We start from the raw sequence: 144,179 nt of genomic DNA on the forward strand, positions 1-144,179 counted from the left end.
TGGTCTTATGGGTAACCATGACAGGACCGGGAATATCTCAGAATAAATAAATTTGTAAACGAACTAAGTACAATCATATGTCATTTATAACGCACGACATAGTAATGCATGCAGCCTAACTACAGACTGAGTTATAGACTTACAATGTTGCATAAAATCTCAGCTAAGCCTTTTACGCGACACACGTGGCGTTCACCAACCTTGTATTAGTAAGTTTAACATCTCCTAATTTATATGGGAGGAGCATAGACTCACATAAGGTAGTTTGTGCACGTATTAGGTTTAGCACATTACATTCAGAAACTTCGTTAGTTTTCCTTATACCATAATCTTTATAGAAATTAGCCTTCCTCCCCAGCGACGTGGCCGAATGGAGGAATTCACGATATTTGCTTGACTTTTATTTCGTTATTTTTCATAAAGGAATCCAAAATTCGGGTGATCATTATTTGGGTCATATGTAGACATTTTTAAACCAGAAAACATACTCTGAGATTTTCCATACACAATTATTGGTGTATAACTCACAAACGAAATCCACCCCCAAACCCCACTTAACACTTTTTGTGGATTTAAAGAAACAGAAAACTCATTTACTTTTTTCAAATTTACTACTATTTATGGTTTACCAAAATACTTTAGATAGACATTGCATGAAAGTAACAAATCAAATTAAAAAGCCAAAGATAAAAAATATTTCTTAATACACAAAAAATATTCTTTTGTAACTTTAAATACAGAAAATTTTCTTTTTCTTTGTCTATTCAGTGTATCATTTTATCCTGACGTATTTTACTGTACTGCCAATTTTAATGTTAAGTGAAATGAGAGGATCACAACGAAAATATTTTTACGGAATCACTCAAGATGAGCAGAAAGGAACTATTCTGTAGAATGCCGTCTTATGCTGCGCCACGGCATAGCACACAGCATTGTCAAGCATTACAGCATTGTTGCATAGCCAGTCGTCCGGCTTGAAGTTTAATGGTTCAGGAAACAGGTGATGGACGAGATCCGGTGACTCTCTCGCTGCATCTTTCATTGTTCATTAGACTGTACGTAGTCCGCTATAACGTTAGCACTGTTGTAAATAGGTGAGAATGATGATTGGCACGTTGAAAAGTTCAGTGCATGAAGTTTGTTTAATCGCAAATGGGGGAGAATGATGATAAAATAAATTGAACATTAAATTAAATTTAAATTTATTTATTTATAGAGGTGCAGTTAGGTCCTCTGTTCCGCTTAACCTTTAATGATTACTTACTCTAATGGCAACTGGTAGATTAGTAAAACTTTAAATATACGTGCAGTTAATATAATTTCAAATGGGTAAGAATGATAATAACTGAGGTGTTACAACATTCACATAATTGCATAACGAATAAGCATTATAACACTAGCGACTAATAAAACATTTTAGCCTCGACACTACTTATTAAGGCCCTGAAATCTTCCTGGAGAATAATCGTGTTAGTTTCAGTCAATAGCATTCTCTGTCCCCTCTCTTTCTCTTTTGAGATATTCAATACTGTACCACTCATAACCTGCGCCCTTATCCTCCCCTCCATATTCCTCACTATCGGGTACTTTGTGTACGGCAGCACAATAGATAATTGAAGGATAATTGACAATGTGTATTCTCATTGAATTATTTCAACATATAACTAGGTAATATAAACGCCATGGCGGCCATAACTCGCTTTGCACAACACCTAGAATACCGAGAGCTGATGATTTGATGAAGAGAAGTATTTATTAGTCGACAAGTTTCTTCTACCTAGTAAACGACAAGTCAGTATTCCAAGGTCCACAACTGTTTATTTATTCTGTCCCTTCTCCCTCTATAATACTTCTACTCTTTCTTGTACAACTATAAATTTGGGTGCTGAGGAACATTGATCCTCGGGTGTCGTCTCAAAGGCGCGAAACAGCTCAATGGGCTTACATAATTTACACAACTGCCTGCTTTTGACACTGCCAGGAATATAGACAATATTGGCCAACTCTTTTCGATTCAGCCGAATGTTACAGTGGGAGAAGGTTGGTGGATTTTATCTCGCAGATTCTCTATAGCTCTGCAGACACCTAGTTATGATTCCTTTAAAAAGGTGAGATGTTACTCCCAAGATTAAAATATTACACATTAACTCAAACCTTTCTTGATTATTACGAGGCTACACTTTAAATATCATCGCGGTCCAAAGCCATCACACGCTCTGATCACCACGAATCCGCAACATTCCGGATCTTCAAGAGCCCTCACTCTCTAGATCATCGCGAACTTAAAATCTCTAGGTCGTCATAAACTTAAACTCTCTAGATTATCATGAACATAAACTCTCTATATCATCAAGAACTTGAACTATCTAGATCATCATGAACTTACAAACTTCCAATAATCTTGAACTAGCATTTCCGGATCATCAAGAACTTGCACTTTCCGGAACGTCAAGATCTGCCACTCTCCGGATCATCGAAAATTCTTCTTCTCCGGATCATTATGGATTTGAACTCACTGGATCACCAAGATCAATTATCCCAATTATTATTAAGTTTAGAATTTTTGGGGAAAGTTTATGCATTAATCTACTCTGAGTACTCAAAAATTCGATAATGCTACTTCCAAAACAAATCCCAACTTAAAGGAAACATTTCGTTGATCATGTTGAGGTTCTAGACGATGCCCCGTTGGAGCCATGTGAAATTAGTCTTAGAGCAATAAGATTTAGGAGTGACGTACAATTTATGTTGAATACATGGCCTAAACCAACGAGTCAAGATAAGAATACACAGGTACTGATTTCTGAACATCTATTTTCCATAGATATGCTAGGATAAACTTTACTGTTTATGTCAGGGTTTCAAGCTATGTCACTGTTGGTGTCATACGGAATCCGTACAGCCTGAAGAGAGGTAGTATGAAGTGCAGAGATTACACATCATCTGGAGCTTTGACATAAACAGTGAAATGTCCTCAAACAGCACTGGACTATGTCATAATAACTAGAAATCCCTACCATTCCTGAGATTAAGTGGTGGTTATTTAAAGAATACTGGTGTCATACGGAATCCGTACAGCCTGAAGAGAGGTAGTATGAAGTGCAGAGATTACACATCATCTGGAGCTTTGACATAAACAGTGAAATGTCCTCAAACATCACTGGACTATGTCATAATAACTAGAAATCCCTACCATTCCTGAGATTAAGTGGTGGTTATTTAAAGAATAAACTGGTGTCATAACGGAATCCGTACAGCCTGAAGAGAGGTAGTATGAAGTGCAGAGATTACACATCATCTGGAGCTTTGACATAAACAGTGAAATGTCCTCAAACATCACTGGACTATGTCATAATAACTAGAAATCCCTACCATTCCTGAGATTAAGTGGTGGTTATTTAAAGAATACTCAGCCTTTTCCATCTCTTTGCTGTCACTGGAATGTCATTTGAAACCTTGACATAGGAGAAAACCTTCTCCAACATCTCTGAGGTCATAGATACTCCTCAAGCGATCTTTCAACAACACTTATTCGACAGCTATGCAGTTATAAAACCCCATCACTACAATAACAGATTCCAAAAAATAGTGATTTTCAATTCCACAAAAAGGCATGACTGGAGGAAAATAGCAAAACTGTATACAATACCTGACATATGTATCTTTAAATAGAGGGAAGTTTTGAGAAGAATGAAAGTCAAGTAGAATGCTCTCTTGTAATGTTTCTCGGAATTAACCTATTTAAATTATTAAAGACTCAAATAGCTGAGAGGATTTAACCAAACATAAACCAGAAATAAAGGGATATTTCACAAAGAAAAGAGTAAGATGTCCCCATATATAAGAACACAGGTAAAAATCTCATTTGTATAAACCTTGAGCAAAGTTAAAATTACTTCCTGTGCTTGTGACGAATCTGTGACTGAATACATTTTATTCAATAAAAATGAGCGGAAATCATCCAAAGTGAACATCCGTTCGCATGGAATAGTTATCAAAATTCAACAATTCATAGTTCTTAACTGTGCAAAATAAATTATCTCCAGCCCTCTTACTTCGTAGGTAAACATTTATAACAAAAGGACAATATTTTCTATTATTAAATAGTACCATTTTTACGTAGAATCGTGAATTGGCCAGCGCTGGTTTACAAAGAGTGTGTGTGCAGTAAATAAATCCGCGTTTACACCAAATATTGTGCTTGTATAAAAGGTATAAAATGTTTGTCTTTTAATATTAAGCGACAAAAATCAGAGTTTGTGTTTTAATTTTGAAGACAACACTCTATCTATCGTATTCTCTATCTCAGTTAACTCAATGCAAGATACTGTGTATCAAAGATAGGAGCTTACAACAGCTGCTGTCTTTCAGAAAACACGGGTGATTGTTTCAAGGTCAGAGCAAAATACAGCTAATTCCTTACCCTGCGAGATCTGGAGTAACTGCAGTTGTAAACACGTGTTGACATTGCAAAACCTAATTTCGAGCACGTTCTACCAGCGATTAGCTAGCTAGTCATTAGGCTTAGGCTGCATGAGTACTATCAATGTTAAAACAATTAACATATTTCAGCCTGTTTGAGGAAACCTATCTTCTGTCAAATGTTAAAATAAAAATACCAATAATTCAAATCCGCTTATACAGGTGAGTTGAAGGGACGGAGCTTGGACAGATTATCAAAAGCAGGCAGCTTGTAACTAAAAATATTGTTGCTTACTGTTCCCATGTATATCTTATTGCATAATTACGAAAAACATATTTCTGTAACCCACCAAAATTCATATCCATGCGTGCAAAAACAGACAATACAAAATTTCCCCGCCACTCGAAAATTGTGATACATTACAGGCGGAAAATCCCACTTTTCAAAAATGTTATATATTTACGCGTGATAGTCGATAGGGGTATCGTACTATAGATATTTACTTGTTGAATCTAGGAATTCCCAAATATTTGACAAAATACAATGTTTTAAAATGTATTTTGCAGAGGCTAATCTTTCAAATCTACTTCCTACGGAGCTTTAGACACATAATATTAAGGTACTGAAGACAATGTTCAGAAAATGACTTGTGGAGAGATCAAAGTTTCTGACTCAGTGTTTAGTTTAAATGACCATCAAACATTGTTTATGCTCATTTATTATATTATGTTTCCTGTACGTTAATTATTATAATGTTTATGGACATCATCTTTGTACGTTCAAGAATAAATTCTGATTCTGATGTGGTGTAAAACGAAAAAAAAACATTCTTTGTAAATCTGAAATTTGATTTCTTTAAATGGGTAGAAAACTCGGTTGCTCAACCGTGCTTAGATATCGTGCCTAAAACATCTTAGTGCAATCAACTGAGCACCTTATTAGACAATGAGAATAACTCTCCACCTAGATTACACTATACTTTGTAGGCTAGGTGTCTCTAATGTCAAAACGATCTAAAGAGTTCATTTTGAGCTTCTTCGTCACTGAATTTTTAGATCTCTTCAGAGAAACATGACTCAAGATCCCAGGAGTCAAGAGTCTGAGACAGCGTCAGATACCGGACTGGTAAACTATGGCTAAAATCAACATTCACATTGTATTAACCCTTCCCACCATAGCTGCGTTACATATTATTGGATACCACACTTGTGGCGTTTTGTTAACAGCATCGTTGAGGTTTACAAGACAAGCTGTTTTACGTTACTAGCCAAGATTCCTCCACCACCTAAAATATGTTCATTTCTCAGGTAGAGGTGGTGGAGGAATCTTAAATATAAAGCGGCATCAATCTTGTAATCTTTAATTCTTTAATCTCTAATTTGTACAATTTAAAAGCTGCTACGATCTTACTTGTTGAAATGTGTACTTCGGTATATATCTTCATAAGAATATAACTCAAATATTGACCATGCCGGACAAAGGCCTATCTCGCTCAATTGTGTGATAGGAAGTTCGAGGCCTTCTTTGTATTAACTTCTATTGTGTAACGAGAGAAACGATTATCAACGCTTATCGAAGTTACTATGTAACCCGTCAAATAGTATAAATCTGCACGTAATCTTGCCACCATAAATCTTAAGTAGTATGGCCATAAAATTCTTCCTCGTCGGTTATTCCTTAGAGAGAGTGATTTCAAAGAGACAAAATTTCCGTTTTATTTCTAATTTATACCAATTACCTTTAAATAGGTATATATTTTGATTTCCTTCTATTTAGTTGGTATTACTTCTGTCCGTTTGGATAGACTACTAAGACCACGATAGTGATCTTAAGTATGGACGTTGCATTCCTAAAATATCCAAACTGGATTCAATGTTCTTAACTAGTACAGATAGTATGGAAAAGAAAGCTCTTATTTTCCATATACTTCACAGGAAATGTATTGCGCACTTTATCGTGTATAAACTTAACAAAAGAAAGTTAAACTTTGATAAATTACAAAGAGGAAACTCCAGGTTGTCATCAACGATTGGACACATACTATGTTAAAAACTTTTCCATGTGGTGGTTGGATTCCTTACTAAACTGTTAACGAAAATTCTTAGAAAGACTCGTCAAATTCAACGCTGTCACAGATATACGAAGATATTATAACAAGGGATTGTTTGTTAGTCCTCGAAAAGAGTAAACTTTGCCCAGAAAGAAAGAAAGAAGTTCTCTATTCAGATAGCTAAACAAACAGTCACATAATAACGTCATATAGTAACTTTGTCAATTAAACATTTCTATTAGTTTTGACATAGTACATGCTCTTTGACATACAGATTTACTTACAAATGTACTTTAAGTTAGTGATAAAATATGAAAAAGGCCAAAAATCTAATATTGTTGGGACAAAGATTCTCAACGCTGTAGTGGCAATCCTGCAACAACTCTTTTAGCAGCTTCTCAAAACACGAAAACTACCTTCAATCTTCAGCGAATTCGGCAGAGAGTTGAAGAGCCTAGAACTATTGAACGCTATACATCTCTCATTGAAAGTTATTTTATGTTTTTGAATTGTGATATTGTTGTTTGTACGTAAATTGTATGTATGATTAGTCTGGAGATTCCGCAATAGGCACATATTTTTTCTAACAAAGACAACTGATCCCTGTATATATATTGAAGGAAATTTCACTGTTTTATCAAACATTATTTATTATCTCTTTTATTTTGTGGTAAAAAAGGAGATGTTGATGCCTTCTTAGCCTTATTCTGCCCGTCCTCACGAGCCACTGGCCTGTGCGAGGATTTTATCAAACAGAATCAGAGGGAGAGTAGATACAGTACAAGGTCGAAGTACTGATAAAAAGTGGTACTGTCACAGACAGGATTTGGACTTGCGCTGTCTCTAACTCAGATCGAAATTATACCGCTGGACATCGGGACTCCCAACCGAGCAACGAAGTCATACTACATATTTTTATGTTTGTGACTACATGTCGTGTAGTTTAAAAGCAAGTGGTGCGATATTATGTTGTCTTCACGCAGCCTGTGTACTACACGTGGCGTGCTGATCATCAGAGACTAGAGATTGCAGAGACGGCTCGATTCAAACAACGGAAAACTCACAAGACAAAGAAATAGACTACTATTGTCTCCAACTAATCCGACAACGGTGGGGGGAGGGGCAGATAAGACACGTCTGAGGTCAGCTTTGTAATTGATTACGCCGAGTTCCACAACACAAATACATTGTAAACAGCACTTGACTTGCACTAAACGTTGACTAGTAAGTAGCAACGAGAGTTAAAGCATTGCCTATCTACTTCCCTTATTATTATGGAAGATATAAATCAAACTATACAGATTTACACATACAATTTGAACCTTTATTTGTATACTTTATTGGTAGGTGTAATATCAAAGTGTTTATAAAGAAATGTCTATGATCAGATTTTAACTTCCAATATTTTCGTTGGAATTTTTACTTAAAGTTAGTCCCGGATTTACCACTAGACCTCCGGCCTGCAAAAAGTGTACAAAGCAGTACACAGAACCGGAGATATGAAATTTAAAACTGTAAATTCGAATATTTCATAACATCAAAAAGACTCATAAACCCCTATTATTTTCGGCTACCGATATAATCTATATAAATGTAAACAGAGAGGAATATGTGTGTTTTAGGTAAAAAAAATTTTTTTTCATACATTTATATAAAGTAACGCTTATCACACTGTAAAAGTTGTATTTTAATTCTACTAATAATAATCTGTCATCACAAGCAAATTATTTAGGCATAGTTTTAAATTTCGATTTGCACAAAAATTTTGCCTAGTACCTCAAAATCTGTAAATCCGACCCTGTTTAACCTATATACCACACTATTTCTTTACAGCGTCAAATCATCCCAAGATTATATAAAAAAACGTTTAATTTCATTTACAATTAATTAAAAATTATAGATACAGTTAGTTTTCATTATTCTACAAACAATACATTTGTGATGGTAGACTCCACAGGCATTCTAAGACGTATATCTATGTGATTAATACAATTTTTCTTAATTTTAGTCCATTTGTTACATTATTTTAATAACATTGCAGGCGCCAATACAGTCAATTAAAAGCGTTCTCCACATAAAGGTATCTTTTATCATGTGAACATTAGTAATTTTAATTCCGGTTTACAAACGTAATCGATTGAATTAATTAGGTTGAGTGTTTAAAACACCGAGTTTGTTCTGCCGTTGCTGAATAACTGCGGCAGCAACCTAAGAGAAGCTCTAAAACTAATAATCCAATTGGAATAATAGGATAAGATGGCCCCGTTGCCCCTCTTTACCACAACACTAATTTGCATTATTAAAATGAATCCTATTTTCTGGTTTCCCCAACAGTATCACTCTGTATACATCTAAGAATAAATACTTCATTAATTTTATCACATACATGCAAGTTTCACACATTTACCACGTTAAAAATCAACACAATTAGATTAGCGCAATGTGTTGCTCCATGTGTATTTTATTGTCTGTTTTTGAGCAGAATAATTTTTATCTTCGTACCCTCTTTTTCACACTGCGGGGACTCTATGTATTTTTTAACACATATAAAACTCCAAGTAAAGTTACGCTAGCAATATTGAAACAGTTTTTAGTAAATGGTATTACTAAACACACTGACCCTGTAATGAAAAATGATCTCAATAATTCATTCGCACTGTCCACCTCCTATAAATTAACCTTGAGAAAAATTGTGTTATTAGGAAATCAGAGTTTTCTCTGTTGCCATCATGTTGACGTACCTTCAATGCGGAGGGCCGCGATGTCCGAGATGTGAGCCAGCTGAGACACGGTAGCCATGGCAACGTCAACTGCGCGGTAGGCCACTGGACACTGACTGGCGGCTACACGGCGCACGTACCGTCACGCGCATGCGCAGAGTGGACCTTGACAGTTGACATTAGCATCAGCTGATCCGATAGCGTACCTAACCTATACAACAGCACCCAGGTCCTATCTCTCCCGGGGGCTTCCGGCACTTTTCTGACCGCTTGGAGAGCTGCTTCCGCAAAAAAACTACGAAACCAGACCTTGGATGCTATGGCTTGAACAAAGACCGAATTAGAACCGGTTTTCGACTTTTTATGGTGGTCAGTATCCTCCCAACCTCACACTTCCAACAATTCCATTTTGGAACAATACAGGCTATTTAATTATCTATAACCTATTGTACATTATAATTGAACACTAAGGTACTTATTTCAATTATTATTTTCCCTTATCTTTCTTATGCAATAAAATTTCTAAATTTGAATGTCTTCCCACTCTACAGATTCTTTATCTCCGAAAGAGACCAGTAAGGATACAATACATTTTGCAGACGTTATTTTCTTAATCCTAAATTCAAATATGGCCTAAGAGCCAAAAGGGATTTTATACTTTTAAAAGATATTTTTAGTATTTTTTAATTCACAATTTAATGAAGTTGAAGTTTATTGAATTGTTGCATGAGGACCACAAGGTTCAGTAATTGAAAAAGAAGATAAAAGAAGACAATCTGTGTACTCTCAATGTCATCTAGAGACAAAGTTATCAGGAATTTGTTTATTCAACTCGTAAGTTCTGAAGAGCCACAAAAACTCACCCGGATATCATATATTTCAGCAAAAAGAAACAAAGAAACTTTAAATGATACTCTGTTCAACCCCAAATATTTATATCTTAATATTTTAATATTATTTATAAACATAACAAAAACTTGTCTTCGTACAATTCATGTTTACAAGACTTTATTAAATAAATCACTTCCAAAATACAAGTTTCCTATATATAAAATGGTGCAGGTTTCTGATGTGAAGGTTTGCATTGTTAATGATCTTAGAGAATACACACTCTGTATGATGGGATAAAATATCCAGCAAGTTCTGAGGAATAATACAAGTAGAATGGCCCTCATTTCCAAATCAAATTATTAATCTTTCAATATGCAATTGTGGTCTTTCCTGAGATGTGCTATAGCATTTCATGTAAACAAAACAAGTTTGAGTATAGATATTAATTACCCTCCCATTGTACTTTCATGAAAATTTTCACTTGAGTGATTTGTCAATCGCTCCTGATCAATTTTTTTTTTTGTTATGTGACTCAAATATTTTTAGTTATTTTGGGATGTTTGTCCTGAACTATATCACAGACTGATATTTCCAAGGTTGTTTATTCTGTCAAAAATGTATTATTAATAGGAAATGTTTAATGTATAAAATTCTCCACCTTTCATTTCTGTATGTTATATTTAACAGGTTAGAAACATTGAATCCTTGTTATATGAGGTTACAATGTATAATTTTTGTTTTAATAATAAACTTTTAGAGGAACAACAACATGGTTTTTGACCAATTAATAGATCAGTATGAATAACCGCTAGAACACAGTTTATTGAATCTATTATAAACTACAATGATAAAAAAGAAAAACAGGAATTTTTGTAGATCTGTTTCACCTTATCATACTAAATCACTACAATATGTTAGAATTATTTGCTTAAAACTAAGCAATTCACCTTTATTGCCTGTCGAGAATTGAGTTCAGCAGGGTTCTATTTTAGGGCTTTTGCTTTTCAATTGTTACATACGATGATTACCACAAGTTTTCCATGGAATTCCTGGCAAATACATGACTTTGTACACTGATAATGGCAATCTAATGATATATGATCCTTCCATCAATAACCTTGAATTACTCATCAAGAAGCTTAAATAAATTAATGACATTTTTATGCAATTTTTCAACTATTCTTAAATTCTGAAAAAAATTATGTTTCAAAATTAAACATAATAAAAATTGTCAGTCATTTAAAATATACATAAATCATATGTACCTCTGACCCTAGAAATAAAAAAAAATTAGATGTAATAATTGACCATGTCTTATAAAAAGTTAGCTCATGTATACATGCTCTTTACACACTCTTAAATTTATGTATAAAAACACTATTAAAATGGTTTACTTTGCTTTTATTCACTCTGCTTATTTATTTTGCATTAGTATTTTTAGAGGACCATATAGAAAAATTGTTAATAGGACACTAATTCTCCAAAAGCCCGCACTTAAAATAATTTTATATGTGAACCACTTTACTTTTAAATAGTTGCAGTTCAGAGGCCAAAAGATTATTTACTGAGTACTCAATTTGTGAATCTGAAACAATAACGCTTGTCAACCATTCATTTGAAATGTTACTACTTCTTGGGAACTCCCTATCTTATGGCACAAGGCATAGAGGAAGGGTTGCTTCTGTCGAGTATAATCTGGAACTTTTAAAAAGAAATTCTCATTTCAAGATGGAAAATTTTATAATTATTTACCGCAATATACAATATACATGATGAACAAAACTAACTCAAACAAAAATTAAAAGGATATTTATTAGAGAAACCACTGTATAAATGTTATTAATATTTTGAAACTTAATTTAAAACTCTGTAAATTGTAGAAATTTTCTTTACTTAGTTTGAATGATTTATTACTATATTATAATATTATTGGTTATAATTTGTATTTTTTCTCCCTATTAATTTTAACATTGTAAAATAATAGATAGTTATGTTTTGCATTTGAAGTAACAGTCCGTAATGTCTGCTTATCGCATTACACTCTATATTTATATACTGTGTAATTCATACATTTATGATGCCATTCTTGTGCATTATCTTTGATTTTTATATTGTGGTCAATAAAGAATTATTTAATTTAACTAAATTAAATCATCAAAAATTTTAGGTTGAAAATGAACCAAATCTGATACTGATTTTAATTTTTAGAAAGCTCAACAACCATGAAAGTAGTTGCGGTTCTAGTAACAAAAGTTTTCACAAGCATTGTTTTAAGATTTGTGTGGAAGCACCAAGCAAACCATTTAAGTCCATAAATGCTGACAAAATCCTCTACACACAATTAAAACTTACATCCTACGGTTTTGTTAATAGTTGTTGAAAGTTTGTTTTTTTTAATGGCGTCTAGTTCTTATTTATTGCTTTCTGAAGCATTAGTGCTGTAAAACTATATCAATCAATGTATTATAGGTTACTTATATGTTGTTTGGTTTGATTTAATTTAATTCTAGCTACATACAGAATGGAAAAGATAAAAAAAATTCTTGACGGTTTTTTTTTTTTTTTTTTTTTTTTTTTTTGTAAGGCAAATAATTGGAACATATGGCCCAATAAAATATAATTACAAATCAACAGAACACAGGCTATTATTTGAGTCATGTAGAGGAAAGTACATAAATAATTACTTCTTCTTTTGAGTAAAAATTATAAAAGTTGATTTAAGACTCATTGATTATAATGGTTCTTCAGAAAATAACGGACTTTTTAAATTTTAAATTAATAAAGTATTTTACCTAAATTTCATTAATGTATTTAAATATATCCAGTTTAAGCTAGTTTTCTAATGTTCACCATTTAAATTACAGCAATTATCATACCTTGGCACAAGATTTTCTTCACTGTCTTAGCAGAAATCTGCTCCTTGCAAGTTAGCCAAACCTGGCATAAAATAAAATGTATGGTATTTTAAGCTTCTCACAACAGTTTCAAGCCCCCAAAAAAATGTTCGAAAAGTTCCATAATTAATTCTAAACCTCATCATGGACATTTTGTTAGCCATTTTTTGACATCAATGCATCATTGGCTCACTCATTATTCAAAAGAGCTAAATAGGAGCGGTACAATTCACACACTACATCTTTTGAAACGTAGACTGGAGGAGAAAGTTGGGTGTTTATATTTGTAATAAAACAACCTTGAGTAAAAAACTTGACATACAATTTTAATCTGGAAATACATTGAATACAAAACTTTTTACAAATGCAGATAAAAACTTAGGTATATTAATAACTTATCATTTTAATTCAGTTCACATTTTCATAGGTTTAGTAGGACTTGTGATGGACACGATATCCTCCGGCAGTGGTATTCTTGCCAAGGGGATTGTAGGCAGAGAAGTCAACACTGGCAAACAGGCAGAGCTCTCACATGGTACATTCTTATCTGGCTCTTCCTTAAACTGAAAAAATGTGAACCATGAAGGTGAATTGATGACTCAGAACCAACTGGGTTGGTGGTTTGTAATGATTAATAAGATTATCATTAACATGGATAACTTATTCCAGATAGTATTTGACTTTTTGGGCAAAAGAAAGGCTACGACAACCAACACATCCTCATCTTTTGGTTTCTTTTTCAACTCTAATGGTTTCTACACTAGTGGGAAGGATTGATTCGGTGCAAATGTTAAGTTCAGCTCCTTATTTTTCTTCCACTTAGTGCAGCATTTGCAATCTGATCTAATCATTGCTGGAGCACTGTGAACAGGCTATAATGGGCTTGCATGGTATGTGTTAATGTAAATAACAAACAATACAAGTACAGTAAGGATACCAATTGAATACATATATGTGACATATGTACTGAGAAGCTGGAAACAAAGCAGTTTAAAGTCATTGGGGCTGAAAATTACACCAATCTCCATGACATGGTTGGAAATATTGTCAAAATGGTAAATAGCAACCACATTCAGCTACAGACAGTGCCGCATTTCCCTATAGGCCCACTAGGCCCAGGCCTAGGGCGCAAAATTTTAGGGGGCGCATAAATTTTAAAGTACACAAAAGAAAAAAGTTGCGGCGGCGGGTGGTGTTGGCGCTCGGCGGGGCGGGTGGCCAAGGTCAACTAGGTCCGGGGTGCGACGTTGACTCATTCATTGGTTCATTGCTTTTATTTATTCAAAACACTCCTATATATGTATATATATATATATATATATATATATATATATATATATATATATGTATATATATATATATGTATATATATATATATATATTTATATATATATATATATATACTATTGTAATTATCTTTCATCAAAATTACATAATTAAGAAATTTACTGGATTTCTACGTCAGTTTAATCAGAGTCCTCTGGGGGGGGGGGGGGGCGCTCTTTGGTCTGTAGGCCTAGGGGCGCCGAATTTGTAAATGCGGCCCTGGCTACAGACGGTGGTTCCTAACCTATCAGATACAAATGATAAGATGAATGGAAGTTCGATCAATTTGGATGAAACTAGTGTGATATCAAAAAATTAGAGTGACAAAGGAGTGATTGAAAATTCAATCACTTGAAAGGAATTGAGTTTTAATTTTGACAATGAGGAAAATTTCCTCTGGAAAAATAACTCTTCATCCCTAATGTAAACAACCTCAGATTTAGCTGTGTGGAATATTGGCAGAGGGTAAAACATAGATGCAATAGCAGGAAAACTACTAGTTTTTAATTATTTTGAGAAGAAGGACTCAATGGGTTTGATGCTGGCTGATATAAGTAAAACATCTAATAATTGTGTCCCACACAACATTTTTATAAACATAATTGTGTCCCACACAACATTTTTATAAACCTAATTGTGTCCCACACAACATTTTTATAAACCTAATTGTGTCCCACAAAACACTTTTATAAACCTAATTGTGTCCCACACAACATTTTTATAAACCTAATTGTGTCCCACAACATTTTTATAAACCTAATTGTGTCCCACACAACATTTTTATAAACCTAATTGTGTCCCACACAACATTTTTATAAACCTAATTGTGTCCCACACAACATTTTTATAAACCTAATTGTGTCCCACACAACATTTTTATAAACCTAATTGTGTCCCACACAACATTTTTATAAACCTAATTGTGTCCCACACAACATTTTTATAAACCTAATTGTGTCCCACACAACATTTTTATAAACCTAATTGTGTCCCACACAACATTTTTATAAACCTAATTGTGTCCCACACAACATTTTTATAAACCTAATTGTGTCCCACACAACATTTTTATAAACCTAATTGTGTCCCACACAACATTTTTATAAACCTAATTGTGTCCCACACAACATTTTTATAAACATAATTGTGTCCCACACAACATTTTTATAAACATAATTGTGTCCCACACAACATTTTTATAAACATAATTGTGTCCCACACAACATTTTTATAAACATAATTGTGTCCCACACAACATTTTTATAAACTATCAAACTGTATAACTTAAGGTGGAGTTCTGACTTCATTGTCTTCTAGACTAGATGATAAATCCTGACAAAACTACACAAGTCCACTTTAGCAAGAAAAAAATTCTACCTGTAAGCATCCCCAATATATCAGTGCTTAATCACTAACCACCAACAATGGAGATATTGGAATACAATGCTACACGGATGATGACTGTAGGATTTACTGAGATTTTATAAAAATATGCAAAACAGAAAATCTCAACAAAAGCAATTATTGCAAGAAGTTACATCAAATAAAAATTAACGTGTTGTCACTGTTGGTAGCTATTGATTGGATTTGTTCAGTAATGTTTTTATTCTTTAATTTATACAGTCTCTTTGTAATGTGACATTTACAAATCGATCAACAATTACAACTTAAGTTTCACAACGATTGTCATTGAGGACTCCACTCACCTTAGTTATTTGTAACATTGAAGGGTCCATCTTGATCGTCTGTGCAGTCTTGGATGTTTGGCGGTGCGCAAGCCACGCAGCAATCTCCGCCGAGCCGCGGTCGCCACGGGCCTCCAGTTGCTGGTAGTACGCCTCGCGCAGCACACGGAACGTGGCGATATTACAGTAGGGCAGGTGTGTAACTGGATCCAGGTATTTGGCAGGTACTCTGTAATGACAGGATCACAGTTGTCATATTTATGAACAAAATTATTTGTAGTAAATCAATATTCTCATAATGGTCTCTGATGCATGGGTACAGAAAATAAGACACTTATTCAGATTCAAATATAATGCAGGTTATATTAAATGATTTATGAAAGCCACGTTTTATATTTATAGTTTATTATATTTTCTTTCTTCTTTAACTCGTAACAAAGGACCATTATATTTTTTTAAACTGACATTTTGTGTTTTGTAGAGGACATTTGTCAACCCTTCATTGAACTGCCCATCCCAATTCCGTACCATTACAACATTCATTACATTTTCACTTTAAATCTTCGATAACTTGACGAGTGCTCAGTTGTCATGACATTCTTTACATTCAAAACACCAAACTACAGACAGAATTTCAGAGTCGGTGGGATCAACTGTTTTGAACATTTAAAATGGCCACAGCAAGCACAAAAACCAGTACTACGAGGGTCGTTCAATAAGTCCTTTGAAAATCCATGAGATGGTGATTGTATTATCGAAAATAAAATTTTGCCATTAAGTAGCACTCCTAAATAGTCAACTTAAAGTTCGAGCTGTATACATCACATAGTTTAATTGTTGTTGTCAATTGAAGTAAACTACTTTAATTTGCCTAAAAAATGGATAAAAATTATTTTCAAGCAGTGATTACATGCTTGTATTTGAAAGGTTGATGCCGAAAGATATCATAGCTGAATTGGCCAAAGTCCATGGCACATCTACTCCTGTGTTTGCAACTGTTTTGAAATGATTTTGAAAACTGGGTGAATGATTTTAAATGTGGTTGTACATTAGAGGTTGTACAAAAGAGGAATGTAGATCCAGATGCCCTAAGGAAATGCCTACCCTAGAAATAATTTTAAAAGTTCATGATATGATTTTAAGAGATCGACGAATCAAAGTGCATGAAATAGATGGTTGACTCAGAGGCTGTTTTGGCGCTTTTCCGTCACAATTCTGATGAGTTTCTGTGTCAACATATAACTGTACAGTGGATTTTTAAAGACAAACGGACTCCAAAGAAGGCGAATACGGTCAAGTCGGCCGGTAAGGTTATAGCCACGGTTTTTTGGGTAGCTCGCGGAATCATCTACTTTCATTACTTGAAAAAGGAAATAACGATAACAGGAAAGAATTATGCATCATTATTGGAATGGCTGAGCAAAGAAATCAAAAACATCCTCAACTAAAAAAGAGATAGTTTCACCAAGACAATTATTATTGTCGGATGTACACCTGCGCAGTTGCGATGATCAAAATGGAATAAATGTTCCAATTATTACAAACATCCACCGTATTTACCAGATTTGGCCCCCAGTGACTATTTCCAATTTCCAGACTTGAAGAAATGGCTTGACGGACTTACGTCTAACAAGGAAGTAATTACACAAACGAATGCCTATTTTGAGGAGCTACCAAAATCCTGTTTTAGGCGGCTTAAAAAATTTGGTAAAACAGACAAATGAATAGAGTTGAAAGCAGATTATGTTAAAAAATTAAAAACTATTTTCCCAACAAAATTCTTTTTTCTTCTTTTTTCTATGGACTTTGTGAACGATCCTCTTAGTTTACAAAATTACGTTTACATGTTTAAAGTTACATGTTTAACTTTGTATGATATTGGAATACTGACCTGGTGATGGGGCAGAAATTCTTGCTGGGAGGTTTGGGAGGGTCGTTGGATGGAAATGCCGAGACCATGGTGTCAGCATCACTAAACGTGATAAACGTCCTCTCGTACCGACCCTCTACTGTCTGCCTGCAACAGTTCATCATTCTGTTTTTGTTCATCATCTCATATCCTATCTTAAGACTACTCACTACCAGCCCACCATCTAACACTGTATGAAAGAAAACCATGAACAAGGCAAGAAGCTGTAAAACCTACTGCTACAAGAATTTGTAACCTCTTAAAGGAATGAAGCTGAAGGCATTGCTAAATGACTGGATGACATCAAGACCTTTCTACACCTTAGGTGAATATGTGCACTCAAAAGACATTCAAGAGTGACATTTCTTTTATACAATTTGAATTGTATACATTGTAAACTGATGCTATGCATTTCTCTAAGAAATGTAATAATACAATTTCTGACTCTAATTCTATATTTTTTTAAGTGACTGCTTCTTTTGGTGGGCTATGCATGCATGTTTTGCACTGGGGAAAACTTTTATTTTGCGTCATAAAACGTCACGTCACGCTTGTTCGATTTCAGTGGCTATCCAAGCGTGCTAGAGAGTGGTATTTAGACAAAACTTCACACTATTCAAATTTTATATCATGAATGTTTTGAAATTGGTTTTTAAGTCATTTATAATTTTGAAATTTTAACTTTTCATGAATTTCTATATGTCAAACTCCTGAGGTATGAAGAAATGTTGCAAGGTATGTAAAAATGTTGTTGAGTGTAACATTTATATTCCCAAGATATATTCACAGCACATGAAAAGAAGTAGTTACTTCTTTTGTTCAGTCCCACGACTGCTTTTCCATTTTTTTAAATGTCATAAACTTTTTCAGGAAAACAAAAAAGACTTGTTTGATGGCCAAATCAAATTTTTTCAAAAAATACATAAAATAGTCAAAAATTAAAAGAATTTACTGTATGAAAATTTACATAAATGAAAAACAACTATGACTAGAATAATGCTAACTATGACATTGTATAGCAATTTTTTGGTGTACAAAAATAAACAATATAAGGGGAGATGTAGTGGTTTTTCTAGAAGTGTGTGTACTTTCAAGACCAACAATATGTTTTAGTACACCATTAATATAAAGAATATTTATGCAATTTACGCTCTAGCATGCTTTAAATTTAAGACAAAAGTATTGATTAGTGAAAAATAAAAGCCTCTTTAAGGGTATTGTTCAGTAAAATTTCAGCTTACTTTATCAAGTCAAACAGTCCATATTATATAGGCACACACTACAATTTCCGCTACCTGCTTGTTATTCAAGTTTAAGCTTACTGTCTACTAAAACCCCAACAAATTCATAGACCAACAAAGAGTTAATATTGTTGTTCTTCATATCGTACTTTCTAATACCATTCTACTGAATTTAAAGCTTTGGTTGGAATACAAATCCAAAGAAAAATCTAAGCATTTACACTACACAGAAATTATTAATGTTGCTAACATTTGTACTGTGCAGAAGTCGGATGTAAACAAGTTAACTAACAATGTGAATTTTCCAAGCTCAAATGCTGAAGAAACACAGAGTAATTTAGACTCCCATCATCGTTTGAGCATTATATGTTATACATGTACCATGATCACATTCAGCAACTAAAATACATTTCTCCTTCACACAAATTTGGAGAATATTTACTTCATAAAATATTACATGATAATAAGTTATATTAATGCCTCAATTTGTGGTTGGGATAACTGTTCCTTTTCTCCTGAATGTATTTTTTACTATAGGAATAAAATTGCTTTTTCATATTTACTGATTGTTTAAATCTTCACAGTTCAATTTATAACAGAATTTCTTATATAATATAGAAGTATGACCAGGTGACATTTGACCTTAAAGATATAAGATCTACATTTACAGTAACAATTGGTTGAATCAATTTCCTAACACCTAATCCTTCCACTTTTCACCTAAAGATTACTTGAGGAGGAAAATTGTCACTTATTTTCATTCTAACTTTGTTCTAAATTCATTAAACATACTGTTACTGTTCCAAGTGTATAGCTCAAAATTTAAATTAACATGGTTCCACCCATCATATTCCAAATTACTGAACATAAGTTTCCATAATGCCATTCAATTTATAACACAATGCTTTACTTACCCATCGTCTCCTAGAAGAGGCATTGAAATGGAGTGATATCTTATTGTAGGCCCAGTGTAGACTTTCTTCACAGTTCGACACTTCTTCCTCTCCAACTCCAATTTCTGATATTTTTCTGTAACATTAGTCATTGAAAAATACTTTTATTACGACAATGAAAACAGTTGCACTTCAAAACTTTATTAGTAAAACTGTAGTAGAATAGGTGGGTGGGGTAACGGAGGTAAACTAATGCAGTAGTAGAAGAGGTGTAGCACTAAATTTTAATGCTAACTACCATGTTGTAATGGTGATTCTTCCTTATGATTCCATTTTGAGTTCAAATCTTTGGTTATAACATAAAATCTTAAAGCTAATTCCTGAAAGAACTGATATAAAAAAAATTTTGCCATTTGATTGAATGATGCACATATTATTCATTTGGACAAGAGAAAAACACAGAAATAGTCCATTAAGATATAGAAGCAAGGATTCAATCATCACAATGGAAAATGATGAACTTTCTAAAATTCAAAAAAGATTATTAAGTCAAAATGAATGTCTTTGTAATGCTCAGAGTATTCTCTTTTACTGGAAGAACATTAACATCATATAATTTTTTCCACAAGATAAGACGATCAATTTTTCGATATCTCGAAACCCAGAGAAGTATGTAGGATGATGCTGTAGGAGAAATAGGTCTGAGTTATGGCAAAGACGGAAATATTTTATGCACAATGACAAGCTTTTCCATTATGCATTGTTCATTTACAATTCTTGTGCAAAGATTGTCATGACCATTATTCCTACAATCTCTACTCAGCAGAGATGGTCCCTGTGGATTATTGCTTGTTTCCAAACTGTCCAAACCCTATAGGACATATAGCCCTAAATATACAAACCTAAGTATACAAAATTGGAGGTGTACATTATATATTGAAGAGCTTAACAGCAGATGAGTTCACAATCTTTGCAGCAATGGAAAACTGTTTGTTGCATGGGTTAGCTTCGCAAGGGGAGTATAACTCCAAGAAGGGTTCACTTCACCCACAGGAGGATTCCCTTCTGGCTGGTTTATACCTTCCAGGTGAACCCAACTGGGCACAGCAAAAACAGATGTGTCTCTTAAATATGAGCAACCTTATGGATGTCCAGGAGCTGCACATCACTAACTGCAAATGCAAGATTCTGGGGTTCAAGGTTGTTCAATGGTCTAGTCTACTGCAGGAGATGACTGTTAAAGTTGGTGGGGTTCAGTAAGAGTGAAAGGTTCTTGCTAGCCTAGACATAAGGGTGTGCCACCACCCACTGCCTGCTTTGACTGGAGAGGCTGGTTCTAATTCAGAGCTGGCTTCCCCTTCTTCCGAGAGGGACATGACTTGAGATTAATGCACTAAATTTTTCCTCATGGATCTCAACAGGAGGCGGCCCCTACCCCCAACCTTAGCAATCGAGAATATTCTGTGTGACTCCGGAAGTAGTGCAAAGGTCCTTTTAGGACTAGGTGCAATTTCTAAGCTTCTTATTCTAAGAGAAAAAAAATTTAATTTCTGATAAGTTTATACCTGCTAGTAAAACCTCTTCATAATGCTGCAAAAAAGGAGAGCACTTTGAAAGGAACGATACCTTGTATATTTTGTAAATCAATTTCTTTTAACCTGTTAAAGACCAATTTAACAAAATATTACTAGTTTGGATTTTATATTAAATATAATTTATTATTCACTTTTATTCAACCAAATTCTGACTCCAAACCTATTTATAGTTTATACATTGTTAAATGGTTTTAATTTAAGCAAACGTTCCATCAATAACAGTGTGGGGCATGAGAAATTCCACAGTTGGCAACACTCAAGCAAATATCGGCTGACTGACGTATTTTGTTTTCAAGTTACCAAATAAAAATGAAAATGTGCAGTAAGCAGTACAATTGTTCTGCCAAGTGGTGGTAAAATTAAGAGATCCAGACCTACCTGTATCAAATACTTAAGAAAGACTTACCATGCATTTTTGTTAGACTTTCAACAGTTCTGTTATGTGTTTTTCTAAATTAGTAAATAAACCATATATTCAAACTTTATCAGACTATTTAATAGCTGAGCAAGAGACATAACTTTAATGTTTACCACTAATTTAAATATCGCTCTGTCCTTATCAATCTTATATAAATTGTTCAAACGACTCGCACTTTACATATAAAACTTATGTAAATCATAAAAGACTGTTTTAAATCATTTTTCTGAGGGATTGGTAAAAAGGATTTTTCCTCAGAAAAGTGTTGTTGGGATAAATGTATGTGTGTATTTGGAATTTAACCCTCTTTATTAACCATCACAATTCATGTTAATAGTTTTTTTTAGGATTCTTAAAAAGTAATTTTTGTCTTAGCACATCAAATCAAAATCAAAATATATGGTTTATAAAGATCTTTAAATTGATGTATAACATTACATTCATTCACATTTTAAAAACTTGAGATTTAAAAACCACACCTGTGAATTATTACACGCTAAGCATTTATAAAACGTATCAAAAACCATTGTGCAATCATTTGCTTATTACTTTTTATCTATGTAAGACCTTGATCCCAAACAGTTTATGTACAGTATTTAATTATTTTAAGTCATTTTCAACAAGATTCCATTTATGATTAATTATATTTCAGTAACAAGATGTGTACTGCTTGTTCTTACTCCAAAGGATTGTCAATACGTAGTGGACAAGTTTTTGAAATTTGTAGCTTCCCATTAGACTCATATTTAACAATAAACAAATTTTTTTTCATAAAATACAATTTTTTCAATTACATAAGTAATAAAAATTTAGTTACGAAATTACATACGTGATACAAAATTTTTATATCATACATAAAAAGTTGTGAATAAATCTATCTAAAAGAAGGTGGCAATAAATAATTTTTTAAATGCGAACTTGGTAAAATTTTCTCATAACGTAATAATCTACACATAGCGTAGCTATGAAAACTGACTTGTTTATATGCATTAAGATAATGATAGATGTTAAATATTTGAATAAAAGTGCAAAGTTTAATACTATAATATAATCTGAAGTATCTATATTCTGGCATTGATAATATTATCATGGAAATTGGTAAAGGTTCAAATGAGTGTACTGCTGCATGGCCAAATCAAATAACAAATTGAATCGAAATATTAAATAAAGTTTTAATTAATAAAATGTTCATGAAAAGTGTGAGAAAAAAAATCAAAATTCATCAGAGTGAGTCATTGTAGTTTAACCCAATAGCATACAAATTCATATTATTAAAATTCCAATACTACGTTAATGTGAAAGTAATTTAAAATTAAGATCAGTGTAAAAATTAGAAATAAACAAAATTAAGATTTAAATAAATCAAAAAGTAATCTTACCTAACAAGAATCAAGGGGAGGAAGGATTCATCTTATGTGTTGATCAATCTTACTCTAACTCTTCTCCTGTTCCCATGGCCATGTAAGTTCCGGAGTTGTTAGTCACTCCTGCAATTGCTCTCAATTCCTTTCTTTAGTCTTAATCTGCCTCAGTCTTATCCTAATATCTTACATTTCGGCTTTCCTAGCGTCCTTCTCTCAGGGTTACCTAGTCCTAATTTCTTTAAATTTTTCTTTTCCTTTAAAAAATGTTGGTAGACAATATGAAAGGGACAATATGAAAGGGTTTTATGCCCCCATTATTCATTTTCCTATTCATAAAATGGCATTTTTAATGATCACTATTATTATGGACTCTCTGATGTGTACTGTTCAACCCTTCGGGATTGGCATTAATTATATCATTGCACTTTCAGATTGCTTGGCCATAACGGTTGCCATGGTGTCCAGATTTGTGTCAGATCGGTCAGGTCATTGATTTATTTACAAAGTCCTGTCTCTCAGTTCGGCATGCCACACCTAGTGGATAAACCTTCCTGTTTTTGCTGTTTAGCTCGTCAGATCGGTCAGGTCATTGATTTATTTACAAAGTCCTGTCTCTCTCAGTTCGGCATGCCACACCTAGTGGACAAACCTTCCTGTTTTGCTGTTTAGCTCGTCAGATCGGTCAGGTCATTGATTTATTTACAAAGTCCTGTCTCTCTCAGTTCGGCATGCCACACCTAGTGGACAAACCTTCCTGTTTTGCTGTTTAGCTCGTCAGATCGGTCAGGTCATTGATTTATTTACAAAGTCCTGTCTCTCAGTTCGGCATGCCACACCTAGTGGACAAACCTTCCTGTTTTGCTGTTTAGCTCGTCAGATCGGTCAGGTCATTGATTTATTTACAAAGTCCTGTCTCTCTCAGTTCGGCATGCCACACCTAGTGGACAAACCTTCCTGTTTTGCTGTTTAGCTCGTCAGATCGGTCAGGTCATTGATTTATTTACAAAGTCCTGTCTCTCTCAGTTCGGCATGCCACACCTAGTGGACAAACCTTCCTGTTTTGCTGTTTAGCTCGTCAGATCGGTCAGGTCATTGATTTATTTACAAAGTCCTGTCTCTCTCAGTTCGGCATGCCACACCTAGTGGACAAACCTTCCTGTTTTGCTGTTTAGCTCGTCAGATCGGTCAGGTCATTGATTTATTTACAAAGTCCTGTCTCTCAGTTCGGCATGCCACACCTAGTGGACTAACCTTCCTGTTTTGCTGTTTAGCTCGTCAGATCGGTCAGGTCATTGATTTATTTACAAAGTCCTGTCTCTCTCAGTTCGGCATGCCACACCTAGTGGACAAACCTTCCTGTTTTGCTGTTTAGCTCGTCAGATCGGTCAGGTCATTGATTTATTTACAAAGTCCTGTCTCTCTCAGTTCGGCATGCCACACCTAGTGGACAAACCTTCCTGTTTTGCTGTTTAGCTCGTCAGATCGGTCAGGTCATTGATTTATTTACAAAGTCCTGTCTCTCTCAGTTCGGCATGCCACACCTAGTGGACAAACCTTCCTGTTTTGCTGTTTAGCTCGTCAGATCGGTCAGGTCATTGATTTATTTACAAAGTCCTGTCTCTCTCAGTTCGGCATGCCACACCTAGTGGACAAACCTTCCTGTTTTGCTGTTTAGCTCGTCAGATCGGTCAGGTCATTGATTTATTTACAAAGTCCTGTCTCTCTCAGTTCGGCATGCCACACCTAGTGGACAAACCTTCCTGTTTTGCTGTTTAGCTCGTCAGATCGGTCAGGTCATTGATTTATTTACAAAGTCCTGTCTCTCTCAGTTCGGCATGCCACACCTAGTGGACAAACCTTCCTGTTTTGCTGTTTAGCTCGTCAGATCGGTCAGGTCATTGATTTATTTACAAAGTCCTGTCTCTCTCAGTTCGGCATGCCACACCTAGTGGACAAACCTTCCTGTTTTGCTGTTTAGCTCGTCAGATCGGTCAGGTCATTGATTTATTTACAAAGTCCTGTCTCTCTCAGTTCGGCATGCCACACCTAGTGGACAAACCTTCCTGTTTTGCTGTTTAGCTCGTCAGATCGGTCAGGTCATTGATTTATTTACAAAGTCCTGTCTCTCTCAGTTCGGCATGCCACACCTAGTGGACAAACCTTCCTGTTTTGCTGTTTAGCTCGTCAGATCGGTCAGGTCATTGATTTATTTACAAAGTCCTGTCTCTCTCAGTTCGGCATGCCACACCTAGTGGACAAACCTTCCTGTTTTGCTGTTTAGCTCGTCAGATCGGTCAGGTCATTGATTTATTTACAAAGTCCTGTCTCTCTCAGTTCGGCATGCCACACCTAGTGGACAAACCTTCCTGTTTTGCTGTTTAGCTCGTCAGATCGGTCAGGTCATTGATTTATTTACAAAGTCCTGTCTCTCAGTTCGGCATGCCACACCTAGTGGACAAACCTTCCTGTTTTGCTGTTTAGCTCGTCAGATCGGTCAGGTCATTGATTTATTTACAAAGTCCTGTCTCTCAGTTCGGCATGCCACACCTAGTGGACTAACCTTCCTGTTTTACTGTTTAGCTCGTCAGACCAGTAAGGGTGTATTATACAGTTATAAAATTCAATCCTTATCCAGTTGTGGTTGGAAAGTGCTGCAATCTCTTGGCCAAATAAGTAACTAAATTTACAGCACACACCATAGTAAACATCGTTCAGAATTGCTTTTTATACTACTGTCAGTATCACTGTAGCCGCTATAGTGTTTCCTATAAATTTATTAAAATACTAGTACATTTGGTGGAGACAAAGCTCAAAATATGAAAACGAGTTTATATTCTGTTCATACAAGAGACCTACTTGGGACTGATTCTATTTTTATTCTGTAAATAATAATACTTTTAAAATCGATCAAACTATAACTTAAATTACATATTATTTGGTTCGTTTTGAAGGCAAATATTATATAACCAATCGATAAAGTTTCAACCTTGAAGCTAATCGACTTAGTAAATTATGTGAAAATTTCATTTAAATCTCAGTCATTTAAAGAGGCAAAGGTGAAATAAGCTGTTTAAATCCAAGTAAAGGTGATGTACATGGTTATGCAAGGGCTGAGGGTGATGTAGAACACAGCCGGACTGTGTGTGGTGTGGCGAGCTGAGAGAACAACCACCTGAGACTCCATCTGAGCTGAGCGAGAGATAGGTTTTGACCATATTAGTGGCCTCCCGATCGCAGAGGGTTAAGGAGTTTGGTCACTATATAAATATTTTTTTTTATTACCATTCAAATCACACTACACACCACATTTTTAATTCAATTTAAATGTTGAGATCCTGGTTCTGGAGAGCTATCTCCAGTCAAAGTATGTTATCACATCCACTTATAAAGGTGTCATAAATCATTTTTTCTAACACTTTTATTTTGCCCTACTAATGCTGAAAATGAACTTTAAATATAACAAATACGCTTTAGGTAGCTTGAAGGTAATTTATGTTATTAAAATTTGGTTTAATGTCAATTTCAATTATTTACGAGAGAATTATAATTTTAAAAAATTTATTGAGCAACTAAGAAAATAAATTTTGTAGAAACAGCAGAACACAAATTACTTTCTAACTACCAAACACAACATGCCTCAACAAAATTACACAGTTCAGCAAATCTTTAGTGTTCTTTAATCATCACAACCAGGTCTGTACAAGATTGTCTGTAGTCTGTTGTCTGTACAAGATGTTACACAGTACCTAGAGACCTGAGGTTCTCCTGCTCAGTGAGTTTGGCCTCCTCTAGGAGCTCCTCTTGCGTGGGCTTGTACGCGGGCTCACCAGCGCTCCTGCGATTCTTGCGTCTTTCCAGCGCACGCTCTCGCACTCGCTGAGCTGTCTCCGCAGACTTCACAGCTGTTGAGTGCCGAGTTGACTTTCTCTCTGGAACAATGATTTTGCACTGAATAATACATTCTCTATGGTCAGAAATTGACATCATTTATACAAAATCTATTCAAGTTCATTTTTCTCAATTTTTGCGTGAGATTTTCATATGAAAAAGGAAGGAAGGAAAGCCAACATCCTTGACAAGCCTGTAAGTGAGCCATTACTTAACTTTTCACCCAAATTTTCAACAGTAAATTACTTCCTTAATATCTTAATTACACATTTTAGTTACCAGGAAAGAATTAACATACATATTGTTAGTTAAAGGATTAACCATTAGAAATTATGAAATGAAAAGGCCTATGTAGATCGCTAGTGCATTATTTCACAAGCTTTAAACATTATTACTATGGAAAACATGAAACCTCATTTCTCAGTTGTTATTGTTGTTAGTTTACAGTAAAATGATAAACATATTTAAATTACTAAAAAAAGTCATTATTAAAAATATGTTTTACTGGCCTGTCTGTTTACCAGCCACTGAATGTTTTTGGAGTATCCTTGTACCTGTTAAATCGTTCAAAAAAGCATCTCCATCTTGAGCTACTTTCCGCTTCTTACGAGGAGGCTCCTTATCTGGTTTTGAAACAGAATCCAACTTTTTAACAACTATCTTCGGCTCCTGTAACAAATATAGTAGAACACTCAGTTGTTTCACCATTGATTGATTGCATTTATGTAAATTATTTAGCTAACCAGTGTGAACTTACCCAGATTTCATGAAATTGCGTAAAGTTGACTTGGAGTATTCATAACATTCTTATTTGGACAAAATATCCAATTTCATCACAATCAAGCATATTTCTCATCAGGTTTTGTTTAATATACTGGTTCAATAGCTATTAGAGATATACGTACTATGGGTGAACATAAATTTAATTATCAAGTTTTTTGAGGAATTTGTTTGCACACACAATAAATTCTCAATTAGATTTCTAGGACTCCCCAAGGAACTACTTTCAGACCAATGTTGTACATGTTCTGTCTCCATAAACCATTGAAAGTTTCCCTTCTAGTAAATATATTAATTGACACTAGGGGTGGAGGAATGTGGTTTTTCAACTCAGGACTACATAAAAAAATGTGTAGGGATTACTTTTTTCTTCTGAAATTCCAGAATTAAACAGAACATACTTGTTTAATATCCTGTATTGTCTACCTAAACATTAGAGTTCCCATTACTTTTTTTTTAACTTATCTTGAAATAATTGACTGGCTAAAAACCTAATTACAAAGAAGTTGTTCAAATGCAATTATTTTTCTATTGCATTTAACTTTTGTCAGTTCCGTTGCAAATATTGTCATACTTATCCATTCCTTGAACCAAATCACAACCAAATTAGATATTTACCTTGTATGCCTTTGTATAAAGTCCTTTCTTCTGCCTCTTCTTGGTGGCCTCTTCATCATCGTCAGACTTTACCTCATCATTCTCCTCAATACTGAAGTCAGAATCTACCTCATCCTCGGCTTCCTCTTCAGATCTGTAACGATCAGGCACAGAGATACACTCGTGTCTTTTGTTGTTATTCAATATGCAACTCATTCTCATTGGGTGTACAACTTGGTTAAGTTACACCAGAAATGTTTCTCAATCAAGTTCATTAATCAAAATAACCCTTTCCCCTTAGTGTATGCTTTAATGAGATGAATAGTACTCTCTTCTCGACACCTAAAATGTACATTCATTCCTGTACCCTTCTGTGTACTATTATAATCTCAACTAACATAGTAGCCTATGGCTTTAACAAAGGTACCTTTTCCCCCAATCTAACATTACAGTAACTTATCTCAGACTAACATCATTCATCTCAGATTACAAAGGATTTCAACTGTGGACTTCCTTTTCCAGCATCGCCATGCATTGCCCATTGATTCTTTTAGCCCTCAAATGGCCTACCTTTCCAACAAATAATATACTTAAACTTGAAACTGAAACAACTCAACAACTAACACAATTAGCATTTAATATAATAGAGGTATTACTTAAACCATGTTTTATTCTAACTCATTAATTAAATTTTAGTGATAAATTGTTAGGCCAAAATTTTGTAAAAACATACGTACTGGTGGATACTGGTACTTTAAACATGACTATAAATGTAACTTTGTCTCAATCTCCAAATTAACAGAATTTAGTAGTGAAAGTGTTAGTTTCACATAGCTGAGAGGGTATCCGCTGTTTAGAAAGTTATTTTAGCTGAGACTATGAAATAGTATTAAATATATTATTGTAGTTCATCTTTCACCACCTTCTTCCAAATCAACAATCAGCAATGCTAAATAGATTAACATCACATTTAACTTTTTAAGATACAATAGTAAGCAAAATTCCTTGAAAATCGGAAACCATTACAACAGAAAAATTATAATTCATTTAAGACTATAAATTTGTGTAATAAAACACTTACTGGTAATCGTCATCATTTTCAACTTCCTCAAACCCTCCATAAGTTGTCTTGTAAAAGTCATCTTCCTCCTCTTCATTCAACAGTTTTGCCAATTTGTTACCAGCATTGCTTCTTTTTTCTCTATTTGCTGCCATTCTAAAAACATTCAACTTCAACAATCAAACAGGATTTTTTTTGAGCAACTCCGTAATCTGAACTTCTCAAACCATATTGAGAAAGTTACAGGTAAGCTAAGTAGCAGTATTTTTTTATTGTCTCGACTTGCCTGTTTCAAAAGTGCTGACATCCTCTTGTTGGCTTATCATGGTTGTTTTTTACCCTTATTTATCTTATGCAGTACCAATTTGGGGCCATGAAAGCACCAAGACGCAGTATGTTTTCAGGTTGCAGAAGAGAGCTGTTCGGATAGTTTTTCACTTGGCCGGAAATCAGTCATGCAGATCGCTATTTCGAGAGAAAGGCATACTCACTTTTCCATCAATATACATCCTCAACAGCCTGACATTTCTAATAAAGAATTTTGGTTTATTTACTTCTCATATTACACATAGGTACTCATAGATACCAACTCCGTCACAACAATAACATAACCCTACCTCGCCATAGCACCACTTTTTTCAGAAATAAAACATATTCCTCCTGCATATCATTGTTTAATTCTCTACCACAGTATCTAAAGAATGTTAAGGAGCCCAACAAATTTAAAGCCAATTGTAAGAATTTTTAATTCAAAAGGAATATTACAGTGTCCAGGATTACTTACTTGAGAAGAAAGACTAGTTTTAGTATGTTATGTTTTGGTTCTGTATGTAATGTTAAATTTAGTAATTTAGATAATTTTACTTTAATTTGACCTCTGCCTGTGCAATCCTTGTGTTGTTTGTGGCAATAAATGATTTGACTTTGACTTTGAATCCAACGATATAAGAAATCTGTGATGTTCACTACGTTTTGAGGTCTGCAGTCTGATCTCTTCCTTGTGTGGGTAACTAATCCAAACCACATAGCCTAACTACGATCTATGTTAACATAAACAAATCATACCAGAGAGTATTGACAAGCAAAAGTCAAAAGTCCCAACAATGTTAGCTGATATGTCCACTCCAACACTATTTCTAAAACATGCACTTAATACAAATAAAATACTAATACTAAAACTGAATAACAAAAAAAAGAATGTAGGCTAGATCACAATTGGTACTTTGAATGACCAACCTCTGACAACCAGATGTAGCAATTAATTCCACCGCCCTCAACAAATCCTTGGTTTGTTCTCCAACAATAAAATATATCATTATGTTTGATTTTGAGAAAAACTGTTTCACAACAATATATATTTTTTTCAAGTATATTTGCTGAAAAGTGTTTTGCAACAATATTTTGTTTTTCCATAATAATTTGGTGCAACATTATCATTATGTTAAGATTAGCAAAACCACAAAGCAATTGATTGAGAATTAACTTACTTCGCAAAAAAATAACATTTCCTTCTTTATTTTAAATTTTTTACAGTACTGAGTCTAAACATCATGCTGATTTTGATCTTCCTGATTTACTGCTTATTTATTCAAATTTTTGTTGGCCATATTTAATCAAACCTACTTGAAATTTGCTTGTTTGTTTCTAATTGTATTTAGGTACCTTTTAGAACCTTAAAATCTATCTAACTATCAATACAAAACAAAAATACATCATCAAATACATGACATCAAAACTAAAATGAAAAATATTATATAAATAAATATATAAATACTTTAATCTTTTATCTAAGACTAAACGATTTCTTTTTTAAAGAAAATTATATGGAATAAAGAACGAGATAAATTTGAAGAAAATATGAAGATTGGCTAAGCATTAATGAAGCCTATCACTTGCGTGAAGAAAAAACTGATTTCTGTCTGTTTGTCTATCCACTCAATATTTCAAAAACTAACTGACCTACAGACTTGAATTTTGCATGAAACTTTATTTTTATACAAGCAAAACCTAAGTTCAAAGGCGATCCGTGTCACTTTATAGTATTTGGCTGAACATTAGTAAATGTGTTTACATCTGTTGGTACTTTGGTAATATCCGAAGACAACTATTTTTTAGCAGTTTTGTTAACGAGGACTTACAAAAACTACATTATTAGAAAGAACAGACTTTATTTGGCTTACTGTGAAAATTGCATGTCAATATCATAATCAATTGCATGTCATTATGACAATCGGTTCTTGTTTTCTGTCTACCAAAGGTATCGATATCAGCGAGAAGGCGATCACTCTGTCCCTATCTACTATTTGTTAGAAACTATACATACATATATATTATAAGTACAAAAAGTTAAAAGTCGACATTTATGAGCATTCTTATGATCTGAGCTTGAATTTAGGTACTATTTTAAGATATGCTTTTCTTTTTTCGCCAGAAGGGCGGGGACGCACCATCAGAGCCCGCACTGATGGCCAGGGGCATTTACCATCGCTAACTATATTACTAATAATTAGTGCTTATCGATACATGTTTGTTATATTGTTATCATTTCATTATTATATATGACTTTTCCCTATTTCCAGTTCTAATTGCTCGTTTGGTCATTAAAGCTCCTCTATTATTTATAAGATTGTCACTATGTGTATTATATGAATTATTTTAATTTCCAATATGATTGATATTATGAATATACTTTGATCTGTTGCTATGATTGATAGACTTCTATTTGATACAAGAATATTAACCCTTTAAGCGTCATGAAAAATTTGACCTGATCTTAGATAACGTTACAATTTTGTTACATTTCCAATATGTAAAGTTAAATTTATTTTCGTTTCTGTATGTCAAAATAGAGTTATTTAACGGTGAATAAAATTTTTTAGCCCTTTTTGGATTTCCTAGGCTAATTTTTAACTTTTGAGAATATCGTAGTATAGCAGTGTAGTTGTCACTAATATTTTTATCATTAATTCAGTAAGTAGGGGAATGAAACACAGTTTTATAGATAAACATATACTATATTACAAACCAATAAAATTAGAAAAATACAAAAGTAGACAAAGAGTGTTTATTTGGTAGCGGGCTGTCACAACTGACATTCCGCGCGTATCCCGCAAGCCACTGTTATCGCGTGGACTTTGAACCTTCTTATCGCTCGGCAACCTGTAGGACAGCCTTGCGGGGCTTGAATTATGTTTCTTGCTTTCTGATAACATCCTTATGACCGTAGTAAAATATTAAAAAGTTAGGGGTTGACCAAGTAATTGCTCAGAATTACCAAATATTCAAATTCTGAATCGTCTGGATTCGCCATTCACACGAATAATGGCTAAAAAACACTAAATAAATACTGGAATCTGCTGTGTATAATATGAATAATTTACTTTAAAAAGAATAGGACACAACAGAAAATTAGCGATAACCGAAATACATATGCGTATACCGGACGCTTCTCACTAACTGACTAGATGCCTTGACGGGAGCTCCCGTCAATGACTTTGTGAAAGGCGCGGGGCCACGCCCGCTAGACAGTGTTTGGCCAATTAGAAGCAACTGCCACTCCCATTGTAACAGAATTCCAGGCAGGGCAACCCGTCTGTATGTCGCATGACTACTAGAACCATCTAGCAGCAAAATATTCAACTAACATAGCAGTAAGAAAATAAAGAATGCAAAAACGCGGATCCACGGCAATAACGTTTTGAGCTTGTAGTGGCCCTCCGCGGATCCGCGTCAATAACGCTGGAAAGGTTAAGTATCAATGATTATACTAATTGATATAAAAAACCAGGTCCGCTTGTTAAACTCTACCCAACATCCCTCATGATAGTACCTAAATTCAAGCTCAGATCACGTAAACACTCGTAAAGGTTAACTTACTACCTATAAAGTACTAGTTACAAGTAATATATTTATGATGAACCTATCTACACCGGGTAGGGTACTTACATCGTGTTAACCCTAGAAGTGGCAGGCGCCGGATATACGGCGCGGTCGGCCATCGTCTAAGTGGCAGCGCCGGAATTCCGGCCCGATTATGTTGCGTCGCATTATGTTATTTTTTAAGGAGTAAATACAATCTGATTGTGATAAAAATCATATATTTGGAAAGATGAAGAATCATACTTTACAATGATAACGTATTTTATTAGGTTTTATACTATTTATAGATATCCTCTATGGATATATATAAACAGTTGTGCAGCAGACATCTGGCCCGCCCGCACAACATATGTTTACTTTCTATTGTTGTTCCAAGTCCATAGTTTGGAGTTTATTTCAACTAGTTATTACTTATGAGCTAAATAATAGTATATTACACATATTTTTGTAAATAATTTGTGATAAAATGAGTGAAATCTTTAGAACAGATCAAGTGACTTGAGAGAACTGCTATTCAAACTGCTTGAGGAGCTGAATTCTACACTTGTATATATATTGTAAATATAGGTATGTAACATCAATGCGTTTTATATTTACTTTTTAATAGTTGATTTATAACCAAAATGATTCATAAAAATGGTTTTAGGGTATTGAATAATTATATGTCAACATGTATATATCTGCTTTATGTCTTACCCCTGTGCATAAAAAAATAAGTGCTTTGGTCAATTTCCGTAAAAAAACACAAAAAGTGTAAATATGGATTTTAAAAGTCATATAAAATATATATTTCTGATATCACCAATAAATTCTAGATAAAATGTATATATTAGAATTGTTTTTTTTATACGCTTGAAGTCAAGTACAAAACTGAATCCGAGGATAAAATATAATTTTTGTACTTTTTTAAATCTTTTTGCCTTATCAAAAATTTATGACAAGAAAAATATTTGTGTTTTTGTAGAACATGTTTTTCTGTGTTCTTTTATAAAAAAAATTATGTATAATATGTTAAGTTTGGAGCATTAGTTGAGGTAGTAGTAGGCTATACCTAATATATATTAGAAAAATACACGAACAGTTGGCCTAAAACACCATGCCACTACAGAGAATTTACAATGCCACCTCTAGGGTTAACAACAACCCACCCCCCCCCCCCCCCCCCACAGATACTAGATAGGGATCCAGATAGGTTAATATCTAAGTATCACTAATTTACATAGCCTACATTTAGAAGCATTGTAAAATTGTTAAACAGTAAATGTTAAAAAATAAGAAATAATTTTCGGTTCTTAAAATTATGTACGTCAAGGATTGTAAGGCGTTATATCTGAAGCAGTTGTCAATCTAAAATATTGTTCCAATCCAATTAATTTGTGGTAAAAATAGTTCTTAGCACAGAGGGAGATGCTCTAGCCATAAATTTAATGCTTGGCATGCCTATCAAAGTGCATTGAACTCAAAGTATCATTACACAATATATTCAATTTGATAAACATATTACCATTGCACTTAATATTTAAGACTAGATTTTAAAGTAATAACTACTAATGTCATAAATAATTATTATAACAGTGAAGCTAGCCTATAATCAAAAACTACTACGACTTTTTCTAAGATTATTTTAGGCTACGCTAGTTCTCTGTCAATAATACCTAAAAATAATTACCTACTGAGTACGATTCCAAATACAATGGTTAATTATTGTACCACAATAAAATAAGAGTGGTCAGACAACAATGATCATTGACATTGTTAAGAAAGTAAAATATTCATGTAAACCTTAAGACATAATAAATAAACATAACATAACCTATAGTTTAAATGTTCTATGGCAGACATTGAAATCAACCATACAGTTTTATGTAGCACTATTTCTTTTTAACGCTTTTACCTCTATGTAGATCTGCAGAAAATATATATACACAATATAAAAATTAAACGTTCTCTTCCAAACAATAAACGCCATTTTATATAATTCTCTACCTTTCCCATATAATATGATATATTATTTCTTTATATATTATATGTATCTCTGTAAATTATTTGTACAATTAGTAAGAAACGAACTATTTGATTGCTAATTAATATCTAAAGAATATGTAACCTTCTTAGACTTTCACCAGATTCACCCTTGTATAACTCTTGAATCATGCAAATGATTGTTCAAGCACATGTATTATTGAACTTTAGGAGAGAAAACAGATCTCAAACTTTTGAATAGTTTAAAGAAAGTAAACGTCTTTAAGAAATTGTACTTAAGCCAAGCAAGTTCTGAAAAAATATAATTACTATTTTACAAATTGACTATGTACCGTAACATTGTTTGTGTATAAAGAGAAAGTGGACGAAATAAAGGTTCATGCGAATAATAAAGGTTCTTTTTGTCCTACGCAGGCTGACTATGTCACGTTTTTCTTTCCCATCAGCAAAATCATTATTACTGTTCATATTTCCTACTTCCAAAAGGAATCTATTTTGTAGAGGTTGGTGAAGTCTTGATCACTAGCCAAAGTGTCTGGCGTCTATATTTGAAGTATAGTACAGTGGGCATAGTGGTGAACGGGAAACTCCAATTCGGCTATTCTGAAGTTTGCCATGAAAAATTGGCGAGGAAGGCCTTCTTTAACAAGATATTTAAGAAGTGATTCCCACTACTTTCTGTTGGCTCCATTTCATATTGGGTTCCCTCTTAGCAAACGTGTCCATAACTCCAAAGGGGAGGAGATCCATTTAAGGACAACCCGTTCTTCCTAGATTATCGAAGGTTCATACCTCAAGGCAAGAAAATTATTGAGAGCAATAAAGTTTTATCAAAAACTAAATGTTTTTCGATTGAGAGATTGTATCGCTCTATAGACTAGTTCTTGATGTGGTGTACTGTTCTACATAGTTGTGATGCTTATAATTCTTGTTGTATGTTTTATTCTGTATGTGGACAAATTCGTTGAATCAGCTATGTATATAACTTGTATGTTATATTATATTTATAATGTATGTATAAATTTGTCAATAACAAATTTATTGACAAAATAAAAACATTCTATTCCACTCTTATTAAGAACAGTGCCTTGCTTATCCAGTTCTTTTAGGGAACAAAGAGTGAGAATTGTAGACTGTGAGTCAACAAAAACTACATTATTAGTGATGCAACGCTCCTGAACATCTATTGCGCTGTCCAGATTTAAATGATATGATGTGATATATCATATTGATGATATACTGTGATCTATTGAGTTTCCGTTGTTCCCAATATATGTTCTAGTTGCAGATATAAACCAACTAGAAGTAAACACTTCGGTAGGTATACTGTAACTCAACATAACATGTTCCAGGCTATACTGTATAAACCATTATTAGACAGTGGATTAGCTAAGGAAGCCTCGACTAATAGAGTACAAACAAACACAAGTTCTAATTGCACTCTTCGAGGACTTTAAAACCTATCAGAAAAAGGTATACAGTGAAAGATTTACTAATCAAGTTTCAACAAATTAAACATTGCTTTACGAAATACCAACGGTTTAAACCTCCAAATTAACTAGGTCGGATACTATTAATGTAGGTAAAATGAGAATGGGACATGCAAATGTAAATATTCGTATATTATCAAGCTAAAGGGATACTTGACACCAGTATGTTTAAATTATAAAATGCACAAGGAAGAAACTATAAAAAAACGTTTGTCATTAGATTGTAGAAAATATACCTATACAAGATAACAGTTTTTAGTTGACAAACACATTTATTTCCCCGCAGTATAATTAATATGCTCTAATTGATATACTGAGTACAAGTGAAATTTAAACAAGTAAGGATATAAACTAATGTTTAAACGGCATTAGAAGATTTATGTACATTTTTAAAGAATATTATAAGAATAATGTAACACTCACTAATGAATCAAAGTGACAGTATAGTGTGACTTGAAATTTTATTGGTAATATCCAAAACTCACCAATTGATAAATCAGAAAAAAAACTTTGTGTTTGTTTACAGGAACTCGAATTTGTATAGGTTATGTTGTACAGTGTAAATAGGTATTAATAGGTCGTGAAATGACTACATATAAGATCTGTAAAAGTTTTTCTGAATTCAAGGAAGATCTGAAAAAACATGAAAAAAATACCACTTTAAAATATGTTGTTGTTAGGTCAGAGAAAAAATTCAGTATTCCTGAAGGTTAGTCAACTGTTTTTGTTAATAAGTCACATTAGTATATAAGGTAGCTTATAATACTGACTTTGTAGAATGACAGACTCGCAAACAAAATATTAAATTTTACCACAACTTTGTTATAATAAATCAGTATTTTTAAAGAATGAGTCCGATTGTTTAACCATAAATTATTTACCAAAAAATAATAACTCTTTAATACATTGATTGTGGTTGACAAATTTAATGACAACCCGACTGTTGTAAATTCTCTACATGACTAGTGTTGCAGTGAAGGCGTTGGGCAGGATACAATAAGCGGACCCGGTTTTTTATATCGAAGAATGTAGTCACCGATACCTAATATTTGCATCTCAAATCCTAGACTATCAATCGATATAAAAGTACTTAGTCCTCAATAACAATCATATGTTTTAAATTAAAAAATGAATTTAATATTTACAGTGATCAAACAAATTATTATAACCAAAATTAGGAAAACTGAAGACGACCATATTTGCTCCTCTCACAGTTACAGTGGTTTCTTTCCCACAAATTTCACATAACGAGTTTATCGGTACCAGTGCAACATGTTGATGCCACGACAAACATGTCTTATCATCTTTCAAAACAATGTCATGTAGTTTTATAAAATTGAGTGCCATTTTTAATAATCAAAATTACTTATGTAAAATTGAAATATTAATCTACGTGTATTATTTTTAAGTGTTTACAGCTGTTGATGTAGATTATTTATTAAGTTAATAGTTTAAAATAATTAATCAGTATCAATTGATTATATCGATGGTTGTGATTAAGTAATATCGTTTGCCAATTTCGATATAAAAAACGGGGTCTGCTTATCATACCCTACCCAAGGCGTTAACTTAATCTGTTAAAATATTGATAAAATCAAAGCTTTTACTGTCAACATTCTTCAGTATATTGGGTATTTACTTTTTTGTCGATATTGGTTACTATTAAGTATAAATGCTAAAGAATTAATTACCTAGAAGCAATGGATTAATTATACAAAACTCTGTTGAAAACACTTTGGATTTCTATTTTTGCTGTCATAATTTGTTCTATTAATGGCAGGATTGGTTCTATCTTATTTTGCAAGTTCAAGGAATTAAGGTGTATGCCCAATAATAAAACTAAAAACAGGGGTAACTGGTTTAATGACGATTTAAAATATCTTAGATCTTTGTTAATGGTTGCTTATGACAAGTACAAAGTTTCTATGTCTATATTTGATAAAAATTTTTATGCCAGACTTAAACGGTCTTATCGAGCAGCCATTGATGAAGCAAAAATAAATTACAATGCTAATCTTATAGAAAACTCAAATAACAAGTGTAAAGCAGCCTGGTCCATTGTTAATGATATTAACAATACAGTTAAATATAAGTCGAACTGGGACTTAAACCCTGATAATTTTAACAATTATTTTATTGATTCCATAACTGAAATAAGGTCTAATATAAAAAAGCCTAGCTCAGTATTGGCTACTGAAATGTGCCCAATGTTTGCAAACCCAGATAGTTTTAAGTGGAATCAAGTGTCAGTTTCTGAAATAAGGTCTGTTATAAGTCAAATGAAAAAAACAGATAGTAAGGATTTCTATGGCCTATCTAGCAATATGTTGAAGGAAATAGTGGATCATGTTGCAGAACCACTTACCATTAGTATTAATTTATGCCTGGAGCAGGGTGTATTTCCTGATAGTCTGAAAATTTCCAAAGTAATACCGGTATTTAAAAAAAGGGCCTACAACAAGTCCAGCAAGTTTCCGTCCTATCTCGCTTATTCCAGTCTTTGGTAAAGTAATTGAGCACATTGTCTATAAGCAGGTAAGCCTGTACTTGGAATCGCATGGATTATTGTCTGATCAACAGTTTGGCTTTAGGCAAGGTAGATCAACAATATCTGCCATTGATACTGTAGTAAGGGAGATTCTCAATGCTTTTGAGTCCAAAGAGTATGCCTGGGCCACTTTTATTGACCTAAGCCGTGCTTTTGACTGTGTTGATCATAGCTTGTTGCTTGAAAAGATGGAACAGTATGGCATCAGTGGATCTGCAAAACAATTTTTTAGATCTTATCTGTCTAGGAGGAGTCAAGCTGTTTATCTTGATGGCCGGTGGTCTTCAGCTAGGGAGCTTAGATGTGGTGTTCCACAGGGGTCTATATTGGGCCCTCTTTTGTTCTCAATAGCAATAAATGATTTACCTATTAATATTCAACAGTCTAAAACTTGTATGTATGCTGATGACACCAATTTTCTTTCTATTGATAAAAACTTCATTGATCTACAATTACAAGTCAATAATACCTTAGAACTAGCTTCAAATTGGTTTTCAGCTAATAACTTACTTTTAAATAATGACAAAACTAAATCAGTTCTGTTTAGTCTTAGGCCTGTTAAAGATGATATTGAGTTTGATAATTGTGTCAAGTTTTTAGGTGTGTACATTGATTGTAAGCTGTCATGGGCAAAACACATTGAACAAATATCAACTAGGCTATCTCGTGTGATTTATCTATTAAGACGTCTTACGAGTTGTGTTTCCTAAACATTATATTGTTACTGTTTACTATGGTCTATTTCAGTCCATAATAAGCTATGGTTTGATTTTCTGGGGCAATTCCAGCAACCTTAAAGATATCCTCTTGATACAGAAGAAGGCTGTTCGAATAATTACCAAGTCTCACTATCTGACTAATTGTAAACCACTTTTTATTAATTTAGGTATTTTAACTGTTTTTAATCTCTATATATTTTATTTGTTGTTATATATATTCATAAAGATATTTTATTATATAATGTAAGGAATGAAATCCAGGAAAGATTTACAAGGCATGGTAATCGTCTTGATGTACCCTTCACAAGATTGGAAAAAATTAGATCTAGCCATACTATAATGTGTATTAGACTATATAATAAGTTACCACTCTCAACCAAAGATTTATCTTTTAGTATCTTTAAATGTAAGTTACATAGATGGCTGGCTGCTCATCCCTTCTATAGTATCGATGAATTTTTTAAACATGCCAAATTCTGAAATTAATGTTTTGTAAGTTTGTTATATATGTAAGATTTATTTATTTTATTTATTGACTATTTATTTTAGTTTATTATTTAGTTTAAGATTTTATTTGATATTTATCAATGTTATTTTAATTCAAGAATTAGGTATAGCAAAAATGATGTTTTATATTATCAATTTACACTAGTTAGTCCTACCTAAGTAGTATAAACATTAACTATGACAAGTTATGATTTGTAACATAAAATGATGACCATGTCGATTGCTATATGCCTAAAGACAATAAAGATTTTGATTTTGATTTTGATTTGATTTTGATTATTTTTCAAGTTTGGGGTATCTTTTATAGTTAGGCTACTATTTTTCTAGGAAGGACATGCAAATTTTGTGTTGATAGTAATGATTGACCTATTACATCTTAATACTTATAATTATTATTTGGTATTATTAAATCAAATTATAATATACCTAATATACTTTTAATTTTTTGTGCATTTTATAGGCATGCATTATTTTCAAATTAAATAATTTTAAGAAACTGTTCTACATTGAAACTTTTTATTATTATATGTGAAAGAGCATACTTTACATTTAAAAATGAGCATATTTCCGGCTACCAGCACGAGGTAAAGCAACGCTGTGCTGATGGCAATGGACGAAAAACATCCCTCGGAATGGTACCAATCAATAACATTTCTAAAGGCTAATCACTAACACTTGAGGTCTAAAAATATTGCAATCTCGCCTATTCATATTCTATGTAACAGTGCAATGGCCGACAATGGCTACTGCACTAGAAGTAAACAAAAAATTAAAATTCCCATTACGAATTAAAAGAAAAGATCAACACGCCCTTTCCCTCCATTCTGACACAATAATAATTGCCTACATTAATCTACAAACGCTACACTAATTTTTACATTGGATATGAAGTAGATAAACATCACATACTAGCACCAAAAAAGAGAAAGAACATTGTCTGTTTTTTTATTATTATTTATGCAATTAAACCTAAACAATGAGGAGAAGCAACACTGAGATACCCAAAGAAGTTACACTATGCAAACAAGACTGTAACAACTAAGGAAAAACTACTAATAAACTTCACCATTGAGATAGAAACTGTGGCAAAAACAGGAAAAAAGAACTGAAAAACTTCAATTACCCTCAAATGCAGTTGATACCTAGACCTAATCTCCCTCTCGTTTTCTCGTGTGAATGTTAATAACTAGTTATATCTCCTATTATACATAGATTTCTTTAGTTGGTTACTCCCCACCCATCAAAAAAAAAGTTTCAAATTGTTTTAGGTAAGGTGGCTCAGAAAGTAAACATTTAGGTTACCCAAAATCATAGTAACCTAACAAACAAAACAGCATTTTATCAACATTTTATGCTCAGCTCTTATTTCTTCCCCTGGTAATCTTGGCTAGTACAATAAAATAAGGATTTCTACTCAAAACCTTAGTTATGATGGGAAAGGTTAAATCAATGTGAATGTTGAGTAAGCTCCAATTCACTTCCTTTTTTTTCTCTTAGGACAAGAAGCTTATAAATTGCACTTAGTCCTGTAAGAACCTTTACGCTGCTTCCGGAGTGACAGGATATTCAGGATGGGTAAGGTTTGGGGATTAGGGGCCACCTCCTATCAAGATCTATGAGGACGAATTAGGGCACTACATCTCATGTCATATCTCCCGGAAGAAGGGGAGGTCAGCTCTGAACCAGCCTCTCCAGTCAAAGTAGGCAGGGGTGGCACACCCTTGTTGAGGTTAATAAGAACCTTTGAAGTTAGGGAACAAACCCCACCAACTCCAACAGTCATGTCCCGCTGTAGACTATACCTATCAAATTGCCCATGAACCCCAGAATCTCAACATTTGTGGTTGGTGATGTGCCGCTCCTGGACATCCATAAGGTTGCCCAGATTTAAGTGACACACCTGTTTTTGCTGTGCCCAGTGGTGGGTTCAACTGGAAGGTAATAAACCAGCCAGAAGTGATCCCTGCTGGGTAAAAAAAAAGCTGCTTAAAAAAAGGTTATTCATAACCTTAGTTATGATGGGAAGGGTTAAATCAATGTGAATGTTGAGTTTATCTCCAATTCATTTCTTTTTTTTCTCTTAGGACAAGAAGCTGAGATATTGCACTTAGTCCTAGAGGGGCCTTTGAATTACTTCTGGAGTGACAGGATATACTGGACGGGTGAGGTTGGTAGTATGGGCCGCCTCCTCATTCATTTCAGTCATGTCCCTTTGGAAGAAGGAGAAGCTAGATCTGTACCAACCTCTCCGGTCAAAGCAGGCAGGTGATAGCATGTGTTTATGTCTAGGTTGTGCCATCCCTGGATACTGATAAGGTTGTCCAGATTGAAGTGATAATCAGTTTTTGCTGTTTTGAGTGTAGGTTCAACTGGAAGGTATAAACCAGACAGAAGTGAACCCTACTGAAGTCCAGTTCACCTTCCTTTTAGAGCATGGTCTGAAATCTGATGCTGTACTATTGTATTGTATATTTAACGCAGGTACAATTGTGCACCTGATGAGACAATGAGAATATCTTCATCTAGATTACTTTATATTTTGTTGTCAGGTGTCTCCATCCAATGGATGTAAAGAGTTCATTTTTAACTTCTTCATCGCAGACTGTTTTTGGATCTCTTAGACGAACATGACTCCAGGAGTAAAGTTTGTGACACCGTCAGATTAAGACCCTGCACTAAGAGAAAGGTGAACTGGAGCTAAACTCAACATTCACAACAAAGGATTGTCAGTATAAGTGTTAACAGAGATTTAATGTTTTTTTTTAATTTATGTGGATTTTTGTTGTTTAATAGTAATAGCCAAATTGGTTGAACCAACAATTTAATGTACTGCAAACTGGATTTTTATGTAACTCAGTTGCTAAGAACTCACTTTTATTTGCTGTAAAGTTTTGTAGCCTTTATTGTACATTCCAGAATGAACAAGGATGGAACGGTGAGTATTCCAATGCCATTAAATACTTAATTACTACAATTCTGATCGATCAATAACGCTTTGTCCTATGTTAGTTAAGAGGAGGTTTTTTGGTGTCTTCCTTCTCTTAACTGAAAACCTTTACCAACCAGCCAATAACTTCTGAAATTAAATGCTAATTCCGTGTTCACTTACATATATACTCAAATTAAGAAATAAAGCTTTTAAAACAACCAAATTTTGTATTTCTAATATTTTCAAGCGTATTGCTTTGAAATATTTGCTATTCACTCAGCCGTCTTGAAGTGAATAAATTTCTTCGCTCGGACGGACAAACTTGGGATATTCAAACGAGTATTTATTTACTTGAAATGTAGTCGATAAGATTTTTATTTTTATAAACTGTATGGTTATTATTAACATAAAAGATAATTTGTATTTTTTCAGTGATAATTCATGATAAGAAAAAAGTATACTGGCATGATGACACACCTTACTTGAAAGTCGGTATAAGAATTTATGCTTGTCACCGAGGAAAGGACACAAACTTGTATCAGAAGAAGAAGTACGCTGAGGACAGAGATAATAAGGTAAACCTAACCATAAATATTTGTTCAGTATCAGGATTAGGTTTATTGTTAGCATTCATATATATTAATATTACGCTATGTAAATACACAGTTATGAAACCACTGGGTACAAAATTTTAAATGTTTATAATGAATACTCAAAACTTTTATTCAGGATTTCAATATTATTATGTATTCAATACCAATACTAGATTGCAAGAATGTGGTTTACCTATAAATAGTTTTAGTAGAGTTTGTAACTTTTATAAGGTTTTGAAGGGTACCTATACAAAATTAATTAAACATTTTGAGAACAGGTTTAAAAAGGTTTTAAATGCTAAAACACAACGTTAACCATGTATTACATTACAAGTTTATTTTAAACACAAAACACCAAAAGAGAAATTAAAAAAAACTATCAATGGTTCTGTGTGACAAAATGTTGTCTGATGAAATGGGTGTGAATTTAAACTTAATGAATATTATCAGCAGACCATTAGCACCTGAATATTAGTTTTAACAAAATGCTTACTTGCTCTTATCTCTATAATAATGTAAAAATAAAATTACATCAATAACAGAATAAACAGTAAATGTAAAACAGAATTGCTAAAACTATTTTGCTGTATAAAATTGACTGGCGATAGAAAACAGAAATTTAATTGCAATACTTTTGAGAACATGAGAAATAGGCTTGTAGAAAAGTCTAGAATTGCTTTTCACAGTTGTTGATTTCAGTTCAAATTAGGCCTTTTGGAATACTGATATTGTAAATTACCGGTAAAACTTATAATTACAGTCAATAAATCAAGGTCATAAAATAGATTTTTAACATTAAAAATAAATCGAAGATGACACACACATGATGAAATGTTTCCTAAAGACTTATAATATAGTGTTGTTGTGTCAGCTGCACTAAAACGATATACCTACCTGTATGACCATTTCTTTGTCATCCATGAGTGGTGCATAACAACTTTTACAAATACACTTCATGCGAAGTATAGTTTCAGTGCTATAGATATAGTCAATAGTTATTCTTTATTATCAGTTTAATTTTTAACAGATAAAATATTAAAAATATAAAGTATTTAAATAAAAAAATTCTCAATGGTTTTTGAAAAAACCTTTTTCAGAATGTAGAAGGCTTTGTCTTTGAATCTTCTTCATAACAGCTTGTTCATCATCACAAGGTTTGCAGCTTTAAGTGGTCTGTTAGCTTATTGAGCATTTCCATTCCTGCATATGTTTGGTTTATTTCAAACATAATTATTCTGTGGACTTAATAATTGGTTATAACTGTCAGGATTTTCAAAAGATCTTTGAAAAGATCTCTGCAGCTGTTCTTGAGCCCACACCTTTTATTATTCTGATAGTTCTTATCTGTAGTAATATCATAGCTTAAACGACTTTTCCCATACATGGTGAATGGGAATATCTTTATTTACAATCTTCAAGATTATAAATAGTGTCTAATAAAAATACATCAGGGATATAAAGTGTTTTGAAGAAATTCTTTCAGCTTATAGAATGGTTGATCTAGAACCCATTCATGTAGAGCTGTCTTCAGTTCCTTTCCTTTTTTGGACAGCAGGTACAGGTAGAGTGGTCGCAGATTGTAGAGCTTCATTCTCATCTATGTAAGTTTCCGCTTGGATTTTCTTTCAGACAATTTGCTGGGAGGTTGTAGAGTGCAGCATTTCTGATATTGTAGAGGTGTACATCAGTGTTCCTTTAATGATTTTCTCCATCAGTGTACATTATCATTTCTTGAATGCAAAGTGAAATAATAGTGAGAATCTTCAGATATTTGAAGGCTTCTCTACAGCTTACAAAAGGTTGGAAGCCAGCCAGTGTCCTAATATATTTCTTTTGTATGGTAGTATTCATTGAAGATTTGTAGCAGAAGTTCTGACACAAGCAGGCAGACAATATCGGAGGTGGGATTTGAAAGGGAGAAGTACGTTATTTTTTTACTCTTTCTAGGCTACTGAGGGAAATTATCTGTTTTATAGTAAAGTGACTAGTGTTGAAATTTTTGCTGAGGTTGAACATGTGATTAATCCAATTTAGGTCTGTATCTATTGTTGTTCCAAGGAATTTGAACTGACCAACAAGACTGATTTCAGGAATAGCTGGAACTTCTGATGTTCTCATTCCAAAAGTGATTTGTATTCTAGTCTTCGATGGGTTTACTACAAGATCATTTCCGTAGCAGTACTGGATGGCCATGTTAAGGGCAAATTTATGTTGAGACTGCAAGGAATCTGCAGAATGTGGATTCAGGAACAAAGTAGTATCATCGGCATACATAAGAGTGGTACAGAAGTTTCTTAGGTGTTGGAGTATGTTATTGGTAAAAACAATAAAATTACTGGTCCTAATACAGAGCCTTGTGGCATACCTCGTTGCACAGAAAGAATTTTTGTAATACTTAAGCTAGATGCTTCTGGAACACTAGTTGCCTAGTTCATTTTAAGGTGGTGCAGTTTGTGTTTGGTACCTCGTTAATTTTTCTTATTTAAAAAAATGCCTATAGATCCTTGTGGAGGGAAATTGGGGGAGGTTTCATTGCCAAAATAAATTTGAAATTAAACAAAATATTTAACTCAGCCAAAACCTGATAGCACCATGTTAAGACATACAGGTTGATCTGAGTCTGGGTGTCAAAACTGCATTCAAAAGTGATTTGACTAAACACTTTTTGGCCGATTCTGTTTGTGTGACCAATTATTTACATACAGGTTAGAATACCTACACATAATGTTAATGTTTATGGTTACCAAAATAGTGTGGACTCTGAGACTAAATACAGTAACATTATTTAGCATTTTTACATGTAAAAATCTTTATAGTATTCTGTTTTTTAATAGAAATAAATAGCTTTTTCCGTTAATTTTACATGATTTTACAATTGTTAATATTGGGAATATTTTTTGCTTTATTAATTACCCATAACAACCTTTTTTCCAGGCCTTGAATGACCACACATTTACAAAACGTTACAATCAATTGAAACCATCAAAGAAACTGGACTGTCCAGCCTCCTTCACTGTAACCAGAGTATTAAGAATTTTAGACCAAAAGGTAAGTAAGTAGTTCATTTATCACTTGCTTTTTTCAATTGCATAAAAATTTATATTAAGTGGCAAAGAAATTATGCTAAGCAAACAATTAATTATTTGAGTTTCTAGTCATATCATTAAAGGCATTATGTTGCTGTCACTCAACTCTGTGTGGATGACAGTCTGTCAGTGCTTGATCACATCGTGACTATCAGTCTACCATAGCTTAATTATATAGTGACTGAAAATCTATTATAGCTTAATGGCTAGTTCTTGTTAATTTTGTACTTATTTATTAAACTAGAATAGTGATAATTTCATGCTTTATAGTGTAATGATAGAAATGGAGGTAGAGGCCAATGTAATGATATAACTTTGTCAAAGAGGAAATATTTACCTTCCTGCAGATTTAAGATTGCCAGAAATTTTTTCTTCAAACTCAATGAACCCAGTGATGTAGCTTATGGTAAGCTTCGTGACTAAAAATTTAATTTTACTGATCCTATTTTCTTAAATTCTATTAAACAATTATCATATTTTTGGAAACATAAATCTCAGTGAATGTAATTATACAATTCCTCCTCCACTCTTAGTTAATTGTTTTTTTTTATGTTTAATAACCCATTATTTTCACTTGAATATAATCATAAATGTTATACTTAATTGTTAAAATATATGTGATGCAAAACGTAAAATTGGACCATTTGTCGATACAAAAAAAATTAGTTATTTTTATAATCTTATTAGGAATAAAATTCTGGACATTTTGTTACTCAAACCATACAAAATATATTTATATTTGGCTGTTCATATATATATATATATATATATATATATTATTGTAACTGACGAAAAAAGGGAGTTTTGAGAAAAACAAGGTCAAAGTTTACTAAACACAAAACACATTTTATTTTTCTTATTTAACATATTTAAGAAATGAGACTTTCACCAAAATGTTCTTTGGAATGTCCTTTGTCAAGACCTATCATTAAAAAGAAAAAGAATGGATTTAAAAATTGTCCATCTGTAGAAAACATAGAGGTTGTTAAAGTGTACGCTTGCGCTTGGCTGGACGGGAAGGTCCTGCAACATCCAAAGCTCTGGTAGGCTCAGGATTCTCAGTATCTCCCGGATTTTTCTCAGGTTCTTCAGGACATCTACTTGGAGCAGGACACATCAAATCCTTGAACTCATCCTTACAGTATGGTCTAATATTTTTGTACAGATAGTTCTTGCGAGCTTCCAAAAGTCCAGGTGGTTGGATAACCTCAGGAAATCCAGCAGGTCCATTTTTGTCTGGGAAGATGGTGTGCACAAACTCAATGCTATCTAACTCAGATTTACATACTACTTTGCCTTTATTATTAGAGGCAAACTGAAAATGGTTGAATTTAGTAATTTTTGGCACTTTGGTACATTTATGTTCAGTGAAAAAGCCTTGCCAATCGTGAACATTTACAGCAACATCACCTTTCTCATTTCCAACTGCAATTGCAGTGTTCACTTTTGAGGTTGGTGTAGAATGTTCCACTGTCTGGACAAACTCACTCACTGACAATATGTGGGTGACTCTGAATTTTTTTCAGTAATCCAAAGGCCCAGTCACAAGAAAATTTTGTGTGACCAACAGGCAAGAATGATAATACAATTTTGTTGTTCTTTCCTTGGCAAACTCACCATGCGAGGTAGCCCAATAAAATATTGTTTTTATTTTGGGCCACACAATTATCTGCATGAATGTACATGGTTGTTTCCCCATGGCTTTGGTTGTTTAAATAATGGTAAAAAAAAACTTACAACAAGATTCGACCCTTTGCTGGTGCTAACACTCTTTGGTATGAGATAGTTTACCTGTTTATTAACATTACTCCAAATATCCCGACTTTAAAAGTTACTAAGAAATAGATGGGTCCTGGTTGTAAAGGGTTGCTCGGTATGTGCACTTGTTGTGCCATGTCAAAACTGTAATGCACTTCTGCATCAAGAAGACAGGAGTTCGGTGGAAATGTTTCTTTCTCATTAAAGTTTTCAACAGTCTCTATAATGTTAGCATTTTAATTTTCATTATTATTTTTGTGTGAAAACAGAACCTATTTATTCATGTTAATTATTAAAACTTTAGTCTTTCAATCAAAAGGGACCATTTGTCGCTTATGTTCGCTTCATTATTTTCCATGACAGAAAAGGTACCGAATGTCGGGGAATGTTTAATTTAAATTGAACAACGTTCTACATTGTGTAAAAGATGGTTGTAATTTGTCAAAATGCCGCTAGAATGCAGGAGAGTCCACTTTCTGAGCCTGTGTCTTTCACAAGGAAAAGGTACTGTATGTCGCTCCTATGTTAAATTTCCATAACGACATTTGGTCCCTTTTCTAAACAATGACGCGCTTGGATAATAACATGTTTTTAACATGTTTACAGCTGTTTTAGGTGATTTCAATGTACTTTCCAGATAGAGAAGAAGTTTTTAATTTAAAATAGCCCAAAAACCAAAAATGGCCAAACTTAACCCTGATCGTGATATTTAGCTTTATTGAAAAATATTGTTCCCTGACAAATGGTCCCTTTTCACGTTTCGCATCACATATTTCATTGGGAGATGAAGGATATAAAGCAGCTAATAATCCCTTTTGTAGGGTATTACAGATTCACCTGTACACGGTTGAAATTTCAAGGAATTTATTTATTATTTTGTATAATGAAGTGTTATGCATATGTTTTTTTCCAGGTGAGGGCCTCTAGTGTGACAAAGCAAGTGAAAAATAGAATTTCAAAAGTCATAAAACAGAAGATTTCAGATCATGAACTTGTTGGGGAAGACTGTTTTATCTACAATTTACCCAAACAGGAGGATCACAAGTTCCATCAGATTGGAACAGCTGGACCCACTGTCCAAAGTGGCAGAACACAAAATATATCAAGTTTAATTGAGAGGGGTAAAAATAATGAAATGGTTACTTCAAAATCACCAGATACGTTTGTAGACACAGAGTTGCCAGGAGCTGAAGAAAATACCAATATTTATTGTTATGACAACTCCATGATTGGAGATGTGGCAGCAACCGTTGAAGTTGTTGCTGGAACTTTGGAAGAGGAAGGAATTCGATCAGAAAGTGAAGGATACGAACAATTAAAGCCAAGAGAGTGCAATAGACAAGTCCTAATAGATCAGTGCAGTGCTAGCTTGAGAACTTTACAGAATATATTTTTGTGTTTGGATGAACAGAATGTGGCTAATCTTGCAACAGCATTAAAAGAAATTGTCAATGAGTTTTCTGTCAAAGTTGCTAGTGATAATAGGCCTAGTCTTCCTTTAGAAGTATCCTGTGAACATATTCAAATCAGAACTGAAAACTAAAGAACAAAATAGAAGGGTTAGCTTTGAAGCTGAAAGATGCCTGAATTGTTATCATCTAACATGAAAATGAAGAGAAGGTTGGGTAAAGGTGGGGAAACAGTTTTTAATACTTTGTATATACTTGTAAGATATTATAGTGTACAGTTTTTAATTGTTACATTTACTTTATTAAAGCCCTTAATAATATATTCCTACGTGTAAATTTTAATTTGTGGAAATAATTGTGGTCAATAAATTTAAATAACAATAATCGGAAACGCTTACCCACAGGAATAGTTGTATCATTTTGTGCTTGTGTGTAGTGAGTGACACAAATGGGTACTTTATGAGGGCTTCTTTTCTTCTTTGCCAAATTTAGAACGATTAAAAGTGTTATTTTGCATATAAAATTAAAAACAATTACTGTTCTATGATATGAATTTGTTAATCACCTGACAAAAATTCAACATTTTTACAGTTGAACTGATTTTTATTATATAACTAGCAGTTACCATCGGCTTCACATGGAATTTCCTGCTAACTAGTTGGGAAATCATATGCATATTCTTTTTTCATCACATTCCAAACATTCATGTGATAGTCATAGGAAGATATTCCAAACTCCTGATAATTTTTGAATAATTGAAATTTAAGCTTAAGGAGTACTACTTAGAGACCTCTGCCTTGCATGCTACACTGTTCTCAAGATAATATACGGACACATATGCAACATTCACCAAGACCTTTTCAAAATGTTGTGATGTAATAATATTTATGATTATTTAATTACCTAAAATGAAATGCACGCCTACATTGCAGGCCACCTAGCTTGCTGTCTTTGCTTGTTTTCTTGGTATTAGATTTTTAAAGCTATGAATATATAACTACTATTTATAAAAATTCTTTTGATTCATACTTATAAAAGTTTTGAGCAATTCTTTGAAATAGTTACTTATGAACACAACACCAAATACGCTCACAGATTAGAACTTTTCTTTCAGTTGCTGTTCTCAGTTGTAAGTACTAATCTTATCAAATCAAATAACTTTTAGTGTCGTATGGCAGTTATATGCAGTGATAGTGATAAAGTCAAATTTCAGTCAAATGCATTGTCAAAGAATTGTTAATAAGTATTAATAACATATATTAAAATAATTTTAAGAAGTGGCAATTATTAAATAACAAAGTAGAAATGAGATCCTTGTGGTTCTGTAGACTAGCGTGCTTGAAGTAGTAACTTTATAACATACATAAATATACCTAATATTATAAACTTCTCAATATAAAAATAATTAACATAAAACAGTAAAGAGAGCAATATTAACAGCAGTATTTAACAATTAAATAAATTAAAACAACATATAAATAACAATAATAAAAATTAACGAATAAATTAATATTAAAAGAGGCTTATTTAATATGGTTCATAGATAACAATGTTGGCTGGCATGAACCTAGCAAAGTAACAAGATCAATTTTAATGAAATAACAAATCAATAACAAATAAATTAAAAGGATATATCTTGACATGTCAGGAAGATATACTAATTAAGATATTGTGTGGCCTGACTGTGTGCTTTAATTTCTGGCATTTTGTCAGTGGTTTGTAAAAATTCAAATGACAAATAAAGAGCACTATAATTACAAATATCCAAACATCAAGACATCATTCTTCACAACATTTTTAATACTAATAGGATTATTATGATAACTTATTAAACATAATCAACCCAGATATGATAGTACATAGAGGTGAAGGATTTTAACTTCGTGTTGTATTGACATTTTACCAAATAAATTCTTTAATCAGGATACTTCCTTAAATATAGCAATGGTGAGCGTTTCTTATGCTTTAAAATCTATTCTTTTGAAGCAAAGTTTGGAAACCGAATTAATCAAATACAGTTTGGACAGCTTTATCAGGCCAGTAAGAGATGCCTACATCAGGGCCAATATGACACTGGAAACACAAAGCCTCTCGATACTCGTACTGGTTCATACTCTGCTACTCGTATCTGAGTGTCTTTAGTAACAGGCTTAGGCTTCATTTTATGTTACTCAATCCCACATGGTTCTAACTCTACAAAAACTTTTCAATGATGACAATCATCTGAGGAGGGGGATTGAGTGAAGATGAGGCTGTATTGTACTTGAATGTCCGACTTAAGTATTTCTATGATTGATATGAAAAGGTGCAATACTCCAAAGCAAACTGAAGTACCTTTTTATTATAATAAGTTTTACGAAAAATGTTTGACATGTTCGCAAGATACTTACGCTGCTTGGTAATAAAAATGTACAAACAAATAGAATTCCACACAAAACATACATTTTATCTATTTAGTTTAAGTATATTACTATGACATCACGCTTAAGTCAAAAATAAACCATATGAATAAAATGCAACACTAGTTTGTTTATAATTTGTCTTAATTATAATTTGACTCATGCATAACTTTTGAAATTAAACTAGCAATTTATTCAGCAAATTTGTTTATTGTTAAATAATTATGTACAGTGGACCAAAATATTAATAATCAACTCAGTTACAGTAAGTCAAATCACCATTTTTAGTGAAAATTTATATTGTTGACAATAACTCCTTGAGTTGTAGCTGGAGTTGTAAAAGTACCCGGCAGTGACAAAATGTTCAGTTGACATTTTAGTTTCTGTGGATGTTTTCAACCGATTTGCGGATGAGACAAATGTTTAGATAGCATGCATCTGGGTTGAAAACTCCGATAATCATCGAAATGGAGATTAAACTTGCCCTATATTTACAACATGCCCGTCCATTCTTTTAAACGAAAATTTGTCAATCTTGTAAAACTGAGCAAATAAGTAGGCCTATAACATCAGAATTTCAATTTTATTAATTTATTTCGCTTTAAAAGGCTCTGTATCACCATTTTTACAATTATCGCTAATCTTTCAATAGGAAACTATATACCAATTAATATTTTCAATATGAATTAATTTTGTCATTCCTCATACTGACCTAAAAAGGAAGCTTCAATGATGACTCTCAAGTTGAACAATACATAAATTTGTGACTAACAATCTTATATACTGGTTCTATAGATACTGGTATCTATAGAAACAAGAAAAGTGTGTATTATCTCACTATTGTCCATTTCCAAGGATACCACATGCCTCTTTTTTGTGGGTGTTTGTTGTTTCCTACTAGACATTCTTCAAAGAACAATCTAAAACAAAATAATAACAGCAAAATGAAAAAAAAGTCAGTGAGTAAGAAGCTAAAAATTAACTCTTTACATTGTTTTCACATGAGGAACACACAGACTACAAGAAATAGAAATATAGTATAATCCAAGTGTATAGGCATTCACGTTGTCTCATCAGTTGTACAATTGATCACAATGTTTAAATAAATAAATAAATAAAAATGCCTTTATTTCAAGCGTCTCATCAGTGTACAACTGTTTTACAGAGTAACTCAAGTCAAACTTAAAATTAAAAAACTACACATTATTTTCATGGTGCACATAAATGTAACAAAAAATATAATTAAGACGTATTCATAAAAATGAGATTTTACTCTAGACTTAAATGCTAGGATGCCCATTTGTTTGAGGTCCCAAGGGAGGTCATTATAAAGAGTAGGGCCAAAATAAGAAAACCCTTTTCTACCCACCTCTAGTTCCTGACCTTTGGAAAATGGGAGTAGCGCATCCTGCCGGGTGCTTCGCAGAGCCACCCCCCCCACGAGCAACGAGTCTTTCCACCAGGTACTGAGGCTCCTGCTGTACCAAGACCCGGTGGATGAGGTTGCAAGTCTGCATCCTACACACGGCATCAGTTGGCAAAAGACCGCAGCCTCACGATAGGCAGATATACGCTCCCGTCTACGAATGTTGTAAACGAAGCGGCACTGCGGTGTTCTGCAGCCTCTGCAATCGGGACATTTCCTCCCTGGTTAATGCTGTTGCCTGTATGCAGGAAAACAGTAATAGAGCACTGGACAAAAACTAATGACTGGACCAGCTGCAGCTTAGCAGATTCTGGCAGTATTGATCGGTACCTGTACAGACCTCGCAGCCTTCCTAAAGCCAACTTGGGAAACATGAGTGATGTGATCTGAGAAATGTGAGGCCCCTGTCAAGCACCACTCCCAAAGTCTTGACAGTATCACTCACCATCAACATTTTGTCACCAAGTTTAACGTGCATATCTCCAAGCAGGATTGTTTTTGACAGACAGTTGGCGGGGCAATATGAAGAATCATGCATTTTTCAGCGTTCAACTTGAGACCATGCTTCCGTGACCAATCATCTATTCTCTCCAGATCAGAGTTTACCCCTGCGAAAACTTGGTTAATGGAATCTGAACTCATAAGAAAAATGCAATTGACAGTCCATCAGCATAGGCATGCACCTTGCAGTGACTTACACAGTTGGACAGATCTGCAGTGTAAAGGGTGAACAAAATGGGCCCCAGACAGCTCCCCTGCGGCACTCCCCTTAATTTCTCAAGGGGAGGTGAGATATCGGTACCCAGCTTCGTCACCTGCAGTCTTTTTTCCAAGTAAGACTTGAACCAGACAATTGCACTCTCATGGAAGCCGAAGTGCTTCAATTTCGCAAGGAGCAAACTATGGCTTATGGAATCAAATGCCTGCGAATAATCAAGCATGATTATAGAGCTACACCTGCCGGCGTCCCTCCGACCCAAAAACATCTGCAAACATATTCAGCAATGCAGTGCAAGTGCTGTGGTTCTTTCTGAACCCTGATTGCAATTTTGGAAGCAAATTTTCATAATTAAGGTATTCAACAATCTGGCGAATTGCTAATTTTTTCGAGTACCTTGGACATTGCTGGCAAGACTGGAAATTGGTCCTTAGTTCACTGACATTTGAGGGATTATGTTTTTTAGGACAATGGATGAACTATACTTTTTTTCCATGACTGTGGGAACTCACCTTTTTTTCAATGACGTATTCATTAAGTGAGTTATAGCTTCGATGGCATATGGACTGACGGCTTTTATCATGTGCAATGCTTAACTTGTCCACTCCAACGGCTCTAGAGGTTATTTCATTTATTACCGATCTTACTTCATACTCTGATACTTCTTTGAATTCAAAACTCTTTTTTCGCCATTGTATATCTCTTGGTTGTATGAACTTATCAGATCTTCGTTCACTTGATAGAATGATCCCATATTTACAAAGTACTCATTCATTTCACTGACCTTAAATGCTTTTGGGGGGAGATTATTATTCTTTTTACAACAATATCGCTTTGCTTCCAGACACCTCCAAAAAGCTCTTGGATCCTTACAGTCTGCCAGTTTATCTGCGAAGAGAAGTTCTTTTTTGCGTTTCTTATAGCCCCATTCAATCTATTTCTCGTTTTTTTTATACTCCGTCCACTCAAACTCCTGCCTACTCTTTGCAAATTTGCTCCTTAGTTTATTCTTCCAATTTTGTTAACATGATCACTTCCTCATTTCTCCAGGGGGCTTATTTTCTTTGTCACTCTTTTTTTGTAACAAGAGGTGCCTGTGCATCATAAATATCTATGATCTTGGAGGTTACAAAAGCGTTTATGTCCTCCGTATTATTCATATCTTTGGCTGCTTCCCAATTTAACATTCTGTAGCATTGCAATTGCGTCAGTTATATTAAACTTTGAAAAATCTCTGTATGTCACAAATCTGGCGATACATTCTCTCTTCTTCAGTTTCAATGTACAGTAAATGAGTTTTATGATTCAGTGATGTTCATTTTTTCTGTAATCCGTTATAGTTGTAGCATCAATAACGTCACACCTCTCTAACTGCATTGCTTTATTAGTTATTATGTGATCAATCAACGTAGCAGATCTGGCAGTTACTCGTGTCGGTTCTGTTATGTGTTGCACGCTGTTATAGAGTTTTAGGAGGCGACGGAGATATTTGGTTTCATGGCAGGAATTTGACAACAAATCTATATTGAGGTCTCCTAAGCATACAACTGAGTCAACCTCAATTGCAATGTCTACAAAAAGTGTCTGAAACAAAGAGCCGAGACAAGTGTAGCTCACATGCGGTGGTCTGTACACTACGGCTACACAGAGTTTAACCCCTCTAATCTTGAGTATCAAGGAAATCAGTTCTATGCCTGGATCAACACTCGTTTATTTGGATCCGCTCAAAGACCATCCCTGTTTAATGTAGAGAGCGACGCCACCTCCAGTGCCAACTGCTCGGTCAGCTCTCAGGAGAGTGTAACCAGGTATCTCGTAATGGTCAGAGGGGTACTTGGACTAAGCCCAAGACTCTGTGACGCCGGAAAATATCAAAACCGAAATCAGTTGTCAGTGCAGACATCTCATCAAAACCCGTATTAAGTGAGCGCATATTCAAATGCGCAACACACAGGTTCTCACCAGTCCGTTTCCCGACACCCCTGGGGAAGCCGGTCCCAAACCTCCCTCCTGGGATGGTAGAGGGCTCAGTTCCGGATCCAACCCCAGGGTCAGAGGATCCACCTGGGAAGTCGTAGCCGCCGACCTCCCCATCAAACGCAGTGCCGCCGGGGATCACCGCTCCAAACAAGGAAGCCAGACGCGCCACACCCTTTCGATTGAGATGCCTCCCATCGCGGGCGAGATGTCTCCGCGCCACCCAACAGTTGGCCTCCACGAACATGACCCCAAAATTGTTACACATCAGATCAAGTTGTGTGTTGAAATCGTAGAGAGCTTATAACCAATGTCAGAGCGAATTATTATGCTGTTTACATATATTTTGGAATTTGGAAAATGAGTTTTTTTGCAGTAAACAGCAAATCAGCCATGTCATGGAGGGCCTCGCGCTTACCATGGCCACCGTTGTATCCTGGACCTCCCCTGTAACCCCATCCCAGGTCGTTCGTGCCAACATGGATATGAATTATATCAAGACTGTAGCTACAACATAGCTTAAACAATACTCTCTTTAAGTCACGGATTCGAGCGCCTGGATAAACATTCCAGAAAGGCTCCTTTCTCTAACAAACCAGGTCCTACATGACGGATCATTGAGATCACCCACAACTAGAACATTCTTTAAACTTAAACTGGTCAGTAGTCACGACATTATTAGTTTCTAGTGGGGTAAACAATATCTGTAGCGTTACATTTCTCTTTCTTACTGCCAACGGTCAGTACCCATGCTGTCACGAACACCCCAGGAGCAGCCAGCGGCCCCAGCATTTAAGTGTGTCAAGTGTTTCTGAACCGATCTCTGAGCACAGTGGAGCAACTGAGTTTTCTACACAATAACGTAGCTTTGGTTGGAAGGGTTGATTCAATGTGAGTGTTGAGTTGGCTAACTTGACTCCAGGAATCCAGGAGCCATGTCCGTTTGAAGAGATGTAACAAGGTCTGCAATGAAGAAGCTCTAAACAAACTTTTAAATTTTTTTGACATCAGAGTCATCCAAACTACAAACTACAAGTATAAAAACATTATGTAATCCAGGTGAAGAGGTATTCCCATTGTCTCAACAGGTGCAAGGGCGAAATTGAGTGCACTACTATGTTTCTGACATGATCTCTGAACACAGTCGAAGCAATGATGGAAGGTGAACTGGATCTGAACGCACATTGAATCAACCCTTCCAACCAAAGCTGTGTTATGTGAAATTTGAAAACCGTTATAAGGGGACCTCAACCAATAGAAGAACCACTGAAAAGGTTTCAAAATATACTACTGTAATTATTTTCAGCAACCAAGATCAACTTGATTCTGTTGTCTTATAGAAAATGTGGTGTTAATTTCTATTATATAAAATCACTGGAGCGGCTCTAAATTGCGAGACATGATGGCCACTACATCTTCCTGCATTGGATAGAGTAGCACAGACACCATGGCAGGACACCCTACATCCCCAGTGTCCTGCAGTTTCTTCACACACACTTGGTGGAAAAATAAGTTGAAGAGAACTGAAATGTATGGTAAGAATGTTTTACAGCTTACATTTAAAAACAAATACAGTTATAAATTCAACTAACCTGTATTTTATTCCCAAATGTTTCACAGAAAAATGTGGAAGCTTAAAAGGATTGTTTCTCTGTAATTTAATGAGGTAATAACGTTTATCACCTATTATGAAACATAAGATTATAAAAATAACAATTCAAATATATGTTATCATAGAGAACATTTAATTATTTAACCCTGTATCTTTTCAGAAACTAAACTAGTAAAGTTCTGGTTGTCAAGTATAAAACAAATCATTCATTGTTACCATAACTGAAGATATTTTTCAATGTTGGCCTTGGTTAAAAAGACTGCAACAGTTAAAAATATCCATGCAATCACGGTTACATATGGTTTAAGAAACATATACATAACAGATCTATATTTCACGCAAAAATTGCAATCAAGTCTTGAAAAATTATTCATTTTTGATAGTTTAATTGAATGAGTGGTTACCATATCCAAATTGGAATCTAAATCGACGATACTTCGTGGAATATAATTAAATTAAATGGTTCACTATACTTTCATTTAAACAATTTTTTTCCGCGAAAAACACTTTAGTACATCAATAGCTTCTCTTGTGTCTTTTGTTGACAGTTCAGGTCGATCACTCTCCGCCCGTGTATCCTCCTCATCATATTCAACTACTTAATCTTCTTGAGGATTGAACAGAAGCTAGTATACTTCCATCCGTTATATCTCCAAAACCACTACATCATCATTGAAGTCAAATTCTTTAAACTCCATTTCTTGGCCCCCAGTACTTCGTTATATTCGTTTCTTCTTTTACGAAAGTTTCGAGGGGATTTGAAAAAATTCGTTTTGTCGAGGTTTAGTATCGTATGCAAAATATCAAGCCCATAGATAATTTAATTCTAGAGATATCCTGTGCTAAGTAGACACTCAAATCAAATCAAATCTTTAATTGCTCGTCACAATCACACATTGTATGGCAAACGTTAGAATTAATTATAAATTTAAAACTCGCATACCACCACGTCCAAACTTACATAATTTTCATGCATTCCAGTCTCATTCATCCATCGCCAATCTCAACCCACTTCCAGCGCTGGAGTCAGTCATCGAATTGGGCGGTCTCCCAGTTAAACGCCAGAAACTCGTCAACGCTGTAGAATGCATTTGACACCAGGAAGCGCTTAAAACGAGCTTTTGACGCCTTGGGCGTTTGGGCGTTTGTAATAGAATTTGGCAAACTGTTGATGAAATGAACACCTGCCTGCGAAGGCAAGTGCTCATAAACCACCATTCTGTGTCTTCCAGTACGGTAGTTATCTTTGCCTCTAGTCTCATACCCGTGTATGTCACGTCCCCTGGTTAGGGCACATTTAGACAAACAGAACCAAGATGTTTCTAAAATGTAGAGACTGGGCAAAGTCAACAGTTGCAAAGTTTTGAATGCTGTCCTGCACGACTCTGAAATTCAACTTTGCGATGATACGAATAGCTTTTTTTTGCAATTTGAACACCCTCAGGAAATTATTGCCTGTACAGGCCCCCCACAACACCACTCCATAGGAAAGGTGAGAGTGAATTACCCCATAATATGCCGCAATCAATACCTGACTGGGGCAGTACCGGGCCAAGGACCTCAAAACATATATTCCTGAGGACAGTTTGGCGCACACATGGTCAATGTGATTATTCCATGTCAACCCTCGGTCGAGGAGTATTTCAAGGAATTTTGAGGAGTAGACTTCTTCCAATATGGAATCTGCCAACATGACGGCTGACCCACATTGGGAATCCATTGGACGCAGTGTGAAATTCAACACGTTGGATTTCGAAGAAGAATTCGTTTGAAGGTTGAGGCTATTGAAATATTGCACACAATTGTTGATATCAACAAAGGATTGTAGCTCCAAACCTTCTTGTGTGTTATCTCTGAAACAGAGAGTCGTGTCATCAGCATACTGCACAATTTTACCATGCAGCAGCGATGAATGTACGTCGTTGACGTATAACAGGAAAAGGATTGGACTGAGTATAGAGCCCTGAGGGACTCCATAACTCAGTCGAATTGGTTTAGAAAATTGGTTTGAGATCTGAACCACTTGAGTTCTCTGACTTAAAAATGATTTAAGCCATAAGAGCGGCACATCTCGGATGCCATGAGAATGTAGTGTGTCAAGCAGTATTTCATGGTCAATGCAGTCGAATGCTTTAGAAAGGTCAATACACAAGGAACACACTTAATGTGTGATCCTGACGTTCTAGACCCTCTACAACCATATCAACCAGACTCACTACTGCGTCTATTGTCGATTTACTTTTCCTGAATCCAAATTGGTGTTCAGAAAGCTGGTTGTTTTTATTTAAGAAATAAAGCATTCTCGTTAGAAAAAGTTTTTAAAATATTTTGCTCAATACAGGCAAAATTGAGACGGGCTGATAGTTATTTATTGAACAGGGGTTTTCTTTCTTGAAAATTGGATGCACTTTTGCAATTTTTAGGAGAGAGGGAAAAACTCCTGAGTTAAAAGACAAATTGACCAATTGAGTCAGTGGTTTCACGATATGCTTAGAGCATTGTTTTATTAACCACATGGATCTCGATTCTAGATCATTTGATTTTTTAGCTAGGAATTGTTGAATGATTTTATCGAGCTCTTCCTCAACTACAGGAGTCAGAGCCATTAAGGCTGTTGGACTCTGTCTACGCGTGGGATTCCCCTGTGGCAGCGATGGACGAGGGCCCCGTCCACGAGCAACAGACGCAAAAAATCCGTTAAACTCGTCGTCAACCCTAGAGGCATCACTCACAAGAGTGTCCCCAATTTTGACTGTGATTTGCTTGGATTCTTGATGTTTATTGTTAATGATGCCCCATACAGTTTTAGAAACGTTTTTTGAAGAAATAATTGATTTTGAGACATCATACGCTTTTGCAGCTTGGATCACCTTTCTGTAATTTTTTTTATAATTTCGAAAAAAGATTTTGAACTGTTCATTGGCTGTTTTTCTGTTTATTTTGGAGAAAAACTTGAGTTTTTCTCTCGACACCAGAATGCCTTTAGTGACCCAAGTATTATTTACCTTCTTTGGACGAGGTTTAATCGTTTTTGTAGGGCAGCAGGTGTTGAGATGGAAATTCAAACATTCATTGAAAATTTTAAACTGCTGCTCTACTGGGTGTGAAGAATTTAGAAAATTCCACTTTTCTTTTGAAAGGGAAGCGTTGAGGAGAGCAATATTTTCTGGCCTCGTTTCTCTTATTGTTTTGGTAATTCTTGGTTCTCTCACGATTTGTTTTATTTATTTCCAACGGACACACTCCATTTTTACATTCAAGATCCATAATTCAAGATCAATAACTACAACTTAACCTAAACAAAAAAGTTTCCCCAACTAAACATGTGAAAGACTGAAAGGAAATATTATACTCTATTGCAAGGCATGATATATGCTAGAATAAATACGTATATAAATGTTTTAACTATAACAATACCATAATGAAAGAACGCAACAATAAATAAACTATAATAATAGAGATAACATAATAACAGAAAAAACTTAATAACAGTAATAACAGAAAAAACATAATAAACTATAAAATAATATAACAGGGATATTCATAACAGTGTTTCAAAACAGCAGACAGTAAAAAATAACAATAGTAAATAGACAAACTATGACATACAATTAACAGAGAAAATGAACAAACATAGACATTAAGTGGAGGCATTTACGTTGGCACTAATGATAGCCTCTTGGCCATAGTGGTCTGAGATAGCTGTGTTGACCACCGACACTGTGAAATTTTCAACGTTTGTGATGATGTTATCAATAGCCGACTGTGTTGTAGCCGTCACTGTCGTTGGAGTTTTGACCAAAAGTTCAAGGCCAAAAGACCTCAACAGATCGACTAGTCGCTTGGTGGATGGATGGTTGCTGTCCATCGCATCCTCGTTGAGATCGCCCATCAAGACGTAATCGTATTGATGGTTAGTCAGGTCAGTGAGTAACACTTCAAATTTTGAAAAAAAAAAAAAAAAACTGATCTTCATTTCCACTGGGAGACCTATAAATCCCTATCACAATTAATTAATGTTGACCTGTTAGTTTGTACTTTGATCCCAACTGCTTCGAAATCTTTCGCGGTCGTTTCTTTGATTGTAAATTTTGTGAAAACTAAATTTTGTCTCAGAAAAATTGCTACACCACCTCCCTTGGAGGTCTGGCGACAGTACGCTTCTGCCAATTTGTAATTTGGAATTTTGCATAGTTCAAGGTTTTCGTTGTTAAAACCGTTCTCGGTTACAACGAGTATATCTAATTTCAGCTCCTCACACATCAGCTAAATTTCATCCAATTTGTTGGTTGCGTACTGAGCATTTTGGTGGAGTAGACTTAATGAACCTTGAACATATAATTTTTGATTTGTCTGATTTTGCCGATTTTGGTTTGTCAATTTAGTCCTTTGCTGTAAAGTGGGCCCCCTAAAAAAACTGAATTTTCTTTTAAGTTTGCAGAACCTCCTTTGATCTGCAGAATGTCTGGACTGGGGGAGCGTCTCACGGCGTCCGCGTAGGAGACATCCTGTATGCTAGCTGGCCGTTGAGGGGTGATCGCCGACTCTCCTCGCGCAGCAGCGGGCGTTGGCATGCTGGAGGTGGAAGCAGCCGCTGCGCGAGGATTCCCTCAGAGTCGCGGCTGCGCCTTCATTTCTGATTCACTCATACAGAAACGACGCGACGTGGGTACATCCGAACCGGCAGACAAAAGAGAAATGTGTCAGCCTACTGAGTGATAGGCTTCACTGACGATCAGCCGTCTTGAGGCGGTGGTACTGTGCCACTTGCGACTAGGCTACATACTGTTGACTCATGAATATCTTGGTTATCGAGCCAGGACGACCCGCCGTTTTGCGCTACATTTGACACTGTATTCATTTGACAACTCATTTAAACTATCTTATAATAGCATGACTGAGTAATATAACATTATGTATTGTAATTATTATTTTTATGCTTTGTAAATATTTTATTATGAATATTAAAGTATAATTTAAAATTTTTCCGTTCCCCAAATCTTGCTGTCCTGTACGTGAGCATAGATTAGCATGGATGTGCCTAAATATGGGCCTGGGAATAAGTATCGTTTCTCCTAAGAGGGCGATGATGATAACCTTAGTATCTTTTAGTCCTAAGAAATAAGAAAGGGAGAAATTACGATCGAGCCTTGATTCTATCACACTAATGCACTAGTGCAATCTAATGTACTTTTTGGATTACTGTGCCACACGAGACTACAGGTTGGTTAATTGTTAATTGCATCACTATACTGAAAAGAGTTGACGAGTGTATGGTAATTTTGTAATGTATCTAACTTTTAGTAATACAGTTTTCTTTTATAACGTTATAATGTTGGCAATATGTTTTGCATGCTGTAGCAATCATCCATAGACACCATAAATCGTGTACTTTGCTAATAAATATACTGTGGGCAGAATAGCTAATGCTGAGGTTAAACAAAATTTTTAACGATTTACAAGGTTAATTCGACCTTCCCGTTGGATAATACGAAACTTACAAATTTCAGTGTTGTAATTCATGTATTGGTTTTGGTACATTTAACACATTCCTCGTTCCTTCTTTAAAGACTTTCACTATATAAGATTTATTATATGTAAATTATTTTTATATTTGAGATGAAAACTTTTTGGACAGTATCTCCCTTCTTCCTCTTTTCTTTTTTCCCTAAAGTTTTGTTTGGATCGTGTTTGTTTTGATTCTGATTGTAAGTTTGTGACTTGGTTTGTTTATAGATTAATCAACAACGGCTGTACCTGTGTTTTTGTTTTACACGTTTCAGCTGATAAGCTATGTATGTTTTGATCGGCGTTTGATTGTAGCCTAAATCTTGAAGTTGGTCTGGGTAGTAAAATTTCAACGAGTTCAATAAATTTATCCTAAATTATTGTTTGTATGTTACCTTAATCAGTATCGCGCATGTCATTTCGAAGAAATTAGTAATAGTTACAGTTATTGAGCTATAATTATTTGACTATGGCAGACAATCAGTTCAATATAGCTCTTTCTCATGGAGCTTTGGCTGCATCTTCAGGCTGGTCTTTAGTGCAGTGTATGGATTTAAAATTTGCCAGGATAGCTTTTGGATTATATCTTGTCAATGGCGTAGTGGGTTTAGTGACATATGGTAAGTAAGTATTGTCTGGATAATATTTACTTTAGCCATGTTGACTAAAATCAGTAATTAATTCGTTTTTAATTATGAACACCTGTAAAAATGTTAAATTCAAATTTTGTTTCACCCACCAACTTTCTCAATCATCTGAAAGATCTTTTTATTTTTCATATTAGTCATTATTTTTCAGTATTAAGGAAAAACATTGTTCAATACATTGAAGTAATGTCACACAAGATTGTGTGATTTCATTATAGAACACAGGCAAACAAGGAATAGGATTGAAAAATAACACAACAAATTATATGATAGCCACCAGTTGTCTGCATCTCTCAGTTGTCAAAATTTTACAATCCATAGAGGAAACTAAAAGTATAGTATAACTACAAATCTGAAATTTGAGAAGTTTAGTTCTTCCTCTTTGGAATCATATAAATTTTATTGCCAATATATAATAAATACTATCATTACTATAGAAGTTATATAATAGGAAAGAATGTTAATGCGCCACATAGACCAATCTGGTGTTGGCACTTGGGCGATGGCCTAGTGTGCTGCATATGTGGTATATAATACTTCTATGGTTAAAATAGTTTACTTTAATTTCTAGTAAGTATTTGGTATATATGGCATTGGTACTTTTGGAAAAATCAATATTTTTGTCTTTCTATATAAAATTATGGCTGTAGTATAATAAGCGGCCACCACCTCAATTAATTATTAGCAAGTAGAATACGATTAGCGGATCCAGTTTTTATACGGAAATTATCGAATGATATTGATTAATTATAGCCTACCCATTAATATATTCAACCTATAATAATTAATTTGAACTGGAACTAAATCGTCAACACCAACTGGAAATAAATTTTCAGATTCTAAACACAATCAGTTCTAAAAGTGACTTCTTTAAAATAAAAAAAAGGTAGTTAAGTTAGGAAAACAAAACAAAATAACACTGACAATTTATTTTCTGTATCTTTTTTAGTTTCTAGATGTTTGTTTTGCTTTAAGTTTTTTATTATTTCAATTACATTTTTCCTGGGCAGAGTACAATAAGTGGACCCGGTTTTTATATAGCTTATTACAATCATCGATATCGTATATATCGAATAACACAAACTATTTATCAATATAAACGTATCTAAAATACTAAAGTAAAGTGAAATGTTTAAAATTAATAGAAATAGTGTAAACAATTACGTAATGTCATAAATAATAAAGGAATCATATCCATTAATAAAACGATAAAGTGGAGACTTTAATAAGTGACCAAAATACAAATGGGTTCCGATGAGAAAACCCATGATTTCCTTGATTCTTATCACTGGTATGTTTTCAGTGCGGTTGGCAGGGTGAAGACTAGATGAGAGTGCAATAATCGTGCATTGAAAATTAAATGAGAAGTTCTGTATGTGTTAATTAAATATTACTGTCCAGGTAGTAACATCACATTTATCAGGATTCAGTTTAAAACCTGAAAAATTAATATTGAGTATTCCTAATTTATTTAGGTAATGTTAAACTTGAAGCAATCATACGTTTAAGTAATCAGTAAAAAAGACACTCAGAACCAATTTAAGTCCATAATATCATTGACAAATCAGGTAAAGAGAAACGTTCCTAAGTGAAATCCCTGTGGAACACTAGAATTGGTCAGATAGGTCCTGTATGGGTCCTAAAAATTTAATAGTATATTGCTATCTGTAGGCCTAAGATATAATGAAAATAATTTCAGGAGGTTGTCCTAAAGGTCTTAATTAAGCAAGAAGATGCCTATGACTATTGAATGTTTTAGCTAGAACTTTATATAAATTCTATGTGTTTATAAAGTTAATTGAAAATAGCAGATTATAAAGGATAATTAAAATAAACAGCAAACTTTGTGGGTGACGTCAATCTCCTGTCTTGTAAACTAGTGTTGATATGTGAAATAATATTTATACAGCAAAACCGAGCTAATCAAGTACTAAAATATCGTCCCCAAAGTAATCTGTATACAATAGGTCTGCAACTTAGTTATGCATAATAGATGTATTAGTTGATTTCGTAGATATTGATAACAGGGCTAGATTTCAGCTTGTGGGGAAAGACATTACATTATTATATATATCACAATTGTCACTATTGCATTCGTGCAAACTAGATTTTCTTGTTCGTTGCCTTTTCATTGACAATATAGAAAATTTATTTGTGACTGTGTTTCTCATAATGACCGGAATATTCATTAATATTTAATAAAACAGGAAGAGAAAGTTCTCTTTTTTAATTGAAAAAGTTATAGATTTATAGAAAATACACTATGAAAGGGATATTTTAAACCATCCTCCAGAAAAAATGAAATTGTTTAGTATTTTTACTCTCTGCTAATGCTAATGAGTGTGACTTAACGAGGCGCAGCATTAATTTTTGTAATGAACTAATGTTCTTATCACAATAATAAAAGGCTACATTTTGCAAAACGGAAAGAACACAGGATTCCCCAGTAGAATGTTCGTAACATGGTATCTTATGGAGTTATTCTGGACTGATAAGAGAACAGCATTGCCTGACATGTCACCCGCATTTCTTTTATCTCCTTAGTTTTAATGTTATAATATTTGAAGATGTATAATTGTTGTTCTATCACTGCTAGTTCTTTTATATCTATGAATTATGTAAATGCCTCAAAACAGGCTTTGCCTTGGAGGCCAATACTTTGTTTCTCGGTATATGTATGTAGGTATGTATGTGTGGCATGAATGTTAATGTGTCAAGGTCAGCCAGTACTGATATACTATGTAATCACGTGCTATGCACATGATTATTTTGCTATGTATGTGGTTTACATTTATATTTGTTGTATATTTGTATTGAATATGTTGGAATGTGTGCATATTTATGAGAAATAAAGTTTATTCTAAAGTAAAGTTTATTCTATTTTATCTCCTTAGCTAATGGGAGAGTCCTCTACAGCAATTGTGGTTGCTATAAAGACAGAAATTGGCGAAGGCAAATCTCGGACAAGCTCGCACACATTTTTTGTATTTCATTGTATCTACATATTTCTATTTTTCTCAAAAAAGTATTGTTGATATAAAAGAGTTTTTAATGTTTGTGCACATTATTTGTTTTGTAGGTAACAACAGCTTGCGCTTGTACAAGATGTATACGGTGGTCAGCCAAGGAACTCTGCTGGTCGTCCTGCCGCTAATAGCCACACAGTTGTACATTAATCAGGGCTTTGACTACCACTTGGCTCTGTTCAACTTGTGCTTCCCTGTCGTTCACTGTCTAGTGTTGCAGCTGGCCAGGCTCAAACACTCCAGGGTACCGTTTCTGGAACTGTTACAGTGTATACCGCTGTTTTCTATTGCTTACATCAGTTTGATACATTTTAGGTACTACGGTTTATCCGTCGTGATCAGCTATACGATTTCGTTTTACCTGATCGGAACCACCGGGATGATTTACAGCACTCCGGCCAAAGATTTGTTCAACATTTCGATTCTTTTCGCAAACTACTTCACGTTAAACGCTTTGAGGGGGTTTTAAAAATCGGTTGCCTGTTGTCATAAAATAATGTTATTGTTGTTATGTTTTATCAGTTAATTGAGTTTATCAATAATTGCATTTGTTGTTTCTTCCGTCAATTTACATTGGTGCCCGATTAATGACTAAATTCAGACCTAGTGCTTTCCATCACCAATTCGTGTGTTCCCATGTGTTTTGGACATTTCTGTAGTACATGAACTTGTATTATGCTTTTATTACTGTACCTGACTTTAATATAGCTGACTTCCTCTGCCATATTGATTTGTGTTGCGCAGCCATGTTTTAGTTGCAATTGTTTTTGTGTTCAGTACTAGTCAGTTAACAACATAACAACAGTGTTCCTTAGTAATTAATGTCAAGATAGAGTTATTTATAACAGGGAGTTTATGAGGCAGATAAACCTACCTGATAGCAAGTATTTTTGTGTTGTTGTTCGTTTATTTTCTGTTCTTTTACTTTTTCACCATTTGAATCAATTATGGTATGGTTTTCTTGATTTCTTGTAATCTATAACATTTCAAGTGTCATGTGTAAATTGTCGAGTAAGTATTTCATTAACATACATTCATGGTGACCTATGTCCAAGGAGTTACAAACTGTTTTTTTAGAAAATAACATGAATGTCATTGGCTGGTTTCGGGTTTTGAGTCCATAATAAAACACACAAATCACAACTATGTATTAGCGTACACTGCTCTGGTTAATACAATAAGACAAGGTTTGTTTGTGGTGGAGTTTTTTGTTGCGTTTCAGTAGATCATTATACAGGGGTGCTGAAAAGTCCCGGGACGGTCTAATAACTTTTGAACTAATTACAATATAAGAACCAAAATTTACATCAAGCTTTTGCTCATATAAAACTATTATTTTATGTATTTCACCATGATATCCTGCTTATAGGGGACGTCCCGCTAGGGGTTGGTGAAAATTCTTAAATAGACCTGCTGATAAGGAATTTCCAGATAAACAATGCGATATCAGCGTTCTACAATCGATTGGGATATTGTCAGCAAACTGAAGGCAAACACTTTGAACATTTGTTATAACTGTTTTGGTAAGTGATTTGAAGTAAAAGAAGTAACATAAAAGATTAAGTGTCTCAGTTTTCTCTAACAACCAGAATGTTTGCATTTGAAAAATTCTGTATTTTATAATCTTTGAGTGTCCGCCATTTTGTAATGCGTCAACTGTTTTACGTAAGATTTTCGCCAAAATGTTTCAATTAAAAAGAGCTTTAATTTGATGTACGACTCGACCTATGCTTCTATTTAAGAATTTTCACCAACCCCTAGCGGGACGTCCCCCATAAGCAGGATATCATGGTGAAATACATAAAATAAGTTTTATATGAGCAAAAGCTTGATGTAAATTTTGGTTCTTATATTGTAATTAGTTCAAAAGTTATTAGACCGTCCCGGGACTTTTCAGCACCCCTGTAGAACGTTTGATATGTAAACACTAACCATAATATTTAATACATTTAAATTAAAAATATACTAATTACTCATTTATTACGATTTACATTCATCTCTATTAAGCCTTTGACTGGTGGGTTTTCTTTTCTCTGTAAGTGTCATAAAAAGTGAGTTTTACAGAGCTATTTTCATTACAATCCGAGACACTTTCCTTATTCATAAAAATCTCAGTCAAAAATTTGTCCGAAAGTCTTTCTCTTGCTATTTTACACACTCAATAACTACACAAACACTTACACGAGCTACTCTCACGCATTTTCCACAGTCTGTAATTGCACAAACACCCATGTTTATTTACTCACGGTAAACACAACAAAACATTTACAAACTATTAGGTCAACTTGTCAAACACAGTTGTATCAAATATAACAACAGAACTGTACAGAAAAAAAATAGAATCAGCTGATTACTTGGAACAACTGATTGAACACCGTCGTATGGTGGTAAATTGGACCTGAAAAAATAAAAAATGGCATACATACAGGTTAGAGATTATTCATCACAAAACATTATTGAGAAAACTGTTAAGTGCCATAGCACTTTCCACACGGCTATTGGGATTACTGCAGGTGGCATGTAGTGGTGCAACCAACTTCATTGTGGAATTACTAGTCAAAGGGTTAACTAAACGCACATAACAACCATGTTCAGTTTTATCCTTTTGAGTGTACGCACAATTATCACTGATACCATGTAAAAATCATACATTAAAATTTCTTTTTACTAAATTACTGAGCTAAAGTACTGCTTTATACAAGAGAGTCTTTCTTGTTTTATTACAGCTTCAGTTAAAAACCAGAAAATTATTGGTCAGCATAAATGTATCTATAATTGTTAGATTTGTTTTCCGTATTATCCACAGAAAGAAAGAGACAGTTGTGTTTTGCAGACAAAATTGTAGTGTATTCATACAAAATTTGTAATATGTAGGTTATTTTCGAGTTAATTGCATAGAGCATTAAGACAATCTCTGCAATCGAAAGGTCACACATTTTAGTTTTAAACCTCATTGGTGATGTAAGGAACGTAATACTCTTAAGTTAAGAACACAAACTAGTTTTAATTGACTAAGGAAATCTGAAAAATATTTTAATAAATAAGAGTTAATGGATTGTACTTCATCAAACAGTAATTTTAATAGTTTATGTGTAAAAAATTTAAATAATCAATGTCTTGTGCTTTTATAATCAAGACAGGACGTTGTTGCTTTAGTTGGTTAAGACTCTTTAAACGTTTATTACGTTTTGATTGCGTGCATGTTACTGTCAAACAGCTGCACCGATGAAATGCTCCATTGGATTGAATAATACTGTTGTACAGTTGTGTTGGTTGAAGAAAAATTGTAATAAAATGTACACACTTGAGAACACCTATATGGAGTATACTGTCAACATGTTAAATACTGAATAAATCGTCTGGCACTCTGAAAAACCAGTATGTCAGTCTACGTAATTATACCTACTTTTATAAATATTTTTTAACTTCGCACAACATATATTTTTGTAAACCTATATTTTTAAACTTACCATTGTATAGGCTAGTGTAATATATTATATTTGGAATATCTAATGTACTGAATTGCAAGTATATAGTAACGTAAGATACGGCTGTGATTAGAAAACTAGCTTGGTGTAACTGAATATTTCTAAATATTCCATTGTGAGCAGCTTCATTCTATTCTTGACCTTTAGTCGCGGTCACAGGTCACGGGAATCCTCGAGAAATATTGTGAACTATATATACTCTAGTTGTAATAAACTACTTAATCACTTTTAATGTGATTATTAAATACAATTAAATTGTGTCATACATATCATAAAAGTAAATGTAGATTAGTATTGTACCTACTGAAATAAATTGTATTACATACGTATGTAAGTTTTACGTGTGAAATAGTAAGAAACAACTTAAAACTATGTATGTTTTACGTCTTTGATTTTAGTTTAAAGTTCAGTGTTAATATTCTGGATCAAGTGGTACATAATTAACTAAAACTTTTCACCAGTATATAAATGAATATATTCTACAAGGGTTGTTCAAAAAGTAGTGGAACTTTGAAATGAACAAAATGAAAAAACACCAAATTGTATTACTTACATTTGATGGTTACTTTCTACATAATGCTTGTTGAAATTAAGGCACTTATTGTAGCGTGACACAAGTTTATCAATACCATTCCTGTACAAATTTTCCACCTGCGACTTCAACTACTGATTACAGTAATAAATTCAATGTAAGGCCTTTTGAAACTGCCTTGTTTCACTATTGACATGCTTCAACCCCCTGTATGATCGTTACTGTTATCATTGTTTGTTATAATCTTTAAGGAAGGTTAACTTTACTTGTAGCTTGTCTCCCGATAGGATTTTTCAAACCTGTTTAGCACAAAATTTGTGGAGACCAAGTTCTCCAGGATAGTTTACTTATGGCTGGTTTATACCTGTCAGTAGTACCTAAACTGGGTACAGCATGGATTAGTGTATCACTTTAATCCGGGCAACCCTATGGATTTCCAGAAATAGCACATCAATAAGTTCCTTCTTTGACATAGGTCTGGTTACTGTGCAGGATGACTATCGGAGTAGGTGGACTTCCTTAATGTTGAAGGCTTTTTAAAGTCTAACTAAGCCTGAATGAATATGGCTCCCCCTAAATGCTATGACTGGAAGAGGTTGAAACAGACCTAGTCTCTTCCATTCAAGCCCTTCTTTGAAGGTGACAAGACTAAAATAATGCTCGTTATCCTTCGTCATAGGATTTTGACAGTCACTACCTGGGCCTTACCATCCTAAATATGTGAGGTGTGGCTAGAAATTAATTGGACTGAGGTTGAAAACAAATTTTACAAATATTTACAATTTGATTTTACCCAGTTCAGTGTACTCCTCTTCTTCATCTCTACACCGTTCCATGAGAATTTTCCACTGTGCATAACAATGCTGCAGATCATTTTCCGTAACCCTGTTCATGACTTAGTTTTTTCTTGTACTGCATCAGCAGTCTTACAAAGCTCTGTGAGCTGGGGCATTGTCCAGGTAGAAAATTCATGACTTGTTTTTCCACAAATTGTTCCGTTTTCTCTGTACACGCTCATATAGGGTGGTCTGAATGCTAATGTAATTCTAATTCATTGTTTGGCCCTCCGGTATCCAACCAATGTACATGATCCAATTGATGTAAAAAATCAACCATCTTGGCCTTGAATATAGATTTTGTCATCCGTCTTTTTTATCATGCAGAAGCTGGGGATTTTCAATGCATCAATTGATGTTTTATTTCGGGACTGTAAGGTAAAAAAACTGTTTGCAGATTTTCCAAGTTTGAAAGAAATTTGATGTTTAAACTCTGTTCTTGCTAGATACTCAGCATTTTTCTGATACAGGGACAAAAGATTAACTGGTGCTTCGAGTGGAATATGTACGGGACCAGATGAGAGGTAAAAGGGGGATTAATGTGATCGGCCATATGATATTTAGCCTTATTGTGTTCTTTCATTGGCTCCGCCAAAACTAATCCAGTTATTTCCTGGAGCCACACCTTGTATATCCTGTCACTCTGGAAGCAGCGCTACTATCCGTTTAGGTTTAAATTCAATGAAGGGGTTCTTTAACTTCTTGTTCTAAGTAAATAGAACAGAAAAAAAGAACAAAACTTGATCACCACGGCTTTGTCTCCCAAACTCCTTGAAATTTGGGGGAAATGTTCTGAAAGTGATGTAATCATGAAGCGACAATTTTATGAATTTTGTTCTTAATTTTCATTACCAGTTTACCGTCAGTCACAAGGCTAGACTTAGCACTGTGGTCCTCATTGTTAACATTTTTTAACTCATTGCCTCACCCATTGTTCTTTTTCCGAACACACCACAAAATTGGTGATAAATATCAATTGGTTTGAGCTTTTTTTCTATCAAAATCCTAATCACAGAATATACCTCAAAAGTGGCGGGATTTTCTATTTTACGCGCATTAGGGGGCAAAGAAGGGTGGAAACAATCAACATGCTACCACAGATGGATGTGTACTGAGTTGGAACGTTTTGACTCATAGATTCCTAGCACCACATACTACCGCTATAGTCCAAAACGTCCAGGATGTATTGCTTTATGGACAGCCCTTGTAAGTAAATTACTATAAATAAATAGTAACGTGTAGCACAAACTGCCACTAATGTGAGCACAGTACGAAAAGGTGGTAAGGTTATAGATTAATCGGTTTGTTGTTTGCTTCGTGCTTATTTTAAAATCTGTTATAAAAGCCTGCATTTAATGTTACGTGTTAGTGGTAGACGATAGAGTGGTTCAATTTTCAACTTTCATTTTAAACACTTGTCAGTAATGAGGTGCTTTGTATTGTATAAGTACACTACCTAATTTTTGTGAATCCCTCTAAGAAAGAAATCATAAACTGTGTAGCCATAACATTTTGATTCATTAAGTTCTTAGTTCACTTTATTACTCAAACGGTTTTATGAATTGGAACTAAATTGTAACCTCAGTGGAGGCAAGAAGGAAAAAGTTCATTTAAATTAACTCAGCTTACTTCATTTAGTTTTTTAGAACAAATCAACCGAATTGCAGTCATTTCAAATTTTAAAGACAAAATTTAGCTTGATTACTGTTTCTTTCACTTTTAATATAAAAATATAATGACTGCTTTTAAAATGTTTGTCTACAGTGTTAATAGCGATAATTAATAACTTTAAATTTATTAATCTCACATTCATTATTTTTTTACTAATTCTGATAAAAAAAGACTAACATTTTTGTGTGTTAATTTCATGATAATTAATTTACTAATGCTAATTGAAATAAATGTTAAAAAATTATATGAAGCCACATTGTATTAATAAATAGTCTATTTATACTTTTTTTTAAAGAAATATGAATATGCCAGCAATTATGGAAATTAAAAAATATAAATAATTGCTTGTGCATACCTCAAGACACATTTGCCGTCAGTGAGAAATAAAACTCTCTCTAGTTACAAATGTGTACTCTCTCTAGAATTCACCAAATACTATCTAGAACCCATGTAATATTTCTCTGAATAAGCAAATTTATTACATATAGGAAGTCACAATAAAACATATTGATAACAAATTTAATTTTTAGCTTATGAATGTATTACAAGACACATTTTACTCTTTAAAAAATTGATCTTTAACATTTTGAAGTTTGCAATATTCTTTCCTGGATTGCATTTATTTTGTTACAGCATTGCATTTTTGTAACATTCTGTTGTCTAAACTTGTTTTCAGGAAATTTGGTCACACCATTTTTAAAAATTTTTTTATTTTTAAAGATTTAATTGTTAGTTTAGTGTTAAATAACTTAGGCTATACAAATAATTAGAATAATATTCTACTTAAACTAGTCAAATTAACAAAAATCTCCTTGTGGTAAAATTACCTGTACTTGAGAAACAAAAGAATTTTATTTGCAATTAGAATATCAACCCTTACATATTAAAACATTCAAGAATTTAAAACATCCTGTATTTTTATAGCATTTTGTATTAGTATACAATAGTTGGAAAATTTCAAATTGCTGTATACTTTTAGGTATTATTAGTTATATTAATGCGTATATCTAATTTGTAATTCACACTTGACCCATTTCCCCAAATTAAAATGTTTTGACATCGGGTTTACTGTACTGGAAAACTAACTTAAACAGCATTTTAAATTTGTGTTCTTTTTTTATTTTTCGTTTTGACACTTAATTTATTCAACGTTTAATTGACTCCTATAGACTGAGCATGAGTGGTGCCTTATTTGTAAGAGAACTAACCAATGTTGTTCACCACCTACTTTGTATTGATACTGTATTTATGTTTTAAAATTGTAAATATATAGTCTTAATATATTCTAAGTCTTTTTACTCTTACCTTCCTTTCTTTGAAGTAGAAAAAGTTATCATTTTTAGTATTTAACGAGGATACAGGTGAGGCAGACCGCGATGTGTAATGGCTGATCCAAAAAACCTACCTTCTCCGTTTTAACAAAAATTCCCATATTTTGATCCCAAAGAATTTGGAAAATAATATTTAACACAGAAAAAACCACAAAATGGCACTTTTGGGCGGGCGGAGTGGTAGGTTTTATTTTTGAAGGATTTTCAAATGTAAAGATAAGTCGGATCGTACCTCATTTCAATAACATCAAAGTTGTACTGCTTTACAGTTACCTCATTAAAAGTTTTACAAAATTAAAATATTTATCCAAGGTTAACAAAGAAGGGTTTTCTAAAAATATGTTACAGTTGTCAATTTTCCAATTTTAAAAAAAAGTCTAAATTTAGGATATTTCAAACTTGTTGTACAACCTAAAAATATCAAATAGTGAGGTATGACTTTCATCACACCTATCAATAGCTTAAAAACAAATTTGTTTTGTATTTTTAAAGTTTGGCTTTGTCTTAGATGGTTGAGAAATGGCACCAAAAATACTAATTTTCACGATCTCTAATCTTTAAAATTTGGTATGGCTCAACCTAACTTTACGTTAAACATAAAAAAAGTGGAAAAATTATTTTTCTGAATTCTTTGGAGTCGAAATATGGGGGTTTTTGTTCAAATGATTGTAGGTTTCTCGGTTCAGACATAATACATCACGTATTGGTCCTTCCTCATCCTGTATAAACTTTCCTGTTTTGATCAAACAGGTACAAACTATTACTGAACTGTTGAAGTTATGAGTGGGTCTAGTTGGCTCCTAGTCACCTATTGTTGTCTGGGTGTCGTGTGATCAAGTTACACCTTCACTAAAACACATTATATTCTTCTTTGTTCTTTTAATAGAGTATTTGTTTGAGCTTGGTGTTCTCCAGTTATGGTTTCTAGACGAGCGTTGTGAATTCAAGACTGAAGATTTTATTTGTTGTTGAAATAGTTTTAATATTAAATGCAATAGACTTCAGTGTTGTAAACTTACATCAGCAAATAACACCTATTGTATTAACAAGTAATACTAACAGTATATTTTAAAACCTGCAGTACAATTTAATAACAACAGTAAAAACAATAGCAACATCTCTAATTAAAATATATTAAAAAAATTAATACATTAAAATGTTATAAATAAAATAAATGTACTAGTATCACAGTTACAAACAAAACTCCTGCTTATTGGGAGTTCAAATTGATCAATATTTATGGTCCAAGCTTCTTATTTTAATTTCAAGAAGACTTTTATTCCGATATTTAAATGATTATTGTTACTTTTTTAAGTTTATATATATATATATATATATATATATATATATATATATATATATCTCGCCTAAAAGTATAGCTCAGCATATTCAAGTTTCTTAAATGATGATAAGCACATTAGTTTTTAATGTATATCGTACATTATGTATATACATTACATATATTACTTTTTTCTGTTTCATAAATTCTTTGCTGGAGTTCTTATTTTTACCCTGTAGTGTAATGGCACAGAACAAGTGTAAGAAATGCATATATCCTGTATCAGCTTATCTTTACTTCCATAGTGTTTTTAACTTTCATGAAAAATATGTAATTTTGGAATAAATAATTAATCTGATTCATAGAGCAAGTGTTGAGTATGTTGAATGAGAATGAAACTATAATTCTGTGAAAAAAAAACCGATAAATTATTGAAAAGTGAAAGAAGAAGAAGTTCTAAGTAGGTACTTACTTGTCTAACTTTATGCATTTTGTATCAGAACTCGTGCAAAAACATAAAAATAAGGCTTTTGCTCTATACATGTTAATAAACTTCACTTAAATTATTTATGTTATGTGATGATTTAGATTTAGTTAATAAACTATCAGTTCAGGGGCGGATTTAGCATAAAGCTAGGGGTCGCCCAGGGCCCAGGGGTTCTGGGTCCTCCTCTGAAAAATTAAAAAATGCACATTTAAACACGTTTTGGAGTATAAAATTAACTTTTTACAAAACAAAAATTAAATGCATTTTTGGAAAATATTTGGGGAGGTGTTATGACCCCCGTCTAAATCCGCCACTGTAACAGATTTGTCCTACAATTACAATAAATTACAACTTAATGGCGTTCTAGCTGTACTCCAAGGAGTGGTGAATGAAGAGATCTTGAAGAAAGTGGTGACAGATTTGAATTGGTTGTGTTACATGTTTTGTTTACCACTCATTGTGGCTGAGCTGTACAGATTGTCCGGTGCAGACGTGGATACCGTGATCTACGCTGTGTTGCCCCTCTGCATACTGTTCACCTACAACATTATCGCCCTGGACTTTTACAACATGGCTTGTATCTACGGTGTACTGGTTACCACCAGTCCTCCTCTGGGCACCATGGTGGCTCTGTCCTACGCGCTGATGTACGTCTTCAGCAGAGATGTTCCTCATGTGGTCGTCGACAACGTACCCTGTCCACTTTGTCAATATTGTTTAGCCGTGATCAACTTGCTCACGGTCTGCATGTTGTTAAGTGAACGGCAAAAGAAATACAGCTGATGGTAAAAATATCATTGTGTTCAATTAGTCAGGGGCGGACTCGGACGGGGTTATGTGAGGGGCAAATTATAAATTAAACTGGAATGACATATAATGCATGTATATGCATTTTTAGTACTACTAAAGTACACCAACAAAGTATGTTTTTTTTAATGTTTTTGTGTGCTTAAAGATTTTAACTTTATACTTTTGAGTATAACTTTTAAAGCACGATTTTGTGGATAAAGTTTATTTTTAAAATAAGCTGAAACAATTTTTCCTCATTTGTTAACTATAAAACAGAAATTTCAGTTGTCATATTGAAATGAATAACAGAAATTGCAAAGGTCTCTTAAATTATTTTTGTATTTGTAATATTATGGTTACATTATTATATTATCCATTTACCAAGATTGTTGTCACAATGCTCCAAAATAAGAATTTATAAAACAATCATTCAACCAGTCCTAATGTATGGAAGTGAAACATGGACATTAACGAAGAAAAATGAGGGGCGGTTGATTGTTTTTGAGAATAAAGTTCTCCGAAAAATATTTGGACCAATATGTGATGAAGGGTTGTGGCGAATAAGAAAAAATAGAGAATTACGCAATGTATACCAAGATCCTGATATTGTGGCTTTGGTGAAGGCAAAGAGAATTAGCTGGCTAGGACATGTACATCGGAGACAGGGGGGCACAAGGTTAAAAGAGGTCTACCAGGCGGTACCGGCAGGAAGGCACCCTTTGGGTAGGCCAAAAGATAAGATGGTGCGATCAAGTGGTTGAAGATGTGACCCGGTGTGGAGGGTCTGTGGATCTGGCGGAAAACAGGGTGGCATGGAAGAGGCTCATAGACGAGGCAAAGAATCGACTGAGATTTGTTATGCCCCGGCAGTAAGTAAGTAAGTAATATTATGGTTACAAGTATATATATGGTCTTATGAATATGAATTATGTTCACAAAAGATTGAATAATTATGTTACAAGAAGAGCTATTTGATATAAAACCTGATACTCGTAATGGCCATACAGCAATGATTCCACAGGCACAAGTTGCATCTATTTAGTGTAGAACAATGATAAACTCAACTCATATGTCAATTACGTATCTACCAAAGTGTAACTAATTCTTTTGCGATTGCAATAGATATGCCTCTGCCACAGAAACACTCAAAATGGTGCATGTAAAGCCGAACAACTTAGTACATGCATGTAATAGCCTCATTACTAGTACTTAAAAACCAGTGAAAATCTAGAACATTTCATCCAGTCATTAAGTTCTCTAAGTAACGAAATGTCTGCGCTGTCTCCAGTTTCCAGAATCAGAACGGTTTTGTTTGGCACTCATTCATTATATTTTATGTTTTGCTACCATTTGGCAAAGACAGCTTGAAACATCCACTATAACCTTTCAAAATACTTTCTAGAAGGGTAGGCAGTGGCGTAGCAAAGGGGGGCGGCGGGGACGGGCCGCACCGGGTGTCACCTTTTTTGGGGTGACACCCACCCGGTCTCTCAACTTTAAGAACAATATAAAAACAAACAAAATAAATGAATAGCTAGCACAAAAACTTTTTTTTCGGGGATTGCTCCACTAGCACTAGCTCAGCTCTATGTATAATTCAGGGTTCCTGCAAAAGAGCCTGACACTGTCGTGGGGGATTCCCCGTCCCATACTCGATCTTTGACGTTTCAGTTGCAACATTTCTCATTTGTTTCGTGAAGTGCGTTGTGTCTGGTTGGCGTGAAATTGTTAAAAGTGTATTATTCTATAGTGATAGATAATAAAAAGAAAAATTATATTATATTCATGACCTTTATCATATAAAATTTATTACTTTTTACTTTCGATGGGGTGACACCACCAACTTCCGCACCATCCAAAGTAGCTACACCACTGAGGCTAGGTTTTTGTCAATTTTAGAAGGTAAAGCAATGAGACATGGGATTGCTCCAAAGTAACAGGAGTTTCATCGACACAGAAATGATTGTCTTTTGCTAGAAGTCATTGAACATAGCAACTCACTATGAAGTTTTATGAACATATTTATCAATGGTTTATACCATGTTGAACATTGCTTACACAATTATCTTCTTGAGATATTTGGACCTCGATTTGGAGAACCATCCTCAGTCAAAATACGTATATACTGAAACTAAAATATATATATATATATATATATATACTGAAACATATATATAATACAAATATGAAAACCACATACGCTAAAAAATATAGCTTACTCTCTATTCAACCCCACACTTTCAACTTAATTGATTGATAATTATTAGGATAAACAAAAGTAAATATTATCTGATAAATGAAAATGTACATTAAAAACTGATAAACATATTTGTTAATCATTGTGACACCGAGTTTTTCTAAAACTATATAAAGTATAAAGTTAAAAAATCTCGCTGTTATGTTTTTTGAGATGTTACTCTAATGCTGTAAAGAGCTATTTTAATTTGATCAATGCTGAGCTTCGCTCTAATATTTAATGTTGAACAGATATTGAGGAACTGAAGGCATGCAGTATTTGATATATTTACAACTTTATTAACGTACAAATTGAACAATTATCACACAACGCTTAGCAATAAAAATGGTTTTTAAAGTTACAACATATATGAACATTTAAAACAATTATTTTTGTATGTACATACAAGAGACAAAGCCTGTAAAGTTACCAATATTGATGTCTGCTTACATTGTTTGGTAGACAATATTTGGTCTAAGTTTGAGAGCTAAGATACATTATTGCACCAGTCTTGCACTAGATGATATTGCAGAGATGTTTGTGAGGATTGCGGAGAATCACAGTTCGGTTGTGGCGACATCCCAGTATTTGTGCATCCTCCCTCCGTCTTGCTCCAGAGAGTCAACGTTTGGTTCCAATCTCTCTTTGATGACGGAGAAGTCGTACTCCAAGTGATAAGGCATGAGGCGTTGTAGACTGCCGAAGTAGGCTGCGTTCGGGCCCCCGTGTAGGGAGCGGGTAGCGGCCAGTGGTCTGTTGGGGATAGGATGAAACGATCTGGCACTTCCAAAATGCCTGGAACAAATTCCATGTTTGTTATACTATAAAGTGAATATGGGAATAAGTTTAACAACATTAAGTTACACTCCTAGTTTAATTCCACAGAAAAAGTGATAATATTATCTCAAAGTTACCCTTCCAATAAATTTTTGGACAATAAATGAACTGAACATGACATTGAATTATTTTAATACTTAGTGCAGACAAAACTACTTGAATTTGATTAGACCTATTTCATCCTACAAATATTGGAGGTGTGATTTACTCACAATGTAACGTTTTGAGCCAAAATGTGAATTTTACTGTCAACGTGATTCTTCCTGATGAAATTGATTTTTTATCTAAATCTCTGATTGAAACATTTAGAGATGACTTGATATTCTTTAATCCAAGTCATATAATATTGTAATGCCATATAATAATAGTTAATTAGTTTGTTTCATTTAATTTCATTAGGCGATATTACATGGTATATTGAATGAATGAATGAATAATGTGAATGAATGAATGAATAACGTTTATTCCAGCAGTTTATATGTAACATATATACAATGGTTCTTAAATGAAATAGCTATTATTATATATACAGCAGCACATATATGTAGAAGAAATGTAAGAAAAATGTAACGAATAGCACAATGAAAATAACAATATTGGAAAGCCTACATGGGCAATCTGCCTGTGCGTAGGCCTAGTTGCATCTAGCCGCCAACATAAAATTTAAATAAAACGCTGGAATGTTAGTAGTAGAGTAAAAATAAGGTAAAAAAGATAAAGGGATATATGTCTATTGCTACTTGAATTTTACTGTGTAAGTGACTGTTTTTAATCAAGCGGTGGAAAAACAAAATAAAAATGGTATGTGCTGCTAAACTTAAATAATCAATTTATGGAGAAGTGAGATGAGAGAAAGAGAGAGAGAGAGGGGAGTGTGTGTGTGTGTGTGTGTGTGTGTGTGTGTGTGTGTGTGAAGTAGAATTATTATGCAGTAGAAGTTTTTAAGGAAATAAGGTACATGAAATTCACCTGGAGAGAAAAGGCGGCTGGGGTTGTTCATTAAGTGCAGGATTGCTCTTAGCGCGAGGCCAGAGAGTCGGTCTGGAGGGTACAGAGCGGCGTACGAAGCCGCGTGACAGAGTGTCCAACTCTTTGTCGAACAGCAATTGTGTGTTCTGTTCCAACATATACTCCCCAGCACCGAAACTGCTCTTCTGACAATTGGGTAGACCTGAGAACATTGCGGAACATCATAGTTTGGACCATACAGTTGGTGTTTCTTTCAAATATATCCGATATTTCTGTATTGCTTTATACATGTATCATGTATTACATCGATGGATTTTGTAAGTTTTGATAGAGAATTTGATAAATTACAGAGGGTCCAACACTTTACAAAGAATGCTATAAAATATGTAAAAGTGTTAAGACTGGCATACAAAATTGAACTTTACCACTAAAGTGCTTTTTTCATATTCTTTATTGGCTATTAGTTTTACCAGCAGCCTTCTGTCCCATCGTTCGAAAGATATACTGTTTACATAAGCAATTGTGAGTTTAAAAAATTCTGGACAGCTGATATGTTTTCTTGTAAAAGTTTTGGGGATTTTATGTGAGCCAAATTTTATAAAAATCTGACCATCCGTCTGAGGTATGTTCATGGATGGACAATATTGTTAAAAATCACATTAATTTGTATGTTCAGTATCTTACAAACTGACAGTAGATCTAAAAATACTTTTGTGCTTGATATTACATAGTAATCTCACAATTATTGCAAAAACTAAAGCTGAAACCACTACTGATAATTTATAATAATAATAATAATTTATCAACACACTTGAGTTTTAATCATAGATAACATAAGGAAGAGCCTTTTTATAAAATTGTATAATAATCAAGGAATTATTTCAAAAGTTAAAATGATAAACTGATATTTACAAATAAGCTGTTGTACTATCTTGAGAGTCAGTTCCTAGTATTGCATGCATAGAAAATTAATCATAAATCTTGAACAACATGAAACATTTTATGAGTTCTTGTGCTATTCAACACAACGTATATACATACTGTTAATATATACATAATCTCACAAAGTTCATAGATTTAAAATATTTCGTTCATGTAAAGAATCACATGAATCCAAAAGTGAAACATAAACTTTTGTGAATCCAAAGGTCAAATATACCTCAATCATAATTCTTTTGTGAAATAACCTAGTAATGTTAATAGTAATTATGACATGAAATGTAATTTTCACCTTTCAGAAGAAGTTTCTTCACCATCCGCCAGGTTCCCGTTGGAATAGAGATCCAGACCCTTGTGGTTAGGAGTCATTTTCCTGGTCCCATTCTCATGCATCAACACAGACTGGTATTGTCGAGGCATTATCAAATCATTCTGGAATATATTTTATATTCTTTAAGCTATTCAAAATTGTTTTCAAGGCATTGATGCTTAAAATTACACTATACCTGAGGTAATTCAGTATAAAAAGTGTGAAAAAAATTATTGGTTAAGAAAAATCCTAACCACAACCAAATAAAAATCCCTATTTGCCAAAAATACAGTCCCAGAATCATTTACCTCAATTTTGAAATTTTTAAAAATTTTATTTGGAATCTTTAATTTTGATACTTTTCTGAGTATATCACAGTTTCCAAATTGCAATATAATTTGAGATTGGAATGATTTGATATTCTATGATTCGAAGAAGTTATTTTGTTTTTCTATATGCAAAAGTATTTCCTAAACACAAGAAAGGCAATACAACATCAGTGGAAAACTATAGACCTATATCGATTCTTCCAACGATATCAAAAGTAATTGAAAAAATCTTTCTGAATCAATTGACAGCACATCTGACTACTCAAAACATCTTGACGCCTCAACAGCATGGCTTCTTACGAGGAAGATCCACCACCACGGCTATAGTTCAACTGACAGAGTTTATTATCGACAAACTTGAAGAAGGTACAACAGTAACCGCCATGCTACTAGACTTCAGCAAGGCTTTTGATTGCCTAAACCACTCTCTACTGCTTCAAAAAGTAGGGAATATGGGCATTAGGGGAGCATCACATGACTGGCTTGCTAGCTACCTGAAAGATCGACAGCAACTAGTGGAAGTAAATTATACCAGAAACAACACATCCCATAAAGCAAGATCAACCTTACTCCCAATCACTAGAGGTGTACCTCAGGGATCTATATTTGGACCAGTGCTCTTCATATTGCTGACAAATGACCTACCAAGCTATCTTCTTGACTGGGCCCAACCTATGTTATATGCAGATGACACCGCTCTTCTTATTGCAAAAAAAGACACAGAATCTCTTGAAATAAATTCATTTATAGCCCTGAATATGACAAAGCAATACTGCCAACATAATGACCTAGTTCTTAATGAGAGCAAAACACAACAATTAATATGGAAAGGCCGAAGAACCAATGATTACTATGGCTTACCTGAAATAATCCAAGATAATGAAGCCAAGTATCTCGGCATAACAATAGATGACAATATCTCTTGGAACTCACACATTGATGGTCTTTGCAGCAAGCTCAACTCTAGTATCTATGCTCTTAAAAGAATAAAAAGTACTTGTAACAATGATACTACCAGGACAGCATACTTCTCTCTTTTTGAATCTCATCTGAGGTACGGACTACTTGTGTGGGGCAACTCCTCAGTAAGAAACAGGGAGCGGGTTCTGGTTCTACAAAAGAAAGCAATTCGAATTGTTGCAGGACTGACTCCTCAAGACTCATGCCGTCAGGCATTTGGAGAACTAGCGATCTTGACAGCTGTCTCACTCTACATCTGCGAGACCATCTGCTTCACAATAGCTCAGAAACCTGACCAGCTAGGTGACACACACAGCTATGACATCAGAAACGCCTGTGACTATGCCCTCCCCACACACCACCTGACCCTATTTGAAAAGAAACCTACATACATGGGGAGAAAACTTTTCAATCATCTTCCAGAGGACCTCAAGAGACGCAGAGATGAGAAGTACTTCAAGACAGCACTCAAGGCCTGGCTGCTGCAGAAACCATATTACACCCTAGAAGAATTTTTAAATACCTGATTGTACAACTAAATTATATTGACACAATTCTGTACTCCATGTATACGAATAAAGATTTCTGTATTCTATATATGATTGATAAATTATGAGGGATTTATAAAAATTTTCCCTTAACATCCCATTTTAAATAAATTTGCTTTTTACTGCCTTATAAACTGTTCTGCTTAATCTGCTTTCATGTTTTAAATTTTCAACTGACCACGTTCTTCGAACTATACCTACATCTAAAAGTGGAAAGAATCGTATCAGAAAAATCCAAATTAGTTCTTTCAAATGTAACATAGGGCATGCGTACTACTAGGGTAAATCAAGGGATATAATATAACATATGAGATAGTAATAATAAAGGAGAGAGTGGAAAGAAAGCTGGAATATAATGAAACCGGGATACACGAGAAAAGAGTACGGGAGCAAGAAGGATGGTAAAAACATAACAAATAAGATGAGGGTAGATTATCAAAATAAGAGATATCCTACCCATTATACTCTTATATACAATAAGAGATTGGAATAAGGACGAGTCCACTTATATTCCAAATGTTTGAGGAAGAGAGTGTGATGGTTACCTTCAATACAGTTGGCATAAAGCATAAAGAATTTTCATTTGGTTTGAGAATGCAGATGTAATTGCTTTGAAGCGGTATGGAACTGAGACAAAATAAAATCTATTCGAAGCAAGGAGATTGCAGTTTGGTTTAGATTTTTTTGTAGAAAAATATGTTAAAAAATAAATAGTCGAAATAACATAGAAGATAGTTTAGAAAACAACTGTATTGGAAAATGCTAATCCAATAAACAAAAAAATAGTTTAGCGGACATTGGGAAGGAATTACATAATCATCCTTAAAGATCAGGACTTTTCTGTTCGCAAAAGGTAAGTGAGGAAGGACAACTGGAAGAAAGAAATATAAGTAGCTATACAGGTATAAATTCAAGATTTAAGCCAGGCTTGGAAAAAGAAGCTTCAGCCAATCACTCCTAAATACCTTATCAGCTACGTAGTGCCTTGTCTGTACTGTGGAAATGTCCGGAGGGCGTCCACTGCTGGCTTGATCACTTTGGCCACTCGGTGATGATCGATCCCCTTCCCCTTCTGGATCCTCACACAGCATATCCACCTGTTACAGTTTCAATTTACCAACTGTAGATACTGACATTAAATTATACTATTTCTTTTATATTGTTCGTCACGTAGGATATAAAATTATAATTATTCATTTAAATCACATTTTTGCCCTTTTGGGGAAAGACACTGAAAACTTTGGTACTTTTATTTTTAAAAGGATTTATAGTCTAGAAAAGGAATTGGAATCTTATGCTCCTAGTCCATGGAGTAAACTAACCTTGGTGGGAAATCTTGACTGTTGCCTCTTGCCACTTTGGAAAAACAATGGAGAAGCAAGCAAATACAAGAAAGAAGACAATGAGAAAAATACAATGATCAATGAAGACATTAATTGATGGTAATTAATGGTCCTCATCAGCACAGCAAGTTGGTATTGTCAAAAATATAATATTCGCCAGAAGTTTTGCGAGATTGAACTTAAGACACCTATCATTGCTGTACCACTACGATGCCTTATCTAATAATGTTGTACAAACCTGGAGTTTCTGAGAATAAATGGCATCAAAACAATAACAAAATTTGTCATTTCTGGTTATTCTTCGATCAGGAAAACACACAGTTCTTGCTTTCTTATTGAAAACTAATATTGATGACTGAATATTTTGACTTATACAATTTTGACTTTGAAATAAATCACAGATAAAATTTTGTAAACATAAACAAAATACTCTCATATCTCAAATTTTTTGGGGTGACCCTTGTATAGATTAATTAGTTTCATAGCTTATTGTTAAATCCACAACTGTACAAGACCATAAATTAAATAAAGCATTAAGTGAACAATTTTCCACCACCATTGTAATATAATTCAACGTTAGTTCAGTCTATTAGGCACAGCATTTCCATTAATTCCTCAATTTTTAGTACAACAGTTACAGATACCAAAATTGTTTAATTACATTCCACTTATCTTTGATGTTTTAACTAACTAGTAACTTTCTGACAGAATCCCATGATAGAGAAACTTTCAACTACATATTACCTTTTCTTATAATTACTTTATTATGTTGTAATCAATCGATCATATCATAACCTGTATTGTTATGATTTAGGCATCCTAACCCATTGTAATTCAACATCAGAAAATTTGCTTATGTTGTGTCACAACTTTATTTTACAGTTCTATTATCTTATTCACTATCAAGATTTATTATTGCAACCAGTATTGTTTACCTGAGAAGCAGCTTTCCTTAGGGTGGAACGAAGTTCTCTGACGAAGGGATCCGGCTCTGCATAAAGCCGAAGGGAATGGAACCGCAATACCTAGAAATAAAATGTTTTAAGCACTTTATTTTAATTTAATATATTTTTTAATAAGGGCAGTAATAAATTATAGTTTCAATCAACACATGTAACAGGATTTATATGGACATTTGTCATTGTTAACAACTTGTCACTTCACTATACTTCCATTAAAAAAAACAATCTTTAATAAAAATAATAGACATACAAATATCTTGTAAACTTCTTTTAGATTCATTACAAGGTTGAATTTGAGCACATATAACGTATCACACTTGGTTTTCTGAAAAGCAGAGGCTGAAATGTTCTTAATAATGTACTTAAATACATTATTAAGAACATTACACATTATTACATACATTATTTAATACATTATTTTGAGGCATGTTTGTCTTCGCCTGGTAAAATAAGACATTCTTTACTTTACTTTTTTTTTACTTTTAAATGTGCTCAGTTTCAACATAATAAAAAAGTGGCTCTCATAAAAGGTGGTTATGGTTACAAAATCACTCCCTTGGATAAGTTGAAACCATTGTATATTCTCCAATTAAATTATTCCTTGTTGGCATTTTGTGTTTTTGTTAAATCTTTTTGTAGCACTTCAGTAAAAAAAAACTCTTCCTAGTCATTTGGATCACAAAAACTTATTCCTTTTGTTTTAATTTTACCATATATTCCTTTCAGTCCTTAGTTATATTAGTAATTTTTCTTCTGGCAGCTATTTCCGCCAAACCAAAATCGGCATCTAGATAATGGCTTGAAGTCATGAACTTGTGGTGAATGGTCTCAAAATATCCTTCATGAAGGCAGATGTTTCAGCAGATTACATATAGCCATGGAAAATTAAGCTACTGTAACTTAATTAATTATATATGATATGAATTTTTAAGTGATAGAAAAATGGGCAGACATTTTAAATGAGGTAAGGTAAGATGTGAACTAGTAATAGATATTGATTTTTACTGTAGAACTGCTCATAGTACTAAACGTTCGACTTATGTTAAAACATTATTGTAGGTTTCAAGGACGTGTTTACAATTCAGAACATTTTTCATACCAGAACGCTGAGATTCTCTTCACAGCCGTAGCTCTGAGCAGTGTCTTGTAACCTTTTGGCAGCTAGTACAGCGTCTGTCACAGGGCGTACAAGTTTCACAGCCTCCTGTACGCCTACCACCTCCCACAGGCTATGGTACATGAAAACTCATTTTAACCACAGTCTCGACACTGCCCAAACATTAATGTTACAGTGTTGTTAAATTTGAATGCCTTATGGAACATGTGGATTTAAACGTACCTTTTGTTAGCGATTATGAGAAACTCGTCCTGCTCAGACAAGACCACTTCGGTGACGTGAGGATCAGGAACTACCATCGGGAACATCGCACTGTTGCCGAGCTGACTCCTCACGGGCTGCTGCAACAACGGTTTACTTGTACAAGGAAATAACTATCATATTCAGTTTGAACAATCAAGAGAAATGAAAATATAAATCAGATAAATCTGACAGTTACTGGTCTGAATAATTTGGACAGATTGAAATAATTTCTGTCTTTGACTAAGCCACTATCAAATTCTCCACACAGTCAAGGTATATGTCAGGCTTTACTATCACTATTAGGTATGGATATGCTAGCTTAGGCACGCTGAACCATCAGGTCCTTTGTCCGTGTTTTTGTCCATCTGTGCGTTAACTCTTGATAGAAAGGTTGAAACTTTGTAAATAGGTTCATTTTGGTACAAGGAAGAACCCTACTCGTTTTTGGGTCAAAGAGAAGCAAATTTATAAGTACCTTTGTAAAGGAATGCGGTTAAGACTGCTCTGTTGGGTTCTTTGATACACCGTTGCATCGTTTTATTTACCTTCATGTTCTTAAGTGCAGATGTTGAATATTAGTAAATCCTGAAAGACTAGATTATTTAAAATATTACCTGAAATTTCAAAATCAAATAGACTTAGTGTGGCAAAGTTCTTTCATCTGTAGGTAAAACTTTTGGTACATGTAATTTAGAAAGTTAAAACCATCTTGGTAGTACTTACCACTTCAGTGGAAATGGATTTATAAAGGAAACAATTTTAGAGTTGAATAATAAAATGTGTACCTGAGTGGAGGCATGTGCTAGAGTGAGAGAGCCGGAAGTGCGAGACAGGAGGGCCTTGGCCTCTCCCACACTTGCTATCCTGAGGACGTATCTCCGAGGGCCTCCTACCTTCTGACGGCTTATGTGACACAGCACCGCACACATCCCACATCTCTGCCCCATCTCCTTCAGCTCTCTACAGGATATAAGTGGAATCATTGGCAGAAATCTTAATTAGATTAGATAAGCATGTTTTTAAATTTTCATGGAAGGGAAGGTGGATGTGATGGCATTTGTGGAGGAACTGATGGTAAAACAGAAAGTGGATAAGGATGTATGTGTAGATGATGTTACATGCAAGTAAGTCTGCTGATATTATAGTGTCAACTTAGCTAAGACCAATATTCATTCACTTAATGGAAGTTGATTGGAAACATGTGATTGGTTTACACCCCCCCAACCAGTTTTCACACCCCCTACACCTCACCAATATTCCCACTGGTTGACGACATGGTGACAACAAACCTGGAATATTCTCAAAAATTGGAAGTGTCCATAATAGCTGTGAGTCATGTAGCACTTGGAAGTAATTTATACTCTCACAGACTGGAAAAAATTGTGATAGAATAGAAGGAACTTGTCTTAAATCCCTGTATAGTTGACTATGTGTTTAATGGGAATGAAATATCTTTTTTTTAACGTTTCTCTGTTAAGAATAGTAAAATCTTTCCAATTTGGTAAAGGTAAGCTTCTCCTCCTCTTCCTTTTCTATCAAAACTGTCATGTTTAAACTTTTCTTTTTGTCCTATTTTATTTAAAATATTATAGAAATTGTTCCATTCAACACTAGTTATTCAACACTGAATCTAAAATTTTCAATTTTAGGTTATTTTATATCAATGTTATGGCTGTCACTAGTGGGTATGAGATTAAAGTCTAACCTGGATACAAAGTTTGAATTCCAGTTTGGGGATTTTAATATTCTAAAATGTGTATTTGGACCGTAACAAATGTGATGTACAATTTTAGGTATGAGTTATCTTATATACCATCAAAACAAAATAAAATATTTATAGTGACTATATTCTATTTGTTGAGTTACCTGTGTGCAGACAACATGGTGTACTTCATGTAGTCGGCTGCCGTCTCCTTAACAGTGCGCTCCTCCAGTAGGATGCGAGGCACTGTCTTGACCAACAGCTGGGGCAGTTCTGAGCTGTTACCTGCGTCGAACAGACCCAGGAGAGCCTCTGTGTTACAGAACCCGGGAAGCCTCAGTTGGGCTATACACAACCTAACATAGGGAATATGTTACATATATTTTAATCACAATTTTCCAAGTCAGCATATAAACATTTTAAAATTATACAATCTTTTTTTTATAAAGATATATATAATAATAATAATAATAATAATACTCTTTATTGCAGGAAACAATTAACAATAATTGTATTGCAAGCGTCATATAGAAATAAAAGTCCTAATCTAATAACTAACACAATTAATTTTAATTCTGAGTAAAAAAATATTCGAGTAAATTTAAAATAAAAATTACTTTTTGGGTATGTGCCACCTGCCGCCGTTTTCTCGATAGTGGCCAAATTTTCTTGGATATCAGAAGGGGAGTTGTAATTTTTTTTTTTTTTAATGTTAGTGAAGACTATCCCAGCGACCCATCGCAAACTCGTCAACTGAGTAAAATGCTTTGGACACTAAGAAGTGTTTTAATCGAGATTTAAATTGTTTGTGGTTATTGACGCGTTTGATCTCTTCAGGGAGCCTATTGATTAGCCTCACACCAACCTGAGATGGCAAGCGTTCAAAAACAGTAGTTCTGTGCTGTGCCATACGAAAGTTGTCCCATCCTCTAGTTCCGTATTGGTGTACGTCGCTACCCCGAAGTGAGACGCACTTGAATCGGCAGTATAGCACGACGTCGAGAATGTAGAGGCTAGGCAAAGTGAGTAATCCAAGCTCACTATATATAAGGATAGGTTTATTTAATAGATATCTCATAAAAATTTGACCTGCTTAGCATTACAAGGTATATTAAAAGGTATTTGGATATGCAAAATTTAAAACAAGGTTTGACTTACAGCTTCAAGGCTTATAATCCTTCAGAGTAGTTCCCTTCTGATACCACACACTGTCACAGCCCCCATTTACCGCTTGAAACAGGTTTTGATTGCTTTTTGGAATCTTGAAACGTTACTACAGTGTATTTAATCTTCCAGCTGTTGTTGGAGGGGGGAGAACAAAATTGTCACAAGAAGTAATATTTTGTAAATATGGGAGCTGTGTAATTTCATACCTAGCCCAAAAGCTGCTAAACAAGTTGTGATTTATGAGCTGAAGATAAAGTTGCCACTTTGATGCATTAAAGTTTTTTAAGATGAAGGATACAGTAATCATTGTTTTCATAATGAACAATATATCATATGATGAGATATGATATCAGTTTGGGTACTTTTTTAATGGACCTTGAATACGCTACTCTGTGTTCTTGACAATTTTTAAATTTTATTTGAACTTAATTTATCAAAGCCTGTAAATCTGCACTGTTTTCACCTTAAAATTGATACAAAAATATTAAAATGGACATATTTTATATGTATTGAATGTAAAACCATGAGAGTTTAACCAGATATTACATAATCAAATATAGCCTCCAAAATTCAAAGTCCTCTAACATATTTTCTGTGAGAACCTGAGAGGCCAGGAAAATGGAATGTAATTATGGTTCTTCTTTGACCATTCAACTAGGTGCATGGCTTCTTTCTGGGACCTGCCAGTGCTAGCAAAGACTTAAGTAATAATTACCTGTCTCTGTTGCCTGGAGTCTCTGAGAAGCCAAGAGTCCAAGGAGAGTCGAGGTCTGCTGTGGGAACTTCCTGGTGAGGAGGGGAGGATGGCAGACAGTTGCGGTTCTGTCCTGACACATCAACAAGGCTCATGGTTCTCTGTGTCCTGTAATGTAGCAGTTCCATAATTACTTTATATTATTAATAAAAGTTTATTTTCAACGGTCTTTTAACACACAGTTATAATCAATGATATAAATGTGTATTTAATTATTTTTTATATTTCTTGATTTAAATTTTGAATCTTGTCTGTTTGGTATCTAATATCTTTAATTAACATATTTATATATTATTATATGCTTTAAATATGCACCACTAATAAGGTTTTACATATAATTTCAAATGTGTAAAATTGCTATTTTGTAATTTTTGCACAACTTAAACACTGATTTGATGTAGTTTTATTTTGTACATATTTAAGTATCTTGCCTTAAATTGTAACTATATACGTAAAATTGTTGTACGGGCCTGAGTATAGTTCATTATTTGTAGTAGTGCCTCCAGCATATAAATGAATTGTAAAATCTTTTTAAGGAACATATTTTAAATATATATCTGAAACTTTCTCTATTACCTTATCTGGTCTGAAACATGTGTCAGATATCTCTTTTATAAGAAAAAATCACGTAGTATTCTTGTAGCAATGAAAATATATTACACTATAGAAATGTGATTATCTAGAATGCAGCTATCCCAAGTTTGTGACTATCCGAAATACATGTTAACAATTAAATGTTATATATTTATTCTTCTAATAGCTTCAAAATTGACATATATTTGTTATGTAACCAAGTCATTATTAGTTTAAAACCATTTAAAATAAAAACTCACTCATCTAAACTTTTTTAATTGTTTTTATATACTATATTATGAAAATCATACATATGACTACAAAAAAGGTCTTTCTTAATGGTTCCTGCAGAAAACATGTCACAATCGACTGTGACTGCTGCTAGAAACCAGACTGATAGTGATGATTCCGTGCATACGCTGGCATATTATTACGTTTTAACAAATGAAGGTGTGCTATTTTGTAAATTTTCCTACATAAAAAAGTTAGACCTAGTGCTATACTATTGGTAGCAAGTTTTTAGTGATGGTATGCTATCCAAAATTTATATAATCCAAAATAGGTTTGCTCCCATCAATTTTGGATAACCAAATCCCTATTGTTCTTCCAAATGGTTCTTATTGGATAAGGCAACAATGCCATTTTAGATGAGATCCACATCAAGTTTCATTGATTGAGAAGAACAAATGAACAGATTAGTTGGTCTGACCTGTACGCCTGGAACTGCTTGGCGTCCACATGTAACCTGGTGTTGCCAGAGATGTCCAGGAACTGTAGTCTCTGAGACACTAGTGTTGCGAGATTCACTCGATCCAGCTGATTATGAGCTAGATCCAACACCTGTAAATAAACCAATCGTATTTATTTTGGGTTTTGTAATGTGCTTTTTGAAATAGCATCAATAATCTTCTTTAACCCTCGCCTTCACTTTTGTTGCCAGGAAATTTAAGTAAAACATTTCCTGACTCAGGGAAAGTCCATCAAATTCAAATATTATTTTATTGTTGGCTGAAGAATAAGTGTAGTGTCTTAGTTATTATAATAAGAAAAGCATACCAGCTGAAGTGAAAAAATGTTTTTATCATGCACAAACCACACATGTAACAAGTCAGTTCCATATAATAGAAGAATATCAAAGAAATAACTGAAGTGAATTTTTGCAGCTTGTACTGACCCTGAGCGCAGATATTGAGCCGAAGCCAGGACAGGAGCGAAGCAGGTTGGAGTGCATCCTCAACACTCGCAGGTGTGCCAACCTCGTCATGTTCTCTGGCAGTTGGCACAATTGATTCCCTGACAGCACCAGCTCTTCCATCTCCTGCCACGCTGATACACAGCTGTAACATACTGTAACTAAATCTTCTAGATTATCTATACTATATAACAATTGATTCCCTGACAGCACCAGCTCTTCCATCTCCTGCCACGCTGATACACAGCTGTAACATACTGTAACTAAATCTTCTAGATTATCTATACTATATAACAATTGATTCCCTGACAGCACCAGCTCTTCCATCTCCTGCCACGCTGATACACAGCTGTAACATACTGTAACTAAATCTTCTAGATTATCTATACTATATAACAATTGATTCCCTGACAGCACCAGCTCTTCCATCTCCTGCCACGCTGATACACAGCTGTAACATACTGTAACTAAATCTTCTAGATTATCTATACTATATAACAATTGATTCCCTGACAGCACCAGCTCTTCCATCTCCTGCCACGCTGATACACAGCTGTAACATACTGTAACTAAATCTTCTAGATTATCTATACTATATAACAATTGATTCCCTGACAGCACCAGCTCTTCCATCTCCTGCCACGCTGATACACAGCTGTAACATACTGTAACTAAATCTTCTAGATTATCTATACTATATAACAATTGATTCCCTGACAGCACCAGCTCTTCCATCTCCTGCCACGCTGATACACAGCTGTAACATACTGTAACTAAATCTTCTAGATTATCTATGCTATATAACAATTGATTCCCTGACAGCACCAGCTCTTCCATCTCCTGCCACGCTGATACACAGCTGTAACATACTGTAACTAAATCTTCTAGATTATCTATACTATATAACAATTGAGTTCATGTAGTAGAAATTTATATAGACAACTAAATTTCAAATTTATCTGCACTGGTTTTAATAACTAATGAGTCATAAGTAAGCTCTTACTCAGCTAATTCTTGAACAATTGTAGCACCATAAATTTCAGAGATGTTCTCCAGTAGATAAATTATTGCTGTGGCACAAGTAAAAACATACTGTGTATCCAAAGGGCCTTAGTTATCATCACTTTCTTCTTGCTCTCTCTGATCTCTCTATATCGTTCTAGATTTGAAAAAGTGAGACAGATGAGCTGATTATCCCACAGCAATATTATTCAATTTTGTTGGCTTCCATTTTTCATAAGGAAACATAGGTATATGTAATAAAAAAAGAAAATAAAAAAAAAAAAACAGGTAGGGCTTATTTTGGCACATTTGGTCAACATTTGCCATTATCCTTTCTGAAAAATATACCAAGCAGTATGATAATACAAGAATATTTTTAATTATAATGGATAAAGTAACGAGATTTCTAACATATATAAAAAAAAGTTCTCATAAATTTACCTTGAAAATATTTTATCCAATGGTGATTAAAATCACAAGTCTGATCAAATTTTTTATGTTAATTTTGAACATTCTTTATGAAATTTGATGAGCTTTTTAATCCTATTATCAAACGTTCTCACAGCATTTCAGCTTTGGTACTTTTCATTAACTTTTAATTAACTTCAAAACACTCGGACAGGACTGATGGGCGTTAATAAATTTTTGAATTAAATTTATAAATCAAAGATTTTTATGCGAAGAGAGAGACCACGAATGTTTATAAAGAAATTAATGTTTATTTTTGACATTTTTATCTGGTCATACTACAAAAACATACTATAAAAACATTGGAGGAGGTACAATGAAAGGAACATCGGAGAAAAACTGCACAAGATCTAGTTCCTCCAATCAGAAATAAAGAAATTGCTGTAGTTTTGAATATTATTTTGGGAGAGAAAATTAAGAAACTGATAAAAAAGGAAGACCGATGACGGCAAATAATCATGTTGGCAAGGAAATGCAAATATTAGTTTGTAAAATGACTATCTTAGTTATATATAATTAATTTAATTTTGTACAATATATTCAATAGTCAAGTATTTATTGCACAGGAAAAATACATTCATATAGGGAACTTCAATATTCTAAAATTTAGAACATCCCACATCGAACACAAATTTAGACACGTACCACATCGAACACAAATTTAGACACATACCACATCGAACACAAATTTAGACACATACCACATCGAACACACACATTTTTGCCTACATATTAACATTTTTTCTGCAATTTTATTGCCAATTTTCCCACTCCTGTTTGGGAGTTATTGTTGTGATTGGGTTATCATACATCAGAAACTTGTTCACATCATAAAATGCATTTGATGCTAAACAGCGTTTCAAATCCCTTGAACATAGGCGCATTTTGAAATTCATTTGGCATACTGTTGACAAACACCTGCCCGTAAAAGCTTTTTTTGTGTTTCAAAAATATAGAAGCTTGGCAGAGTCAACAGTGCAATTATTTGAAAACTGGCCTGCATGAATCTCTAATATTTAATTTTAATTTTTGCAATAACGTGAGTGGCTGCATTAAAAAATATTTTTATTGACAAATATATATTACATTTATTAAAAAATGTATTATTTTTATTAAAAAATGTATATGATTTTTATTTAAAAATATACGAGATTATATTTATTAAAGAATGTATATTATTTTTATTAGAAAATATATATTATTTTTATAAAAAAACATACATTAAATTTATTAAAAATATATATTATTATTATTTAAAAGTATATATTATTTTTATTAAAAAAATATATATTATTGTTATTAAAACCTGTATATTATTTTTATTTTAATACATTTTAAAAAATATATTAAGCAAATATTTAAAAAATACATTTTTTAAAAATATTAAACATATATTAATTTTATATTTAAGAAGATATGATATTTTTATTGTCACCTGTCAGGCAACACCTGTAAGGTGTTGTAGGCGGCGTGGAGAACTCGCAGGTTGTGAAACAGTGCCCCCCCCCCCACCCCCCCCCCCCCCCACCCCCCCCCCCCCCCACCCCCCCCCCCCCCCACCCCCCCCCCCCCCCACCCCCCCCCCCCCCCACCCCCCCCATAGTAATCAGTAGATGCTATAAGTCAAATAACGATTCTATGTTGGGTGTGGTCATGGTATAATCCTCACAAGTACCGTAATATCAGTTAAGCGATGAGGAAATGCCCCTAAGGCCATCAGTGTGTGGTGCTTCATGATGGTGCCTGTCCCCACACTTCTGGCGAAAAAAAATGAAAAAAGCGTATCTAATACTAGAATATAAGTTACCTAGATTCTAATTACTCAGATTCATAAGAATGCTCTGTAAATGTCTGACTTTTAACTTTTTGTACTATATCAATATGTGTAATAGTATTTCTAATCAAATAAGTAGATATGGGACATAGAGCGAGTCGACCTTCTCGCAGGTGACATCCGATACCTTTGTGTACAGACAGACTGACATTGTCAATATTTCACCATGTAAAGACCAAAATAAAAGTCTATTTCTTAATAGATGTTAGTTTTTTGTAAGTCCTTGTTAACAAAAACTACCAAAACTTTATAAAAATAGTTGTGTCTTGTCGGTATATTACCAAAGTACCAAACATGATATTGTAAACACATTTACTAAATATGCTCATGCTCAAATTACTATAGAAAATGACTCGACGGATCGCCTTCGAACGTTAGTTTTGCTTGTATAAAAAAAGAATAGAGTTATCATAGCAAAGAATTGCAAGTCTATAGGTCATGTTAGTTTTTTGAAATTGTGAAGTGGAATATATACAGGACAGGACAGGAAATCGGGGTGGAGAGTTTTTTATTCTTCACACAAGTGATAGGCATTCATTACATGCTTAGCCAATCTTCATATTTTCTTCAAAATTTAACTTGTTTCTTTATGAGTCCATGGATAAATATTTCCGGCGGGTACTTTGGAAAAAAAAAATTGATAATCACAACATACAATACCCGACCACAACTAGTAATGAAAGAAGAGGCACAAAAATAGGAAACTTTAATAAGAAACGATAACATGATAGAAACGGTAAACAAACAAGACTCTTCAATATCACAAAATTACAAACACTATAAACCAAGTCATTTCGCAGGTTCATTGTTGATTGCAAAGTTATTGTATGTACCGCCTTGTTAGTCCGTGTAAAAAAAAAAATTTCTTTCTCCGAGAATCCTGATTACGCAGGTGCAGACCAGCAGGCGGCATTGGCACTCGTGATTTGCACGGTACATAAAATTGGTCCTTTCCATTATCAATTCAATAATTTATATTTCTGATTAGGTGCCCCACCATCTTCAGAATTTGATATTTTACTGATTAGGTTACTATCTCGAGGGCATGTTTTTCTTTCGGTCGACATCAATCGTTGGGCATGGCGGGGCGAGCACGGCAAAGGTGCTGCCAAAGCGCCGTCGCTGATGGCCTGTGAGGAGCACATCGGCTATTTTGGGTGGCCGTGAATTGTGATCAAGAATATAAAAACAAGTTTTTTAGTGTTTATTTTTTTTAATAAAGCGAGTTTAGTTTGGTAAAATGTTTTGTTTTTTCGTTTGAATTTTTGTCTGTTTTTTGGAGAAAATGTAGAGGTTAAAAAAAGACAACAACGGAAGTAGCAGACAAAGCGCGAATGCTACCCAGCTGGAACGGAGCGCGCCGAGTACTTCTGCATGCATCACGTTTTATATCTCACTAGAACGCTCGCGCTAGACGACCGTTTGACCTCAATGTCTGAGGATGGGGAGGGGTGTTGTCGTATACAACGCAGACAATTCCTGATTTTATATTGCGACTGAAATATTGTTCTAGCGCTAATCCCTAGTAAATGCAGTAGAAACGGAATTAAATGTTTGAAATACACTAGATTTTCATGTCTTGGGTTCGTGGGATCGGTATAATCCCAAGAGTACCTAATTTTCTTTAGACAAAAAGAAATCGATTGGTTCATGAGAATTGCATTAGATAAAAAAGGAGTTTTAAAAGTATTTATATACGTTCTATTTATTACCATTTTTTTCTTCTTTAAGTTTTTGATCGTTCCATGTATTTAGGAGATTGTATTATTTTGTTTTGTGTTGATTAGTGTATGCATAGTCTAACAAATGGTAAATACAAATTAGAAACAACACCAAGCAGAATTTCAAGTGAGGGTGTTGATCAAATATGGCCAACAAAGAAATTTGAATAAATAATGTAGGCAGTAAAATCAGAATAGTATAAAAATTATTAGCACTGATATCATTAGATCTGCATGTACTGCGTGAAACAAATGTAAAATAGAAGAAGCGAATATCGTTATTTTATCTTTTGCAAAGGAAGTTATGATTCTCTACACTCTAATTGCTTTTGGTCAGTGTTTTGGCTAGATGTTTAAATCTTTCAACACATGATAATGTTGGGGCAGTACAAATTAATGATGTGAAAAAACACAACCCACCCCATCACCTTGTTGTGTCTCGATGAGACAAACACTTTCTCAGTGGTGGCAAATATAGCTTCCTGAGAGAACAATTATATTCGTTGTTAGATAAATCACGTGTTTTTCCTTCAAAGCAACTTATAAATGCAATAAGTATACATAGAATTATACTTATCATTGGCGTTGCTTCTGAGGAAGAACGAACCATCCAAAGTGTGATCTCGGTACGCTGTTCTGATTGGTGCAGGGTGGAGAGATTAACTAAATTGCTGACAATCTGCGTAACGCAGTACATAGAGTGGCGTTGTCATTAGCAAACAGTATACACGCATGATATGTGACTCTAGACCTACAATCTTCTTTTTTTTGTTATTGCAGTTTTTAGTCATGTAGGATATTCTCGTATTTCGTATTGCAGAGAAGCTGGCATGTTTTGAGAACACTATGTGGTTGGAGTCGGAACTATATCAGGGTCTAACATTGTTGGGACATCTTTGACATCTATTTCGCTAATGTGCTAATACTCTCCTGGTATGACTTTGGTTGAAATATGTTAACATTACAATATAGAATACAACTTCAGTTAGGCATAAAACTCGTGATAGCGTTTGGAATTAGTTAACCCTGGCTCGCCACGAGCAAGGATAGGACAGCTATACAGAACTTGGCAAACGCATCAAAACAGTAAGTGAACATCACAGTTATATTTCTCTAATATCAGTTGGATTGTCTGAGGAGGAGATTGCATTCTGTCAATAAAAAATCCTAAGCGCGTGTCTTTGATTATTTGTAGTTGAATGTTTTCAGCCCATGGGGGCAGCTCATGAATAATGAGAAAAAAGAAATGCAATGGCTGGTAAGGCCAAATTGTGTCAAAAATAACTGTTGGATTTGATGAAGCTCGGGTTGAACAGGAGGACAGATTTGAATCTCAATGATTCGCAGAGCACTAGGTACAACCTTTATAGATAAGGATGGGTATATATTTTGGAGGTGAAAGTTGACAAATGATAGACGAATGTTAACTCAAAGCTAGAGTGTTATTTTGTATATACACAAATTTTAATAGATATCTTTAAATGAGAAGTTGGATAATTTTTTCTATCTGTTTGTAAATGGTTTCCGATTTTATTTCAAGGAATTTTGGCTAATACTATTATATCTTTAAAAAGTTAAATGTTGATGTTAATACTATTTATAGGCATTGGCTGATTGTTGATTTGGAAGAAGGTGGTGTGAGACAAAAGCATGATCAACTAACTAATCAATAATATATTCTAATACTATTTACAATAAGTCTCAGCTAAAATAAACTTTTCTAAACAGCGGATACCACCTATCTCAAGGCTCATGTGAAACTAGACACTTTCACTACTTAAATTCTGTTTCATTTGGAGATTGAGACAAAGGTTTAACCATTTATGCAGTGCATTGTTTAAAGTACCAGTATCCACACAGTATCGTGATACGCATATGTTTTAGGGGCATTTATCACTTAAAATGTTAATTTAATGAGGTTAGAAATAAATACCATGGTTTAGACGGTAATTACCCTCTATTTATATTAAAATGCTAATTTGTGTTAGTGTCTGTTGAGTTGTTTCAGTTTCACAGTGTATGAGTAGAGAGATTATTGAATTTGAGTTGGCACAAGAAATGTCCGGATAGGCGGACACATCATTGAGGGTTGTGCCACTCTACACCCAAAGAATTCAATACAATTGGGCAAATGCAATGGAATCTGATACTCTGCATCGTGATCAAAGGATAATGACGTACAGCGACAGTTTCGAAAAGTCCATATTGTGTACTCTGATGCATAGATGAATGACTGCAGTTGGTGGAGGTGGGGGGGGAGGGTATATGGGTTGGTGGGCGAGGGGGGGTGGGGGGGTAGGGTGGTAGATACTGCAATAAAGTTACGTTGTCAATGTGTAAGATTAAGGGGTGGAGTGTGATAAAGGTCAAACTTATTGTTAAAGCCAAGAGAGTGAGGCTACAATAGTCTATAGCATTAGTTGAGACACATTCAGTAACGCTACTCTCATCTCGCTCAGGGCCTTCTCACGCTCACCCCGACAATAAAATAAAAAAAAAATAAAAAAAATCTACAAAAGAGAGATGGTGAGGCATATTTATAGAGGTGTCCCATCGAGCCAGACACTCTAGAAGAGAGTAGACTAGTTATCATCTCACAATGATAAATTAGCTCATACACTAAGTGTGTGGGGGGGGGGGTGGGGGACTCAAAAAAAAACAAAATTAGGATAAGGTTTGACTTTTAGATTAATGCCTAAACTATGATTGATGGATGATTGAATCAACTTTTAATTAGAGTCATAAATATCAGTCCCAATCTCTAAATAGTTCACTGTTACTTACTAAATAATCAGTCCTTGTGTATTGTCCGAATGCCGTATGTTCTCAGGCTTATAGACCAAACTGCGCTCATCTACATGAACAAACTGCTAATAGTCATCATCTTACTGCCAAAACTAACTTTACAATTACGTCGAGGTATAATCAGTAAATTAAAGAATCGCTTATAAAAACCTATGACGCAGACTAAATTATAATACACTCCAAATACAAGACATAAGTAAAATTAACAGAGTTCGTACAATCCATTTTTTCTTATGTTTTTACTTTATACAAAATCAGTAAACAGCAAGTCTCGCTTCTTCAAGGACTGCTGGGGGAGATGAACGGTCTATTGTACCAAGGCTATGTGGGGTGCCTAAATGTAAAGCGTTATAATAGCTCGCTCCTCTCCACGAAGTCTTCCATTGGCTGTGACTCTGGGAACTAGTGAAGCAAGCTCATCTCATTGCGCTGGTGACAGCTGTCAGTTGAGAGAGCGCTCCTCCGCCGAGAATTTGGAGGCGGCTGTACTGCGTTACCAGGTATTAATCGCGCGGCTAGCGGATCTGCACCCTCTAGCGCAAAGCACCTTGTGTGGATCATGCCACGATGTCATGGATCTCTGCATTACGTATTTTATCCATGGGGGACACATTAATACTGAACAGGATGTCATCTTCGGTTAGAGGGCCAGTCAAAGCGACTATGTAATCAATAATGCTGGCTCTCATGAATTTGAGATAAATATGGAAATTTTTCGAGACTGGGCAGACATTGTTTTGCATGTCTATTGTTATAATCTCTATCGTATTCTATAGCTTGTTGTTCATGCCCTCTTCAGAAAGAGTATCTGGTAAATTAGCCCATAGTAGTGCGAGAAGAGCTTCCAACGCAGTTACATACAACTATAACGATCAGATATGTCACTCTAGATAGGATATTGCTCTTACTATAGATCCGAGCGAAGTCTTTTCTAGGTAAAGGACATTAGCCTGGTCAGTTACCGCTCGATCTCTTATCTTCAGTTAAACGACTTCTGAGTACAGCTCTAGCGCCTCTAGTTTTCTACCAAGGGGACATAGGCGCTTGTGCCTGGATAGATCATGGAGGTTTATGACAATGGATCAGAAATAGGAGTGCGTAGATTCTTACTCGTCTAATCCTCCGGCACAACTCTTCGAGAGGTCTTGATTTCGGGCTATTCCTTTTACTGCGACGACCAATAAATTTTAAAAATAACAATGGCCTTCCCCCCTGACGTCATAGAGCACATACAGAGGGCTCTCCCCACTGAGCTCGGCTTAGCTCTCATTCTCCTCCTCTGCTGACCAATGGGTCCTCTTGTACATTCTTTTCAAACAACAACACACTCATCCAGTATTAGTGGAGATGGGTGCATACAGAGGAATATCAAGGATCATATGACTGACTTTACTCCTATAATATTTGAGGAGATTTAATGGCATACATAGATGTAATGCGCGAGCCAAAGTGTAGTTTTGATGCTATACATCAGTACTGGGATCGGCAGACTTTATTCTTAATTTTCTCAATAAGCTTCTGCATCACTATGGGACTGCACTTATGTGGCTCGTATTGTCACAATGCATCGCGCAACTGGACAATCATCAGCTGTACAGGTGAGCTGCACAGCTTTGAACACAACTTGGGAAGATCAGACGTATATAAGTTGAACAATATAGGTCCAAGACAACTTCCTTGAGGAACACCTCGCCTTTTGACAAGTGAAGTTTGACGTCTCACTTCCCATCTTTGTAACCTGACTTCTGTCTCCTAGGTATGATTTTACCCACTCGATTGAATTTTTGCCAAAGCCATAAAAATGCATCTTAGCGTACAAAAGTTCATGGTTAAGGGAATCAAATGCTTGTGAGTAGTCCAGTATCACTAGTGAACTACACATCCCTTTCTGGTGTAACTTAACCAAGTTGTACACCCAATCAGAATGAGTTGCATATTAGAATAACAACAAAAGACAACGAGTGTATTCTCTGTGCCTGTTCATTACAGATCTGAAGAGGAAGCTGAGGATGAGGTAGATTCTGACTTCAGTATTGAGGAGGAATGTATGAGGTAAAGTCTGATGATGATGAACGAATCAGGGCCACCAAGAAGAGGCAGAAGAAAGGACTTTATACACAGGGCATACAAGGTAAATATCTAATTTGGTTGTGATTTGGTTCAAGGACTATGGATAAGTATGAGCAATATTTGCAACGGAACTGACAAAAGTTAAAATGCAATAGAAAAAAATAATTGCTTTTGAAACAACTTCTTTGTAATTAGGTTTTTAGCCAGTCAATTATTTCAAGATAAGTTAAAAAAAAGTAATGGGAACTCTAATGTGTAATTTAGGTAGCACAATACAGGATAGATTAAACAAGTATGTTCTGTTTAATTCTGGAATTTCAGAAGAAAAAAGTAATCCCTTGACACATTTTTTTATGTTAGTCCTGAGTTGAAAAAACCACATTCCTCACACCCCTAAGTGTCAATTAATATATTTACTAGAAAGGGAAACTTTCAATGGTTTACATGGAGACAGAACATATACAACATATGGTCTGGAAGGTTAGTTCCTTGGGGAGTCCTAAGGAAATCTAATGAGAATTTAATTGTGTGTGCAAAACAAATTCCCTCAAAAAACTTGATAATTAAATTTATGTTTACATCACCCATAGTACGTATATCTCTAATAGCTATTGAACCAGTATATTAAAACAAAACCTGATGAGGAAATATGCTTGATTGTGATGAAATTGGATATTTTGTCCAAATAAAGAATGTTATGAATTACTCACCAAGATTCAACTTTAAATAGCAATTTCATGAAATCTGGGTAAGTTCAACACTGGTTAGTAGCTATAAATAATTTTACATTAAATGCAATCAATCAATGGGTGAAACAACTGAGAGTGTTCTACTATATTTGTTACAGGAGCCGAAGATAGTTTGTTAAAAAGTTGGATTCTGTTTCAAAACCAGATAAGGAGCCTCCTCGTAAGAAGCGGAAAGTAGCTCAAGATGGAGAATGCTTTTTTGAACGATTTAACAGGTACAAGGATACTCCAAAACATTCAGTGGCTGGTAAACAGACAGGCCAGTAAAACATATTTTTAATAATTACTTTTTTTGAGTAATTTAAATATGTTTATCATTTTACTGTAAACTAACAACAATAACAACTGAGAAATGAGGTTTCATGTTTTCCATAGTAATAATGTTTAAAGCTTGTGAAATAATGCACTAGCGATCTACATAGGCCTTTTCATTTCATAATTTCTAATGGTTAATCCTTTAATTCCTCCATTTAATTCCATCTTTCTCATTTACTTGGAAACATATATCTCCCAATGACATAATAAATGCTGCCAAGTGTCTGAGTAACTCCAATAGCTGTGATATATATGATATGTCAAATTTTCTTATAAAACAGGTGATAACAACTTTAGCCGAACCTTTTTCATACTGTTTGAACGCTCTGCCTACTTGGAAGGAGTTTTCCCAAATAAACTTAAAATAGCTTGTATTTGTCCTATTTATAAGAAGAGGCCCAAGAATGAGCCAAGTTTTTTTGAATCATACTTAAGTAATCGTAGACAGAAAGTATTTGCCGAGGGAAGGTGGTCGGGAGAGCTCTTGGTTGAGTATGGAGTTCCTCAGGGCTCTGTTCTCGGACCACTTTTGTTTTTGGTAGCTATTAATGACTTACCTTTCTCAGTCAATTCTAATAACTTTATTATATGCAGACGACACAACCATTTTAAGTAGTAGTAATGATCTGAATGAATTGAAACAAATTTCAATGGAATCAATTCAACAAGCATCATTGTGGTTTAACTCCAATGGATTTTTGTTGAATGAAAACAAGACACATCATATAGTTTTTAGCCTCAGACAAGTAAATTACAATATTTATTCTGATATTGAATTGTTGGATAATGTGAAGTTGTTGGGTGTTTGTGTGGATGATCATTTAACATGGGGACCCCACATTGATCACCTATCAGCTAAGCTCTTCCAGGATTGTTTACCTCTTAAGACTTCTCACGTGTTGTGTGCACACTGATTACCTCAGAACGGCATATTTTGCTTTCTTTCAATCAGTGCTCAGATATGGCCTTATTCTATGGGGAAACTGCAGTAGGATATCAGAATTATTTTTACTTTACAAAAAAAAAGCCATTAGAATTATTGCACTGTTGTCAACCATTAGCTCACTGTAAACCAATTTTTATTGCAAATAAAATTCAAACAGTATTTAACTTATATATATTTGATATTGTGCTCTACATACTCAAACATCCTGAACCTCTGAAGACATACAGTGACAGACATATGTATAACACCAGAAATAAAGAAAATGTATCCATAGAATTTTATAGACTAAACAAAACTATTAATAGTCACACAGTTATTGCTTTGAAAGTATACAACTGTTTAAGACCAGTTATCTTGAAATATAGTTTTAATGAATTTAAACAAAAATTGTATTCCTGGCTTTTAGTCAATCCATTTTATTCATTGAAAGAATTTTTTGACTGTAGAACTGTTAGTTTCTAGACATAACCTATTTAGTTTAACCCTTTGAGTGCCACGGGTATTTTCCGAAGGCATATGCATAAAGTGCCACGCTGTTTTTCACATATTTGTAAGCTTTTGGGAAAAAAGCTGTTGTAAAATAACTACCAAACAGATTTCCATAATTTTGTTGTTGTTTTTTTGTCTTATTAAATGCAAAATAAGATACATATCGTTACAAATAAAATTTGATTTATAAAAATATAAAAATTTCAGTATTTATAAAAAAAGTTGTTTACTTTTGTATAAAAAGTTAAGTTTCGACCTAATTTGTGTGTATACGTTATTTTTAAGATTTTTTTTTATATCTATCACCTCCATGATTAAGGCCTTATATTGATTCTAAATGTAAATACCCATGAGGTGAATATCTTATTCTGAGTTAATTTGTAAATAACTTATCGCAGGCTAGCATCTATATGTATTATAAGCGTAAAATGCATGTACCGCGGTACGCGTACTATTCTTCGACGAATATAAACTCGTACTCTTCATTTGTCATGAGCGTTTATGAATATTCACTTAGTATATGAATCGTACGTTTTCCCACAATGAAATCTTAGATCACAAACACATTAGATTACACGACTAGAGCTCAAATAAATATGATTAGTTAAAGATTTAGGAAATTACTAAATACTTGGCGTAAGCATATTTAAATAAAAGTGTTACATTAGACTACATAAAATAATGTGAATCCCTGATCAGTATATTTTTGACACCTGAAGATATAAATTACACAGGATTGTTCTCGCTTGAACACAAATTCTCAGAAAATCTATACGATATACTGATCTTGTATACAAAAAGTACGAGTGAACCACTATAGGCTGTCACCTAATAATAGTTTATACGTATTTTAATTTTCTATGTATTTTACGTCTATAATAGCGATTCTTGTTCTATACAAGTGAGCTACATAAAGCATGTATGAAGACGAATAAATGAACAGGAACGCGACGCGTGTACGCAAACGACGGGTGGAGTGGTACGCTATACCGTTCCGCATACAGCGTTTGTGCGCGTAGATCTGGTGAAGTATCAGAACTCATTCGTACTCAAGTAGCTTTGAATATCACGAGCAGCCGTAATAGTTTTGGACAGAGTTTTGTAGCCTTATCAGAGATCAAAGAGTAGAACTTCATTATATGTTCGCTTCTTTCCATAATGAAATCTGAAATAAATACTTCGATGAGTCATAACGCTTCCTATCTCGCAAATGCGTCCTCCAAATAGAGCAACTAATGAATTATCCCGGTCCTGACATTATGTCGAATAATGAAATGGTTGTTCTGTTATAGTATTTTGATTTAATATGATTGTCAGTAAATAAACTTGGTAAATAACTTCCAAAATATGGTTAAATAAAGATCAGTTGTTTTTTAATACTGTGAATTTATTTTGCTCTTGCGCCGCATAATAGGAAAAACTCGTCCGCAAAAATAGCTCTGGGCTTCTTGATAAGTACCCAAACAACATATTGTATTCACAGATACCAATAGTAGAGAGAACACAACATAAAACTCGTATTTATTGGACTAGTTTTGGAACCTATTGAATACATGCTGTCTGATGTAAATTTTGGCGCAACAATAGGTCTTGTACCTGTATAAAATAATGTATCTTCGAAATACGAAACGTCAAAATTGGCGAACGCTGGCTCACTCTTATGGGCACCTTTTTCCGTAGCCCGTCAAAATTAGGGCGACCGGCCTGTGGCATCTCAAAGGGTTAATGGATTCAGAATTGTACAAATGTTTAAATGTCATAGGTTTGTTTTGATTATATAGGGCAATAGTTATATTAAAAAAATTCATATCATATGTTATATAAAATTTCTGTTTGTCTGTAATTTCTGAGGCTATTGTTTACTCTTGTTGCGTTGTTATACTTGTTTACTTTGTTACATACCGTGTTTTTAATTTCGGTTATTTATGTTATTTATATTTTAAAAATAATGTACGAAATTGTGGCGTGACTGTTTGTGGCATAACTTCATGTTTTGCGGGTGCTGAATTTTCCTTCTGCCTCTGGCAGCTTATGGACTAATATATTTTTATATTTTATAGTGCACCATGACTTAGTGTCGATTGCGTCGTGTAATAGCTCTCATGACAATAGAACAGATCATCCAATTACTCTTCTGTATCTATTCTTTATGAGTCTAGAGAGCACATATGGGTATGTCGTTGAATTCTGTTTCACTGGGTAAACTAAAATAATGTCGTAACGCCAATTAAGAGCATTTATTAATAGTGGAGAAATAGTTATATTACTGTCGCGAAAATCTATTGGATAGTCGTGAAAAGTTATAGGTAATGGTATCTTTCACTTACTCTAGGACGTCTTGTCGAATGGGCATTGTTGGTTCTAGTTGACTCTTCCCTATCGCTTTTTCCATGTGATGTTAAGAATCTCTATAGCTACAACTAACAATTCCAGTTGTAAAGAAAATGATAAAAAAGAAAAAAAGACAAAGATGCGAAGCTTGAACTAGATTTTGTATAAATGTGATAGTCTCAATTGTACTGACCATAGAAGAATAGTATTTCAGTGGTCAAAATCATTGTTGCCATGAGGAGAAAGGTCAATACGTCGGCACTCATACTAGCGCTCAGTGTGAAGTGAGCTTGACGCGAGGACGGAGCTCTAGCGAGGTGCCACTGAGAGCGCTCTTTATATACCACGGGGGGGATTTCTCTGAAAGTGGCCTGTTCTCTCAGCACTCTTTTTGCTGATTGATTTTCGGGGGTGTTTGTGTTTTTTCCCGCCCCCACACACCGGATTGAGTTCTTATGAAGGGATTCTTAACGGATCTTCTAGGCAGGAGATTCTTGTTTTGTAAGTCGGTGTGAAATGAAGAAAGAGAATTGAAGAAGACGCAGCGCTGGTGCGCGAATAAAGTACGCCAAGTAATCTGCACGGACTGCTGGACGCGGTGAGCCCGCATAGCAAGTCCCACGCGGAAGGGGGGAAGGGGTAGGAGTCTGCTCTGGGGAGAGGTACTGGCCAAAAGCTCGACTTGAGCAGGGAGTTTGATTTGTGTTGCCTGCAGGTGCGCTGAGGGTACTGCTTGGTAACATCTTGTACAGACAACTGATCTACAGAGCAATCTTGTTACAGACGCTGTACGAGTTTGCGCAAGCGTGATTAAACGTAGAACAACTAAAGATTTGCTGATGATAAGCTGTGTGAATGGATTTTGAGTTGATACGGCCATGTTGTGTCAGTTCGCCGGTATGTACGCTAGAAGCAAGGATAATTTGTGATTAAGTTCTCGCTAGCTAGCATTTCTGGAGCAAAATTTATCTTTCCCGCTTAGGCTTGCCTCGAAGAAAATTTTTTAAAAATTATAGAAATTCTCTCGTAAATGAATTGAAATTGACATTAAACCAAATTTTAATAACATAAATTACTGCCTTCGAAGCTAGGCCTAAAGCGTATTTGTTACTATTTAAAGTTCATTTTCATCCGGGCATTAGTTAGGGCAAAATAAAAGTGATTAGAAAATAACATTGATTTATGACACCTTTATAAGTGGATGTGCTATAACATTCTCTTTCGATACTGGAGATAGCCTCTCCAGAACCAGGACTTCTCAATAACATTCTAAAATTGAATAACTAAAAATGTGGTGTGTAGTGTGATTTGAAATAGGGAGTATATGAAAAACACATAACAAGTATCTAATTATAGTTGCACACTTAAATCTCTCGTTAACCCTACGTGTCAGATCGGTGTTAGTGCCGACTGTAATTATGGATCAATAGTACCTATCTCTCTTCTGTCGTTGTCTTGAGCTACGATGATGGGTGTTTTTTAGTCTCCAGGTGGTTGTTCTTACTGTCAGCTACAGCCACTCACCCACTACACAGATCCAAAGCTTAAGTAGTCCCAAGCGTGATGTCGCCCATAAATATGCAGTACTGTATATTTACCCGATATCACACACTATAAGCCACTGAATAGTCATAAACACAATTCGCGGCGTTGTGTTCTGACACTCACTCCCTCACCGCATTTGCATAATCCAGTGTACACCCCCCCACCTGTCTTAGGGCCCCCCCAATCTTGCGGTATGTTAAACCAGCTTACTTTCAGCCTTTGCCTCTTTAATTAGTGCATTAATGAGATTTAAATGAAATTCTCACATAATTTACTAAGTCAGATTAGCTTCACGTGTTCAGCACAACTTTATAGTAGATGGTTATATGAAACTATTTGGGCTTCAAACGAGACATCAACTGAATATGTAATAGTTAATGTGATATATGATTTGTGATAACGATTTTTAAAGTGTGATTAGGTTATATTGTGTCAGATAGTAATGTGAATAGTAATCTCGAGAGTCCGGCAAAAACTATAGTAGAGGTAGTGCTTCTTTGCTGATTGTAACAGAATATAAATACTCGTTGTTCATATTGATGAGCTTTGTCTCCACCATGTATATTGTGATCCTCACTACATGTATTATTAACTTAAACGTATAGTATGGAAGGCAACAAGCTTTCATATGAGCGGACTATTTTAAGTGACGGATACTAAGCATGACAGTGAGTATAAAGTAGTAGCAATTCTGAACGATGTTTTACTTATGGTAGGCGTGCTGTAAGGATTATAAATTACTTATAAATAGGCCAAGAGATATGCTATGCAACTAGTTATCCAACTAGACACAACTTGGATTAAGGACGCTAATTGTAAAATTTACGCATAACTGAGAGTAATATCACTATCTTCTTATCTCTCACGCAGATTCTTCGCAGCTGACGCAACTATACTGCTCAATAAACATGCTGATGGTTTTGTTCCACTAGGTACTGGGTGGCATGCCCAGGAACTGATGATGATCAGGACTCTAGTCAAATATACAATGCAATGATCTATACCTGTATCCCGATACTGGATGAGCTAAACAGCCCCAACTCTCAGGGTGGAAGTGTGTAGAGGTCCACTAGTGTGTGTACGGATCTCTCCCCGGGCTCCACTCGCCCGAATCTAGCAGAGATCAGACTCTTGTTAAATAAAATCTTGACCTAGAGATGCTCCGCTTGAACTTAGCGAGCCTCTCGAATCATGCTCGAAAACGATGACTGGACAGGCATTATATTACCATCTAGAGTGTGGTCTTGCAAACACTGAACTGAGGAGACAGGACTTTGTAAATAAATCAATGACCTGAGCCGATCTGATGAGCTAAGACACAGCAAAACAGGAAGGTTTCGTCTATACTAAATGGGTGTGGTCATGCCGAACTGAGGAGCACAGGAATCAGATTCGATTATAATAAATCGCAATGACACTAGACTGATCTGATAGAGCGACAGCAAAACTAGACTCAGGTTTATCTACTAGGTGTGGCATGCCGAACTGAGAGAGACAGGACTTTGTAAAAAAATTAACTCCTCAAATATAAGATTCAGCTAATCTAAGACAGGTGTAAGGTGTTTCGTCCACATAGGTTGTCGGCATGAGAATCAGGTTGAGAGTAACTGGCCGAACTTTTGATGAACGATAGAATCACATGTACTCATTGAAGCAGATCTGTAGTGCATGTATCAAACAGCAGAAACAGGAAGGTTTATTCCACTATGTGTGGCCACATGCCGAACTGAGAGACAGGACTTTGTAATAAAATCATTGACCTGACCGATCTGATGAGCTAAACAGCAAAACCAGGAAGGTTTACTCCAACTTGGATGTTGGCATGCCGAACTGAGAGAAAGGTACTTTGTAACATAAATCAATGACCTGACACTGTCTCGATCTGTGATGAGCCTAAACAGCAAAACAGGGGCTAAGGTTTTGTCCACTAGGTGTGGCAATGCCGAACTGTAAGACAGGACTTTGTAATATAAATCAATGACCTGACCGATCTGATGACCAAGAGCTAAACAGCTAAACAGGAAGGTTTGTCCACTAGAAGGTTTGTCGCACTAGGTCGTGGCTATTGTACGAAACTGAGAGACAGGGACTTTGTAAATAATAAATCAATGACTCTGAGTACCGATTGTGGACGAAAGCTAAACAGCAAAACAGGGAAGCGTCTTGTCCAATAAGTGTGTTTCGTGGCATGCTGATCTGAGAGAGACAGGATCGTTTGTAAATTAAATCAATGTACCTGACCGATATATGACGAGGCTAAAACAGCACTAAAAACATGTGAAGGCTTTGTCCACTAGGTGTGGCATGCCGAACTGAGAAGACAGGACTTTGTAAATAAGATATCAATGACCTCGACCGATCTGACGAGTCTTAAACAGCACAAAGGCATGGAAGGTTTGTCCACTAGGTGTGGCATGCCGAAACGATGAGAGACAGGACTTTGTAAATAAATCAAGGACCTGACCGATCTGACGAGACTAATACTAGCCAAAACAGCGATAGGTTTGTCCAGCTAGGTGTGGCATGCCGAAAATGTAGAGGGACAGGACATTTGGTAAAAAATTCAATGACCTGTAGCGATATGATGAGATCTAAACAGCAAAACAGGAAGGTTTATTCCACTAGGTGTGGCATGCCGAACTGAGAGGACAGGATCTCATTGTACAATTTCAATCATATGACCTGACCCGATCTGCCGTGTCTAAAAAAGCCTTAAAACCAGGAAGGTTTGTCCACTAGGTGTGGCATGCAGAGAATGAGAGACAGGACTTTGTAAATAAATCAATGACCTGACTGATAGGACGGAGCTTTAACAGCAAAACAGGAAGGTTTTATCCACTAGGTGTGGCATGCCGAACTGAGAGGACCATGGTAACTTTGGTAAATAAATCATTGACCTGTCCGATCTGACACAGACTGTGGACACCATGGCATAACCGTTATGGGCCCAAGTCAAACTGAAAGTGCAATGATATAAATTAATGCCAATCCCGAAGGGTGTTTCTTGAACTAGTAAACATCAGAGCAGTCCATGAATAATAGTGATCATTAAAAATGCAATTTTATGAATAGGAGAATGAATAATGGGGGCATAAAACCCTTTCACATTGTCTACCAACATTTTTTAAAGGAAAAGAAAATTTAAAAAAAGTAGGACGAGGTAACCCTGAGAGAAGGAAGCTAGGAAAGCCGAAATGTAAGATATTAGGATAAGACTGAGGCAGATTAAGACTAAAGAAAGGAATTGAGAGCAATTGCAGGAGTGACTAACAACTCCGGAACTTACATAGCCATGGGAACAGGAGAAGAGTAGAGTAAGATTGCTCAACACATAAGATGAATCCTTCCTCCCCTTGATTCTTGTTAGGTAAGATTATTTTTGACTTATTTAAATCTTATTTTGTTTATTTCTAATTTTTACACTGATCTTAATTTTAAATTACTTTCACATTAACGTAGTATTGGAATTTTAATAATATGAATTTGTATGCTATTGGGTTAAACTACAATGACTCACTCTGATGAATTTTGATTTTTTTTCTCACACTTTTCATGAACATTTTATTAATTAAAACTTTATTTAATATTTCGATTCAATTTGTTATTTGATTTGGCCATGCAGCAGTACACTCATTTGAACCTTTACCAATTTCCATGATAATATTATCAATGCCAGAATATAGATACTTCAGATTATATTATAGTATTAAACTTTGCACTTTTATTCAAATATTTAACATCTATCATTATCTTAATGCATATAAAACAAGTCAGTTTTCATAGCTACGCTATGTGTAGATTATTACGTTATGAGAAAATTTTACCAAAGTCGCATTTAAAAAATTATTTATTGCCACCTTCTTTTAGATAGATTTATTCACAACTTTTTATGTATGATATAAAAATTTTGTATCACGTATGTAATTTCGTAAACTAAATTTTTATTACTTATGTAATTGAAAAAATTGTATTTTATGAAAAAAAATTTGTTTATTGTTAAATATGAGTCTAATGGGAAGCTACAAATTTCAAAAACTTGTCCACTACGTATTGACAATCCTTTGGAGTAAGAACAAGCAGTACACATCTTGTTACTGAAATATAATTAATCATAAATGGAATCTTGTTGAAAATGACTTAAAATAATTAAATACTGTACATAAACTGTTTGGGATCAAGGTCTTACATAGATAAAAAGTAATAAGCAAATGATTGCACAATGGTTTTTTGATACGTTTTATAAATGCTTAGCGTGTAATAATTCACAGGTGTGGTTTTTAAATCTCAAGTTTTTAAAATGTGAATGAATTTAATGTTATACATCAATTTAAAGATCTTTATAAACCATATATTTTGATTTTGATTTGATGTGCTAAGACAAAAATTACTTTTTAAGAATCCTAAAAAAAACTATTAACATGAATTGTGATGGTTAACCCTCCATCGGGCGCTAAACGGAGTTTTCCTCTGTGTATTGTTTATTATTAAAAATAGTACTACTTTTCTGATGTTGGCAGTCGTGTCCCGCAGTGTACTTCACGGCAATCTTTCGGGGAAGCGAAACAATAGCCTCCGCTTATCTTTGTCAAAATCTGTCAGTATGAGGTCTACTTCCGTGCGAGACTGGACGATTCCTCCGTGAGCGCCCGATGTCGTGTTTGGACGAAATCTCCGTGAGCGCCTTATAGTGTTTAGTTTTTATGTAGTAATAATCCGTGTGCGCCTAAATGCCTGACCTGTGATGGGTTCTTTTTAAGTTTAACAATATATTTTATTTGAATTTTGTGAAATGGAGAATGAAGACGAGAGAATTGTCAGTACAGTACCCGTGTGCTAGGGAACATTTCAGTACTGTTTATGGAGTGAACATTGTCGTTATAAGAACCAGAAGGAAAATGTTTTGAAACTTTGTGTAGTGTTCAAAAATTTTTAGTAAAGAATAAATTTGGATTTTAGAATAATAATTGACATTACAATTGTATAATACCTCAAAAATTGAAGTAAGTTGTTTTTGTAAGAAGTGAAAAACTAAGTTAATTTCTATATATTATTACAGAAGGTTAAACATTTTGACAATTAATTGCAATATTCCTTAAAATAAATCATGTTGTTACTATACAATAACAGTTTTTTAAATTTCGAAATTCTTATTTGGAAAATTCATTACATAAGAGAGTAATTTTTATTTAAATTCTAAAAATGAATATATTACATTGTAATTAAATCGTATGAATATTTAAACAAATAAAAACAGTTTAACCCTTTTAGTGCCAACGTCCGTATATACGGACGTTTTTAAAAAACTACCGAGAAATGCCAGCGTCCGTATATACGGACGTTTGAATAACTACCGAAGAATGCCGACGTCCGTATATACGGACGTTCGGAGTAAAAGTCATACCGCAATCATTTTTTAACTTGTTATAAATTTGTTGGTATACAAACAATCAGAATGAACCAATCTACATAAAAAAAATAATAATAGTAATATCGTAAAGTTAGTCAGGTGTTTAGCAATGATAGAAATGGCCATGATGGTTGCATCAGACAAATTTTTGTGTCAGCTGATAGTTCACATCTAACCTCTGTGTTTGGTTGTTTGTGTTTGCTGCTTCCACAGTGTTTGTTTAAATAGTTTTACTAACAATGTTTTACTAACATAAAAGTAAACTTCAATAAATGAAACGCTCGCGATCTCCACTTAGCGAGAATACAGTTCTTGCCGTATTAGAATCAGATGATTTGAGTGATGGTGCTTTGAGTGACGAATCTGCTGAAAGTCCGCCTAACTATAATACCTATGTACAAAAGTGTGTAAATTTTTTTTAAATATTTTACAAAATGTACATTATTTTTTAAGTAGAAAGTAGTTTCAGAGAATTTTTGGTTTCATAGTGGAAAATATTATAAGCTTTATAAAGAAGCTAAATAGTGTAAATAACACAAAAAAGTAAAAATGTAACTTTCTAAAAAAATTAACATGATTTTTTTTGTTTTTCAAATATTAACCAAAACTTTTTATGTGTTTATTCAGTTTTAATTCCTCTTTCAAGTGATAGTATGTGTTATAGTGAAATATTTTTTTTAAAGTACTATTTTTCATGTGAAACTGGAAAAATATAAAAACTGTGTGTAAAATGTCTACTATTTAAATTTTTTTTAAGTTCATTACATTTAGAAATATAATTTGCTTTATAGTTTTTTATAAGGGAATTTATTTTACTGCAAAACAATGAAAACATTAGGAAAATATCTCAATATTTGTAATTTTTACAATTTTTTTAGTAAAATACTGCAAAACGGCTGAAATAGGCCTGGCATCCTTCAGTAGTATCATGTGAAAAATCACTGGCATTTCTCAGACCAACTTTTGATTTTTTGTCTGGCACTAAAAGGGTTAAACGACTATAATATCCATTATTCACTAACCTGGAGGAAACCTCCGTGAGCGCCCGATGGTGTTTCTAATTTTAAGCGCCCGATGGAGGGTTAATAAAGAGGGTTAAATTCCAAATACACACATACTTATCCTAACAACACTTTTCTGAGGAAAAATCCTTTTTACCAATCCCACAAAAAATGATTTAAAACAGTCTTTATGATTTACATAAGTTTTATATTCCCCCCCCCACCCCCCCCCCCCCCCACCCCCCCCCCCCCCCACCCCCCCCCCCCCCCACCCCCCCCCCCCCCCACCCCCCCCCCCCCCCACCCCCCCCCATTTTTGTAGTTATATCCACATCATTTCAGCTTCAATCTTCTAAAATAATAACATACCACAAAAATTGTGGACCGCACAGTCTTTTTATTACGTTGGTTGACCACAAATGAAAAATAGCATTTTAATTAGTGAATGTGGACAGCTCCAGTTACCTTCACTGGAAACCTGTCGCTGTGAACAGACTTGATTCCTGAAATCTGATGTTCATGTTCGTCTCAAATAATAATACGGTGTCGAGAAGTTTCAAATTGTGGACTTTTAACAATGTTTCGTACATACAGGATACAGTCCAGTGTACAAACGAAACCGGAGTGCATATCTGTGATCTACGATGTTTTTAGACACCATCTCTTTTCATGTTGTGAAACCAAGTTTACACACATACCATAGCTAAAGCCAACTTTGCCCTGTATTACATTTTTTACTCTTCCGCTAACCTCTCATTGCTACTCTCTATAAAAACTGAGTTGTTTAGCTTTTGATTTCCTTTCCTTTCATTGGTGTATTGTTAAGTATTTATTATTGCATTTAAATAAAACTTGTTTTTTATTGCTAATATTGAAAAGGCTATATTTTTATTGAATAATAAAATTTATAGGTATATATTTTTTGTGCAACTTATACTCTATATTTTCCTTTATTTACTAAAACTGTATTATACTACATTAATTCTATATTCTCCTTCTGCGGCCTAGTGCCTACAATACCATTCCTTTACTGGATTAAAATATTCATCGTACAGTGACAGCGACCAATGGAACCATTGTTTTCCCGAATCAGCATGTTTACTGGTTAAACTCACCAAAACCAATCACAACGGTTGGACTTATCATATTGGCCCCCTACCACTTTGCTAAGCGTAGGCACGTTTGCTCATTTCTATACTCTCAGATCCCCCGCTGGGGCACTTATGTACTCTCTCTTAGCCACTGCTTACCATACTTACTCTCTCCCCCATGTGTTTACTCTCTCTCAATTTAAATATTAGTTTATTATTTTTGTTGTATATTTACAATTAACATTAAAGTCTCAGTGCTCTCTGGATTGAGCAATCCTCTACACAGAACGTCTCTGCTCCCGGACACCCGCGGTTCATACCGTGCTCACTACAAGGACTGGCCACAGTGTTATGAACTATTCGTTTTTGCGGTCGTATTGTGCATGAGTGAATCCGTGAAGGACATCTTCCGTCTTCACGCCGACTGCCTACAAGACAAGCAGCCTAATTTCCAACATCGTTACTGATCACAACCTGCGCCGCTCAACTTCAGCACAGCTACTACGGTTAGGGGTTTACCTCCTCATGAAACATAAAGGTTAACTGATTTAATTTTATAACACTCTTTATTTGAATAGGCTTGCACTGTTCATAAACTTCATTATGTGTAACCTTAGTGAACTCTTGTTCAAAATTCAGTGTGTTCGGCGTTCTTCCGACTGCCTAAGTGTGAAGTCGGGGTCCTTTCCTTAATCTTGAGCCTCTGAAAATTTTATTCTCACGGTTTTCTATAACCCCAAAATATCCATTACTTTTCATCGAGGTCCCTTTGCGAGACGGAATGAATAAGAAACTCAGGTTGTCCATTGGTGAATATGCAGTGCAATCTCAAACTCTTATAAGCTATATACAGTGCATATTTCAATAGTGTGGTTCTCAGGTTTCTTTCACGATTGGCAAAAAAGTCCGTGCCATATATCGATTTTCCTAATCCACCACCTCTCCAGTCATTATCAGCTTTGATACATATCATGCTCTGTGGACGTCTGATTCATACTCAGCCTCCTGTAGGTGCTCTGTTTCGACTGCAATTTGTTATGTTGTTGACAAACAAGCTCTTCAGACTGTTTTACAGCACAGGGTGAACTTGATTACTTGTGTTCAATGGTTTACGCGCTTCTCAATACTTGTTGGGGGGGTTTTTTTTTTACTTAGACCCTACTTCTGTATTACGCTCTATTATTTAAGCAGGTTAAATCTATAAACACAATCTTGGTTTTATTGACACACTTTTTACCTTGAGCAGGACTTGCACCCCATATTGCTATAAAAATTAAATGTTTATTTTTGTCAATCACCTATATTTCTAGTCTCAGCATTAAAATGCGTCTTTTTTAAGAAAATAAAGCTACTGATACCTGAAGGCTCACAACTTTGTTTATTTTATAATTTCTATTTGTAAACATTGGCTCACGCAGATGTTATGCATTGGTTATGGTTTACTGTCAACAACACCTTACCATACTTTACCACTGACAGTCTTACAGTTGACATGTACGTACGTGCTCATTAATGTTTCCAGAGGCCTAGCCTCCCCTCCTGCTAGCATTATAGCTGAATTTAGTGTCAACAATAAATCCTTCAATTGTTGGATTATTATATTAACTAACAACTTGTCCTTGTTTACCGTTTTTTTCCCATAATAACAGTTGTATTTTATTTTCTTCCAAAACTCAAAAAACTATACTATAGGCCCTATTACGAGCCCATACTCTACTTATTTGCAATTATTATTTGAGTTTTTACCTCAAAAAACCTAACAACAATTGGTAGTATCTGAAAGATGAATAATTCAATGATTTCGAAAAATCGTAAAACATCTAGTTAAACAAAAATAAAAAGTTTACAAAAGTGTTTAAAAAAGTGTTTAAAAGGGTTATTTATATTGTAATCATAAAATATTTTCTAAATTGTTTTTTTTCATTGTTATTATATTGTTTAGCATACTTCTTATTTTTTCTGTGGGAAGAAAATACTTCAGAGGGGCGAAAAAAAAATTTTAGGTTTCTACTATGTTTTATCACTGTCTCAAATTCAAGAGGACACATTATTTTGTTTACTTTTCACCCTCTTTGAAGGTCTAAATTACTCACAAATTTTAATTAAATTTTTTTACAAACACTTTTCAACATGGCGATCGATTTTGTCTCTTAAAGTGCGGCCCAATTGCAAAGCGGAGGGAAACACCTCTTTTACTCAGATTACAAAGTATCTATGATTTTAACTAAGAAGACTTCCGATCCAAATATACTTCAGGCAGTTTGCTTGTCTCAGAGCTAAATCCTATTCAAGAGACTTAGAACAGGAATTTTCAGCAATATTAGACTTGTGCCCTCTGAGTTTGGAATTATATCCTATGTAAAGTGGATGCCCGACTATCACACTCCTAACACTATTTCCGCAAGCAGTAGCGAGGAGCGTGGACGAGTTAGTTGATTACATTTCTGCTAACGTGCTTATGATTGAGACCAAGAGACAATGCTATAAGCTATAAAAAAGCGAAAACTATTTCCGCCTGCCTCCCCTCAAGGTCAAACGCTCCCGGCTACCGAAATTGGAATATAAAAACTTTTGACGGAGCTGCATTGGATCTTCTGTACTCGTTCATTCAACGTTTAATTGAACAAGCACGGTTACACTCTAACATGCGGCGAACTTAAGCGATGGTAATGAAATTTCAATATCTCTTGAGCGTGCTTTCAGATGCGAACCTACTCGCTCTGAGATAAAGTCGACCTTAAATATAACTGAGCATAAATTAATGTTCAATCGCTTAATCAGCTGCTGAAGGTTAATCGCTAGTCCAATAATACTAGGCGTCTACTCACACTACATTGGTATATCAAAATACTTAGGGCACCTTCCTGTCATCTTCCACTGCACAATCTGTGAAGGAATTATCTCGTGCTATTCCTTAATCGTTTTTCACGAACATTGCTCGCCAATAAACTTAAAGCAACTTATTGTACAATGACCATCACTTAGTAATCAACCCACGTTCTCTACAGCAGATTGTTATTCGACAAGATCTGATAATCGGGCAATGGTCACACGCCTAGAATACTAGTTTCCGAAGAAAAAAGGAAGAGCTTCAGACTTTACTTTGCCTACTCGGCGTTGGAACAAATATTTGAGTTTCTCTCATAACTGGGCAATGCGCAGCCAACCATTTGAGGACAGTAGTCATACATGTACAATTTTGTGGACCCCAAAGAAACGCATTCAAGTCTCTTTAATTTTGGCGTTCTTTAAACCCAGATTTGGTGATAAACCCCAAAACCGTCTCTTCTTAAAATCGGGTGGATGCTTGTTAGACACGGCTTCAAGCTCTCCACCCCTCCTCGGCCCTATAAAAAGACAAGGTGCAACCATCATGTTTTTATTGCCAATCAGAGCGGATCATAAAATTTATGGCTGTCCCAGCTTCGGCTCGCAAAAAAAGGCCCCCCACCTTCAAGAAACGGCACGGGATTATTAATACAGCACACAACCCCAGCTTCGCCTTCTTTATTCTTGTTCTGGGGGGACGCACAGATTAAAGTGAATGTCAGTCTTCTAAATTCACGTTGTTCGGAACATGTCGTGGTTCGTCATCATACACTTTGGCTTATCACTTCACTGATCGGCCCAACGCACGGGGTCCAAAGTGTTTCGTTAGTACATCAGGACCGCCGTTCGGCCCGTTGTGGAGAGGTAACAGGCCCCCCCTGTTGACTGGCGGGCCGGCACTGCACTGAGCAAGCAGTTTGCAAACACCTACACCTGCTGTCCGCCCCCTTCGCCCTGGCGACCACAGCGCTTCTCACCTCGCCTAGGCCCGGCCCCTCGAACACACACCGCACTTACCCACGCTCATGGCACACTGCTTCACTTGTACCTCGCCCCTAGTAACCACGGTTCCTTCCTGGGTACTTCTCTTGTCAAGCTCACCCGCCTCTAACGGAAAAGCTTATGTCTTTCGTGCCTTAATTGATTCAGGAGCATGCCATAAATTTTATTAGCTGAGAAAGCCTCCCAACTGTTGGGTACAACAGCGCCGTCCGGCGCCACTATTAATGTCGCCGGGCCTTTCTCAAACCTCTGCTTTCACACACACGCGGATTTTTAAACTCTGGGCGTGGGAAACTCTTGCTGGCCACCCAGTTGCCGCCCCGCACTCGTTCAACATTATTGCCACAAATCACTTGTAGACTCTCCCACGAGTTGCAAATATCTCAGGAAGGTCATGAATAAGGTTAAAAAATATTACACTGGCTGATCCAACCTTCCACTCTCCTGGTGGCATTGACGCTGCTTATTGGTTTTGGGAGCGCTATTTTCCAACATATTCTTACTCACGAGACCCTACTCTCTTGGTCTCAATTTGACCGCTCACGCCCTGGCACCTGGTTTGGGTTTCGTGCTGATGGGGACGGGCTTCCCTTGCACACCCACTGACGCAGTCTGTCTCTACTATGGCTGGTCTCTCTTCTCTCGACTGCTGAGGTGGACCTCCACGCCTCTCTGCAGCGTTTCTGGACACAAGAGAACTGCCTGCTCCCAGTTAAAAGGTCTGCCAGAGGACAACTCAATGCGATGAATATTTTTCTACACCGCACTCCAGGGACGTTGAGGGTCGATATATGGTCCGCCTCCCTTTCAAGGACACCAGTACCTCATCTGGGGGAAGTTCCAACCAAGTTCATGCTGAAAAAGTAGACTCTATTCACTCTGAGCGCAAGCTCCACGCTCCCACTAATGTGGAGTATTATAATTTATATTTCTGATTTTATACATGAATATCTCTCTCTAGGCCCATATGCAGGGCTGCCCCTACTCCTGGACTTAAGCACTCCTTCACACTTACTATCTGCCACACCACGGTGTTTTTAAGGCACAAAGTAGCACCACCAAACTACGCGTCGTTTTTGACGCCCAGGAGTGCCAAAAACCAGTTCCGGACTCTCTCTCAACGACACTCTGTTGACCGGACCTAAGCTGCAAAATAATATTTTGTGACCATTTTTCTGCGCTTCCGCCTTCAGAACGTAGTGTTCTCTTGTGTGACATCAGACAGATGTACCGCCAAATCAAGGTGCATCCTGAACGATCAACATTTTCAACTGATATTATGGCGTGATCACCCTACCGACTTGATGTCCACGTTCAATCTCACGACAGTTACCTACGGCCTGAACTGTTCACCCTACTTGGCCATCAAAACGCTACCTTCAATTGGCAGAAGACGAAGGTCACCGCTACCCCCATGCTGCTGAGATTCTCAAGCACCAGAGCTACGTCGACGACCTGATCTGCGGGGCTGAGACTGAAGAACTCGCCGCTGAACTTCAAGATCAAATCATCAAACTCCTTCGGCTCGGTGGCTTTGAGCTCCGGAAATGGGTCTCGAACTCTCCGAGACTTCTGCAACACCTTCCTGAAGATCATCGGGAAATCCCAGTTTTTCTGCAACCCTCTCAGGAGCCTCATTTCTTATTTTTGGGGCCTTAAATGGACCCTCTGACTGACACGTTTACGTTTTAATTTTAATTTTTCTTGTGAAAACCCCACTAAGCGTAAAGTGTTAAGGTCTCATTTCTCAAGTCTATGACCCCTGTGGTTTTTTTGGCGCCTTGCATAATGCTCGCAAAAAATATCATGCAACTCGTATGGATTTCTGGCATAGATTGGGGATGATCCACTCCCTCCAGAAATATACAAAAAATGGCACGCATTTTTTATTTGAACTTAAGCACGGTTGCTACTATTACAATTCCTCGTGCTATCCCCTACTCTGCTGCTACTCACTGGGACTTGCCACGGTTTCTCTGACGCCTCAGAACTAGGCTATGCTGCTGTAGTCTACATCCGCTCTACCTCCAATGACACGGTGCACGTAAGCCAAGTTATGGCTTAAAACTCGCGTCGCTCTCTCAAAAGAGTGACGCTTGCCCCGACTGGAGCTATGCGCAGCTCATCTCCTGGCCCAACTTGTGAAATATTGTGTTACTCAATTAGCTCCCACCCGCCAAGTTTGGTTCTATTGTTTGCTGGTGCGACTCTACTGTGACCCTCGCGTGGATCAAAACACCTTCTTATCGCCTCAAAAACCCTATGTGGCTAAATGGTGTGGCGCAAACTCAAGAGAGCTTGTTTGCTGTGGAGTGCTGGCGCTACATACCCAGTGCTTCCAATTCCTGCTGACTGCGCCTCCCGTGGGATCCTTCCTCTCAATTGGTGGATCATCCCCTTTGGTGGCATGGACCCGACTGGTTTGCGTCTCCCCTCCTCGGCCTGGCCAGATACTGATTTCCAGCCTGGGACTCGGTCTCTCTGGAGGAGCTAGGGGAAGCTGAAGCATTCCACTCCTGTCATTGCCTTGGCCACAGCACCGCCTACGTGGGACCTCCTCATCCAGTACTCTTCCTGGAGAGAAATTGCTGCACGTGATGGCCTACGTCTTGCGTTTTATCCACAACTGTCGTTCACCAAACCGCCACTTCGGACCTCTCTCCAAGACAGAACGGGACTCGCCCAGCTGCGGAATTTTCAAGACCAGTGCAAGAGGAAGCTTTCACTGAAGATCTAGCTCTACTGCGGGACCGAAAGACGTGTTTCTACCAGGACTTCAACGCCTCGCCCCATTCCAGGGTCCGGATGGGACTTCTCCGCGTCGGCGGCAGACTGCGCCCACGCTGACCTCCCGCCGATCATGTCTCACCCGTGCATCCTGCCCAAGAAGCACCCTGTCGGTGGACCTCCTCATTGAACCATGTCCATGTCAAATATCTCCAGACTCTTCAGCAGCGCCTCAAGTGGAGCACTCCTTCCCGCAACCTCCAACCTGGAGACCTCGTCCTGGTGCATCAGGATACTCCCGCTCTCTTCAAGGGCCCCTTGCACGGGTCACTGATGTCACTCCAGGACAAGATGGTACAGTTCGAGTGGTACATTCTCAAGACCTTCAAGTGGAACTCTCACTCGTCCAGCAGTGAAGGTGTTTTCTCTTACCTCACCTCTACAATTAATTAACTGTCTCGCTCTACCACCGCCTATAACCTTTGTAATTTGAGCCTATGTTGCTCTTTCTCTCATTGAATCCCAAGGTGATTCAAGGCGGCCGGTATGTTTAAGTATTTATTGCATTAAATAACTTGTTTTTTTATTGCCTAATATGAAAAGGCTACTTTTTATTGAATAATAATTATGTATATATTTTTTGTGCAACTTATACTCTATATTTTTCCTTTATTTACTAAAACTGTATATACTACATTAATTCTATATCTCTTCTGCGGCCTAGTGCCTACAATACCATTCCTTACTGGATTTAAATATTCACGTACAGTGACAGACCAATGAACCATTGTTTCCCGAATCAGCTGTTTACTGTAAACTCACCAACCAATCACAAACGGTTGACTTATCAATTGCCTACCTTGCAAGCGTAGGCACGTTTGCTCATTATACTCTCGATCCCGCCTGGGGCACTTATGTACTCTCTAGCCACTGCTTACCATACTTACTCCTCTCCCCCATGTGTTACTCTCTCATTTAAATATTAGTTTATTCTATTTGTTGTATATTTACATTAAACATTAAAGTCAGTGCTCTGGATTGGCAATCTCTACCAGAACGTCTCTGCTCCGGACACCCGCGTCTACCGTGCTCTACAGGACTGGCCACAGTGTTATGAACTATTCGTTTGCGGTCGTATTGTGCGTGAGTGAATCCGTGAAGGACATCTTCCGTCTTCACGCCTGCCTACAAGACAGCAGCCTATTTCCAACACTTACTGATCACAACCTGGCCTCAACAACAGCAGGACTTACGGTTTAGGTACCTCTCATGAAAAATAAAGGTAACTGTTTTATTTTATACACTTTATTTGAATATGCACTGTTCATAAACTCATTATGTGTAACCTAGTGAACTCTTTTTAAAATCAGTGTGTTCGGCGTCTTCACTGCCTAGTGTGAAGTGTGGTCCTTCTTAATCGAGCCTCTAAAATATTATTTCACGGTTCTATAACCAAATTCCATTCTTTTCAATTGGTTTTCCAATCCTCTATCGATGCCACGATACACTATTTTGTGATATTTTAAAGTGTAAATGGGCTCTTCTTTTGGGATAGAATAAATATTTAAAAGAGACATTTTCTAATGAGTGTCTCATATGAACGATATAGTATTACGATCTATCAATATTGTACTATGTATTATTAAGGGAGACCTGAAATAAGACTCAATAGTAAAAGCTCTTTTTTGAAGCACTTGTGGAATCAATAAAATACATGGCAGCTTTATTGGCTGTTGTAAATTTATAAATCATATAATAGAATATTCACTTTGGAATTATTTCAAGGAATACAAAATTTTAATTATCGCTCAAATATGTATAAAAAAACTAATTGAATTTTTTGGTTTAAAACTAGCAATAAAAATCTCAATACATAAATAATTATTCCTTTTTACTTGTTACATGATTAAAATTAAAGTTAAACTTTTAAAGGAAAATTAAACTCAAATAAGGAGATTTTCAATAAAATAAAAATTATAATTATGAAATTGTAATTTATACCATGATAATATTGTTATAAGAAACTTAAAATATCATTTATATATTTTAATCAAGCACTGCACTCCAATATAGTGTTTCTTAGAAATCAATTTACTTTTAATATAATTTTCAACAGAAATGAACCAACTACAATCAGCCTGAAGAAATTAACTTCCTTTTGTAAATATAAACACTTAAAAATCGGTTGATTACATTTAATTTGCAAGTGCCCTCAAATAGTAATTTACTTATATTTCTTTAAAAGTGCTTTTTAAAGTTGTCAAAATGTTAAGTGTACAGTCTTGTGCAACACATACGAGGTTACATAATACATGTAACCTTAAAAATGAGTGAACATTTACATTAAAGATCTTTGAATTAATAACACAAAATTACTGTAAACATTTAAATAGGGCATTTATTTGCAATTATATTTTTATTGCGTTTTTCTTGTTTAGTTTTTTTATAAAAAAATATATATATTTCGGGAAGAATCGAGTATTTCTTTTGGTATTTCATGTGAAAAACCAGACAAGAATCATTAGCCTTTAACGAGTAATGGATCTATTGACCTAATCTAACATATCTATAATAATTTTATTCTAGAATTGCTGTTTTAATAATTTCTTATTAGATTTTCATTAACACCCTTCCTGACGAGTTTTCGTTACGGTTTCACATTCCGTTTTCCAATTTGTTACAAAATCACAAAGAACATTTTGAAATTTTATGTTATTTTACATTTTAGTGCTTTTGTCTTACCTATTATTTTTTATGATTCAAATTACTGTTTTATTTTAATTGAATATCGATTTAACTGAGATAAAAATCCTTCGCCGAAGCAGACATTACCAATAACCAAACGTTCAATAGACCAGTCGCTAGGATGTATCTCCCGTCTGCTATAAAACTGTACTATACGCTCGGAATATTGCGGTTAGCCAGCCAATCTGAGAGAGAAGCTCATGGCAGCTGCTGGGTGCAAATTGTTAGCCATTACCTGGTAAATCTACCGCCATCAACTGATAGCTCTACCGCCATCAGCTGAAAACAATGGGGTGTCTTCCCTGATGGATGGTACTGTTTCGTTATTCTAGTTGATATCAAGAGCACCACCAGTCTTATGGTAGATACGTACTAACTTTTTCACGATTAATACTTAAAGTTTTAACTTAAAACTACGAAATAAAAATTTCAATTTAGCTCACTATCTACAATTCGAACAACACAAACTTTGTTCTCACACGCCGTTTTTTTGTATTGACCACAGACTTACAAAAATGATTATGAAATGCAATCAGTCGAAATGCATATATTTTGCAGTAACTGCTTCTATAACACAAAGCTTAAAATAACTATCATAAATTAGAAACTTAAATTTGTCTAAATTGTAAAATATTTTAAACATTAGTTATACTATTTTCTTTTAAACCAACCAAACATAAGTTAACTAAAAATAATTAAAATTATTTTGTAAGAAAAGCTAAGCTAATCCCGTCTTAGTTACAGTAGGATAATTTTCTGCTGTTATTGCGTCAGAGAGAAGAATATAACATTTCTCATCCCTCTTGATTAGTATTAAAAACAGTAGATACAAAAATAAATGCCAACGAAAAACATAACCACTATAATTAAATTGAAATAACTCTGTGAATAATATATAGAAAAGGCACTTTGGTAATTAATAAGTATATTCCTATAATGATGTGTTATTATTATAAAAAATCTATTAGATTTTAAATGATTAGGAAAAGATTTTTTAAGTATATTTTTAAGGTAACAGCACATCTGCTGAACTCTTCAACATAAACAATTAGAGATAAATCCATACTTATGGATTATAAAAACCTCTCTTAAGATAGTATTCACTCCAGCCAAACTGTTATACGTCTTGAGTCGTTGTTTATTTGACGAAAGACGTACGTATGGGAACCAAAATCATCATCAATAAACTAGTTAAAGCCGACTGAAGATGCTCGTATGCAATACTCTACTCCTCTTACAAGACGTTAATGATGATAACGTTAATAAAAGTGACGTTGATGATAGAGATAGTGTCACCGTCAATTATGTTGATGGAGGTGAAGTTGGTGATGATAGAGATGGCGTTGGTGGAGTTGAATTTCATTGAGGTGAAGTTTGTGAGACGTCCGGAGAAAGTTGAGCTAATAGAGAAGTGCAAAAAAAGTTAATCGACAAAGGGGAGATGATTCCGGAGCGGCCGCATCGACGGGGCTCTAAACCGACCATACGTCGGACATTCCTCATTGCAACAAAAACTTCTATTGAAAGAACTTCCCTGTGCAGCAATGGCTTCTACCCTCAGCAGCAAAGGTTGATCTTCCAGATTCCATACTCGATATGGCTCGGAGTAGGCTGATACAAATAGCTTTAACTGCACGGCTGATGAGACCAGTACGGAACCGTGTTTATTTTGTGGAGCCAACGTTTTTGACATTCACACTTCATTAAATATAAGTCAGGTAGGTCACTCAAGTACAATTTTTTTCTACTCAAATATATTTAGTTCCTTTATGATTTGTAAATTAAATATGAACCAAATTATATTGTATCTCGATACAGGAGGTTGGAAAGGAAAATTCCACTTTCGAAATATTGCTTTAAAAGCACTCTGTAGTTATTTAAATATAAATTATCATAATTTTATTGGTATGTTACGAATACTTAAATAATATAGATCCACAAAAAACTTATTGTAAAACATCTAATTTACGAATGTTTCGTAAATATATATATTTTGAATTGTTTGTTACGAAGCAGTTTTTTATGAGAAAAATACTTTTAATTAGATAAAAATAAAATCCACATTAATGTTGAATATATTTTTTCAAATCCATATAATTACCTTTTAATGCACTTGCTAACCATTAATTTATGTTTTTGCAATTCTTAAGAAAATGTATTATAAAATACTGGTATAAATAAATATGTTTGTGTTTATTTTTACTCGGTATCCGTATTTATATTAAAATCACAAGGGAACATATTGAGATTCTAATTTTTTTGTTCTTAATTTACTATATTGGTACAAGTTTTCAAATGTATTTAGAAACAAGTATAGTTGACTGAGTTTATTCTGCACTATTTTTTACAACAAATGCTTTTAAGAAACACACCTTTAAAGTCTGCACTTACCTGCATGAACTTAGATGCCAAATCCCATTTACTTTATAAATGTCAATCTTATAGTTGAAATTTTTAAATTTATGGAACTATTTGGAATACAAATTAAATACACACTTTTGTTTAAATCGACTATTCCCTCAGAATTAAAGCTCAGTTATTGTTTCCGCATTATTAATTCGTTTATAGCATGTACATTTCTCAATAGATAGGAGTACCAGGATGTTATTTTTTCATTCATAGTTATTAGATAGAGGAATATTAAAACATCTCGTAAGTATTATAAGTTACACATCGGATATTACGACCGAAAAATTTAAAAATGAGATTTCAGAAATTATAATCGTCTCAACCTTGCCCAGTACACTCAGTGCCGGATATGGAAATATTAAATCTTATATATCGATGATTTATTTGGCTATTTAGTAACAACATACATTTAATTAAAGTACATTTATCACTGAATACTAATTACCATACGTAGGTGACTTCATCTTATAACAGTTAATTTTAAAACAGACACTATTTGCCAAGAGAAGTATCAAATACCCGGTATTATTAACTTTGCCAGCAACATTACAGGACAACTTCTACACTGAGTCGGATTACAGACAATCCCTATGGTGACGTCAGGCCGCCTGTCTATCCTTTCTAGTTTTGTATGGAGATCCTACTAGGATTAAACCCAAGAGAACATATATATATATATATATATATATATATATATATATATATATATATATATAATATATATATTTATTTATTTTAGAAAATATGTATTTATATACAATTAAAATTGATCAAATATCATTCGCTTATGAATGGAAACTTGAAAAGGGAATTTCTAACATATACACAAGTTTAAGTAAATGCCAGAATTTGGGCTTCATTGGGCGGCTTTGTATCTTCTCACTGTTTTTAATATCCAAACAATCTAAATGAATTTCTGTATAGTATGTTTATCAATATCAATTGCAAGGTACAGATATTAAAGGAAGTGTTTCGCTCCGATTTCCAATCCTTCAAGTCATCTTGATCAATGTTATCATTCAACTAGATAGACAGACACAAAAGAAAGAATCTGATTTTGTCTTTTAATGGTGGTAGACAAACCAATTAAAAATGGCAGTGGTTAATTTCAAATATATGAAAAAATAAATTCTAAGTGGACAACCCACGATTTTCCTACCAATACTTTTATAGTAACATTGCCTTCTGCATTATATTTGCGCATTTACGTATGAAAAGGGCTTTTGTTATAGTTCATTGCGATAAACCAGAATCATTTGCAAAGACTAAATCTAAGGTTCATAACGTACCGTTAAACAATACATCATTGTTTGATTGTAGCTTAAAACCTATTTAAGACAAGAACTTTCAGACGTTTTAAGTAAATGTAATGTATACTGCGATTAGAGTAAATATTACTGCGAAACTTGTAAGAGTTAATGCAAGGCATACACTTACTTAGCATAATGCAACCTTCTTCGTGTATAACGTGCTTACTTAGCATAGTAACAATACTTAATCTGTTCCTTGTATAAGTTTCTTTACTTAGCATAAACAACAATACATGGCCGGGTCCTGTAGAGAATTCTTAACTTTGCACAAGCAACAATAATTATCCCATTATTGTATAGCCTACTATACTTAATATGATAAGAAATTCCCTTTATTACCAACCTTTTTTTCGTTCAATATTAAAATATTTTTGTGAAAACTTTTATTACCATACTTTTAATTACTGTAACTCCGTAATTAGTGATATGGTAAAGGCTTTGACTAACACAGAATTATTATTATTATTTGTTTTCATAAAATTCCTATATTACAATTTTTTCTGGTACTATTTCTCATTTCAATCTTAAAATAGACCGAATTTAAAATATTTGAATTGGGAGGGTATCCTCAACATTAATTAAAAAAAATTTAAATTTATTATTTATATTAGAGAAAATGGCTACAATTTGGCCTGCAAAAATATGAAAATAAATCAAATATGCATTGATTTTCCCGTATAATGAGATATTCCTTTTAAACTAAATATTTTTAAATTAAAAAATTTCCATATGCGTATTTTATACCTGTATTATCACCGTAAACAAGTATTCTTATAAAGTAAGAAATTTAATACCTCAGTTATGAGGTAATTGGAATTCCTAAATGACAAATTTAATTTGAATATAAATGATAAATTATGTAACTTACCGGTGTCTCAAATTAAAAATCATTTATGATATATATTTAATGCTTAAAACTTAGTATTTATAATTGCTATTGTGATCTTTTTGTGCGATATTGTTTTCAACAAATGGGATGTAACAGCCGTTGTAATGTGACATCAGTGTTAACAATCATAGTATCCTGATAAAGTGTCGTGAATTGGATGTGATATAATGAAACAATATATTAAATACCAGTTTTATAATATATTAAAAAATTTTTCATGAAAATTGTATGGCCCTTGATTTTTTATATAAATTTAAAAATGGTTACTTACAAATATTACAAATTTAGATATTTTTCAAATAATTATGTATTTTGATTGGAGAGTTTTTATTTAGAAAATACATAAAAGAACTATAAACTTTATTTTTCTTAGTGTAGTATAAACAAGATTGACTACCCACTTAATTCAACTTAGGAAAGCAACACAATGTCAGTAAACTGTACTCGTATCACCCGAGGTTATACTGTACACGTGCAACATCGTGAACATTTATTGACTTCAGCTTCTTGATGATACCTCGGAGATTCAAGGCACAGCGAGATACTAATTTAATTCAACTTAGGAAAGCAACACAATGTCAGTAAACTGTACTCGTATTACCCGAGGTTATACTGTACACTTGCAACATCGTGAACATTTATTGACTTCAACTTCTTGATGATACCTCGGAGATTCAAAGGCACAGCGAGATACTACTTTTTCCGATCTTCTAGTCTGCTTAAGAGTATTTGTATTTCACTGTTTTACAACTAAATTTTATTTGCACTGTTTAATCAAATTCCCTATATCAGTACATCTTTCCCAGGCTAGAACTATTAGGGTCTTCCCATGGGGTATATGCACTATTGTCCAATACAATCTTTCCTCTATAAAAACGAAATTCGTGTAATGTTTCAAATTTATAGCTTTTTTCGTTATAGAGACATCATGAGAATAAGGACATTTAGACAAAAAATAAAACTTTGCCAACCTCTTCAGTAACGAATAGCGGTAGAGCTTGTACACATCCCAAGCAGGGCTCCAACTTAACTTTGCCATTTAGGGAAAGGTTTCATGTCGGATTTTTAAATTTATACCTTACTAGCTGTCACCAGTTAATTATTAACGATTTTTATAAATATATCACTACTTTTTAACGTTTTTGACTCAATAAAAAACACAGGTGATTTCACAAATAAAGTCTACTAATATTTCAAACATCATATATGTAAATAAAATAGTTTTGTAAATTAATATATTGAAGTCGTAATAGCATCGTTGAAACGTTATGATATTTTGCAAATCGTCATTTACTACTGTAAATAAATAAAAATGAAAAGCATACTGTAATTAATAGAAAACATGTTTGCTTTATATGTAAATAAAATATTTTATAAATTAATATATTGAAGTCGTAATAGCATCGTTGAAATGTTAGGATATTTTGCAAATGGTCATTTAATAAATTAATTAAAAAATGAAATATCATACTGTAATTGAGGGAAAACATGTTTGCTTTAATATAATAACAGCACTAATATAGCAATTTATGTCATATAAAATAATACAGACGATTCAAATAAGAAATAAAGTCACGTTTATATTTTAAATTATAGTAAGGACATTTTGGAAGGTAGGGTTTTATTGGAACTAAAATATTTAAAGATGCCACATTGTTTTAAAACATTTAGTGTAAAGTTCAAATACTTTATTATAGTATACTATAGGGGCAGATTTTGTTATATACAGAAACCATAATATGAATACAAACATAACAATTCAGCTAGGGTCTCTAAAAATTGCTGACCCTTAATTATTAGAGAAATGCCCTTTATGTTCACATTAAAAATACATTTTTATCAAATAATATCATTATGGAGAATATTATTGTATCCATTATGTAATGTTACATTCTTGAAGCCCGCAATGGAACTAGATTAGCTATAAATAAATAATATACTCTAACAAAATTATGATGTTATGATTTAACAGTAACTGATTTTAATTACTGACATATGCGTGTTGTCCCAATGCTCTTTTATAATTTGTTTATTTTAACCTAGATTTTAATTATGTGTTAGGTCAGTTATTTGCTTAAAGAAGAAATGAGATTGCAGATCTTGAAAACGTAGTGTTACTGATTATTTTTATCACTGAACGATGACAAATGTCCGGAAAAGTTCCCTAGTACTATGACAAATTGTATTTTGTTATGCTTTTTAATAAGAAATTTAACTTTTAAACTAAAAAAGTTATTAAGAGATCCGAGGACGAAACGAGTAAAACTCAATTAAGCCTCACGACTCGATTTCAATTATGAATGTGAGATTGGAATCCCAATTGAACGTACCTGTTTCGAACAAATATTGACACTTTCACTGCTGGTGGAAATAGATAAATATACGAGTATTTACTATGGATGATATTGTATCTCTTTAAAAATTCATATCGTTAAAGTTTATATCAGAATAGAACTGAATAGATTTGTTTCTTCCTCATTGAAGTTACTCAGGCACAATGTTTATTCTGGCTACCTAGGGAGTGTAGAATGTCATTATCTAATTCTGTATATGTTTGCCCATTCGTGAGAAATCGAGAATGAAATAAACTTGTAGTCTTTAAATTTTTGCATGTGACGTAGGCAAATAATGTTACGTAACATGTGGTATGTTTTACTCCTACTTTAAAATTTAAATGTGTATCATTACTTTTTAACGAGAACTATCTATCTACATTAAATTTAGTTGAGATTGTACACAGAAGCTTTCAGAAGTTCTATCGCTTTGCCTTTCAAGTGACGTTATTGTCAGAAGAAGAGGTGACGTAGCGACTTGCACCGCACTCAGTTATAAGGTGTGTGTTTGTGTGGGGGGGGGGCAAGCTTGTGTGGCTAACGTGTGTTTGCACCATTCTCAGCTCGGATTACATACCTTTCAATATAATCTTCACTGTAAAGATTCTTTACATCATGGTTGTCTACATATTGAAAGATGACATACTCAATTTGGAGAACTATACCGTTTTAATTGTCGTAAATAACTAAACAATATTGAAGATAGCGCTTATATTGGAGTCTTTTTATAAACACTATATTAAAAATTAACGATAAAAATATCTTTTTACTTCAAATTATGAAAAACTATAAATTTTAAGGTATTGGATATAATGAATACTTAATAAAATGATAAAAAAATAAATAATGGTTTTGTGAAGATGAGCTGAAGCATTTACGATTGTTTGTGTTTATGGATGCAAACTGTGATTAAAACGTGCTGTACTGTAATTTTTGTTACGTAACACAAAACTAGAATCTTGTTCGTTTTTACACGTCACATAAAAGAAATGTAATGTATGGATAATGTATGAAATTTAAAATAAAACAAGTATAATAACCCTGCATAGAATATATTTCCCTCTACTAGAGAATTCTATGGATTTTTTAGAGAAAATTGTGATTGTCTGCTAAACAATATGTTTTGCCATGCATGTCGTGTATTCAATGTACTTTTATAAATGATTAAATGAATAACAAATCATTATTTCCTTTTTTCCCCTTTAGCAACTTGTTTTTAGACTAAAACACATGTGAGAAACGTACATCTACCGATCTGAGAATATTTCTATGCTTCAATTTAAAACTAGTATTTGTAGCTTGGTCGTTACCGTTAATTTGTAAAATAAGGTTCCGTGTGTAGTGCAAAGACAATAATATACCTCACACAGATCCACACACAACATAACATCACAACAAGGAAGCAACGTGTATTTGTATTTAAATTGTTAATAAAGTGTTGGATGTGGAAACAAACAGACTCGCACGTATGTTACTGAACAAACATTAATAATGTAACGTAAGAAACATTTACTTGCTTTTATGTGAATATTTACCAAGATATTTTCCTGTTTCTGTAACCATATTATTCAACTAGCTTAAAAACAATATATTAGTTAGTTCCAGTTGAGTTAAGTTCCATATTCGACGTACATAGTGGTATATCATTATATAATTCTAAAACTACATAGGAAATGCATGTTTTCTCTTAAAGACATAACAAATTTTTTTAGGAATACATATATGACAAGACGTATTATATAGACATAAATAATTTTTTTGGTCAAATTTGTATGCAGTATTTTATTTCTTTCAAAATACTCATACATTATAATGGTTTTGTAAAGCATTAAAATTTCAAGTGAATTGCATTTTCTTATTAAATATTAACTTATTTTAATTAAAAAATGTTTTACTTTTATAAAGGAAACATGATTTTTCCAGATATTTGCCATCGTTCAGTGAAAAAAATCAGTAACACTAGTTGATAAGTCATTAAACGATGGCAAATGTTCACAAAATCCAGTTTCCTTCACAACCCTTCCATCGTCATAAATAGACATGAAACAAAGTACTGTTATAATTATCAATAAATTCTTTTTAGAGTAAAGTAAAGGTTTTGTAATCACTTTGTATTAAAAAATGTTAATTATCACTAGATTTTCGAGGCATTAAAATATATGGATAAAACTTGAATGCAGTATAATGCTTTAAGTCCATAACAATAGCTTTTGAACAAACGTTGTATCATATTGTGCCGTAATACATCCTATTGCCGAAGTTGTTTTTATTGCTGCGACAAAATCAAGAAAATCCTCTCATCTCTTTACTTCTGTTCCACGTGCAGGGAGCGATATAACGTGTGGTTCTGTCTACAGATGTGCATATACTCTACCAACAGAAAATACCGTCAATGTTATTAACGGGGAAATTTGGTTTTTATTCTTATTTCGCTTTGTGGTATACACGGATAAAAAATGGAATTATGTTTATTTACGTTTTTATGAGTTTTAAGGGTAAGTTACCACTAGAGGGAGGACTTTATCTCGTCTCCTAATCAAGTAACTTAGGTCTAACTCGTTTCAGTTTATGATGATAACTTACAAGCTGATATGATAAGGAGAAAATAAATACGTTGTTCTTTTATATAGAGTGTAGTACCGTAGATAAAAACTGTAATGGAATATCCTGTGATCTAAGATAGAAGTCGCCTTTAAAATACATTTCGAACGGCTAAAGAAAAAATTGTATGTATTGAATAGTGTGTTTTACGCATTAAACTTTTAGTTTGGATTTCCTTGCCAGGATATCAGAGCAGGCTTCGTCATATTAAGAAAGAAAATATAACAAAAAGTTAATTAAAAAACTTATGTGTACCTCTGACAACATAAAACCTTGAACCCAAAAAATCATTAATATTAGTAGTTATGTATTACTAACAATTCCAATATATTGAATTTATAAGATATCAAAGACATTCAAAATATTCTCTAACAACTCCTGCTATACGATAAAATATATAATAAGCGTTTGTACATTCAAACTAATATTCATTTCATATCTTTTATAAACTTAGAATATAAAAAAAATAACTATTTCGGTATCTTTCTTAATATGTTCAAACACCCGGCCTTACATGGATATATTTTTCTTCCACTCCATAAGCACAGTTTTAGTTTACAATAATGGAATAATGGATATAGGTCCCCAACGTACACAGCAGAGGATCTTTTCTGTTGAATGGTGAATGTCCTGACGCCTTACTTTACGACCTCAGGAACGTCTCTACTATCACGTACTCACAATATAATGAATAAATAATGTCAATTCAAAGAAATAATTTATTGCTGGCGCAAAACACTCGGTATGTTTGTTAACTTTTAGTTTACAAGTTTTCCAAAATAACAGCTGATATTATAAAAAAAAGACTAAATAATCTGTACAATGCTATCTGAACTTTGAAGGAATGACGAAAGACGTGGAAGTCGCCATATTCAGCTACCAAGGTGTGTACTTCAATATATAGCATATTATTTTGTACAGTATATGGAGTAACTCTTATCATGAGTCCGCTAGCTGGTAAGGGTGCGGTACAATGTAGGAGTCATAGAAACTACCCGCACAGCAACTAATCTATAGTTATCACGAATAGTATATTTATTGTTTTGCTCATATTCCATGTTCACGAATATTAGAAAATCTGCACGTACAGTTTAGCCTGCAAGTGTATGCCACAAATACCTGCAAATATTATGGGCACGCAATATCTCATTAAACACGCAGTTTTGCGTAAGACCACATAAATATGTGTCAATTAACTAACGTCTTAAGTATAAAATATTATATTGCACATGCCATTTTTATTTACTTATATCAATCTGTTGAAAATTTTCACAGCATAAGTAAAGTAAAACACGAGTATCCATACTTGCAATATAATATGGGCAAAGTGTGCAATAAATATACATTTTATAAAGCTATACAAATTCAAGATTATTTAAAACTAAATCGATAAAGCATATCAAATTTAAAAAGATCAAGGATTTTCAAATTTGTATCACTTTAGTAATATCTAAATAAATGATCAAATAAACTTGTATTGGGTATTACGCAGAATAATCTATAGATTTGTGGGCGGTTATGGATCGCATTGAGGCTAAGGGTCATCATATCTCCTTGTAACATCGACAAACTGTGTTCACACCGAGTTGAAAGTTACATGAGAGGCTTCCCTCGTCCTTTATTTAACATAGAGATGTCCAGATCAATAATGTCCACACTGAGCATGTATTGGACTTGTATGTGGGCGGTTATGGATCGCATAGTGGCTAAGGGTCATCATATCTCCTTGTAACATCGACAAACTGTGTTCACACCGAGATGAAAGTTACATGAGAGGCTTCCCTCGACCTTTATTTAACAGAGATAAGTCCAGATCAATAATTTCCACACTAAGCATATATTGGACTTGTATGTGGGCGGTTATGGATCGCATGGTGGCTAAGGGTCATCATCATATCTCTTGTAACATCGACAAAATGTGTTCACACCGAGATGAAAGTTACATGAGAGGCTTCCCTCGTCCTTTATTTAACAGACAGAAGTCCAGATCAATAATGTCGTCACTGAGCATGTATTGGACTTCTTGCTATTGGGGTTTGGGCTTCGATCGCATCGCTCAATACTTCACAGACAGGTTTCAAAAATAAATTTTCTTTTTATAGAATAAACTTCAAAGGTAGCTTGAAATTCTCATTGATTCTAAGTTTTTATTCAACGTATCTTGAGGTTATTTACTTTTGAAGCAAAAATTGTATCATACACTTTTTAATTTTAAATTTTAAAATAAAACAAGGAATCTTTGAAGAAATGCATGTTATTTTATAACATATTAATATGTTTAAGTAAATTAAACTAATTGACATTATAACAATGATACAAGATTTCTGGTCTCCATTTAGGTATGCGGTAATTTAAAATTATCTAAAATTATCTAAACCAAATTTAGGTTCTTTTATTCCAGATTTAGACATTCTTAAAACCCTTTTAATGTCACCACACTACTTTGAAAATAAAAAAAATATTTCTTATTGTTTGCACATAAACCAACACCCAGTTGTGATTTCGCTAAGGATATTTATAGTAAGCGAGTAATTTTAGCAAGTACCTGTATTTACAGCGATAAAAATATATAATTTATGATATCGGAAAGAGATTGCTGAGTTAGTGTTATCAGATAGTATTAGTGCATATTCAATTTGTAGAATATATTTTGTGCATCACCAATTTTCATCAATGTGGGTTAAACAAATCAATATTTAGGAGCCAATTATTTAATTTAGGTATGTCATAATACATTAGTAAATCAAGTTTTATGTCACCGTAAATCTGAGGTAAAAAATTTTAAAAAGAATATGACTAACTTTCCTTATTCGCTTTTGAAATTTTAAGCTTAGAATAATCAGCCAAAAATATAAATTTACATTTTAAAATTAAATTTTATATTATGGACTTATACTAAACATTAATGTGTAATTCTAAGCAACTGTTAAGATTTGTCGTAGATTCCAATCTTTATAGACATTCTGTGTACTAATAACCTAACACGTAATATGAAATAAACCTATGGTACCTCCCTCACTGAAACAACAAGACAGCAAAACTGCACCACAAAACAGGATACACCAAGTAAAACACCATTCAGTGAAAATGTTTTGTCTCCTCTAGACAAAGCACTGAACAATCTGCCACCATCAGTTCACATGTACAAAGAGAAACGTGCTGGGATCTTGTGACTAGATCCATAAACGTTTATGTCTTGTACGTTTATGCACGGAATGAATCTGGTAACGGAAATGAACAGTTCTGTTTTAGTTCTGTGTTTTGAAACGTTCGCTTTGTTTTCAGAAAATTCCTATAATAATGGTTGACTGGCAGAGTGACTATTTTTATTATAACATAAACTCAAGTTTCCTCTGTGATTATTCAAATCACATTTAAAATTTTCCAGTACTTTCCTCAGGGTTTTCCACTTAAGGAGTTGAATGTATTCCGCAGGGACACTCTCAGCAGTTGTATTCAGTTTGCCCCACACTGGTAACGATTCGGGCAACAGTATTTCGAGAAATAAATAACCCATTAGCTTGTATTTTGCACGAAGCTTTATTAATTTGTAGACAACATCGAGTTTCAATGATAGTCGATGAAGTGTATTTTACTCCATGGGATTGGCTGAGCTTTAACAAACATATTTAAATGAGTAACAATGGTGGCAAAGATAAAATCGCAGAATAGATAATTTTATAAACAAATTGAATTGAGTAGAATACATGACACATTTTAAAATTGACATGCCAACACATATAACGTAACTATCCGTAAGATATCTAAAAAAAATTGTATATTTATACTGCATATTTTTCATAAAACTTAAACAAAAATTAGTTCTATGATGATTTATGTCCAGCCATGGGATGAGTCTAATCGAAACCTATGACATAGTGGACTGGTATAGTACAATTCTGACTGTCCGTGGTAGAGAGATGTAAAAAATATTGTTATGTATGATTGTCTATATGTCTACAGGAAACCTTAGGAACGAAAAGAGCTATAGATTTCAAATTTTGCGTCCAACTTCGGTGAAGCCTATTATTCAATCCATGGAACTCCTGCCGTGTAATTTAATTTTTATTATAATACATAAATTTACGAAACAGCTATAAATAAGAATATATTTCTTTATCTCTATTGTTTATATTTTCTTTTTCTCTAGAACTTCTATTTCTCTATTTATTTACCAGTGCATTTTCTTATTGAGATATCTTCAACTATAGAAGCAGTTGGTTTTTTTTTTTAATTCATAAATTTACGAAACACCTATTATAAATAAGAATCAATTATGACACGATGTGCAGTAATCGATATAACTTTAATATAAAAATTATCTTATGTAATAAAATAATTTAAGAAAATGAAGTAATTAACAACGAAGGTATTGCATACGAAGGAGTAACGCTCCATTTGTTTCCTACGAGTATGTAACGAGTAATATTTAAGAAACTTTTATAAATTCCTACTTTTTAAGATTAAACTTTTATTGATCGCTCTGTTATGTATCATGTATCATGTTATGTATCATGATAAGCATGTAATCGCGCTTGGCGTTACTCTTGAGGTTTGTTTTGTAAGCGTAAACACTTCTCCTCTTCTCTCTCATTAGTACAGTTCTCCTCGCCATTCTATTCATCTCAAACAGAACAGTAAAGTCAATAAACAATGATATACGCATGTTTCACACCAGCTGGTATATTTAAAACAGATTATTAATGAATAATAACGGTAATGATGTAAATATTACTTTGAACATGTTCCTGTCACTCGATTTATCGCTATTCTTTATATTTACTAATTCTTTATAACTTCTATGTCTCTATATATTTTTACTAATGCATTTTGTATTGAGATATTTTCTAAGTTAGACGCAGTCGGTTGGAGGACGGTTAATTTAATCGTTCAATTATATTTAACAAAATTTCACCGAATTTATACAAAAATAACTGAATGAGAAATTGAAAAGTTATTTCCGGGAAATCCGATTTGATTACATGGAGTACGGGCATTAAATAAGGTTTCACCAGTATCAATATTTATTCATCAGTGCATTTCTTGTGTATATTTTCATCAACTTTAGACGCCAGTTGGCGGAGGTCGGGTTATTGAAACCTTCTAATTTTATTTTAAAATAACATGCCCGGGATTTGGGTTTTATGCCAAATTCGAGCTTAATAGAAAATTTTAAAGTGGTTTCATCTCAAGCAATGACTTTATGCGTCATGGCGATATGTACACAGAAAGAGTTTACAAGCTAGTCTTGGGGAATGAAAAATGGCTTCTATGGATTCCTATTTACTACATGTTATACGGACATTAAATGGGAATTGATTTTTAGTACATAGATAAATTTTACAAATAATGTTGATTTTTTTCCTTCGTCTAAACAATAAATTGTGTATTTTATTTGATAAAATTAATTACCAATAATTGAGTTTTCTTTCAATTACTGTTACAAATAAGTGATTCATATTTAATTAAAGGTAGGACCTTTTCCTAAATTCGTTATCCTTAATGGGATTCTCCTTAAAATTTACTCTCTTCTTTATTCAGTTAAATTAGCTATCGTATTCCGTTTCAAAATATTTTTATGAGTGACGACAACTGTATCTTTTTAAAAAATACAAGCAATAGCTGTTAAGGATGATTTATAGAGCGCAGTGAACTTTGTTGGTATGAATTCTATTTTAAGTCGTATTTTTATTTTAACTATTTGAAATTGATCGCAATTAATCAAACCAGCTAAATTTATAAGTTTATATAATAAAGATAGTAAAGATTACTTTAAAATATTAATTCGTTCCCTTGTCTAGTATTGTCCAGTAACGTGATTATAATATATATGACATATTATTGAAACATTATGGTACACTGTGTGTCTGAGGTGAAAGCTGTTTCCGCATTGTTGAGGCAAGTGGTGTAAAGCCACGTTCACGGAACCTTTACCACCATAGCTCCTGATTTCTAAAGACATATATTGAATTGAATACATGTGCTCACCTTGTAACAAATATACATTCTGATAGAATACATTGTAGGTGTTTGTGTAACCATTTCATTTGGTTTCTCACTAGAAAAAGTAATGCAATATGTATCATAAGTGAAATATCACTTTTTTTGGCGTCGCCTTCAAAGATAGTGTGATATCAACTTGGTATAACTATAGTTTTCTCAAAATAACGTTCTATTTTCCTTTTTATTTCCTTTATTTTACTGCAAAAATTATGAAAGTTTCTTTAATCAGCCCATTAATGGGAAATAGTGGTGTTACTGATAACCACAATTCACACTTTTAATAACGTTTTTTACATAATTTAAAACAAAAAAGAGAATCCTCTATCACTCCTTAGTCGTTTGGCCAACTATAATCAAAATACAAGAGCTCTATTTCCTTACAAGTGAGTTCCGTAGTGTTCACATCAATATACAATTATTAAAAGTACGACTATCTAATTACGGAGACAGCGTTCGCGAGTGTCTGAAGTCACACAATGCTGGCAACTTTTTCAATTAATTATAAAAACCAATTACCTTGAACCTGCTTTTATTCCTCTGACACTGGCAGTCCCCTGCTTAGTTAATTGTATCTCCGTTACGGTTCTTTCAATTCAATTAAATCCAGTAATGTTTATCGCTTCCTATCGCTTGAGAGGATGGAAAAATTAAATTTCACTCTGTCTGTCTATCTGTCTGTGTGTACACACGATGTCTATAAAATATATGGACATGCAGTCTTGGAATTTGGCATGAAAAATTATTTCCACATGATAATACTGAGTTTAAAGATGGTCCATGCAACTTCATGCGATTAAGCTTAGTGTTAGCGAAGATTTTTACAATAGTTTAATGGTAATCATAAAAAATATAAGAATGTATCGAAGTTAGGGCTTAAAAGAACTCTTGGACAATGAAAACTGGGGACCAGAGGCTGAAAGGTAACTTCTGAACCACCCACCATCAACGGTCGGGCTGGCGGGCTGCTTGCAAGGACAGGATCGCTTAGCGGTCACCCACCCGTAAACATTAATACGGACATTAAATCAGAATTGGCTTTTTAATATATAGATGTAATAACAGATCTTGTTGCTTT

The 144,179-nt window shown here is 34.3% G+C and overlaps 4 protein-coding genes across 6 annotated transcripts; 2 read left to right on the top strand and 2 right to left on the bottom strand.

Moving 5' to 3' along the window:
* Positions 1 to 13,223: 13,223 nt before the first annotated feature.
* LOC124364109 (vacuolar protein sorting-associated protein 72 homolog) lies at positions 13,224 to 35,381 on the bottom strand. Of its 2 annotated transcripts, none has more exons than XM_046819308.1 (9): positions 35,227 to 35,381; positions 29,696 to 29,830; positions 28,636 to 28,768; positions 27,792 to 27,906; positions 27,096 to 27,278; positions 19,994 to 20,108; positions 17,821 to 17,946; positions 15,951 to 16,158; positions 13,224 to 13,481 (listed from the first exon to the last, which is right to left on the bottom strand). In XM_046819308.1, the coding sequence occupies exons 2-9, from the start codon at positions 29,827 to 29,829 to the stop codon at positions 13,332 to 13,334; spliced, it is 1,164 nt and encodes a 387-aa protein (XP_046675264.1). In that variant the 5' UTR covers position 29,830; positions 35,227 to 35,381; the 3' UTR covers positions 13,224 to 13,331. The 2 variants fall into 2 exon arrangements, with proteins under 2 accessions (XP_046675264.1, XP_046675263.1); XM_046819307.1 differs by having other exon boundaries at positions 35,223 to 35,381.
* Positions 35,382 to 37,406: 2,025 nt separating this feature from the next.
* On the top strand, positions 37,407 to 50,860 carry LOC124364110. Its single transcript, XM_046819310.1, has 4 exons — positions 37,407 to 37,735; positions 44,162 to 44,304; positions 47,257 to 47,370; positions 50,080 to 50,860. Exons 1-4 carry the CDS (start codon positions 37,612 to 37,614, stop codon positions 50,707 to 50,709), a joined length of 1,011 nt encoding a protein of 336 aa, XP_046675266.1. The 5' UTR covers positions 37,407 to 37,611; the 3' UTR covers positions 50,710 to 50,860.
* Positions 50,861 to 64,408: 13,548 nt separating this feature from the next.
* Positions 64,409 to 78,306, top strand: LOC124364111. Of its 2 annotated transcripts, none has more exons than XM_046819311.1 (2): positions 64,409 to 64,835; positions 77,880 to 78,306. In XM_046819311.1, exons 1-2 carry the CDS (start codon positions 64,685 to 64,687, stop codon positions 78,293 to 78,295), a joined length of 567 nt encoding a protein of 188 aa, XP_046675267.1. In that variant the 5' UTR covers positions 64,409 to 64,684; the 3' UTR covers positions 78,296 to 78,306. The 2 variants fall into 2 exon arrangements, with proteins under 2 accessions (XP_046675267.1, XP_046675268.1); XM_046819312.1 differs by lacking the exon at positions 77,880 to 78,306 and adding an exon at positions 67,942 to 68,775 and having other exon boundaries at positions 64,418 to 64,835.
* A 2,507-nt stretch (positions 78,307 to 80,813) lies between these two features.
* LOC124364112 (protein phosphatase PHLPP-like protein) lies at positions 80,814 to 97,445 on the bottom strand. The gene is given in 14 exon segments (XM_046819313.1): positions 80,814 to 81,332; positions 82,344 to 82,507; positions 82,509 to 82,545; positions 83,575 to 83,714; positions 86,395 to 86,526; positions 87,708 to 87,797; positions 88,834 to 88,963; positions 89,074 to 89,192; positions 89,880 to 90,054; positions 90,961 to 91,152; positions 92,679 to 92,825; positions 94,000 to 94,130; positions 94,465 to 95,341; positions 97,388 to 97,445. Coding segments are annotated over 13 exon segments (2,550 nt in total). The 5' UTR covers positions 95,320 to 95,341; positions 97,388 to 97,445; the 3' UTR covers positions 80,814 to 81,094.
* Positions 97,446 to 144,179: the final 46,734 nt, after the last annotated feature.

Source organism: Homalodisca vitripennis, chromosome 6, assembly GCF_021130785.1.
Source record: "Homalodisca vitripennis isolate AUS2020 chromosome 6, UT_GWSS_2.1, whole genome shotgun sequence".
Lineage (NCBI taxonomy): Eukaryota > Metazoa > Arthropoda > Insecta > Hemiptera > Cicadellidae > Homalodisca > Homalodisca vitripennis.

Excerpts from the sequence above, each read along its gene's own strand:
- LOC124364109 (XM_046819308.1), bottom strand. The coding sequence starts at position 29,829 with ATGGCAGCAAATAGAGAAAAAAGAAGCAATGCTGGTAACAAATTGGCA. Across the intron at positions 20,109-27,095 it reads GGAGAACCTCAGGTCTCTAG|AAAAATATCAGAAATTGGAG; the intron begins GTACTGTGTAAC and ends CTAATGTTACAG. Across the intron at positions 13,482-15,950 it reads CAATGTTACAAATAACTAAG|TTTAAGGAAGAGCCAGATAA; the intron begins GTGAGTGGAGTC and ends ACATTTTTTCAG.
- LOC124364110 (XM_046819310.1), top strand. The coding sequence starts at position 37,612 with ATGACTACATATAAGATCTGTAAAAGTTTTTCTGAATTCAAGGAAGAT. Across the intron at positions 44,305-47,256 it reads CTGAGGACAGAGATAATAAG|GCCTTGAATGACCACACATT; the intron begins GTAAACCTAACC and ends CCTTTTTTCCAG. Across the intron at positions 47,371-50,079 it reads TAAGAATTTTAGACCAAAAG|GTGAGGGCCTCTAGTGTGAC; the intron begins GTAAGTAAGTAG and ends GTTTTTTTCCAG.
- LOC124364111 (XM_046819311.1), top strand. The coding sequence starts at position 64,685 with ATGGCAGACAATCAGTTCAATATAGCTCTTTCTCATGGAGCTTTGGCT. Across the intron at positions 64,836-77,879 it reads AGTGGGTTTAGTGACATATG|CTGTACTCCAAGGAGTGGTG; the intron begins GTAAGTAAGTAT and ends ATGGCGTTCTAG.